Raw genomic sequence first — 115,048 nt, forward strand, 5'->3', positions numbered from 1 at the left:
TTTATCCTTGAGAAAATTCTGGGATAAACACCAGTCTTCGCTATAAATCTAAAGTCTAGGGACACTAGATTGTATTCTGTACTCCTAGTTAACTCGGTAGGAAGATAAAAATTTATAGTTCTGTATTGACTAAACTCAACTTAAACTACTTGGTTGCTATTTTCTGTGTGCATGCTTGCGCCATTATGTATGTCCTCTGGAATTGGATATGTACATTGAAAGTATCCTTCTTTTGTTAAAATTGTTGATTAAATTAACATAAGACATCTATATCTTGGTTGTGGAAAGATTTGAATGTGATTTTGTGTTTTCTTTTTTGCTTCCTTCTTAATTTCAACTGATGCTGTATTCTTTTTTATTTTTGAAATTTAAGTGTTTCGTCGGTGTTTTTTTCTCTCTTTATTTCTTTAATCTTAATGTTGGGGTAGTGTTGGAATCAAGTGAACATTTCTAATCACGACTTTGGTTAAATTTGGTCAACCCAAGTTTTTCATTAATGTTTTTTATCCCTTCCCTCTTTCTGTGTCTCCCTCTCTCTTTTCTTTCTCGCACCACCACACTCGACCGACCCTTCTTTCTTCGCCAAACTTCGGCTAGCAAAGCAGTATCTCCTTCGCCTGCAACAAGGCCCCCTTTTCTGCCTAGTCATCTTCAGATTTCCTTTGATCTACGCCAGAAACTGATGACTCCGTGATAAAAACTACAGCAACAAGTAGCAACCACGACCACCAGCGATACAACAGGTTGTAGAATAATTTTTTTGAATTCTGAATTTGGTTTAATGACTTTTTTCAATCCAGAACATGTTTTGCGTTTTTAAAACTATCTCTTGTGCGGTTAAATTGACGTATAGTATAGACTGAATCTAGACAGAAGGATTTAACTTTTATATATAAAAAAAAATAGTTCAAAATACTCAAATAAAAAAAAACGAAGGTTAGGAGTTGAATTCAGTAACTTTCTTAGTAATCAACCGCAGAAGAGGTATGTATGTGTCGAACAGTGATAAACGTTCGTTATTTGAAGTGAAAGGTAACACCCATTAATTTGGGATTTGACATATCTTGCGTTCAAACATAAGGAAGTTACAGGGGCTAGCAATTTGGAGCAGACATCTCGTAGTTGCAACACCAAAGCTTCTCGGAGATTGAGACACAGAGGCATGGAGAAGCAAGGCGCTACCGATTAGTGTACTGTTGTCAGCCCACACTGGACCTGTCAAATCTGCGAGACATCCTTTGCGGGCTCAAAATGGATAATACTTTATGTGGACTGGGCTAAATCCATCTCAACAAGCCACCTCAATTGAATGTCTTTTCGAACGTGTTTACTGTTTATGTGTCGTCTGTGGATGCGGGCCTGCCAGTAAGAGTGGCTAGCCATATATCTAGTCTCAATGCTCTCAAGTCTCACCTGCTGCTGCATATAGTTGACCCAGAAGCGAACTTTAGCTCTTGCACAAGATTGTCTTCCATCGTAATAATTTTTTATTTTTTAAAAATTATTTTCAACATCATCACATCAAAATAATTTAATAACATAAAATAAAACTAATTTAATAAAAACTGCTCATTGACTATATATTTGGTGGGTTTCAGTATGGGATGAGCTTGGTTTAATCATTGATGATTATTGATGGGCGTGGAGAATAATAGAGGCTACTCGTTGTAGAATTTGGAATCTCATTTTCGTAATGTTAGTTCAATAATTCCTAATATCATCTTGTAGCTTGCTGCCTTAAGGTTGAAGATATGTTTTCCTAACCTATACCTACAGAATGACAGTGAATCGGATACGAAATAAAATTGTGAAAGCATGGACCTGATTGCAAGAAATACTAAAATGTCTTCTGTGCATAATTGAGAGACCGACAAATTTCATTCAATTCGAGGACCGCCCACTCTTTCAACGTTAACTCCATTGCATAGTGTTCGAATCATCAAACCTAGTAAATTCCGATAAAGTTTAATGCAATAATCACATTTACCCCACCTGTCCTGTGGCCTTTAATAGTGTTTTTCAAAAAGTTAATTTTTAAAAAGGAATTATTTTGATATGTAATGTTAAAAATATAAATTATTATTCTAATTTTTTATTTTTTAAAAATACCCCTCCAATTTAAAAGAAGCTTTTTAGTGTCCAGAGAAAAAAAAAACAGAGGGGGAGAGGAAGAGGGAGGTGAATGGCAATGCAAGGGCCGTACATATAATTTGTTTCTTTATTATCACTGCAGCGCTGTCGTCAGAGCAGTTACAAATAATATGGGCTGCCTCGGCATACGAGACATATGGACCTGGTCGGTGACTTTTTTAATGGTGCCAAATATTTTCGCGGATGGGCATCCACATGATCAAGTTGTCTACAACACCAAGGCTCATACCTTTGAGCAAGCCAACGGATTCTCGACAGAGATGGCTATATATATATATATATATATATATATTTTGTTTTTTGTAAGAACATTAAATGAATAATATATATAATATATTACAATCAACTTCTAAACCTAATTTATTTATTGAAAAAACATTTTTAACTAATAAAATTTTGTAAAATATTTTATATATAGCTAATTCATTCATGATACCATTGAGTTAGTTCAACCATTAATATAATTAGTTTTTTATCTTTTGCATGATTGCATCATCGTCACCTCCATTGCTATAAACCTATAGTTATTATCAACGTTATTTTTATCGATGACTTATCATTGCTATTATTATTATTTATTTGTTCTAACATAGCTATTGTTTTCATTACCTCCTCTACCTCATTAAAATTTAAATTTTGATAAAAAAAAAAATTGTTGAAATTCAATGTTGAAACGTGCCTCATGCCTCATTTATTTCATGAAAAGTGATTTCATGTAAACCATTTTCTAAATTGTTTTATATTTGTTTGTTATTAAAAAAATTAATCAACGAGAAAAACACTTTTCAATAAAAAAAAATTTAACTTATTTTTTAGAAAATTATTTTTCTCTTTATGTTTTGTGGAAGACACTTTTTAAAAGTTGTGAAAAAATTAGAAATGTTATGTTATTTACTGATTATATCAAATTTGATCCTCAAACTTTTTATTACTATATATTTTATTTTGAATTTTTTTTTTCTAATTTCATCCTTGGAATTTAATTTTTATATCAATTTTATTCTTAAATTTTATGATTGTTATTTGCTTTTTTCTTATCATTTTTTTATTGTTATTTTTTTTTTGAAATAATTTATAAAATTGTAATTTTTTTTAATTTCATCATCTTTTAATTTTTTTATCTGTTACATTTGATCTTTTTTATTTTGATTGTTATTTATTTTATTTTAGATAATTTATAAAATTAGATTTGTTTTCAATTTTATTCTCATTCAACTTTTTTAATTTATAAGATTTGTTTCTTATTATTTTAATAAATTTTTAAAAAATATTAACAATTTATTTTTCATAACATAATTAAATACTGTAAAATATTTTGCAACTTATTTTTCAAGGTACTATAAAATATTATAAAATAATTTATTTTTCAAAAAAAACAACCTCCAAACAAACAAACATGTACTTAATCTTTATCCCCCAATCAACTTTAATGATTACACAACTTCAAGTTTCTTGTATTCTTTTCCTTCAATGACCCAAATCCACACAGCTTCGGTGACTTTTGATTCCAATGGCATCATGGATGAAAAGGTTTATCATTTTGCTGTTGAACTTGGAGGGAAAATATCTCCCAATGGATGATCCTACTCGATTTCGGCGATGACATTAACGATGTTCTCCGGTAACATCATGTGGCTCCAAGACCAAATCCCTGCCTCCAAATAAATCTTCAATTCCAATCATTCCTCCTCCATTTTTTTAAAAAAAAAAACACTAAAAAGTAACCCAGACCCAAACACACACTCAAGTTTAGATCAGAACAATAATAATAATAAAAAAAAAAACCTCTTGAAATCTTTCTAAAATCTAAAAGCTGCATCAAAACCAGTGGGAAGTGATCTGTGATGATCATCAGATCAAGTTCTTCGTATACCGATGATATTCTTTCCACCTGAAGAATCCAGCGCAACCTGCATGTCGAAATATACGCATAGCTCACATGATCCCTTCTTGTCTTTTCCCCCGGGGATGAACATGCCTGCTCACTGCGTATTTAATTTCTCATTTCTCGAGCAACCAATGAGCAGAGAGAGCGACGGAAAAGAAATGCTTGCCAGTTGCTGGTCATTAGCTTCGAATTGAATATGAAGGGCTAATCATGGCATAATCTGTGACGCAATCATCCTATAAACTCCAAAAGCCTCCTTGGTGCTCAGCATTTTGTGCGTTTGTACTGCTGCTAAGTTTGGATTCTTCGACGATCATTTATCACGGGCAACAACTGTGATATTTTTCTAATATACCTTGGACTTTTTCCTTGATCTTATAAATTCCTTTGACATTTCAAATCATTATCTTAATGCTGATCAGATATATACAAAACTTAGCTCTGATATTTATGTGTTTTAAAAGTATTTTTTTAAAAAAATTATTTATTTATTTTAAATTAATATTTTTTTTATTTTTTAAATTATTTTGATATGTTAATATCAAAAATTATTTTTAAAAATAAAAAATTTATTTTAATATATTTCTAAATAAAAAATATTTTAAAAAATAATTACAGTTATATTTTCAAATAAACTCTAACTCATATAGTTGATTGATCATGTGATCTTGCAGGAGAGTTCATCTCATCTGATTTTTTTTATTAAGAATAAAATTGTGTTTTCACTCTTATAACCCATAATAAATCATGACATATGTATAGTGCTTTTTCAAAACCTCTAGCTGTGTTTGGAAAAGTGGGTAAATAAATTTTTTTTTAATTTTTTTAATTTTTAGATTGTTTTGAAGTGTTTATTTTAAAAATATTTTTTAAAAAAAAAACATCATTTTAATACATTTCAGTACAACAAACACTTTAAAAATCAATTATGACCACACTTTCAAATATACTAATAATTATTAATAAAAAATAATTTTTAAATTACAACCTAGAATTAAAAGTTATTTTCCATAATTCATGCAAAATGGGATGCCAATGAACCGCACTCGGGCCATAATTCCTCGATTTCAGAAGGAATTAGTCATGATTTTTGGAAACATAGGATCATTATGATATACATTGGGATCTACCAGGCAATAATAATGTACGCTCCATTTTCGTCCTCTTTTATTGATTTCTCTTTTCTTTACCCCTTTTTCTCATCTTTCCATGGTTCAAAGGCAACACTTTTCAACTTGATGCCAACCACTTTCATTAAAGCAAATTATTTTTCAAAAACTTGGCTGCTGATTCGGAAATAATTGGACACTCTTCAAGAATTGCCGTATAATAATATCTGGAACATGACAAGACCCACCTACCTTTCATTTAAGAGAAAGCGATGGTATCCTATGAATATGCCTTAATATTCATGCATCTCCTCTTGGTATATTTGGGATGTTTTGGAGTTTGATATTTATTTTTTTTAAGATATTTTTTATATAAAAATACATTAAAATAATATATTTTTAATTTTTTAAAATTTATTTTTTTTATCATCACGTTAAAATGATTTAAAAAATATATATTGAAAAAATATTGTGTGTAGAAGGGACCTTGATTAATTATGACCTAGGCATATTCCATGAATTACTTGAGAATCATGTTTTTTTTTTGGAACCCTAACATGATGAAGTGATGATATGAATAAAATGATATCCTTGTGAACAAAAAGGTAAAACGTGTGGAGTATTAATTGCCTTAAAGAAATGTCCTTTGATTTTTTAAAAAATAAACATAATGTTTTATAGTGTGGTATAATTTTTTTTTAATTTAAAATAATATTTTTAATACTAACACATCAAAACTATTAAAAACACACACAAAAAAAATATTTGAAGAGCATAAATAACCATTAACAATAAGAGGGTATTTAGAAATATAGTAATGTTTTTTTTTAAAATACTTTTTGTTTAGAAATATATTGAAATAATATTTTTTAAAAATATATTTTTGATATCAATATATTAAAATGATCTAAAAATATTTAAAAAAATTAATTTTTTTTTTAAAAAAAGCACTCCAACATTTTGGGATTGGGGTGAGAAGATTTTTCAGCTTGCCACGTTATTGATGTGCCACTTTTCATAAAATCATTTCATTAGGATGGATTAGTTATTATAGTGTATAGCCTTATTATTTTTTTCTTAATCTGGACCGAATTAATATATTTAATTTTGATACATGAAATTTAATAAAAGAAATATATGTATAAATATTAGGTCCAGGCTGTCAGTCTGGACACTGGTTATATAAGCATGCGTCATGAATCTAATCTATCTTTTTAAACATGGGAAAACACCTTTTTCATCCCCTCTAGATTAGCTCCCTATCCTAAGTACCAAAAAAGTTGACGAGATCATGAAAGAGGGAATGCTTTACAAGATAAATTTTAATTAAACATGGGAAAATTTTTTATATGATTTTTGGATTTTTATATATACTGATATAAAAAATAATTTTTTAAAAAAATAAAAAAATATATTATTTTAATGTATTTCAGTATAAAAAATATTTTAAAAAATAATTACAACCTTCTAAAAATACATCTCATAATTGGAAAAATTGATGAAAGGTGATTAAAAATATTTAAATAAAAAATATTTTTGTGAGCATGATTACTATAATTTTAATACATCCTTTGATTTTTTGTTAGTGATATTTTACCTTGTTTAAGATTCTTGTTTCCTGTTCTTATCTTTTTCTGCACGAGTTTTTTTTTTCTTTGCAATAAAGACTCTACATAATTACTAATTAATCAATCTTCAAATCACGTCCTCGATAAAATATGTGTCAGAATAATAAAGTAGCGAAGTTATTGGTGAATTATTGAAAAATAGTACTTCTCATTTTCATTTTTGATGGGGAAATTGTAAATTTAATTTTCTTTTTGGAGTCTTAAGCACAATTTAAGGTTTATATAAAAACTACATGAAAAATAAATAATATTTTTAGCTTTTAATAAGTATTTTAATGCTAGGTTCTTGTAAATTATAAGTTGTTAAGTATCTAATTTTTAAAGATAATTTAGACAAATCATCAGTAAAAAAATCTTTTAAATTTTTTTAATTAAGAGAGATTGCTATATTTTTTTTTGTGTGTTTTATGTGTTTTTATATTGTATTCTACTCACCTTGTCAAATGCATAAATTTCTATTTATAGGAAAAACTTAAAAACTTTATAAATAGCAAAATATTAATTTGTTTTAAATAATATCATATGTATTATTTTAAGCTAATTTTATAAATTTATTCAATTAAGTTCTTACTTTGTTGTTTATATGTCTAGAATTATAATCTCATGTATTAATTACATTATAGTCTTTGATTTCTAAAATTTATTTGCAAGCAAGTCACATTTGATTGGTCATCCTGTTTTATTTTTTCGATCAATGGTTTTTACGTGTGTAACCCATAAGGTCTCATAATAAGTTGGCCAAAATATAAATTATAATTTTGAATAAAATACAATTAAGTAAATTAAATAAATTTATTTATTATCAATAAAATAATTGATTGATTTATATTTAAAGATAAAGTACAATGTTTAACCTAACTATCATGATTCTTAAAATATTATAAAAGTTAGAGGTGATTTGACTTAATCTTTTAATGATCAATTTTTTAGTGTGATTATTATTCATTTATCAACAATGTTTCAATTTAGACATCGTAGCATAAAATATATCTACTTTGTCAACTCATGTTTATTCTCAACATCATGGTCACTTAATATTTTTAATTCACTCAAAGGGAAGAATTATCTCTTGATTACTTAAATGCCTTCATATAGTTTTATGATATATATATTTGTTATCCTTTATTAAAATAACGTGTAGCAGGATAAAAAAAATATTACTCTTTATATAAAGATAAATAAGAGATATTAATTATAAAGATCACTTACACAAATTTCACCCAAGCCTTTCTATAAAAACATATGATCTCTTCATATTGAATTCTTATGCGGTTTATTTTAGTATATATGTTATCCGATAAATACCTATACATTGATTTTATGAATATCTCATATTTCAGCTTATGAGAATAACTATTTTATTTTATATAAAAAAAAACAAGACATATATCAATTTCAACAACTCTAATTAATGTTCAGTTTTAATAAAGTATAAATCAAGAACATTAAAAAAAATGCTTTGCTGCAATAAGAATCTCGTGATTATAACAACTTTATAATTTCATTTGCAAAGTTTTTTTTTTTCAATAACTTTATCTTTACTCTATATTCATTAATCAAATATTAAATTAATTAATAAAATATTTGATGAATATTAAAAATAAATACATCTTTATCAATAAATTAAATGTATTTATATAAACAAAGTCAATGTTACATATAATCAATTGATTGATTACAAGCCATACATACTAATAATTTTTTCATTTATTTGTAATTTTTTTTTATATTTTAAATATAAGCAATTGATTTTTAATTTACTTGTAAAACATGCACGGGTATGTTTTTTTTTTTTTTTAATTTTTTTTTATTAAAATACACAAGTCAACTATTTTTCTTTATATTTAGAGAATTCTTTTGTATCATGGGAAACTTCGTACCAAGATCTGAAAGCTTTCTTGATTTTCAATTAAAAAAAATTATATTTCTGCTAAAAAAATAAAAAAATTAAACTACAAACTACAAATTTCCTCAATTCTTGTCAGAGAGCGGTACTCTAAACAAGTTTAATAATAAGTGCTAGTATAATAATTAACCTTTTTTAATCAAGTAATCATCCATGTCCAGAGCCCAATCCAATCATCGGAATGCACGTGGACCCACACTGGGACCCGCCACCTCCCTCGCAATATGCATCAAGCTTTAACATGTCGTTTTTGAAGCATCAATGGAAAGAAGAAAAAACAAACAAATAAGGTATCAAGTGGGGACCACGAACATACCATCACCCGCCATCTTGACTGTGATCACCTGATCTCATCAGCCCCTGCTTTCACCTTTTCTTGGCCGTCTGATGAAAATGATTTGCTCTCTCCCACCCTCACCCCCTTCTCTCTAACTACTCTTCACTTTGACTCTTAACAAACAAAACAAACAAGTTCCAGCCAGAAAACACAATATCTCTCTCTAAAGAGCTCTCTCTCTCTGCCTTTCTGTACTTTTCATCAGTTTTTAGCTTAGAAAAAAGATAAGGCATTAATACTTTGCAGTGTTTTCCCTTTTTCCCTCTCTATGACTGCTCTGATCTCTCTGTTAGTATCCTGGATCAAGCCAGCACCGACACGTATTGCTCTGTGTTAAAGAGGCTTATGGTGCTGTTAATGATATCTTATTGTTCTGCATTTCACACCTGAACTGGGTATGTGCTATTTTCTTCGTGCGAGTGATAAATCTCCTGAAAGTTTATAACTTCCTGTTTGGTTTCCTAGAAACTTTTGTATATAATCCATATGTTTACTTAAAAGTCTCAACATGTTGCTTGTTTTTTTAGTTCAAACTTTGCATCCTCAAGTTGAACTGGGAGGGAGAGTGTGAGAGATTAGGCAAGTTTCTAGTGCTTTTGATTAAGTTTAATATAACTGTGCACTGTTTAATTCTTGTAAAGGTGAATGAAAGAGAAAGAAAAGTGTTTCCTTTAAGCAAATCTGCCCCTACTTTTTCGTCAATCTGAGAAATAATGACGTCTTAGTGTTTAGGATTTTTGAAAACGAGTGCGCTTTGCATCTTGGTTACCCGGGGATCTTGTCCTTTTACTCTAGTTGAAGCTGCAGTCCAGCCGGCTAACTAAGATGATGACAAGTCGATCATACCTTATCGTTAAACGGGTTTTATGGACCACCCAATTTTTGCATCCAACAGTTCTCTGCTTCAATTTTTTGTTGCTGTGTTTTAATTGTCTTTTGTCTTCTTGCCTCGAATTTCATTTTATGCCGTGAAAGTTATGAAAGGTTTAGATCAACTAGCACAATTTTTTTTTAAATTATCTTGATTCAAATTTCATGTACGTTTTATCTGCTCAAGTCATAATCTCGTGACAACTAGAGCAGCTAAAATGGATAATCTATGTTATATATGGTAAAACTCTAGCATTTTCATCGAAAGAGGACATCTCATCAACATCTTTTGATATAAGTGTGTAATTTTCTGTCCCCTTCCTTACTACAAGTAAGATTTTTACTTAATGCAAGATTTCCAAAATAGACGCTATTCAAAATGCTATGGTTATGATGTATGGATTGCTTATGTGTCATTATATTTAAGCTTTAACTAACAAAATTTTGATATTTACCAAAAAAACTTAAACATACACCGAGTCTATCTTGCTACGATCCAGATAAAAATAGAAAATTAAAATATTGATACCAAGTTGAAAACAAAGAAAATATTAGACAATTTTTTTCAACTAAATACTTGATCACAATTTCTCGAATTGGTTTATTGTAAATTCTTATTTCTTAAATCAATAGGAAGCTTGCCTGTTTGTTTTTGCATTTTAAAAGTGTTTTTGAAAAAAAATTAAATTTTATTTATTAATTTTTTTATTTCAAATTAATATTTTTTTTGATGATTTTAGATATTTTAATGTGTTGATATTAAAAATAATTTTTTAAAAATAAAAAAAATATTATTTTAATATATTTTTAAATGAAAAATACTTTGAAAAGCAATATTAATCACAATCTCAAACAGTAAGTCTAAGCAGCAATATTGAATATTTTTTGATAAGATGTAATAGAGAAAAATAAAAAAACTCATCTCTTATACCATATCGACCTATATCAAGGTTTTTAAAGTTTATGATAATATAATCAAATTACTAAACAATTAATTATATATGAATAATGAAATAACTAAAATTCTATCATCTCTGCAACATACGGCATGCTACTAATGCCCATAAATACTCATCTTCTTCCTTTAGGTAGAAAAAAGGAGAGCGCATTTCATGAGTCTTAGATGTGAACACCAACGAGGAGACCCGAGTAATTATATTTGTTGATTATTGAGGCCATTTAAGTATAAGGGGCACATGTAAGCATGGTTTCCTTTTTTAAATTTCTTTCTTCCTTTTCCAATCAATCATTAAAGGATTTCAAAGACAAGTCTTACTTGCATTGAAATCAGAAATTAAGTCTGTTTTGAATTTCCAATTGGGATTTGGTTTTCTGCTCTCTATTTTCTTTGGTGCCTGTCTAGTTTGACATTCAAGATAGCTGTTATTGTTGGTTGTTCACAATCTGAGATTACCGGTATTTTGTTTATTCATTATTCAGTTCTTCATCAACGAGCTTCATATATCTATTCCTTTAGTAGTACGACTTCTTGATAAACCAACTTATGGACAAAGAAAAAAGTCTCCATGTTTGTGAAATACTTTGGTTAACCACAAATGAAAACTAGAGTTAATATAATAATGTACAATTTCATAGAATTGCAATGTGCTGTTTCTTATAGTAGCAAATAAATAAATAAATTGTTTTTAATATGCTTTTCGAGCCATGACTAGAACTTTGGGTGTGTTCTATGCTCATTTTTTTTGTTTTTATCTTCAGAGCGGCCAGTGTCTGTGCATTAAGCGAAAGCATGCAACTGTAGAAGCACATCAGAGCCTTCTTGTTGAGAGACAGAAAAGGTGAAGTGGAAATATGTGTGGCCTCCTCTGCATTTGAGATAAGGCTGGCATCCAAATAAACTATTTGGTCTATGGAAGACAACTTAAGGCTGGAAAATAATTTCAGGAATGATCGATCATTAGGTACTGCTGAGAAGACTGTAATATCCCAAGCAAGGCAAAGCGTGAATGTGCAAGAGAAGCTGAAATTAGCAAAGCCTAATTTGTCACATACTGATATCCATCATGAAATTACAAAAAACGTAGATCATCTGTCTTCTAAACCTCTGAGAAATATTCTGAAGCAACACAGGACAGAAATTGAGGAGGAGGAGCTTGTCAAGTACATGTCCAAATTGCCAAGCTATCTGGAACGGGGACAAACCCGCCAAGACAAAGTTTTAAATGTCGGGGTCCTTGATTGGGGCCGGCTAGAAAAGTGGCAGTGCAGCCAGAAACAGATGCCAGCCAGAAATAGCAGGCATTCACTTTCAAGCTGCGACTCATCCTCGCCTTTCTCAACAGAAGGATCATCTGTCTATTCCAGCGGAGGTCAGAGTTGCTCTCCTGGTCGTCTAAGGACACATCGCCCTTCACTACAATTTCATCTGATGTCATCTCCCAACAAAGGCAGTTCTCCTGTCAAATCACTCAAAGAAAGCACTGGAAAGTTTCAGGATGTCAAAGGTTCCCAGACTAGCACTGTGATTAAGCAAGCAAAGTTTATCAGAGCTGATCAGCCGTTTCCCAAATGCCATCCAGAAATCAACCTTGACCGGTGCAAGAGAATAGATTCAAACCCCAAGATCAATCCAGAAAATGGAACTTTGCCTAATGGGTTAGATTATGAAGGGCAGCAGTTCATGAAGACGAAGACAAAGACAAAGACAACCATAAAGCCTCCAGAGGATGAATTTATGAAGAGAGCAGGTAAATTGCAAGAACAGAAGGCATATGTTGCAGACCAAGATGTTGACCAAACAAATGAAAGATTAATTCTTCTTATACCAAGAGATTCCCCCCAAGGTTCTCATTCCGGAGTGCCCCATAAGTCAACAATGATGTTTGGTGAAAAGGAAGAAGAAGCAAATCGAAAGAGCTTTTCTGATGTGCCTGTGGAGATTTTCTTTCCAGGAGTCCATTCTGATGTCCCACATTCATGCCCACTTCCATATGAAAATGCCGGACCCTTGGAGGAAAAATGGCACTCAGGTGAAATGAAGAATCTCAGTTTTTTGTCAGATTCTTCTCAATCAGTGCCCCAACAAGCCAAAATAGGAATGAGTACATCCCGTGATACAATTCCAAAAGTAAAGAAACCAACTGTAATGCTGAGTGATTCAAGTTCAAAAGAGCCTTGTGTGGTAGATCAGAAAATGAACAGATTAGCTTCTGAAAAAGTAAGAAGCACATCACCATTTCGCAGACTTAGCATTGGTATGAGCAGGATAAGCAAAAGTTTCAGCTCCAAAGAGGGTTCATCTAAACCACAATTTAGCTCAACTTATAATTCTGCACAATCTGGTTCAGAGAGTGCTATGGCTTCCATGCGCCAGGGAAATCAAAGTAGTGATGCACAAAATGCTTCAAGCAGAACACGGTCAAGCCCTTTGAGAAGGTTACTGGAGCCAATGCTGAAGCCAAAGGCAGCAAACTTCCATCACTCAGGAGAGAAATTGCAGAGAGGTTCTAAATCAACAGATACAGTCTGCAAATCATTCAATATTCAGTTAGATTGTATGCCTGGAACTGCACAGATTGAGGCAGTAAAATCCGATACCACCACTCCTGGCAAAATCAGTGTTAGTGATTCATTCAAGGACAAGAAGTACACATCGTCCCCATTTCAAGCCCTTCTCCGAGTTGCAGTTAAGAATGGCCAACCTATGTTCACGTTTGCAGTTGACAATGAACGTGACCTTCTTGCAGCCACAATTAAGAAATTGAGTGCATCGAGGGAGGATGACTACAGATGCATTTACACATTCTTTTCCATTCAAGAAGTCAAGAAAAGGAATGGGAGGTGGACAAATCAAGGTGGCAAGGGCAAAGGTCACGATTATATACCTAATGTTGTTGCCCAGTTGAAGGTTTCTGGTTCTCAGTTTTCCAATTTGATTAGACAAAACTACATGGCACAATCTTTCGCGAGGGAGTTTGTTTTGTTTGCTATGGATCCGCATCAGGCAGAGCAACAAACCTTAGATTTTCAGCCTAACGATGAACTTGCTGCCATTGTTGTCAAGATTCCTGAAGTAATCAATAGAAGTACAATCAGAGATGGCAATCAGACTAATAAGTGCAATAATTATTCAGAGGCAAGATGTAATTCTACCTCGGGTAATGTACAGAATCAGCCTGTCCTTGGCAGTCAAAGCCTTATCAATACTACAGTCATACTTCCAAGTGGCATTCACAGCCTACCAAATAAAGGAGGACCTTCATCGTTGCTCCAGCGTTGGAGATCAGGTGGATCATGTGACTGTGGAGGTTGGGATTTGGGTTGCAAACTTAGGATTCTTGTCAACCACAATCAACTTACTAAGAAATTGAGTACAACAAAAGCCTGTTCAGCAATCGACAAATTTGAGCTCGTCTCTCAGGTATGCTTACTATTGCTTAGACCAACTAATCATTCCCCACACCTGTAATATTGAACTTACATCTCTTCCTCTTAATCCATATTTAACCACAGGGTGGAGAAGAAAACCAGCCTGTCTTCAGCATGGCCCCTTTCAAGGAGGGGATCTATTCAGTTGAGTTCAATACATCACTTTCAACTTTACAAGCGTTCTCTCTTTGTATAGCAGTTCTAGATGGTAAAAAACTATGCGAGATGTCAGAATCTAGCAACTTGTTTGAAGAAAAACCTTCTCTGGAAACATTACAGTCGCAAAATGATGGTTTAAGGGCTTCAAATGGAAGTGCAGGAGAGGTCCCTGCAAGATATGTCTCATATCCACCCCTTTCTCCGGTAGGAAGGGTCTAGTTTGAAGCCAAATCTTCCCTGTAATTAGACACGTCCGGTATAGATAAATACATTTTCAGTCGGCTGGGTGAGCAATGGTTGAAACTGGATTGAAGTTTTTGCAAAAGTGGTTAAAATTAAATGAAAAAAAATAAGCATATATTAAGCAAGGCTTCTGAGATAGTAGCAGGAAAGTAGCCTAGAAACCTGAGAACATGCATGGTATTTTGTACTAGTTTTGGCATGGTTCTTTTGACAAGAAAACCAGTATTAACTGTACTTAGAGCAATACGATCTTCATCATCAACGCAAGTGTGCATAATATTTATCAGTGAATGCTATTTTTGCTCAGTAGTTGTCAATTTTTTGTTAAAAAAATTCTGCTGTGAATATTATTTAGTAACAATTCATTTTAACTCAACTTTAATTAAAATTTAGACTGAGTCAACATCAGCTAAATAAAGAGTTGGGAAAATTATCAGCCATGAAACTGTAATTTTGTCAACCCTTCACGACCAAAGTGCAAGTTATGGATGGTAAAACACCATGGAAGCATCCTTTGGCCTGTGGTAAATGGTCGCAGTCCAGGATTTTGGATGTTGACATCAACATCGCTTTTCAACTTTCATGTCAGGAGACTGATAATGACTCTTTAGTCGTTTTTTTTTCTTTATTCCAGTCGGAAATTGCAAAAGGAAAGAATTATTTTACTTGAGTTCTTGACTACACGTAACACAGCTTAGAAGTATTTTTTAAAAAAACATTTTTCCTAGAATATTTATATATTAAAATGATTTAAATTTTTTTAAAAAATTTAAAAATTTTGTTAAATCACAAAGTAAATGTAAAACGGGCCTTAATCTATTGGTTAGTCTTTTAAATAACCAATCGCATTGTAGCACAGGAGATTAAGGATTGAATCTTACATGAAAGTGAAGCGGTGAAGAATCTTTCATATGTAAGAACAAGCATGCAATAACCTATTTACTTTATAAATAGGGTTAGGTGTCCATGACTATCCATGATCCCGTATTTAACTTGCATTGGAGATTCCAATATCCTGTACACCAATTCTTGACAGTTTTTCTTTTAAAAAAGTTTTGTTTTCTAATAAAATTTTTATTGGGTATTAATTTTTGTTGATTCTACCAAAATTTTCTCCAACTCAAAACTCTCTCCTCCCTCCAACCAAAAAAAAAAAAAAATCGAAATTTAAAATCTTTTAAGAAGATTTGATTAAGATTAAGATTCCCAATTATCCTTAATCCCCAACCACAAAATCTCAAATCCTGCTTCTCTCTTGAAATCACCAAAGAAACAAAAAAAATAAAAATGGAAAGAGAAACCAATTCAAATTTTGCTTTCTGTCTTTTATTTATGTTAATTATTATTGATTAATGTTAAATGTCAAACAATAACCTCGGATTCTCAAAATGCCCTTTTACATTGCTCGCCAGGCTCCCAAGGTTTCTCTCTTGAGTCTCCACCCCTACTCTTTTTTTACTATTTAATTATTTTTGTTTCGATTGATTGTTTAATATTATCAAGTGCAGCTCTGGAGGAAGATTTGCACAGAAACGACAATAGAAATTTCGCTTGTTGCAGAGAATCGGAGGCTGCTTCTTGCTGGAATTGTTTTTCAGGTTCCCTCTTTCTTAATAACTGTTGATTATTACGTTAATCTCTTAGTTTTCTCCAATTTGATGTTAAATAGGTTCTTATGTGATGATGTTAATGAATATTTTTTTATTTATCTTACAGTACATACATGGATTAGCTGCTCATGGAATTCATTACTTACATAGGCCAGGACCGACACTTCAGGACGCTGGCTTTTTTCTTCTTCCGGTGAGAAATATCAGTTTTCGGAATACATTGTTGTTTGTGAAATGGAACAGCATTTTATGTTCCTTTTCTGTTTTGTTTCAGGAACTTGGCCAGGACAGAGCTTATGTCAGTGAAACCTCATTCACCTTCATCTTTGCTTCTTTTGTGCTGGTGAGGTTTTTCTTCATGTTATTACTTGTCGATTTTCTTTTTTACTTTACATATTCTGGGATTTTCTCTTGTAATCTAACAGATGGTTTTCAGACTTTTTTACCATTGTAATGGTTGCTGATGATGTTTTTCAATAATGTTGGTGGACCTTTTTTTTTTTTTTTTTTTTTTTTTATGTTTCCTTGCTTGTTACATTTGTTTAATGTTCTGCTTTGTCTTTTCACTTTATTGTGGTTTATGGAAGATTCATGAATGCAACTTTTGCCGCAGCTGATGGCATGTATATTAAATTTCATAGAATCCTTTGTAGAGAAGGCAAGGAAGATATATTTTGGATGGTGATGTTATTTTGTTTGCACAATATTGTGAAATTTCCCACTTAGTTTCCTCTTGCACAAATGTATGCATCCCTTCTTTTCAACGCTTGAAGAAGTATTCAACCAGATACATGCAGTTTCAGACTTCAAATGTCCCAGACTTGAATGATAGTGATGATCACAACTCTCGAAGAAAGCTATTTAGTTGAGGAATTAAATAGACAGTTTTAAAAATAATACAGACTTTGATGATTCAAATTGGTATGTCATCTGACGTTAGCATGTTATTATTCTTTATCTGAAGTAGTTATTCTATAAAACCTTAGAGAAGTGGAATATTTTTCATGCCTTTTCTCTTTGATTTAATCATTCCTCATGCTATGGAGTTTCAGTAGCTAATCATTTGTGGCCAGACTTCTATTCTTAATTATATTTGATCCTGGTTCTAACAGGAGTTAGTTTTGTTGCAGTGGACCATCCATCCCTTCGTTTTCCAGAACAAGAAAATCTATACAGTTCTGATATGGTGCAGGGTCCTTGCCTATTTAGTGGTAAGTGTTTTTTTTGGGTCTTGTTGTTTATACGAAGTTCTTCTATTTGCCAGAAATGAGGCCTGAACTTGAATTTGTTGGAAACAAGTATTTGTTATTCTCTATGCTTGAAGGGCAAGAAATAATAAAAAAAAAAACATTGAACGAATAATTGGAAAAAAGGCCATTATCCATTGATGTTCCCACCATAGTAGGTCCTAGGAGAGATACTTATTAATAATCCTGCCGTCTGAAGTCAAAATTGGCTTTGTAAGATTTTTATTTCCAATGCGTTCTTACGAATCTATAACTTACCCTGTCTAGCAAAACTCAATCCAGACACAAGCACCAGTGTTTAGGGGCGTTTATATTACATAAGCAGCCGCACACAGTATGGGAACAGGTGGGCAAGCCCATTTTACTGAACATTGGGCAAGGTCTATATTGGAAAACACTTAAACAAGCCCAAAACATCTCCACAAACAACGGAAGAAAACAATTTACCTTCTGAAATTCTTCTTGGGATTGTTAAGTGACTGATAGCTCTTGTCAGGATCTATCAAAATGCTAATGACCTCTACTCTCAAAAAAATGGAAAACATATATCATTTACCTATCTTCCAGTTCAGCTTAGTTCTGCTCCAGATTTTGTTTTTCTCTACTACAATAACTGACTTCTAAGATGTCTCAATATATTCGACTTGTATTTTCTTGATCTTCTCCGTAGCGTTTCTTTCCCAGCGACACTGAAACTGGTTATGGGCGCTGTTCATCTTGTAGCATAACTTGCTATGGATACTTCTCAGGATGCTCTTTCACTGTTCTGCATGTCCTGAAAGGAGAACCCAAAATGCTACACATTTTTCACCGACAGAAGAAGATGGCTTCTTTGCTGATGAAATTAATTTTGTCATTTATTTCATTGTACATTAGTCACCCACACTGGCTATATGATTATATAAGTGGATGGAGTGATGGACATAATATTAGTTTCTGTTGTCGTCCTATATCAGTCTTACAACATTCAGTATTGTTTCTGTACTTTGATTAGGCTTGCCAGATTCTTCGTATATTCACATTCTATTCGACTCATCTTCCTGGTCCAAACTACCATTGCCATGAGGTAAATTTTTGAAACTCTATACTATTTGCAACCAGGTTCTTTAATTTCAGGACTTGTGGTACTATCCTTTTATGAAAGTTCAATTACAATTGTTGTAATTGTAGCATCTCTTTACAATCAGGTACAACTTTCTCTTTCAGGGCTCAAAACTTGCCAGGCTGCCCCATCCAAAGAGTGCAGTTGAATTGCTTGTGATCAACTGTAAGTTCTGAAATATCCAACTGTTTTTTGTTATTATTTTTATTGCACCAGATCATCATCTTGTTGCTTATTTGACTCACAATAATTTGCAGTTTCCAGAGGGGTTAATTATGGCTGTGGTGATTTGATTTTTTCATCGCACATGATATTTACCATAGTTTTTGTGCGTACATTCCACAAATATGGCACGAATAGGTAAATACCGTGCTCATCCTTGATGGGTTATTACTTTTGTTTCTCTTGAATACAAAGAGGCAATGGGGCCAGGACGAAGTGTTTGTATGAATTGGACATATGGTGCTTTTCTTGGCTGTTTGGCACTCTGCTGTATAGAAAGACTGACTTTCACTTTTGTTGGCAATACTTGGCCCATACCTGCAGGTGCATTAAGCAGCTTGCTTGGTTACTTGCAGTGGTTCAAAGCTTTCTTATTGTGGCATCTCACAAACATTACACGGTTGACGTTGTTGTTGCATGGTGAAAGGACTCAACCTTCTCCTGAATTTAATTCCCAAGGAACTTTTTCTGATAAGTTTGGATTGTTTAATACTTCCGCAGGTACACTGTAAATTTGGTAACATTTTTTATTGACAAGAAACTGCCAGGTGAGTTCTTCATTTTGCTTTCTTTCCCATAATAACTTACTTCTCACGTTATTATATTTCATGAAAGAGATTTCAAGGGAAGAATCTCTTAGGAGTGTGTTCCAATTTTACTAGATTTTTATATGAAGGTGAGACTCAAACAAGAGACCTTACTTCTCTTGCTTATGCAAGAGCACCATTGAGCTACATGCTCATTGGCTAGAATCTCTTTGGAGGTAATTGATACGTTGTCAGAGGAAAAGAGTTGACTGGTGCATTATTCATCATCCAAAGTGTTTCTTGGATGGAGTGTTTATATTTGAGTGGCGTGTTAGATTTTAATTTATTTAAAAAATGTGAAATGAGTGACACCGATTATCTTCATTCCAGATTTACCTGAGCGGCCCACTGGACTAACATCTCTGCCACTGCTACCTCAGAGTAGAGACTGGGATAGCAAAAACAAAGAAGAGCACCAGATACTACTAACTGGGGTAACTGTTGAGACTGCGGGTTGATTAACGTGAATGATGCTACTCATTATAACAGTTTTGCCTTGCCAGTGACAATCTTTAGGCAATTTGATTTAAGTTCTTACCAAATGGAGAGCAGAAATGGATTTTACTAATGAGATTGAAGCTAGGAGCATAGATGGCGGTTAATTGTACATAAATGTCAGCACTAGCTGAAGATAGCTCTGCTGATGCTACCGCCTTGAATATGTGCCTAAAATTTATGCTTGGAATAACTAGTCCTCAGCTTAGTTGGCAAGATAGTCAAACCTCAGTAGCTTTATTGTATGGAGAAATGGAATGAAATGTTTAGTTTTCTCATATCCTGCATACTTTCTGTGTATTATTATCGCATTCTTTTCTTTTGTTTGTGGAATTGTTACAAGTACAGCTGCCTATTTACATCAGAGAGAGGGAGAAAGCTTTGTACCTGGTAAAGCTTGTCATGTTTAACCAAGAATGCTCAATGAGAATTTTTGGTCCACAAAAATCTTTGATGGATTTTTTTAGAATACAGTAACAAGTGGAGGCACCATGTGCTCTCCCTTTTCAGATAATTGGGCTTGGCGTGAGCCAATGATGCAAATATAATAATGTTCCTTGTCCGTGTCCCACGAGTGCAACCGCCCTCTAGATTAAACTTATTTTTTTCTGCTCTGTTTTCATGGGAGGTTGAAATGTAACGTTGGAGGCATAACTTGTCATGTGACATGCCTGGCATGGTTGGCCTCCCTGTCAAAGGAACCTCCGTCGACGAAATCATACAACAGAACCTCCGTCGTGTATGTTTCGATAAGTAGTCTCGAGCAATTCATTAAAAACAATTAAGCTGACAAACAGTTCAGGAAGGATAAGGTCATGCTTTGTGCTAGTCAGAGTAAGTAAGATGCCTGTTATAGCTTTCGTTGAACACGTGAGAGTGGTCCATGAAGTATTGGGATTTTAATGTTCTATATTGTTGTGGTACAGACAATCATGAGAGTAGCCGAGTAGGGGAGAGGGGAGGAAAAGAGAACTTGAAAAAACAGAGGAAGTGATCTCTGCCCTCATGCTACCCAAATCCCTGAACTTCCTTACTGGTCTATGTTTTGAAGTTCCCAAACAAATCCATTGCAGAATCCTCAGTGTCTGTTCTAAAATCCTAGTTAAAGCAACATGTTAAAAGCGAAGGAAGACTAGTTACGTGTTCTTGCACAGCCAGTGTTTCTCTATCCATGTGGGCTCACTCGCAAGTGTTTGTGGGGGTGGAGACCACAGTGCGTGTGTGTTCTTGCATTGACTGAACGCTGGCAAATAGGTCCACGTTGAGTCAATTGAGCTGGAAAATGAAGTTAGGCAAGAAGAATCTGGCCTTATACTGGTGATTTGATGGATGTCTCGCCATAGACCTCCATTATTCCGTAGCTTAATTTATCACGCAATCTTTGGACCCTGTTCTTCCTAACCAATAAAGTCTCCCGTCGTGTTATAAAATACCAAGAGCATTTTCTTTGTCAGGTTGGCACAGAAAGGAGTCCAACTGGGAACAGAATGCGAGCCTGGATGTGGCTGCAGCTACCTCAGATCTTCTATTACAAGATCCTATCTGATGCTGTTTGTTTGTAGTAGACATTTTGGTTTGGTTCCCTCGAAATCCAAGCATGGTGAGAAAAGTGTCAAGATTTTAGGAGCTTTGCTTGCAGTATTGAAGCACAAGTAGGGAGTTTTGCTTAGCAGTGGACACCGTGATTTGGTCTCCGGCACCGTCGAATTTCTTAAGCCAGAATAACAAGTTCTAAGCTCGGCTTGCTGGCAAAAATGGGCGCGAGTATTGAAAGCACGAGGTCATAGTTTTCTCTAATTTGTTGTCTAAATAAATGGCTTATTTCGGTAATCTTCTTGACTTCTGCTGTGGTGATAGCTGTTGTTCTTACTGTTGCTGTTGCTTTTAATATTTATATAGTAAAAATTACGGTTGAAAGTGCTGTCCAATTAAAATTGAACGCGATCAATTGATCCAATTACAAAAACATCAAATCAAATTGATGCTTCTTCTCTGAAGGACGGTTTTAAAATTTATTTTTTTAATTTGAAAAATATATATTAAAAATATAAATTTATTTTTAATATTAGCACATCTATAAAAATATAAAAAAATAATTTTAAAATAAAAATTTTAAAATTATTTTAAAAATATAATTGGATATAATTACATAAAGAAAATACGAAAAAAAAAAGAAGAAGATGAAATCAGTTTTTATTTTAATATGTCAATTTAAAGCAAAAAAATTTATTAGCATAAGATATGGATGTGAAGCAACAAAAAAAAAAAAAATCCTTTAACTGTTAAAAAAATATAAAAAAAATATCAATTTTAAATAAAAACATAAAAATAATTAATTTTAAATATTTTTTTAAATAATTTTAAACATGTGCTGCCACCTTAAAAACAAGCATGATCTTAATCTGGATTGAATACTATGTAAGCTAAATCAAATATAATTTTATGATCAAATTAAATGAAATAATTAAAGAACAATAGCATCAGCATCAGGATACGTATAGCATTACTTCCATTTATTAATTAATTAATTTATTTCTCTTCCTGTTTTACTCTCCTTGATTATTTCATTTATGGGAGGAATGTGTCAATATACGTTGCAAAAAGAATCAAGCATTACGCAGAACAAATACTGGGATTTTAGATTTAGATTTACTAGGAGTCATTATTTGCCAAGATGGGAGGAGGGTTCTCCGCGATCTCCGTCGGCGGTGCACCGGCAGAACAATCCGACCGGCAGCAAGGACATGTCCCACGCGTTTATACTTGACCATAAGTTTAAGGGGTGATTGGATAAGATAGAGAGAAAAGGAGGGCGGAATGACCATCAATTATAGGGAACCCACAGGGCATTTATGAGGGTCCGAATCTTAAAAGATACACTGCGCTCGGTACTGATGGTCGCCCACTGTGGCCTAAAGTGCAACACCCTTTTTTCCCTGAAATTCATACCTGTAATCATCAAGCCTACGCTTCATTTTGAACACGTTATTAGGAAAGAAGAGGACAGCCTCATTATCTATCCACCAAAAAATCCTTATCAAAATGATCACTTGAACACTCGCACGGGATTATGAGCCTGACGTGGCCTCCCACCGTGCGTGCTCGGAAGAGGAGGAAAGAAAACTCCATTTTGATAAATTCTTAACTTTTTTTTTTTTTTCTATGTGGGTGTCCGGGTCAGCTTGCACGCACCACGACTAATCCCACAGCTCACTGAACATCCTGCAAATACAGTGAACATGTAAAGCACCGCTAGAGTGACAAGCATACACACTGAAGCTTGAACCCAGGATGCAAAGGCAAGGAAACTTCTTGCCACCGCTGGGCTACAAGGAAATGAGAGAGTAAAATATGTTTTGAATTAAATGCACATGATTTTAATTTTTTTAATATATATTTATTTTCATGAATTAATCATAATAAAAATTATACCCTTGAGTTACTTTTTTCATAGTTTTTAGACCTGATCTGGTAACCGAATTAGTTCAAGAACTGAGTTCTAGGTTTTGACTGGATCACCAGATCGCATGGATGAATTCTGTTTTTTTTTTTTTTTTTTTTTTTACTTGAGTTACTTTAATAAAAAAAAAGTTAACAAGTTGCAACCGAGTTTTTGATAAAATCTTGTCCGGTCGTTGGGTTAACCCATTAGGTTTTTTCTTTTCCTGTTTTTTTTTTCAATCTAGCTTGGTTCCAGTCTTGGGTTAACCAGATTCCAGATTAATATGCCATACCGGATCAGTTTTAAAATTATGAATTTTTTAAGTAACTTGAGGGTGTTTATATATATATATATATATATATATATATATTGAATGACACAGTAATTAATGCACCATTTAACCTTGCTTAAACCATAGCTAATAGCTCACACTTTACATAGAAAATAAATAGATATGCATCGCAACTGCCCAGTTGAATCTCCTTTCCTTTGACTTTGACCAACACCCAGCATCACACGCCACGCCACGCCACGATATCACTACAGTGACTCAAATCATTCCGCGATTAGTCTCCACTCTCTGCTGCCGATAAATTCATTCCTGAAAAACTCGCATCTTCGAAAATAACCAGCAACGTTATTATTATATAATTTGTTTGGTGGTGGGTGGTTTTTATGTATTAAAAGTTTTTAAATTGTTTTTTTTGTTTTAAAAAATATTAAATCATTTTTTTAAGTTTTTTATGTGTTAATGTAAGAAGTTAAAATATTATTTTAGTATATTTTAATAGAAAAACATCTATGAAAATAACCATACACACAGCATATCAAACACTCATATTATATCTGCCAAAGTTTTTTTTAGTTTTAGAATATAATTTTTTAAAAATAAAAATAATTATGAGTTAATTGAAATTAAATTTTTTAAAGAAGAAATTTCATAATATTTCATTTACAGTATGTGTATATATATATATTTCATACCTTTTAGGTTATTTTTATTTAGTGTTTCCAAATAAAAAGAAGAAGCACATAAAAGACAAATTTATATCTGTTTAAAAAAGGTAAAGATAAATATATATATGTTATTAAGATGATTTTGTAATAAATTTTTTATTTTTAAAATAAAAATCACAAAAAAACATATACCTTTTATTTCCACTATCTCCGCAACTTTACAGTAACCAAACGCGGCATTCATTTCACAGCAAATTGCACCCATAAAGCTGATTTGCCGCGCAGGTATCCAACTATCCTGCATTAAGTGTACTGCACGCGCTCCAGTTGAGAGTGGCGCTGGATTCTGATTGGCTACACCTGTGAAAAAACTGGAGAATCTAGGAATAAGAAAGGGAAATGGAAAGAAATAATGAAGTGAAAAGATGCAGAGAGTGAGAGTGAAACAGCCTTGGATCCTGAAAAAAGTTTGTTTTCTTTCTCTCACACTTTCTTGCTTCCCAAACAACACCCTTTCATTCTCTCTCTTCCACTCCCCAAGAAAGTGCTGTGTGTGAGTGTGTATATATATATGCAAGAATTAAGAAAGGGAGGCATAGTACTAGACTGAACACTCCTCCTCAAGCTTTAGGCTTTCGTGGCTAGTCCATTGATAAAAAAAAAAGAGAAACACAGAATACTGAAAAAATATGAGTACTAAATAGTAAAACTTCTCTGTTTTTACTTTTGTTTTTGTCTTGGGTTTTCAAGATTTATCAAAAGAAGAAACAGAAGAAGTGGTGTAGATCATAGGAGGAGGCAATGGGAGCTAGGTGCTCCAAATTATCACTCTGTTGGTGGCCTTCCCATCTCAAATCAAATCTCAACTATTCCTCTGATCTTGGTAATCCAACTTACTTTTACTGCCACCAGCAGTACTATTTCATCTTCCTTCATTTTCTCACTGCATTCTCTCTCTTTTTTCCCTCAGTGATTAGGGTTTAATCAGTTTAATCTATTTCTCTTTCTTGTTTTCGGGCTTTAATAAATAATACATAAACTTGTGTGTTTAGAGAATGGGGAGTTATTGCCTGGTGGGTTTAGAGAATACAGTTTGGAGCAGCTAAGAGCTGCCACGTCAGGGTTCAGTTCGGACAACATAGTATCAGAACACGGAGAGAAAGCTCCGAATGTAGTTTACAGAGGAAAGCTTCAAGAAGATGATCGCTGGATTGCTGTTAAACGCTTTAACAAGTCTGCTTGGCCTGATTCTCGCCAATTCCTTGTCTGTAATTTCAATTTTTTTTCCATTTTTCTTTTAATGTTAATCTTGCTCTCTTTTAAGCTTTTTGTGACTTTGCTGTGGTCGGATTTTTTTTATATAGGAGGAGGCTAGAGCAGTGGGGCAGTTAAGGAATGAAAGATTGGCCAATTTGATAGGGTGTTGCTGTGAAGGAGAGGAGAGGTTACTTGTTGCTGAGTTTATGCCTAATGAGACTCTCTCTAAGCATCTTTTTCATTGTAAGGCCAGCTTTACTCTTCATCCTTATTTTTTTTTTTTTTTTTTTGCAAATAGTTAAGCATTAGTTGGAATTAATGATAATGTGTAAAAAAATGAATTTGGGTTCAGGGGAGAATCAGCCGATGAAATGGGCTATGAGGTTGAGAGTGGCTCTTTATTTAGGTCAAGCTTTGGAGTACTGTAGTGGTAAAGGAAGGGCCTTATACCATGACTTTAATGCATATAGAATTTTGTTTGACCAGGTGCGTACTATATTTATCTCTCTTATAAAAAAGCCAGCTTTCTTGATTTCATGATCTGCATCTTAAATTGAGTTAGCACTTGTCAGGATGGTAACCCGAGGCTCTCCTGCTTTGGCCTGATGAAGAACAGTAGAGATGGAAAGAGCTACAGTACGAATTTGGCATTCACCCCTCCCGAGTACTTGAGAACTGGTAATAAGTGAAGCTGGTGTGTTTGCTTGGTTGGATTTGTATGCATTGGGTGCCAATATTGTTAATATACTATTGATAGAGCTTAATGTAGATGTCTATGTATGGCAGGAAGAGTGACACCGGAGAGCGTGGTTTATAGCTTTGGCACCCTATTACTTGATCTTCTCAGTGGAAAACATATCCCTCCAAGCCATGTAATATATATTCCTTTCGAACTAATAATTTTTTGAGGTTGAATTTCCGAATGGATTTCTCTTAGCATTTCTAAATGATATTTAGTTGCTCGAAAATAAATTTGTGTTTTCAATTTATCTTGAATTGAGGTCACAATTTTAGCTTTTAATACTCAAATTTTGGATTGTATGGTGCCTGATCATTTCTGCAATTCAGATAAAATTTTGACCTAAATACTGCTTTTTCCCTTCATTTGCTTCTTTGGCAGGCACTTGACCTTATACGTGAAAAAAATTTTCTGATGCTGATGGACTCTTGTTTGGAGGGTCATTTTTCAAACGATGATGGAACTGAACTTGTGCGTTTAGCTTCACGTTGCTTACAGTATGAAGCTCGTGAGAGGCCCAATGCAAAATCTCTTGTAACTGCTCTCACTCCTCTTCAAAAAGATACTCAGGTGTGTCATTTATTCCTATGCCAGGCAATGCGCTCATGTATGAGCCATTTCGTTGGTATTTTTATAGTGTTGCTCTTTCAGTTAAAGTTTTCATCATGTAAATTAAAATGGTGCATTTGTTTAATATATTATATCATCTCAGTTACCGGTATTTAGCAGGTTCCATCCTATATTTTGATGGGTATTCCACATGGAACTGAATCCCCAAAGCAAACAATGTCATTGACACCTCTAGGGGAAGCTTGCTCAAGACTGGATCTTACTGCAATACATGAAATGCTGGAAAAGGTGGGATACAATGATGATGAGGGAATTGCAAATGAGGTTGGTATCTAGTGCATATTTTGTTTGATTTTTGACAAAAAGCTTTGCCTGAGTTGAACAATGCTGTTAATGTCTCTGGGTTGTCTGATTTTTTGATTTATATATTGATAGCATCATTTTCCACAGAACAGTAATCCATTGTTTCTTTTATTTCCATCATTTTTCAGTCACCAGAGATTACCATTTCTCATCCAGTCATACGAGTTTGTTCCAATATTTCATCTCATTGTTCACAATTGAAATGTCAAATATTGTAACTCAGAATTTGGAAGTGCTTTTTATTGATCATTATAAACTGCTAGAAAACTATGAAAAGTATCACTCCTTTGGCATATAAAAGTCTACTTGGAAATACGAGGGATAACCCTTCCAAAACAGATAATAATAATTTTCTCCCATGCTGAAAGTTTTATTTTACAACATGGTAATAAACAGAATAGTACTTTGATTACCCTTTTCAATTATTAACATGTTAACAAAGTTGACTTTTTATTTTATATCTGAGTGTAATTGAATTTTTCTTGCCTTGTAGCTTTCCTTCCAAATGTGGACAGATCAGATACAGGAAACGCTGAATTGTAAGAAACGTGGTGATGCTGCTTTTCGAGCTAAAGATTTTAACACTGCCATTGATTGTTATACTCAAGTAAGTCATATTAATTGACAACTGCAGAGACTTTTCTGATATAGGGCGTGCCATGGTAAAATGTATGGTTGCTACACATTTTTACTGTTATGTGATATGGAAGAGATAGGTAAAGGGATAGGATATGCTCTTCTACATTTGGAATAATTTAATGAAATGATTGGCTGTCCTACAACTCTATAACAGAAGAAGCGAGGCCTAAGGAAACACTATTATAAAGATGCTGTTTTTATATTGAAGCAAACTTTGTTTCATAACTCTTATCAGCATTTCATATGGCTTCACCTTGCCATAGATTAAAATATTCCCATTAGTTTAGTTACTGATTTGATGGAAAGTCATGGAATGTACTTACAGTTTTACCTAATTGTAGGATATATCTTTCCTTTTCTGGCTGTGTAGTTTATCGATGGCGGGACCATGGTATCTCCAACTGTATTTGCTAGACGCTGTTTGTGCTACTTGATAAGTGACTTGCCACAACAAGCTCTTGGAGATGCTATGCAAGCTCAAGCAGTTTCTCCCGAGTGGCCCACTGCCTTCTATCTTCAAGCTGCTTCCCTCTTTAGCCTTGGGATGGACACTGATGCACAGGAAACTCTAAAAGATGGCTCATCTTTAGAAGCAAAAAATCATGGAAACTGAAAATGTATAGCCTTTCGTATTTATTTTTTCCCTTTTAAACTTACGTACTCCCATGTATTCATCTCTATTTGTTTCCTTTTGCGCTTGAATTACTGCAGCACCACAGGGGTTAACTGTATTATTTATATGCTTGGTGCACGTGTCATTATCATTTTGATCAGAACTCCCAAGACCTTGACTATATGGCAAGGTGTTGTTTGTATTTGGATTAATAATACATCCACCACAAGCGGAAGCAAAATTAGCTTGTGTTTGGTGATGCAATTCCAAGCACTTTTCAGTTGAAAAAACATCAAAATGACAAGCCTTTTATGACTCCTGGAACGTCTTTCTTAGGAAACCAGAGTCGCCATCGAATACCAAATTTTGAGTGGAATGAATTGGAAAGCTGGAATTTAGACAGGTGCCCGTTTTATGGTTCACTCGGACAGATCATCTGAACTCAGCTGATTAGTGATCTCCTGGTGCGACTTGACTCTGGATAGCCTAGTTTAACATCAAAGTTGCACGGATAAAATGACTTCACGGGAGCACCAAACGGAAAAGGAATGTCTACATGTGCCTGAGAAACTTGGTTGCACTAATGGCAACCTGGTGGAAGAGAAGAAATCGGTCGCTCCTTCTTATGCTAGGAGTTAGGACTGCGAACATTGAAAATGCCATGACATTAGCGCTACCAAAATCAATTATCAATGAAGCACCAGTAAGTTTTTTAGTTCCTCAGAGGGACAATTTGCCATCTGAACCGTACATACAAATTCTCAATTTTTCTACCAAAAACAGATATAGCCTATAACCTCCAGTTTCACCAAATGCTGCAAGATGTAACATTAAACAGAAGAGTCGAGTAAAATTCAATTAATATTCATTACACAATTTTAATTCATGCACCAAAAACTGCCAATAATAACCCAGCATTACGCGGCAAATTTAACATGTAAATGACACAGATCTTGTACTACAGGAATAAGATGAACTCTCCAGTAAGAACCCAAGGCCAAAAAATTAATCTTACTTGAAGTAAAAGCTAAACGACAGAAAGAAATGCAATTAATTCTTAAGCAAATGAAGATGACATCATAGATTAGAGATGAGAAAAATGACAACAAAGTGATTTTTAGTCCCCTTCCTCTGCGCACGTAACATGTATTCATGTAGAACAAATTTCAAATCCGAGCAGGTCGGAGTTTCACATTGGACGTTGACCTGCACTAAGCATCTGGCCAATGATACCATTCACCTGGAAAAAACATTTGAGCTTTGATTACATACCATCCAAATAGGAGCTCGAAAATGATGTTATAGCAGAAGTATGAAATGGCTAAAAGCACAGACACATTTTCAAAGCAACCACATATGTTTGTTGAGGTACAGAAGGAAAGCAACTATCAGCATTTACATATGTAACCATATAACAATTCTTCATGTTTATATATAATTACAATGAATGCTAAAATGTTCCAACGAATGTAGAACCATTTGATAGTATATAGAAGTAGAAGTCACGCATTATGAATATTAGCCATTTTATAATTGGGTGTCTATGGATATGCTTAGAACAATTTAAATGATGATAGTGACAGCCAAAACATTAGAGAAAGTTTAATCTTTCTGATTAAAACTACAGCTACAACTGAAATGCATCCAACAACTGCAACTATACAAAAGATTGAATGTCCACAGGTCGATGTACATGCTATCATTACTTGAGCTGATAAACTTTTGCAAGCAAGTCTTGAATAGAAATGACATATTGGGCTGATAAAAGCAAGAAACATGATATCATTACTTGTGCTGTACACTTAAAAAAACTAATACTCGTACAGATGGATACATTTGACAAAATTGTTTCACAAAACTGCATTTAAAAATATCAACATACATGAATTGGTTAAAAAAGATAATTGTTTATTAACTAAAGTTCCAAGTATTGCTAAACAATAAAGAGTTGTAAAAGTCGATCAGCTAGTTGAAAAAAGGTAAACAACCTACCGCCCAGTATTTTGAAACACATCTGTCAACACAACTATTTTCACCCATGTTTAGCTCAGCATCCTTGTGCCTGAACATGAAGAAAAAACATCAAAGTTGAAGAACAATCCAAAAAACAATAAAAATGAATGTAAAGTTCAGATACTTTCAGCACTTTCATAAGGATCCCTACAACTAGAAAAAAAAAAACAAAAAACAAGAAGTACCTTTTGTCAATGCACTTGTTGAAACATGTATTAAGAAGCCTGAATAAACAAAATAAAATGAGGAGCTCAGGAAATTCTGTATAGAAATTGGAACTGTCAAAAGAATAATTTTGGAAGCATATATCACCAAAATGCATGACCATAAGCATATATCAAGATAGCCAGGTGGTCTATCAAAACAATCCCATCCAAAAACATCGAAGTTAAAAAAAACGCTGGTAAACAGCAAAATCCTAGCACTTCAATACTCAATGTGAGCTTTTTACATAATCTGAGAATCAAATAGACCATAAAAGAGAACGAGAATAATGAAAATGAAACATGCATAAAAAGCAACAGGGAAAACATTGTAATTGTTTAATAAACAAAAGCCCCCAGTTACCCAAACATATCCAATGCCTATGTTTTTCCCTCTTGCTAGTAATAACACAAAAAGGATCATCATATTACCTGTTAAACAACTCGACTCTGTATTCCATCTCGGTCGCAGCCATGCCATAGGCCTACACCACCATCATCAAAAACCAAAAACTCAAAGCACTGATGGAAATCCACAAAAATAATAGTAATAGCATTTCAATCAAAATATATAAATAGAAAACAAAGCAAATACTAGTATTCAAAACCAAGCATCAATCACCATAAATAATCAAAAAACAAAAGGGTAATCTACTTCAATGCCTAGAAGTCCCATAAGAGAAGAGAAAAATCTGAAATGAAAAGACCCACCTGTTCTTTGGAGACACCAGCTGGTAGACCAACGTTGTTGGCAGCCATTCTATTCCCTGTACACACAGCACAAGAGAACAGCTATCAACCCATAATACCTTTATATTCAAAAGTAATTTAGAACGAAATCGAATCCAAACTTACAGTGTAAGAAGAGTAGAAGGAGCCGCGAGATGGATGGGAATTAGGGTTTTAGGAGGAGAGAGACCACCGTGTGTGTGTTCTATTGCAAAAGACAAGGTAGGGAGTTGATGATGATGGCACAGCCCAATAAGAAGAAGCCACGCAATCAAAGCCCGAATGAAGCTGAGGGAGCAAACTGTAAATCCGAGACAAAAAGGGGACACGTGTACAAATACAAACACTTAAGTAAGACCGAGCCTAGTTTCACAATTTAGGGTTTAGCTGTTTTGGGGTTTTGGACAGAGAAGAAGAAGAGTGGAGAAAGAAAGAAGCACAGAAATCAGAGCGTCCACAATAATAAACAGGTAAGAGACGAAAGAGATGCTCTCTATCCAACCTTAAAAATAAAATAAAATAAAAAGATCTTGTTTTTGGTTAGGAATGGAGCACGGTTCAGTGAGGGATCCAAGCAGCGCAACCTTCTGTTTTGTAGACGAAGATCATACTCTCGCAAACTCTGTCAGATTCGCCTTGAATCAAGAGTCTCTACTCCTCTTTGTCCCTTAATTTTTATTTTTATTTGTTTGTTTTAATGAAATAATTATGGTTGTGTTGGTTTTGCAGTCCAAGGGTATCATTCTGTGGATACAGCATTCCTCATCCTTCTGATGCTAAGGTTAATATTCGAGTACAGACTACAGGTAGGTCGTTAATCATCCCTCTCCTCCTCTCCTCTCTAATGCTACTACCTATGCATACATTGTTGTTAGAATCTCCCCTGATTTTCAAGACTAGATTGATTCTGTTATGATGAGGACAATTGATAATTCTATTTTTATGTATTTTGGATTTTGTTAAGCCGTAGTTTCCCAGTTTCAATTACTGTATGGATTTCAATTTGGTTCATTTACCTTCTCTGGGCATGTACTTGTAGATTAGAGTTGAAGCCAAACTGTTCTGTTGATCCGTCTTATCCCAGTTATTGGTTATCAGGAACTCTTCTCAGTCCAACTCTAAGAATCTCGCTAGCAGCTTGCTGCAAATGTTGGGGTTCCTCTTTGAGATGTGTTTCTTTTCGCTAAACTAAACTAGTTTGTCTTTGATCGAATACCCCACTCCTATTTCCTTCCTGGTAACAGTTTGTGATCAAGGTGCTATTAAGATTTTCAATGCAAATTAACCAATACCTAGCAATCTTATTACATGAATCATGTATCTTCTCTGCCAATCATTCACAAGACCTTGACCTTTTAAATGATCATGCAACTACTGCAATTTTCTTTCTGGTTTCCCATTTATGTTTTTTGAGTTTTGATTTCTTGCCTGTACCTTTTGCAGGTGATCCAGCTAGGGAGGTGTTGAAGGATGCATGTCAGAATTTGATGGTAATGTGCCAGCATGTCAGGAGCACTTTGGACAAGGCTGTTGATGATTATAGAAGCAATCCCACGGATATGGATACAAAATAATGGTTGAGATTGATGTAACCGACTGAGATCTTGATGTGTAACCTACTTTTTATGAGTGTAGCTGAATATATTTGATCTAATTTAGTCAGTGATTCTTATATAATTCGTGTTGTATCATTTTGAATGGATATTTCTGCTATCGTAGTCAAGCAGAGACGGAGAGCTATTCATAAAGCAGGCATTTTTTTTTTTGTTTTTTCCCGTCTTCTCATACGAAGGTGTGTTATGCCCCTATTTGATATGTAGAAAATCACAGAATGGTCCAAGTGATTTATAGAACTGCTGCAAATTGGAATTTAGGTACTAGGTAAGTAGGTAGTGCATTGCTTGAACCTGGGCGTGATAATAACCAAACAGAGATTCATCTCTGCTCCAGATACTACAATCATCCAAAATTGGAAACTTTGGCTCTTAAACATAGAAAGGACAACAGGCAGGAGTTGCAAGTAAAGAAGCCAACAATTTATGTGTAAGTTACAGAGACACGGGTAAGTTACAGATGTGGCACAGGCTAAGAGGAGGAATAGAGCATCAAAAACAGGCACTTGATGGAATGGGAGTCGCACCTCGTCCCTGATGCCAATAAAATGCCACGACTTGCTTCTCCGTTCAAGAGAGGATTTTAAAGTGAAAGAGCCAAGAAATGACAAAGGCCACCACCATGCAGGCAAGCAAGAAATTCATAATGCGGCGACTATGCCAAAATGTTTGGGTCTCCACAAGGATCAGAGGACCTGCTGGTGCTGATAAGACTGCAGCACTAGCATTATGTGCAACATTTGTCTGCTCGCCTGCAACACCAAGTGCAGTGGCACCACATATCTCGCATGTCCTGTGAAAACAGGAACAAATACAGTGGAGCACAACGGTATTAAGACAAATTAGAGCTTTAATCAAAATTAAATGGCCATAAAACTAAACATGGAGTCTCGAACAAGGTAACGTGTTGGGTTTTTGGCTAAAACGGTATGTTGGCATAATGCAGCAAATGTATACAAAACTCACTGCAGAAAGCTTAAATTAGTGGCACGTATATACAACCCCTTCTTACAGACAACGAAGGCAACATGTTGGAAAAACACACTTCTTTCAGTAAATGAGAAACGACAACACCTTTGACAGTGGGCAGAACCACCATAGCATGACAAAAATCCCCAAGAAATGGCTGTTATATACAGAGAAAAGGAGAGGCAATGAGAGCCAAATGAAGATCTGTGTTCTGTATAAGAATATGTAATGATTCACAAATGGAAGACAAAGGGAGAAGTTTGCATACATAACAAGCACTCCTGATGTTTGGAGAATCTCCCTAAACTGAATTTCATATTACTGCAATCAAAATTCTCCTGCCTGTTTCCAAAGCTTGGATCATTTGTACAAACATCAGGAATTAGAACATGATCAGATAAAGGATGTTGGGCCGAAGATTAATTAATCTTGTCGAGGTGAATTATTCATATTGTCATCAAGAAACTTGAAGTGAACCTAGCCCAAAGGAGTACAATAATTGAAGCTTCGTGCTTCAGTAAAGCAAGGACAACTGATCATGGGAAACAGACAATCAAATGTTATGTGCATAGATAGAGACAATAAACCAGAAGAAGACACTTACTTCTAGACATTCATAGAATCAGAATTTCTGCAGAAGAATTTTTTGCATATTAGTAGAGAAGCACTTGTCTACTTCTCAAAGTCAATACTTGCACATAGAGACAAGTGCATGAGCATGCATTGGTCCCCACACTTCATGCTTTATAATATGTAACCATTATAAACCTTCGATGCTGTGATTTATTTGGAAACTTAGCTTTGGTTCAAGTCAGGGTGACCACAAGAATCGCTACTTCCACATGATTTCTACATGGCCTTCAAATTTTACAGTTCTGTTCCCCCTTATTCGACTAGGTCACAAAGAAGCAAAAGAAAAAAGACAGCTATAACCGCAGCATGACAGGAACAAGAGCTAATAGTAGCTGCAGAGTGGTTAGCTGGGTTAACGTCGAGCACAAGGTGGAAACTGAGAAACTTTGTCTAGGTACATTTGGAGATTTGAATGTGCTGATATGTGATTAATTAGATAAATAATCAGAACAGGAATTGTTGAGTTTAACTTGTCACTGATCAAGAAGGATCTAACTCAAGCGTTACAAACTTATGCCTTGGTTACTTTTCACTAGAAACAGTAGAAGACAATACTTCTCTCACTTAATTAATCTCAACCCTCAGCAACTTCAATTATTCTAAGTAAACCAATTATACAAAAAGATAACAAATGAGTAAAGAAAAGTTCTTTAACATATCCCTTGTTGTTCTTAATCCAAAACTGACTCTATGTTGCCTTGTTGTTCTTGCTCCTCAAGGGGAGGTTTCTATTAATGATTAATAAAAACTCAGAAGAAATACTACAGAAATGGGAAAAGTAAATTTACAAATCAGAGCAATATAATCAAGAAGATCCCAAGATCCTATTGCAAACACTTCAAGTCACCTACATGCTGGATCGAACAAATTGGAACTGAAAATGCCTTCAATTCCAAAAACCAACAAAACTCTAACAAGAATTTTTTAACAAGCAGAACATATTATAGCTTAGAAACACTTTTTCACAACCATAATGTAGAGTTCGTCAAAACCATCGCATGGATATTCTGATTTTCTGACAAATAGACTGATTCAACAACGGAAGATAAACTCTTTTAACAAAAAGAAAATGGAAAAGTTAGTCTTTACTCACGTGTTACCCTTGATTTTGAACCAAGTCTCTGCACATTTCTTGTGTGCCGCACCCAAATCACCCTTACAGGAACACCCCAACTCAATAGCTCCTCCACATTCTTGCTCGCTAGTCTCCAAATCCAAGTGGCAAATTCTACAATCTCTCTGAGTCTTGTTGTCCAAATGCACCTCCATATCCAAAGCTCCACTCTCTAAATCCACCTCTGACAAGCAATCTGACACTGAAGAGTTCCTATGAGCCCCAATCTCACCAGAGAGTGAGATGTCACTGCTGCTGGCACTGAAATGAACTCTATCAAAATGGGGAGTGTGTGAAGCTGGCATTTTGAGAGAACCCAGAAAGGAGAAATTTGATGAAAGTGCCAAAGGCTGGGGGTTAGCCTAAAGGGTCTCTTTAAAGCATTCGCTTCATCAATTCTCAAGAGAAGAGAGGTAGCAGTAAGAGAGAGAGGGAGAGAGAGGGCTAAGTTCAGAGTTTAGGACAGATGAAGGAGTGTTAAAGGGAAGCAAGAGATACAGGTGGTGTTTGTTTCTTTCTCAACTTTCTTTCCTTTTCTGAAACTCTCCCTCTCTCTCCCTCTCTCAATATCTGTGTGTCAGTTTATGGCAGTGTTGGTGAAAAGGAAACGCAAGGAAACCTCTTTTGTTATGGTGGTGCAGAGCAGAATTATTATGGAAACTGTGGGGAATAATGAATTGAAACTCTCAAGTTTTATCTTTTCCTCTCTTGGTATTAATTATTAACCAGATTATCTTCCTTTTTATTTATTATGTTCTACAGAAGAGGAGGCTCACAATCAATCATGGTGTCCTTTTCTTTTCTTATCTTTTTTTCTAAGGAAATTAAAAAGATTTATTGTCCGTTTTGCAGCTCATCACTTGTCAATGCTGCTTGATAAACACTAGGAATGTTCCTCCTCCTAGCTACTGGCCAACAAACAGAGAAAGAACCAAAGTTATTAAACAAGGCATGTATTCCAGGTTGGACGTTCTTAAACAGCCATGAGTTTAAATGTTGTACGGTTTTACTCATTTTTTTCAATGGTTTTAATCTTTTTTTAAAAAAACTTAATATTTCATCGATTTTAAAACAAACTCTTTAAGCCATATTTTAATTGAGTCATGAATTAATAAATCAAGTCCAACTAAATTAATTTTAAATTAAATGTTTTTTTAAACTTAGATAAGAGCTATTTTAACCCTTTTTTTAAAAAAAATCATATTATTTTTAAAACAATTTTTTTAAGCACATGAAGTTAACTCTAAATTAATTGTTGAATATGATAATCATTAATTAATTATATATATATATATATATTACAAAATTGTATAACTTGATTTATTGTGGTGTCAAGTTCGAGCTCTGTAATTGTTAATATGATAATCACTCGAGATTTATATGATTATTAACTTTAAAATTTATAATTTATGAGATTAGTTAAAATATATACAAATTAGTTTGGATTCATCCAATAAAGTATACCATAATGATAGTGTAGCTATTTTTGAAATGTGAGCTCATTTAAAACAAAGTCTGGCCCAATACAATTAATCGAAGACGCAAATGCAAAAGAAAGTCTAGGAGGAAGAGAGGGAAGGCCATGGAAAAAATCTAGAACCCAATTACAGAACAATAGCTTCTCTTATTCAAGGAGAGCTGAAGGGACCCTGAGCCCCTCAAGACAAAAGAAGGTATCGTGTCATTTTTTGTCCCCTTGCTATGGAACGAGAAAGTGACCCTTGTGAAACAACGAGGTACCACTCTCTGGCCCGCCCCACCTGACATTCAAGTTTTGGGATGCAAGGCAAAGTGGAAGCCTTCTTTTCACTGTGGCCCTGCGAGGAGGAGGAATTGGACATCCAACACCTGTTGGAAATGGCCAAGTGGAAGCCGGAGACCGGTCAAAACAACTTTGTCTTCTCCTTGTCCAGAATATCTTCCTTTTTATGCAATACATGGAGTGCAATTGTTTTCTACTGCTATTTTTTCTTCCTTTTATCAATTGGGAATTTACAGCAACAATGTATGTGTGATTTATTGGAGTTTGTTTATAGAAACAGACCGCATGCATTGCTATGGAGCATGGACAAAGTGTTGATTCAGATAGACATTACAAGCTTTTTCTTATGCTCTAAAGCGAAAGCAGAGTTGATGATTGCTGAGGAAAAATATTTTACTGAAATAATTATGTTGGAGATCATTCCAAAACACTAAGTTCCCTACAGGCATGCATGGAAAGGACTACTAATTATAATTAACACAGTGATTGTAGGACAGAACATATATGGAAACAAGCTGTGTGTTCTTCTTCTTCTTTAACTAAAGATCATACGTGATCCCTAATTGATAAAATTAAAGTAAATTACTCCAGTGACGGGATCAAATGGCTGTCGGAGCCCAAGCGACATCTGCACCACCATATAGGTGCAGGGGCTGCATCACCATTACTTCTAGTCTGGTACATGGCACGGCGAGGATTGGCACACAGGTTTGGCAAATAAACTCCTGCATCTACGTAGATTATTTAATTTAGCGTACGAAATGTTCGACACATGAAATGAAAGAATAGGTATTTGTAGTAGCAGATAGATAAAGAATGAGTGTACCTTCTCCAAAGGCCAAACTGGAGTAGAGATCAACAATGCCGGCAAGCTTGATAGCATGATTCTGAGCAAAGTTAAGTAAAAAACTGAGGCTGAAGAAGAGAATCCGATGAGATACCAACAGTGTTTCTGTCGAGCGAGGCCACATGCATTCATCAGTTTCAATATATATTCAACTCGTCCACTGTATCTACACAACAACCTCTGATGTCTTGCAATGGTACTTAATTCCATCTTTCGTCGAGTGATTCTCTAGCAAGCATCGCTTCCCAGAAGTTGCAATGAGCTAGTATGAGCAAAGATCAATCGGCTACTGCTCACATACAAGCTCCCCAGCTGGATAAATTAATACATGCCATGTCAAACAACAAAACAAGTCGATACATAATAGTGGTATAAAAGATCACAAGCCCATATTTTTTTCAGTTCAGTAAGCTTGGAGCAAGGCTTTGATCGACGATGCAAACAGCAAATGGAAGTCGGAATGATCAGCAATCAGGTTAATCTGTGAGGTTGTGTTTATACAGGGAGAATACATCTTCAAAGGTCAAGAACTTTCTAGGTATCTTACGCTGATTTAGTACTTAACAAGGGAATACATTTATGAAGTAAACTCGTATATTTTACGAGAAGAGGCTGCGGTATTACATTTATAGTTAAATTTGAATCGATACAAATGGTTCCTCTCTTTGAATGACATGAAAGTTTATATAATGATTTTAATTACGTAATAATTGGAGAAATAGTTGTTGTTATAAAAAAAATTAAGAAGAAAACATTAAAACTGAAATGCTATATATATATATATATATATATATATATATATATATATATTTATCACTTCTGGACTGGACTTCTTTAATCATTGCACGTAAAAAGTAGTTTCTTTTTGGGTGCATGCGCATACAAAGTTCTTTTCAACTTCAGACTTTGCTCCAGCATCCTCCTCTACAAGCGAGGAAAAGGATCGATCGACCACCAGGACCGCAAGATGTTCCGTGAAAAGTAACAAGTACTCGAATTGGGAAGTGAGCTAGCCTAAGCATTATAATTGAAGGGGGTAAAATTGAATTTGAGGGGGGGAAACAGCTCTACAATTGAGACAGCAAATGAAATGAAAGAAAACAAAAAAGAGAAGAAAAGAGAAGAAAAATTGTTTGTCGGAGCTACACCATAGCTAAGACGACGACATGCATTGTCTAGGAAGAAAACCCTAGCGAAAATAATTCAAAAAATACCTAAAAAACCCATTAATAAATATCGAAGGAGCTGCACACGCCTCTTCAATATGGTGTCTCTCAAGTTGATGCATATATTGCATATGTAAACTATTTTTTTAGTCACTTTCCTTCAAATTAATATTTGATTGTATAATTACTCTTCAATTGAATTTTAAATTGCATCTTACTTGAGTACAAGTCCTTTTCTTTCATTTTAATCCTATATTCTCTCATAACTTCTCAATTTAGTATCAAATTCCCTTCCGACCTAAAACCAATGAAGGCCTAGCTAAGAAGAGAATAAAGTAAGGGAACAGACAGATACATGTGATCTCCCGAGTTAGACGTATTATAGTTATATCTATGATTCATATCATAAATTTAATGATTAACCTAGGTTAGCTCAGGATTATTCAATATATTATTGTTTTAATATTTTAAAAAAAAAAATCCAGCCTTTACTAGTTGTCACGTTATATTTAAACTCATCAAGTAAGCTACAAACTAGATAATCAATGGAAGTTTCAAGATTAACCAGTTTTAATAACATCTAAAAATTCCCCACTACCAGTTCATTTTTTTAATGTTCAAGGAAACGTTGCTTCGCATTATTTAAAGCGAAAAATACACCTTCAACATCATCGGCTTATGGAGTTTTTACAAGGCAGATCAGGTTTCCACCGGTTCAACTGGGTATATTATTAGTCCACGCCTATTGTTTAAGAAAAATGCTCGCAAGGATGATATTGCCACCTCAAATCCGAAACGCCCGCGAAACACTGGAAATGGAACCAGTAAAACCATGCTTCAAAGTGACCAAAGAGGCAGCGCGCTACTGGACGTCCGATACAATCTAGAGACACTCCATTATTTATTGTGGAGAAAAAAGAAAAGAGATCCCACTTCAGGAAAATCTTAAAGAACAAAAGTCCACAGTGCTCAATCTTTGCTTCTATTGTCTTCCACTTCCATTTCTTACTTTGTCTAATCTAACAACCGTTCTTTTTCGTAAAATGTCTAAAAAGGATGTTATCGAAAAACAGAAACATCAAATACATTAAAAAAAAAATGGAGTTGAATCGACATCCAGAGACACAAACACCTCCCAGCTAAATGCAACTCTCACAACTCCAGGAATCAACCCCACAGAGACAACAGAGAAGGTATTGTCAGTCCACCACTTCTCACTGAGAAAAAAAAAAGGATTAAGCTGCCTGGACTTCAGTCTTTGAAGCAGTTTCTGTTGATTTTGGTGAGCTTGCCTTGCCTTCAATTGATTTTGCCAAGCTTGGAATGTACTTCCAACAACGCTTGTGAACTCCACTTATCTTCTTGGGAGCATCAGCAATTGGTAATCCTGTATTACATAATGATAGGAACATCTATGTCTCGACGTAAAGAGAGATATTTATAGGACAAAATACTAAGTAACCAGCAGTTGTTACAAGTATCAACTAAAAGAGTTTGACACTAGAAGCATTGATAACCAGCAAGAAGGGAAGGGTGGGAAAAAAACTTAAGCAAACTCTGTCATCTACAGTCATTCAACGTGCATATACTATCAGAAAAAGGAGATGGCATGTGGTAGAGGAAAAAGGAATTTCACTGAAAACCTTATTGGAAAATATAATTCTAAAAAAGTTTAAATTACCCAAGAAACGATCTTCAACCTAGGCAAGCTCCACAAAAAGTTTGGACAAGATTTTTAATTCCTATTATAAACTAGCATAACCAAAATTTATATTTGGTCTTACAAAACAAAAACAGGCCAGATGATTTCCTAATAGATCCAAGAATAAAATTCTGTGTACCTTTTGATAGGGGGAGATAGAGAAAAGATTTTTCATCCAACCACCCAAATTCCTAGAACCTAAAAGGAGCTAAACCTGCTCGAACAATAACTGTTTTTCATGACTGTTTATCCAGCTTATTGAACTTAGAAATTTGAAAAATTATGGTGAATAAATTAACTTTTAATCACGTGATAAGCGATCCAGAAAGGGCTTTCTTCTCCATATAAATTAAGGGAAGTAACATGTGTCTGTTGATTATGGTTTCCAGGGCCAATCAATAAGCAATTGACACAGGTCAGTAAAATTAGAGAGTGGTTGTGCTGCACGAGCAAATCCATGTGAACCAGATCCTTGTTCAAGATTTATCGCAAAGTATTGAAACAATGTGATAAGTTGAACTACAACTTTTAATGGAATTGGAACCTACAAATTGAATCAGAATCAACAAAAAAGCATTCCCTATTCCTGCCTATATTGATTGTTATGCAGTGTTTATAGTTGGGATACATCCCCACACTTACACCCCTCTCCATCAATCTATCATTGACCTGCAAGGACACTAAACTTGCATTCAATAGGAATTTTATTTTCACTTCTTTATATGACAAATTAAACCTTGGATGGAGCTGTTACTTTAGCAAGAAAGCTAACAACGAAAAACAAAACATAACTTCCACACAGCTCCGTCAAAAGGACAAACGCATCACAACAAAGCAGCAAGCATAGGAATATCACGGCTAAACACCCAAACTGATATCAAATAGTAAACATTTAAGAAAAATATTCAGAAAATTGCATAACGAAGACTGACCATCTTTGTGAGCTACCCCCCATGCTTTTCCATGCCTACCATCCTGCAATTATCAGAAACACATTAAACCAAGAAGAACCTCGAACAAAAGGAGGAAAATACTCCGAATTTAGCATAATCTAATTATCCCCAAAAACCATTTTTAAAAAAGAAAAATAAATCAAAACTTGACAGCAATGACCATAAAATCAGACCAGCCAAAAACCCTAAACCCTGCTAAATACTTTAGAATTGATTTGTGAACTCAAAATACGAGCGTGGGGAAAAGGGAAGGATCCACTGCCTTGTAGAGATTGATTTTGGTGATCTCGTAAGATACATTGGCCCAATGAGATTTAGCCATGTGGTATCCGATTCCCCAATTAGGCAGAAACTGAGCCACCTCGAAGAGGTTCTTCTTCTTTCTTCGCTTCGGTTTTGAAGTCTCATTTTTAGGGTTTTCAGCAGCTGCTGAAGAAGAAGAAGTACTGAAGGTTTTTAGCAAGTTGCAGAATGATAATCTGAATAAGCTTAGTGTTTGGTTTGGGGCTGACACCGCTGCTCTCTTTGCGACGAGACTGCCACCCATTTTTTCTTCCAAGGTTTTCTTTGAAAGGGGGTGTTTCCTCAAGTCTTTTATTTATTGCCCTTAAACGACAGTGTAGCGTGCGTGAGGTTGGATTTTGTTTTTCTTGGATGGCCTCCAAGTTTTCATTTATTTGTTAATTGACCCGTATAAATTAAGCACTCACTCTTTCTAGTCCTCCAAGTTTAATTCCTTTATTTTTGGTCAACCTCTAACTTGCTCCCCTTCAACTATTATACAATATACTAAAAAAGCTATTGGATTGGAGGTTAGAACCTAAAGCTAATAAGTTCATCATCTAAACCTATAATTTTTAGGTCTGGTATCCGGACTCAAGGTTAATAACTCTAATGCCAGGATTTAATTTTATTGGATTCGGCATCAAGACTTAAAATTCTTAAGTCTGTTGTTTGACTTATGACTAATAGATCTTGCGTTAAGTCTCAATTTTCTTAGATCTGATTTCAGGACTCAAGATTATGGGATCTTAGGTTTATAAATATTATTATTTGTATTATGAATATTATTATTTATATTACAATTAAAAGTATTATTATTAAAAATATTATTAATTGTGTTATATATATTATTATTATTATTATAATTAAAAATATTATTATTTGTGTTGTTGTTATTATTATTATTATTATTAAAAATACTATTATATATTTCTATTTTTATTATAATTAAAATTATTAATATTAAATATTTTTATTTATGTTATAAATATTTTTATTTTACTGTAATTGATATTATTAAAACATCATTTTAATAAATTTGACAAAACTTTATTAATATTGAAGAACAACCATAAATTTTTTGATGTTTTTTGCTATTGTTATTATTATTATTCTTATTATTTTTGTTATTAACTTGGGTCTACATGTCATTCTAGACCCAAGTAACTTGAGGCTAGAAAAGGAGCTCTAGACCAAAGTTATTAAACTCAGTTTAATTGGCTCAGTTCTGGGTTTTATAGGTTAACCTAGGTCAACTTGGATTTTTATTTTTAAAAAATTAAAGTTATAATATTTCATATGAAAAAATTAAGAAAAAATCCATGTGAATATAAGCTATACATGTTATAAATAATAAAGTTTAAAAGAATATTTTTTTAAAAAATTTATCCTACATTAAAAAAAACATAACTTTTTTTCTCCTGTAGACATAGAGTATATAAACGAAAAAATTTCAAATTTCACATTGAAAAAATAATTTTTTTCTTGAAAACATAGAATATATATACTAAAGGGTTTCAAATCCCATATTGAAAAAATAACATACTTTTATAATATTTATATAGTGAACTTTAAAAATTATTAATAACCAACTAAAAAATATATAAAAAAAGAGGTATAGGAGAAATATCACATTTGAAAAGAAAATAATAAAAAACACCGGGTCTCGTCTTGGTTTGCTAGGGTCATGGGTCGACTTGCCGGTCTTTTGACAAACTTAGACCGGTCCAGCCACCGGGTCGACCCGCCAGACCAGTCCGTATTTAATAACTATGTTCCAAACCCAAGTTACTTGGGTTGGCAAGGGTGTCAAACCCAAGTTACTTGGGTCTTCTAGCCTTGTCTTATCCTTTAAGGTTCGACATTCGGACCTATAAATAATACATCTGTGTCAAGATTCGATATTAATAGATTCGGCGAGTTCTCTTGGATCCAGCGTAAGGACTTAAGGCTCTTGGATCTTAAGTTTCTAAATATAATTATTTATATTATAAATATAATTATTTTTTATTATAGTTAAAATTATTAATATAATAATTATTAAATTTAAAAAAAATAATTATTAATATTGAAAAACAAAAATAAATTTCATGTGAAGGTTAAAATTAAAAATTATTATTATTATTATTAAACTTTAAAAACTATTATTACTATAAAAAAAAACTATATTTTTTAAAAGTTTAAAAAATATAAAAATTTGAGTTGACAGATTAAATATTATTATTAATATTATAAATTTATTGTTCAGTCTGTGTTGCAACTGGATTAAAAATTCCTGGGTCTTAGATTTTTTTTTATATATATATTTTATGAAAATAAAAAATTAATCCCTGAACTAGCATGGATCATCTAGTATAAACTAATTTTTTTGATCAACCTCTTTTATGTTTCAATTTTACCTCGATCACCTCGAAAAAGGCTTTTTACATGTTTTCAAAGAACTTGATAATATTTGGAGTTCAGAAGGTGGGCAATAATTATTTCACTTAAGAAATAAATATAAAAACTTATCAGGACAGTTGATAATCTATGTTGGGGATGCATCTGGGTTGAAAATTAATTATTATTTTTGGTTGATTTGATTTGAATGTCAAGATTTTGAAAAAATATTAAAATGACTGTTTTTAATTGAAGTTCATTCTACTTATCAAAAATTCATTATTTTTTGTCATAGAAGACAATGGACTATCACACCATCTCATAGCACTCAATTTCAAATTGCGTTGAAAACTTGTTTTTACTTTTAGTTTGTTTTACGATATATTAAGTTTCTGAACTTTAATTTTTATCAATAAACATAAATAAATATCCGATAAGTGTATGTTAGAAATTTATTGATGTATCCGTTTAATAGTGATGTGAAACTAAAACGATGAAAAATGTACTTTGTTTCATCAAGCTTAAAAGACTTTATTTTGTTTTTTGAAGTAGTAGATTGTGTTTTTTTTTTTTTTAAATTTTTATTGTATTAAAATATTTTTTTATAATTTTAGATTGTTTTGATGTACTAATATTAAAAATAAATTTTAAAAATAAATATTATTTTAATATATTTTTCTTAACACATCAAAATTGAAGCTGTGAAGCTATATACATATTATAAATCTTTTCAAAACACATACAAAGGGGACGACAACCAGTATTCACAAGTCACATTTTAGATATTTATTTTCTATTTATCAAATTTTAAGTATTTATTATTCAATTATTATTTAATATTCATAAAAAATTATATATTTGAAGTATACATACATGTATAAAATAATAATTAAGATGTCATTTTATATGTGTGTATTATGTTAATATTGTAATATATAAAAATTATATTTAATTTTAATATAACAAATAAAGTTAACCATTTTAAGCCCACTTTCAGGGTGTTCGAGGCAAGTCTAAACACATCTCACTCTAGAGCAACCAGAATTCCATTCTCAAACTTTCATGGACCAAAATTAACCATTTGTTAAATCACAAATTTTACTTCAGTTACTGTGAAAAATATTTCATCTAACGATAGAATGAGTAATGCGAGTGCTCGGAGACACTAGGTTTGGAAGCATTTTGTTTCCAACAATATAATGGTTCCCAGTTGTCAATTGAAAACGACAAGTTTTGCAAAAGATTGAAGAAATGATCTGAAGTTCAAAGGTGCATCTGCAATTCGTAAATTGAACGAGAAAGTTTACCTAGTTCAGTACCCAATTTCACAACAAATATAGTACCCAATTACAGCAAAAGATGACAACTATATATTTAATTGATCCCTAGCTGCAAATTCATTGATAGCAAAAAGACGAAAAGAAACCAGCAACTGGAAGTTGAGGTTGAAAAGAAAATCTACTGATAATCTCCCTGGTATTCTCCTTCTTCCTCGTCCTCATATTCTCCTTCCTCATCAGCGGTTGCATCTTGATATTGCTGATACTCGGAAACCAGATCATTCATGTTACTCTCAGCCTCAGTGAACTCCATCTCATCCATTCCCTCTCCTGTGTACCAATGCAAGAAAGCCTTCCTCCTGAACATGGCAGTAAATTGCTCACTCACCCTCCTAAACATCTCTTGAATTGATGTCGAATTGCCAATAAAGGTGGATGCCATTGCAAGACCAGTAGGCGGAATATCACACACAGTTGATTTCACATTGTTTGGAATCCACTCAACAAAGTAGGAAGAGTTCTTGTTCTGCACATTCAGCATCTGCTCATCTACTTCCTTGGTACTCATCTTGCCACGGAACATGGCTGATGCTGTTAGGTAGCGGCCATGACGAGGGTCAGCTGCACACATCATGTTCTTTGAATCCCACATTTGTTGAGTGAGCTCAGGAACGGTCAAAGCTCTGTACTGCTGCGATCCACGGGATGTGAGTGGAGCAAAACCCACCATGAAAAAGTGTAGACGGGGGAATGGTATCAAGTTCACGGCAAGTTTTCTCAGATCAGAGTTCAATTGACCAGGGAACCTTAAGCAGCATGTAACCCCAGACATCGTTGCAGATATCAGATGATTCAAGTCACCAACTATCACAAAAGAAAAAAAAAAATACAGGTTCAGTACTAACTTAAAATAGCATGAAGAAGTGACTTGTCCAAGACATTTTCACCCGACACAAATTTCTCGGCCATTTGTGATGAAAAACTAATTAATACTTGACAACACGAACACATCATTAAGTAATTCAATCATTTAACATGCTCAATAACCACAATCCACAAAGCAATAGTATATTAAAACATGAATAAAACAAACCTGATACATAACTAAGGGCATAGAATGTAGAACTTACAACTAGGAGTGGTGAGTTTGAGAGTCCTGAAACAGATATCGTACAAGGCTTCATTATCGAGAACCATACACTCATCAGCATTCTCAACAAGTTGGTGTACAGACAGAGTAGCATTGTAAGGCTCCACAACTGTATCAGACACCTTTGGAGAAGGAAACACAGAGAATGTCAACATCATTCTATCTGGGTATTCTTCTCTAATCTTCGATATCAAAAGCGTTCCCATTCCAGACCCAGTTCCACCTCCAAGTGAATGACACACTTGGAAACCTACACATAAAAAATTAAAATAAAAGCAATTAAAATCTCATAAAAAAATTAAAAAAAAAACAATTGTTATTTAATTTGTTAAATATAAGATTACAGTACCTTGCAAGCAGTCACAATTTTCGGCTTCTTTTCGAACAACATCGAGTACAGAATCGATGAGTTCAGCGCCTTCGGTGTAATGACCTTTAGCCCAGTTGTTTCCAGCACCGGATTGGCCGAAAACGAAGTTGTCAGGTCTGAAGATCTGACCATATGGGCCAGATCTGAGGCTGTCCATGGTTCCAGGCTCCAAATCCATGAGGACAGCACGAGGGACAAACCTACCGCAACTAGCTTCATTGTAATAGACATTGATTCTTTCAAGTTGGAGAGGCGAGTCGCCGTGGTAACTGCCGGTGGAGTCTATGCCGTGTTCTGCACAAACAACTTCCCAGAACTTGGCTCCTATTTGGTTGCCGCATTGCCCACCTTGAATGTGAAGGATCTCACGCATTTTCGCTTTTGGTTTTTGAAGAAAATGAAAATCGGCAGCAGATAAGAAGGGAGGATTTTGAATTCAGAGAGAGGATGAGAGGATAAGTGAAACGGCCAAATGGAAGATTTTATAGAGGAAAGGAAAAGGGGATTAGGGTTTTGGTTGCTTTCGAAAAATATATTTATTTGGAAAATGGTAGGTGGAGCTGGCCCCTATTTCAAGGAATCCAACGGTTGAAAGGTGAGTTGTGATTTTGAAATTCAAAATTTCAAATTCGTGGGTTACAGCTGTACTTGAACAGCATGGACGTACGACCGTTTGGAAAAGAACACGGCCTTCCATGCTTTCTGATAATTTAAGAGCTGATTAAAAGCCCTGTATTTTGTAGTTTAGTAAACTAATTAACTAGTCATTCTAGTAACAAGAACAATTAAATAATCATTTGATTTAAAGGATTTTTGCCCTCAAAAACATCTTTCCAAATTAAATTTCCAATCATCTCTTATTTTTAAGAACAAAATTAATTGGAAAAGAAAATGAAACTGACACATGAGGAAGGTTATAAACGGATTAATAAACATTTGATTCTTGATCGGAATTAAAATACCTTTATCTTTTCCCGAGATATATTTTTAATAAATTTTTTGAAAATATAATTGTAATTATTTTTAAAAATAATTTATATTTAAAAATATATTAAAATAATATTTTTTTTAAAAAAATTATTTTTAATACCAGTTTATTAAAATAATTTAAAAATATATAAAAAATATTAATTAAAAGTAAAGAAAAAAATAAAATAAAATAAAATATTTTTAAAAAAACTTTTAAAATACAAAAACAAAATAAATGATATAATTACACAGTTAATATATTAATTTTACACCCTTTCTCAATAAATTGGTTGAATTTAAGCCTTTCTTGTTTCAAGTACATTGAATTTTTAAAACTCCAGTCAAATTCTTAGCTCCATTTCTTAGCTCCATTTCTATTGACACGTGCCTTGATCTTTGGGTCCTTTACCAATGAAAATTACAATGCTAACACTAGCTTTCGATCTTTCTCAATTGAATATATAAACTTTCTATTAACATTTTTTTTCCTTTCAATTCACAAGCTTTTTTATGATGCCAATTGAATACTTTCAAAAAAATTACCATATCAAGCTTTTTAATCAACCCACTAAGCGGTTGAGGAAGAGTTTAATTGGTTAAAATAACAGAACTTTTAATTTATCAGGATGTAAATATAAAATATATTTTAGCCTCGATGTAAATAGCTCACCATGATTAAAAGAATTTGTTTTCAAAATTATTTATTTTAATTTAAAATATGTTTTATTAAATATAATATTAATATTGACCATGCTTTTACTAAAGAAAAAAGAAGAAGATACTCGCATTAGAAAATGAACAAATAAAGGAAGCATTTGATTGCGTAAATAAAATTAAAAAAAAATCAATGTACCAATATGGGTTAGATTATAATCCATGTAATAGACAGTGAGTTAAGATGAGATGACACGTCATTAAATAATAAATAGCATAGCAAATGACAGAGGAGATGGAAGTTGTTTTTATAAAAAAATGATATGCTCAAATAAAATGGCATTAAAATTCATGTACTCGATTTAGACAAAAAACCCTCTTAAATTTACCAACTTTATTTTATAGAAAAAGGTAAATCTTTCAGAAAGTAACCTTTAATGAGCGAAAGATGAGGCTAAATGGAACCATAATATAAAACTTCTATCAGAACAAAGAAAAGTTAAAACCTCACCAAAAAGAACAAATACTAATCAATCCCAAGTTTCCACATGATTTCACATGTTTCGGTTCACTTTCCACACAAAACAACTGAAAAATTAACAACATTTTGCCATAAAAGGGTGTATATATAAGAAAACTACAAGAAGTACCACGACGAAAGGCTTCTTTTCCAGAGAAGAGGTCATCCCCCTGTTCCTTGCATAGAGACAAGCACACTTGATGCGAGGTTAGCTCTAATAATTAAAATCAAAATTCCACGATAGATTACTGGAAAATGAATAAAAAGAAACGTAACATGCAATAAACGATAACCCCAAGCGCAACTTAGGTTCCCCATTTCGAGCACTAACCTTCTTAAGATGCCCTTTAAAAGAGCACGACCGCAAGTCGTTCTTTTTCTTTTTCACAACTTAGACAATTCAAACACTGGGTTGATACTTGATAGCTCAAAGAAGTAATTCCCTGGCCATGGAGTTTCGGCAACACTTGTGATTTTAAATTTAAAAACAATGCCAACGCCTAGCAACCAACTTTCAGAGGTGGATCCAGCAGTTCAAACTATAAAAGACCTAATGAGACAACACAAACCTTCACTACATTCAGGTGATTACAAGGGCCTACAGGGTAGATTCTGTTCTATTCGATGTTCAAAATCATGGATAAACCCTTTTCTTATCCCAGAAACTTTGTAGGAAACCTTTCATGAAAAGTCACCCTAAGTCTACAAGCATCCTCTCATACTATCCAACTTTCGCCTAATAACCACCACCCATAAATGCCACTATAATGTAGAGGACAGTGCATTGTTTATGCACGTGCCCACTCTATGCAGAAATTGAAACATCTTAAAGCGCCAAAAGAAACCGAAACCGCTTTGATTGTCTTTGAAAGTGGTTGTCCCTAAATAAATTTCAACATTGTTCTCTACCCAAGTGTGCTTCAAGGTATTTTACAATGATTTTGCTTTGTAGAAAGAGAATACCATTACCAATTGTTCCAAGTTTTGTCTGGAGCTTTTTTTGAGGAATATCAGAAGGTACATTATAACTCACTCAATTTTTTTCCTTTAATCACAAGCTCATGTAAAGGCAACACATTGAAGTCACTAACTGATGTACAATGGATTCATCTCCCCCCTGCCACCCCAAGAAAGAGAAGGAGAAATGAGCAAATCTGATTTCCTTAAAAAAACACAAGGAATGCCAAAGACACCTGGTGGATGATATGGAAATCAGCCAATAAAGAATTCTAGGAACCTCTTAGTTTTTCTAAAATCAGCTAGCCAACTTGTACCTTGCAGATAAGTTTTCTAAGCCTCTTGGTTTCCTAAGATCAGGATGGCTATCCTTGCCAGTTTCAACAATCAAATGCTTTATCATTAAGAGGATGAAAAATCTACATAAAAATTTCTAATTCGGTGATAAAGAAAATTCAAATCATCAATACTAACAAGCAAAAGTTTGCAACTTACATCTTTTTGTTGAACAAAACCTCACCACATATATAAATGACGCTGAGTAAACCTTTCCGCTGAACTTTCAGTCTTTTTGTTGTATGCTTCGCCCAAAAAGACAGGTCGAATTGAAAATATCTATTATAAAAATTTCACCAGAAAATAAAAATCAACCTATCAGAGTCAATGAATTGAGGCCACATTATGCAATGCCTCGTGCTACCAAAATAATCAGCACTACTAGAATTTCATCAATAGAGCTACTGGGAAGCAGCATTTTCATTCAATAAAACACAAAATCTGTTAAGAAATTTAGTCACCAGCTGGAAGAAATGCATTCTCTGACAGCATGGTCGGTGGGATATATTATCCTTTATTTAAGGCACTAACAGTATCAAATATAAAAGATGTGGTTGAAACCACCCAAGAAATGGAGAAAAAGACAGCACTAGTAGCCATTGCTTCAACTTGCTACCTTCTAACCAAGAAACCATCACACCATTCAAGTACCAAAAATATGAAGTTATCTCCACACAGCACAACCATCCCTTCCTTTTATATAAATCCATGTATCACAGCTCTTCTTAATTAAATGCTATCCTCACATATTTGCTTCCAAGAGGTCAGTGCACATATCTTCTCAAATAATACAAACTATCAAACAAAATTTGATTCAGGACTTGCCTATGAAACTCAAAACACTAATTCAATTTCCTAAATTTTCTAAGAATTTCAAAATCCACTTCAATTCCCTTGAATCTTTACTAACTTTATTCATGCAGAACACACTTGCATCTCAGAAAATTATGCTGCAATTGTTAGCAAAAATTGGCCATGAATTAACGACAACTATTCTTAATAATGCGTAATTTTCAAGCTTTATTCTTTCAACATTGAGAATCAAGTGGAAATACTTGCACCATTCCAACTTAAAGTATAAGTAAAACATAATCATTCAGTGGCCAACATAAAGATTGACCAACCATATCAATCATAAATTAAATGGCACAAAACAATTATAAAGTATTGTCATGTAGTTCTAATTTCAGTATGACATAAGAAGCAATCTCCTTCGTTAAGAACCTAATGAAGTTCCAGGTTCATCCATATAGACATTAAAAGATGGGATATATAAATCAAACAGGGAAAAAGGTTAAATGAGCTGGTTGGCCAAGAAAAGAATATTCAACATTCTTGCAACAACAAGAAATGAGGACAAGGATGTCTACAGCACAGAACATGACATTAATTAACATGAAGAGAGAAAAGCTAGAGTTTGATCAGCTACAAACATCCAAAATTATCTCCAAAGTAGTTAAGAAACTATTGCGGTCCTATAGAAGTAAGTTATCACGTGCTAAATTGAAACTTCATTAGATATAAGCATCAAAAACTTTATTAAATCTTAAAATTTCAGGACTTAATGATTTGCTTGAACGAAAAAGAGATGTCAAATGTCTTGCTAGTGCCATTAACAATGAAGTTTGAGCTACAGACAACCTATTGTAATTTTGCTGCCACCTTTAGAGAAGTTGAGCAGAGTGGTCATTCCCTGTCAAAAGAGTTGAGGCTACACTATTTGAGTTCGACAGAATTGCATGGCACCATCAAAAACTACCTAAAACCCCGAACTTTAGACAAGGAAGAAAACCTAGTCTGGCAACAGTGCTAGTGCCTTTCCTCAAAAGCTGGGTTCTACAAGCAATCTATGGAAGTTTGATTCCAAAAACACAAGTTGGATACAATACATGTTTCAGTACCACAAACCTAGTTAAATACCCAATTTAGCTGACCTTTAGAATTAGTTGGGTAGAGTTATGAATTGAGCAATAGCAACAAGATCAACTCAGATATTCAGGGATCGCAATGATTAGAGGTACAATTCAAAACATCCTAAGAAAATTCCATCTCAAACAACTGAAGGTAACCAACACATGCACAATGAACTAATAAGATCAGACTGAATTTCAAATAGATAATTAAAGATAATGTAACATAAAACTAGCCCATTTCTAAAATGAAGATTTCATTATCAAAAACCAACAAACTTAACTGCCACTGAACTTCAGGTCTGAAAACTCTTCTTTAATGAGGCAGCAACCTGAAATGACAAGACTGGCATAAACCAATGGGAAAGCAGAAAATGGGCAATGGAAGGTTGAATCACCACTGTTGCCAAGTTTAAAATACCAAAAGAACAAAATTAACTGCAATGAGTCCAATGCAATTCAAATTTCCAGGCACCACCATGACTCAATGCTTATTCCCCTGTCCCTCAAAACTGGCATTCCTTAGCTTGCTTGTATCTTCAAGTGAGGAAGGATCACTGGGAGCTCTACAAAATACAGCAGAAAAACAGAAAGAGTAACGGAAGTTTCTGACAAATAAATCTGAGGGAATACACTGGTGGAACTAGCTTACGATTTGTGCTTCTTCACATTCTGCTTAATGGTTACAACCATGTCCATAGCCATCTTTTGGTGCTCCCTAGTCTGTGAATGCAAGTCCAGGCCTTCAACTGTTTCACAGTCAACTTTACAGATACGACACCATCCCATGCTTGATTTCCTCTTTCTAGAGTTTTCAGAATACTGCAAATCACTCTAAGAATACCAAAGTAAATAAACAGATAAATATAAATATTGACCATAAAAAACAATCAAAACTTTACGAAGCAAATTCAATTAGGATACATATGCTCTTACTCTGCCTCCATGAATCTAAAGATTGCAATTAGTTTTGAACGAGAACCTTGCAAAATAAATTAACCTGATAATATTTTAACAATACAAAATTAGAAAACTGGTACTTACTGCATAGCTTCCACCGAAGCTGCTTCTAAATCCAGGCTCGCCAAGTTGTTGATGATACAAGTTCCCAGGCCCAGCCAATTCTCCCATTCTTGCATGACCAGGGAAAGAACCAAAGCCACCTCGCTCTCCCAACCGCAAATGACTACGCGGGTTATGAGGACCCAAACGTTCACCCCTTTGCAAATGGGCTGGCCAAGCATCATGACTCATTAGATCACCACCCAAATGCTCACCCATGTAAAAATTACCAGGAACATTAAGCTCACCCCTGCGCAAATGGCTAGGAAAAAGTGGAAACCTACTATCAAGAAGAGAACTAGATATTGGATCACCAGACCGCTGCGGAGCTCTGCCATCAATATCATCTAGGCCTGGAAGGGCACCGAATCTCTGCATAGACATGCCAGGGTAATCCCTACCTGGACTTCTAGGGGCCAAATTATCCAAATCACGGTGATCATATCCAGGCATTGGGGGCCCAAGGAAACCAGGATGGGTTCGAGCAAAATCTGTTCGGCCTGCTAGATTGTCATGAAAACCTAATGATCCTTCAGCTTCACAGCGATGCACTGTTCTATCATGATGGATGGGAGGAAAGAATCTTGGAGGAGCAGAGCCACCCAGAGGTTCCATGTTCAACCCTGAATCATAATTCAAACCATGGGATCCCTTGTCAAGATGTTTTGGTGCTCCATCCACACCAAAACCATGAGGACCCCTATCAAGAGGCCTAGATGAGGCGAAGTGACAGCCAGATTTTGGAACTGGTTTGGTGTCCAAACTGGAGGGTGCAGTGAAATGCTTCAGATCTTCTTCAAACTCTCCTTGATGAACATTGCGACGTGCAGGGTCATGTGGAAAGGGATTCAAATGCTCATCTGGGAAAGACCTGAATCTGTCTGAACTGGGGTCTTGGGCCCCATTCATTCCCACTGCATTTGAAAGTATGCCTTGTCTACCACCTGGATAGTTGGGCCTCTGATTTCCAAACATTGAAGTTTCATGGACATATGAAGATGTTCGCTCACCTTGAGATGTGGGTGCATGAGTATAAGGCCCTTGAGGAGGACCATAATGACTTGACATGTGTCCAGGTGCCAAATGCGACGGAGGATGGCCAGGCAACTGCATGTGACGAGGAGGTCCATGAGGAGCTTGAAGCAACGAAGGCCCAACTGGCCGTTGTTGAAGAGCAGCAGGCCCCTGGTGAATTGGAAGAGGGTGCAGCTTTCCCTGGTTAACAACTGAAACTGGTTGAGATTGCATGTGACCATTTGGAGGGAAGCCTTCAAAACCTTGAGAAGTCAGAGTTTTGTCCTTCTGCGATTTCTTACTTTGCTCTTCAAAGTGTGATGGGGCAGTTTCCAGCGAAAGTCCATCCTTACCATCCATGTATTCTGACAAAGAGAGCTCCACCTTTTTTTGGTCAGCATTAGAAATATCTTTCTGCTTATCAGTAAAATCTTTATGATCTTTCACCTGCTTAATTGAAGGCTCTCCATTTGCTGCTGCAGGCGCTTCTGGAATATCCTTGGCTTCACCTGTGGGTTTATTCTCGTCATCCACTTGCTTCAAGTCACTTTCAGATTTTATGGTTTTCATCTCACTTGCATTAGCTCCAAGACCAGCATCCAACTCATTTAATTCCTTTTTAATAGTTTTATGAGCAGATGATTCACCTTCTGCACCTTTCTCAATATCACCTTGCCTTTCTGAAATTGGTCTTGAAGCAACCCAAGACAGTTGTTCAGACGAAAATTCAACTTGGTTGTTTGTCTTTAGAATATTTCCAGATTGCTGGTTTGCACCAATCTGAACCGGTCGGGCCTGCATGACAGCAGTAGATTGTGGATATGACTGCACTGATAGCACTCCATGAGGTGATAATCCAGTCCCTACTGCAAGGCTTTGGGCTTGATGAGGATGTGCACCACGAGGCAATGGAACATTTTGTTGTGGATGTGGATAGGCATGAGAAGGTTGTTGGAATGACTGGACCGGTCCGCGAGGGTGTAACTGAGTCTGTGGATGCTGCTGCTGCACATACAGACCTTGCTGATGCACTTGATTGTGAACTGCACCCCAGGGTTGTCCAGGAAAAGGCTGCTGGTGCTGTAAATATTGCTGATGCATTGTTTGCACAATTGGCTGCATGACAGGGCGTTGTTGAACAGGAAGCCCAGGTTGATCTGCATGAGAATGAACCGGCTGCTGTTGTGCAGGGGGAATACTTGGGACTTGAACAGGTGAAGGCAGCAAACCTGGTTGTTGTGGGGTTTGAAATGTAGCATGAGATTGTGGTGGAGGCAATAAAGGTGGTTGTTGAATGAACTGACTCTGCATTTGAACAGGCTGTTGTGACTGAGGTTGAGGTCCACCTTGAGGATGTTGAGGGGCTCCCAGCGGCACTTGTTGGTGAATCTGGGGCTGTAGATAAGAGTGATGGCCTGTCACTGCATGGGCTGAATAATGTTGAGGCTGAGGCTGGGGATTAGGATTTACAGTCTGGTTGGGTTGAGGAGCAAGGGGCTGGAGAACAGGCAGCGGAGTTTGTGACTGAGCTTGTACATGAGATTGAGGAACAGGATTCTTTTGAGGGTGAAGCTGAGAATTAACCTGTGCTTGAATTTGGGGCTGTGGATGCAGCATCTGCGAGGGAGGCTGTTGATATTGAGGCACATGTTGTGGTAGAGGCTGAGCTGGGTGGGGCTGTGTATTGGACTGAGCCTGAGGAGGTGGATAACCCTGGGCTGGTGGATTTGCTGGCAGTTGGGTCAGAGATTGTTGCTGAACTGTATGGTGAGTTAGTTGCTGTGGATTCACTTGAGCAAGGTTCTGAGGTAGAGTATTAATGGGTACCTGAGGTTGGGGTTGGGGGGGCTGAGCATGCATGCTCACCTGCGGTTGCTGGTATTGTGAGACTGCTTGCTGTTGATATGGGTAGTATTGCTGATAATGCTGTTGGTATGGGTCATATCCAGGATACTGCTGGTAGTATTGTTGATATTGCGGCTGCTGTTGATACCACTGTTCTGCAGTGGGTACACCAGCCTGTACTGAAGTCTGGGCCTGGGTAGTTATGCTGATTTGCTGGATGGTATCTTTTGCAGGTGTTGAGGTCGTAGAAGCTTGAGCCTGCGAAGTAGATGTTCCTGTTTGAATGGCAGCCTGACCTTGATTACCAGTAGTTGGCATACCTGTGCTCGTTGCATCCCGAGCACCCTCGGCAGGTTGTGGTTGAGGCTGCACACCCTGTAATTGAACAAGAAGAAAGTAAAAAACAATCTAACAAAAGTACAAACCGACTCCACAGTTTGAATCCTAAATAAATAGTTTCCCGGACTCACTGGACAGTTTTGAGCATGTTCCTGTACTTGTCTATGCACAATTTGAGTTCCACACCTGTTGCAAACTACAGGAGAATTACCAAAGGCGCATCCTGAGCAATGAGATGTGCACTCGGATAGAGTACCCTGCCACAAGCACCCACTCCTATGATACAAACAATGGACTGTTATCTTGCCAATGGTTTCAGCGAGCTTTTTATTCGATTCAATAAGCGGCTGCAATGAAAAATAAAAAAACAAGTGCATTAGCACGTACATAACACCACTGCCACAGCAATTAGACTCATCACCATGATATGCAAGGAAAAACCTTGGAATCTGCTTCTGTCACTAAGTAGCCGTCATAGGGGCAAGCTCGGGTAGTGCTCACAACATACGTCAAACACGGTTTGCAGTACAAGTGAGTACATTGTGATTGTAATGCTTCGTTTGGGTACACCAGAAGACGACAGACCGGACAAAAATACTCTCCGGCAAGAGATTGAATATTAGGTATACACTCGTTATCAAATCCCATAGTAAAGTATCAGTCTCTGCTTATTCAACTCCCAAGCAACATCAATCTATCCAACCCTAACAATACAATTTCTCATATCAAATTGCGTTTTCTTAAAGCTAAACAATAAACAATCGCACCGGGAGAAAGGGGAATACAGTGCGTAAGAACTCACATACCTGAATCTCGCAGGTTAGATAACCCTGGAAAAGGTAAAACAGCAGATTATTTGATCGAGAAATTAGAAATGGAAAGCGTTAGTTAGGGTTCAAATTGAAGAATCCAGGAGCGTGTAAATTTAACGCGAGTATCGAAGCCATTGGTAAGTAGAAAAGGGTAAAAGAGAGCACAGATTCTTGAAAAAGATTGTTCAATAAGGAGATGCGCCAGATTATTTGGTTGATTGGCTGGTGTGTGAAGGCTTCAAGATTCAAGGGGCGCTGGGCTTATTTACGAGGCAGTGAAAAAGAAAATAGAAAGAAAAATAGGAGACCCACTAGCTTTCACTGTGCCGTGCGTTTATGCTCGTTCTTTTGGCTATCGCTACACGGCGTCGTTATGATTTTTAGCTGAATGTTTTCCTGGCCTTTTTTCTTTAATTTTTGTAGCGTCGAAACGAAAAAAATCTCCTCACTCTAAAAAATTAAATTGTTAAAAAAATAATAATTAAATTAATTAAAATTTTAAAAATACTTACTAGTTTTGATATTATAAACTTGAAATTTTAAAAATACTGAATTAAACCAAACACAAACAAAAAAATTAAGCCAAATTAGAAAAAACTAAACCAAATCAATTTAAACAAATTTTTATCCTAAAAAACTAAATCAAACTCAAAATAATCAGCCTATCACCACTGCTCTTTAGTCTTTTTTATTGTACTCTTTCTGAAACCACGAAATATATCGAGGAATTTATGTTTTATCAAAAAACTTATTCATTGATAAATTCATCGTACTGTAAATTATTTTTTTTCCACTTAATTAAAACAATACCCTTTTACCTTTCAGAAATTGAGAGATTTAAACGTTTATTTGTTTCTTTCTAATATATTCTTCAACTCTTATTGTGTAATTATATTTATTAACATTCTTTTATTTATAATATTCTTGGAATAGGTTAACAATCTCATTAATACCAGATAAAATATAAACAAATCATTATTCCAATACTACATGCAATGAAATTATAACTTGTTGTTTGAGAAAATAATTGATACTGTCAACAATATAATATAAGATAGTATATTATTAAGAACCATACTGAATAATGTTGTATAATTTATCTATTTTAATAGCATAATTTTTTAAATAGTATAAGGGATCCTCCATACAAGCTGATTTGGGATTTTAAAACTTCTGTTTTTTATGACCTCACACTGTTAACAATAAATATGTTAATTCTGATCAGGGTGCTACTTAATTGGTCAAGTTTTAGATTTGTTTTTTGAAGATTACTCATTCGAGTCCCACAAACTTCATAGTCACTGGAGGATTGTATAATCGTTAACTTTAAGGCTCGTGTAATTAGTCGAGATGCGCGAAAACTAGTTTGTACACCTATATTAATAAAAAATATAAATATTAAATTAAAATTCATGATTCATTAGTTCCTAGTAAAAACACATACATATTTAAAAAAATTAATTTGAATTTTTTAGTTTAAAACTTTTTTTCTCAATTATTTACGTCTTAAATTTTATTTTCTTCCGTACATAAAAATATTGGCTATCACTCGAATATCTTGTACTCCGTAGTGCACAATTCAAAACCATAAAACCCAGCTGGAACTGCATCATCTATATTATATTCGGATAATTGCACTACTATACACCAACTTTTTAATTTAAATATTATAATTTTAATTATCACTATTATATTATTAAATAAATAATATTTTATATCAAATATTTTTTATTATTCTATTAACTTATCTATGATTTCATCACGTATAAAATTTATCTAATAAAAACTATAGTTTCCATAGTTTTTTGAGCATGTAACAAAATCACAAAAAATATCATTAGAAACAAAATTAAAATTATGATCAAATTTCGCAAATGGTACGTCATCATGTGATATCTTTTTAATTTATGTAGTGTTATTAAATAATATTAAACACTAGTTTTTCGAGTAAAACACAATTTTAAAAAAATAATTTTTTTTTTACTGGATCAAATGCAGTTCAATGAACAGTGGAGACACTGTTTACGTGAATAATGCCACGTAAAATTCACCTAGCATAGACGCAACAAAGATAGAAGTAGCTCTCAGCTGCTTTGAACAAGCTGACGATTTCAACATAAAATATATGCATCTCACACAAACAATAAATTGAGTTTTCATATTATCAAATATGTTATTTACAAGATTTACTTTAAAAACTAAAATTACCGCACAAACAAACACCCTCAACAGGATGAAATTAGCGAGGCTTAAACTTCATGGGAGCAAGTGTGGTATGCTTTAAAGGTTGAAAAATATTTACGACTGTAATCTCGTTAATCATGTTTGGTTGCATTTATCCACGGAAGGGCAAAAACACGAAAATACTTGTATTTATTAATAATTTAATTAGTTTTACTAGTTTATAACTAATTAAGGCCATGTTTGTTTCCTGAAAAGTAGTTTTTGAAAAACTATTTTTCAAACTTTCTTGTGTTTGTTTGTCATTAGAAAAATTGATCAACGAAAAACACTTTCCAGTCAGCAGAAAACACTTTCTAGTCAACGAAAAACACTTTTCAGTCAAAGAAAAATTTGGTTTAGTTTTCAGGAAAGTGTTTTTCCTTTCAGCTGTGTTTGTTTTCTAAAAAGTGGTTTCCGGGAAATCATTTTCCAAACTTTCTTGTGTTTGTTTGCCATTAGAAAAGTTGGTCAACGGAAAACACTTTCCAGTAAAAGGAAAATTTGACTTGGTTTTCAGGAAAGTGTTTTCCTGAAAAATTTGGGCGGAAAACACTTTCTGAAAGTTGTGAAAAATATAGAAATGTCATTATTTACTGATTATATCAAATTTGATCCTCAAACTTTTGATTGCTATATATATTTTGTTTTGAATATTTATTTTTCAATTTCATCTCTTAAAATTTTATTTTTATATTAACTTTGTTCTTTATTTTTATAATTGCTATTTGCTTTTTCCTTATCATATTTTTATTGAAATTTTTTATCTATCAAATTTGGTCATCATTCTTTTGATTGTTACTTATTTTATTTGAAATAATTTATGAAATGTTGATTATTATTATTTTAATTTCTTCATCTTTCATCTTTTTATTTTTTTTAGATTTGATCTCTATTATTTTGATTATTATTTATTTTATTTGAGATAATTTATGAAATTATATTTTTTTTCAATTTCATTCTCATTCAACTTTTTAATTTATAAGATTTGTTCCTCATTATTTTAATAAACTTGAGAAAAATAAAATATTAATAAGTTATTTTCCAGCTTATTTTCCATGACATAACTAAACACAGAAAAGTGGTTTCCAACTTATTTTTCATTACACTACCAAACATCAAAAAATACTTTCTCGGAATTCACTTTCCCGGAATTTACTTTCCCTAAAATTCATTTTCTAAAAAAAAATTACTTTGTAGCAAACAAACGGGCCTAACATAAACTAAGCTTTCTAGTATTTGCAATGTAACTGAAATTAATATAAACAAATCATTATTCCAATACTACATGCAATGAAATTATAACTTGTTGTTTGAGAAAATAATTGATACTGTCAACAATATAATATAAGATAGTATATTATTAAGAACCATACTGAATAATGTTGTATAATTTATCTATTTTAATAGCATAATTTTTTAAATAGTATAAGGGATCCTCCATACAAGCTGATTCGGGATTTTAAAACTTCTGTTTTTTATGACCTCACGCTGTTAACCATAAATATGTTAATTCTGATTAGGGGTGCAATTTAATTGGTCAGGTTTTAGGTTTGTTTCTTGAAGATTACCCATTCGAGTATAAAATTAACTTATCTATGATTTCATCACGTATAAAATTCATCTAATAAAAACTATAGTTTCCATGGTTTTTTTGAGCGTGTAACAAAATCACAAAAAATATCATTAGAAACAAAATTGAAATTGCAATCAAATTCTGCAAATATTACGTCATCATGCGATATCTTTTTAATTTATGTAGTGCTATTAAATAATATTAAACACTAGTTTTTTTAGTAAAACACAATTTTAAAAAAATAATTTTTTTTTTTACTGAGTCGAATGCAATTCAATGAACAGTGAAGACACTGTTCACGTGAACAATGCCACGTAAAATTCACCTGGCATAGACACAACAGAGATAGAAGCAGCTCTCAGCTGCTTTGGACAAGCTGGCAATTTCAACATAAAATATATGCATCTCACACAAACAATAAATTGAGTTTTCATATTATCATATATGTGATCTACAAGATTTACTTCAAAAACTAAAATTACCGCGCAAACAAACACCCTCACGGGATGAAATTAGCAAGGCTTAAACTTCATGGGACCAAGTGTGGTATGCTTTAAAGGTTGAAAAATATTTACGACTGTAATCTCGTTAATCATGTTTGGCTGCATTTATCCACGGAAGGGCAGAAACACGAAAATACTTGTATTTATTAATAATTTAATTAGTTTTACTAGTTTATAACTAATTAAGGCCATGTTTGTTTTCCGGAAAATAGTTTCCGGGAAACCATTTTCCAAACTTTCTTGTGTTTGTTTGTCATTAGGAAAATTGATCAACGGAAAACACTTTACAGTCAACAGAAAACACTTTCTAGTCAACGGAAAACACTTTCCAGTAAAAGAAAAATTTAGCTTGGTTTTCAGGAAAGTATTTTCTTGAAAAATTTGGACGGAAAACACTTTCTGAAAGTTGTGAAAAATTTAGAAATGTCATTATTTGCTGATTATATCAAATTTGATCTTCATACTTTTGATTGCTATATATATATATTTTGTTTTGAATATTTATTTTTCAATTTTATCTCTTAAAAATTTATTTTTATATTAACTTTGTTTCTTATTTTTATAATTGCTATTTGATTTTTTCTTATTATTTTTTTATTGAAATTTTTTATCTATCAAATTTGGTCCTCATTCTTTTGATTGTTACTTATTTTATTTGAAATAATTTATGAAATGTTGATTATTATTATTTTAATTTCTTCATCTTTCATCTTTTTTTTTAATTTTTTAGATTTGATCTCTATTATTTTGATTATTATTTATTTTATTTGAGATAATTTATGAAATTATATTTTTTTTTCAATTTCATTCTCATTCAACTTTTTAATTTGTAAGATTTGTTCCTCATTATTTTAATAAACTTGAGAAAAATAAAATATTAATAAGTTATTTTCCAGCTCATTTTTCATAACATAACCAAACACTGGAAAATATTTTCCAACTTATTTTCCATTACACTATCAAACATCGGAAAATACTTTTTCGGAATTTACTTTCCCTAGAATTCACTTTCCAAAAAAAACTACTTTCCAGCAAACAAACGGGGCCTAACATAGACTAAGCTTTCTGGTATTTGCAATGTAACTGAAATTAATATTTTATTCCCTTATGGATTGAAATCATGATTTTTTTTTTTTTATAAATTTTCAATTTGATTTTCTTAATCAAATTCTCCACTAAATATGAATCTGTGTTTCCCACATGTTATACTAACTCGCTTTTTTCTGTTCAAAGTTTGGAAGTTCTGAATGAAAAGCATAGAATCTGTCACAGTAATGTTAGAGGAGTCTACTCTAGGGAGCTTATCATCATATTATATTATTATTATATTATAATTATAATTATTAAACTATAACTAAAAGAGCTCAGTCTTTTACTGTGGACTGCACAGTACAGTCCACAGTAAAAGCTGAGTTGTCATTTTTTTTTTCTTTTTGTTTTTTTTTAGGTTGTTTTTTTCTTTATTTTTCTGACTCCTTAAACATTGTTTCTTTAGGTGGGGTTTTTCTCTCTTTTTTTTAATTGTATTATTTTTTTAGCTATTTTTTTTATGTTTTTTGGGATTTTTTTTTTGCTTCTTTCTTTCTTTGTTTTTTTTTCTTTTATCAAAATTTTTTTTGATTAATTTAGTTTATTAATGTTAAATTTTTTTATTTAGTTATCAGACTTTCATGACATGTTTTTCGGATTTAACGGGTTAACCTGGTTTGACAAGTTAACCTAGAATTTTTTTTTTTTGCTTTTTATTCTTTTTAATTAATTTTTTGAGTTTAGTTTAGTTTGTTAATATTAAATTTATTTCTATTTAGTTATTAGGCTTTCATGACACATATCCCAAATTTCACGGGTTAACCTGGTTTCACTGGTGAACCCAGTTAATTCTGGGTTGACCCGTCAATTTTTTTTTTTTTTTTTTCATAAATTTTTTTGTTTAATTTAGTTTGTTAATGTTAAATTTTTTTTATTTAGTTATCAGACTTTCATGACACAAATACTAGGTTTAACAGGTTAACATGGTTTGACGAGTTAACCTGAAATTTTTTTTTCTTTTTAATTAATTTTTTTTATTTAGTTCAGTTTGTTAATGTTCACTTTTTTTTTTATTTAGTTACCAGACATTCATGACACGGATCTCGGGTTTAACAGGTTAACTTGGTTTGATGAGTTAACCTGAAATTTTTTTTTTTTGCTTTTTTTTTTTCTTTTTAATTATTTTTTTTCGTTTAGTTTGGTTTGTTAATGTTAAATTTCTTTCTATTTAGTTTTTTTTTCTTCTTAGAGGTTTTTTTTCTTTTTACTTAATTTTATTTAATTAATTTAGTTTATTAATATTAAATTTTTTTCTAAGTAGTTCTCGGCTGATACCTTTAGTTTTTCTTTTTGTTTTTATGCCTTTGACTGTGGATTGCACAGTGCAGTCCACAATGAAAAGGCTGATGCCTTTTTTTTTTTTTTAATTAAGTTTTTTTTGTTTAATTTAAATTATTAATGTTAAATTTTTTTCTATTTAGTTATCAAACTTTCATGACATGAATTTCAGTTTTGACAGGTTAACCTATTTTGACAAGTTAGCCCAGTTAATTCTTGGTTAACCCATTAATTTGTTTTTTTCTTTTTAATTATCAAACTTTCACGATGCGAATTCAAAGTATGACGGGTTAACTTGGTTTGAAGAGTTAACTCAATTAATTCATATTTTTTTTTCTTTTTCTTCATTAGTTTTTTTCTTTCTGTTGGTTTTTTTTCTTTGTTTTTTTTTTAACTAATTTATTTAATTATCACATTTTATGACACGACTTTGCAGCTAGACCCATGTCCAATGCTATTGAGTCTGGTATTGCAGTCCAGACACTTTTATGCTAAGGGTTAACCCAAGTTTAATGTTATTATTAATATTATAAATATTACTCTTGAGTCAGGCGTTACAACCAAACATAAGACTTTTGGTTATAACTTTGCAAAAAAACCTAACACTTTTAGATCTTGGCTTTTTTTTTTTAAATGAAAAAAATAATTGACCCGCGGCATAGCTCGAGGAATGTAACTAAAACACATCAGTGTTTTAATGTGAATTGCAGTGCAGTTCACAGTAAAACATTGATTCTTTAGTTTTTTTTTTGTGAGCTGTTTTTTTTTTTAATTATAATTTAGCTATTGTTTTTTTATGTCTTTTGGGTTTTTTTTTTGCTTCTTTCTTTGTTTTTTTCTTTTTATAAATTTTTTTGTTTAGTTTAATTTATTAATGTTAATTTTTTTATTTAGTTATCAGATTTTAGCAGATTTTTTAATATTTTTTATTTAGCAGATTCCAAGGTTTTTGGATATATCTTTGCAGAAATACCTAATACTCTTAGATCTTAGCATTTTTTTAATATTTTTTATGCAAGGAAAAAAAAATTAACCCGTGGTGTATGCCTTTGTTTGTTTTTTTCCTTTTCTTTTCCTTTTTAAGCTTTTTATTGTGGACTGACAGTGCAGTCCACAGTGAAAAAGTTGATGCCTATAGTTTTTTTTTTTTTTTGCTTGTTTCTTTTTTTTTAATTTACTTAATATTAAATTTTTTCCTATTTAATTATCAGACTTTTATGACACGAATCACAGATTTGATGGGTTAACCTGGTTTGACAGGTTAACCCAATTGATTCAGATTTTTTTTCTTTTTCTTCGTTAGTTTTTTTTCTTTCTGTAGGTTTTTTTTTCTTTACTTTTTCCTTTTTAATTAATCTTTTTTTTTTAATATAGTTCATTAATAGTAAATCTTTTTTCTATTTAGTTATCACACTTTCATGACACGAATTTCAGGTTTGACGGCTTAACCTGATTTTGTCAGATTTTTTTCTTTTTCCTTATTTGTTTTTTTATTTCAATTTCATCTTTTAATATTGTATATAGTCCACAGTGAAAAAGCCGACGCTTTTAGTTTTTTTCTTTTTTATGCCTTTCACTATGGACTGCATAGTGCAATCCATGGTAAAAAGGCTGATGTCTTTTTTATTTCTTCTTTTTAATTAATATTTTTTTTATTTAATTTAGTTCATCAATATTAATATTTTTCTATTTAGTTATCGACTGATGCCTTTAGTTTTTCTTTTTTTTTTTCCTTTTGCTTTTTGGCCGTTTTAATGCCTTTGACTGTAAACTACATAATGCATTTCATAGTGAAAAGGCTGATGCCTTTTGTTTTTTTTCCTTTTTAATTAATTATTTTTGTTTAATTTAGTTTGTTAATGTTAAATTTTTCCTATTTAGTTATCAAACTTTCATGACATGAATCCAAGGTTTGACGAGTTAACCTGGTTTGAAGGATTAATCCAGTTAATTCATATATTTTTTTCTTTTTCTTCATTGGTATTTTTTTCTTCCTGTTGGTTTTTTTTCTTTGTTTTTTCTTTTTAATTAATATATTAATTATCATATTTTTATGACACGACCTTGCAGCCAGACCCACGTCCAAGGCTGTTGGGTCTGGTATTACAACCAGACCCACTTAAACTTGGTCCATGCAAGTTTAATGTTATTATTAATACTATAAATATTACTCTTAGGTCAGGCGTTGCAGTCAAACCCAAGACTCTTAGGTATAACTTTGTAGAAAGACCTAATATTTTTAGATCTTATTTTTTTATATATATATTTTTTTTATGCAAAACAAAATTAATCCGCGGCATCGATCGGGTCATGTAACTAGTACAATACTTTAAATGGTATGGAGGAATCACTGTTCCCCCACACCCAAAAGCATTGTGGATTACAACAATAATCCACACTGCATTCCTCTTCTTTTTTTTCTTTTGCTTTTTTTCAATTTTTTTCCAACTTTCCCTTTTTTTTCTTTTTTTTTTTCCAAAATCACTTTCCTTTTTTTTCCCCCACTTTCCTTTGTTTTTTTTTTCATTTCTTTTTTCTTTTTTTTTAAAATTATTTTAGTTAATTTTACTTTTTAAATATTGAGTTGGTTAAAAATTTCGCTTTGTAATTTTTTTTCTTTAAAATATTGTGGATTTCTGCGGTGTTTTTCCACATAGTTTTTCTATTTTATTTTTTTATTTTTCAAAATTATATTTGTTGATTTTTTTTTAATATTGAGCTAATTGAGAATTTAGTTTGTATTTTTTTAAAAAAAAATTGTTGATTGCTACAATGTTTCTTCGCATGGTTTTTTTTTAATGATTTTTCTCTGAAATTATTTTTTTTTTATTTTATTTTTTAATATTGAGTTGGTTAAAAATTACAGTTACAATATATGAGGAAAACACTGTAACTTTCCTCGCAAATTACTATGGATTGCTATAATGTTTTTTCCCACATAGTTAATTTTTTTCCCCCTCTTTTGTTATGTTTTTTTTTTTCTAAAATTGTCTTTGTCAATTTTATTTTTTAAATATTAAGCTGGTTAAGATTTGCAATTACAAGTTTTTCCTCACAAAACACTATGCATTGATATAGTTTTTTCTCGCATGTTTTTTTTCCAGTTTCTTTTGTGTTTTCTTTTTTAGTAATATTTTTTTCCAAAATTATCTTCGTTGATTTTATTTTTTTAATATTGAGTTGGTTAGAATTTAACTTTGTAATAAATCTTAATAATACGGGGAAACCACTATAACTATAACTTTCCTTAAACAACATTGTGGATTGTTACATTATTTCTCCACATGGTTTTTTTTTTTTCTTATAATTTTTTTAAAATTATTTTTGTCAATTTTATTTTTTTAATATTGAGCTGTTTGAGAATTGTCATTACAAATAAGGCTAAATTATGCAGGGAAGCACTGTAGCTTTCATAACAAAACACTGTGAATTGCTACAGTGTTTCCAACATGATTTTTTTCTCTTTTTTGTGTTTTTTTTGTTATTTTTTTTTAATATTGAACTGATTAAGAATTTAGCTTTGTAATTTTTTTTAAACACTGTGAATTGTTGTAGTGTTTTCCCATATGATTTTTTTTATGATTTTTTTTCAAAATTATCTTTGTCGATTTTTTTTTAATACTAAGTTGGTTAAGAATTATAATTACAATAAAGTTAAATCATATGGGGAAAGCGTTGTAGTTTTTCTCACAAAACATTGTGGATTGCTACAATATTTCTCTAAATGGTTTTTTATTTTATTTTATTGGGAAAAACACTATAGTTTTCCTCACAAAACATTGTCAATTGCTACAATGTTTTTTCTCATGGGTTTTTTTCCTTCTAAAATTATCTTTGTTGGTTTTTTTTTTTTTAATATTAAGTTGATAGATAATTTAGCTTTGTAATTTTTTTTGCTTTTTATTAACAAAAAAGCTAAATCATGTGACGAAAACATTGTATCTTTCCTCATAAAATACTGTGGATTGCTATAAATCATTTTGTTCAAAACCTAAGTTTATTTTTTATCACCAACACAATCTTTTTTTCCATCATGAAATATTTTTTCCATCATATCTTTAATTTTTATTACTTATCAAATACTAATTCATAATTATAATACTATTCAGTATATTAGTTTTATAAACTCACGGCACCGTGCGCACATATCATCTCGTATATACTATGTTCCTACCGACTATTCACACAAGCGCCTTACACAGCAGTGGATAGTGGGAAATCCAGTTGAAATGAAGAGTCGGGAGTAGAATTTATCTTGTCCTTGTTTGTGGGGACTGGAGAAGGCACTGGAATCTCACAATTAATGGAAGAATAGTCCTGACGCAACATTTCTGATTCCCAAGTAAGTTCATTTATGCCTTGCAATTCTCGAGGATTGTAAATGTCACGTAAAAAAATGAGGGGAGGGGAAAGGCAAGTATAGAAGTATTGTGATCCACAATTCAGAGTGTTGCACGAGGTGATATAACTCCATTAATTCCCAATAATAAGAAAAAACTCCTAATCCAAGGTTAAATTCAAGACTCCTTGAACAAGCTCATTTTTTTCTAAGGTTTTTTTTTTTTAACTTTGAGATTGATGGTTAGTCCAAGAACATTGATCCCCTGCATAATAAATTAAACTACAGTTCCAATTCACTGCATCTACTCTGAGGCAATCCAATAGCCAAGAACTTACAATAGTCGTGTAACCGGTTAGTTAATTGCTTCTTTCTTGAAAGAATCTTCCATTAACTTTGATTGTCTTTCAATCTTCTCTTAGATAAGAGCATTGATTGAACCATCCATTCCCCTTTCATGGCCTTTGATTCCAGTATAAGAGAGATTAACTGGGGTGTGTGCTGAGAGTGGGTGAGAAAAAGAGAGATATTGAGTGGTGTGAGAAATATTACCACCACTAAATAAAAGACTTTACTTACCATTGTTTCTCAGAATCCATACGTCACCACCTCCTGACTCCAGATTGAGTTGTCTGGTTGGCTTGCTTAAACGCCATTTCATCTCAATCCATGGCAACCATTAGCTTGAAGGCATCTGTGGACAAGAAGAGCAACAGAGTTGTATTTGTTGAATCTGACGAGTTCTTTGTTGACATCCTTTTCAGTTTTTTGACAATGCCCATGGGAACAATCATCCATCTCATCAGTAATCTGTCACCGACAAATGGGATTGGTTGCATGAAGAACTTATATAAAAGTGTTGAAAATATAGATGTTAAGTATTTCCGGACTGAAGCATGCAAGGACATGTTGCTCCATCCTCATAATTCCGCTGCAGCTTATTGTAAGAGCCTAAAAATGAAAATTGATGACATTGATACTTCAAGTTTCTTTTGTTGCGAGAGTTCCCAATGTATTGCTTCTGGCTACAAGTTGTTGAGTCAATACAAAAATGTTTATTGTGGTTGTGGACGTCCCATGAGCCGTAATTTGAATCTATCATGCCCGGCTCCATCAAATAGTGGATCTGACGAAAGAAATCAAGGAGTGTTTGTCCAAGAACTGGCCCGATTTGTTGTAAGTGACTATTTTCAAGTGATGCCAGCATCAACTTCAGCAAGCATTTCTCTTCTTACAAAGCTTGGAGTCATGGATACAAGTAACATCGAGGAGAGGATTTTTGACATTGGAGTAACGGAGGTATGATCTAATATATGAGCTGTTGCAGTATTGTCTAGCCTTGTGCTATGTACAGGTACCCATTTTAATGTCTTTGTTTTAGGTCTTGGAGTTGCTGGAGTGCTCATTGGTATCAAGGACACCTCTGACCGAAGTTTTGCTTGCTCGTAAGGAAGTTCCCGAGTTAAGAAATGAAGATTCCCTTCAAAGAACCTCTCTTATGCGTGAAATACCAGAGCACCAATCAGAAATAAATGGTGAGACGTCTGTTAGGCTTGTGGTTTGCAAATCCAAGAAAGTGGTATGTTACGCAGAAGCGTCTAAAGATTTTGTTGATTTACTTTTTTAGTTTTCTCACCATTCCACTAGGGTATTTGATGAATGAAAAGCATGGTGGAAAATCAAAAGGATGCATTTACCACCTATATGACAGTGTCAGTGACTCGATGCTATGAAATACCTGAAGTCAAATGACATTAAAGAGATTCTTCTAAATCCTAAGATTGCACCTGGTTCTGGCTATAAGAACCAGCCACTAGGTGTTAAGGAAGCTGTTGATAACCAGCAGTACTACTATGATTGGCATACTTCCAAGCCAATAAGAACTGAAAGCATCTGTCCTCGCGGTTCTACACTCCCACTTTTAACTATGATGGATCCCAAATCACCCTACAAAGAGGGCACAGAAGGTGATGGATTTTTGCTAGATCCTGCAATGTTCACCGTAAGTGACGATCTTGTTGTTACACCAATATCGCCTGTCTCAGAACTATCTTTAGTACTGGAAAAATTGAAGATATCTTTTAATGACATCTATATCTGCGAGGTTCAAGTTGGCAGAGAAGAGGTAAGTCAAGCTACCTAAGTTCTGCACTCTCTTATTAGCCATGATATTTAATTAATTATAAAATCTTAAGAAAAATCAGGCCTGTCAACTTCATGCTTATGTCTTAGTTAATTTTGTCTTGATCAGAACTGTAAGTTTATTTATTTTGTATTCTATTTATTCAACCAAACAGATTTATAGGATAGAAGTGGCATAAAAACTATTTTACCTGTTCTTCTAAGATCCTTTTTTGTTAATGTCATTTGTTAAAATTCGCATCATATATAACAGTCTTCAAACAGGCATTTTCTTTTTCTGCTGCAGGCTTCCCGTCTCTTAGCAGCTTCTTTTGTATCTGAATCTGCTCTTACTGATACCTTCCTACGTAAGATGCCAAAAGATGCCTTAATTTCCGATGTTCTGAAAGAATAATCTTGAGGACATCTGTGTGCTTAATTGATCAAGTATATTTTCTGGTCATCTTGAACCTGGTTTTTTATTAATGTGTTAGATAGTCTGTCATGTACTGTCGGAGTATTATTGATTCTCAAGACTTTCATGTAAGGGCTTACATTTGTGTGCTGCTTTTGCTTCATAATACCTAAACTATAGCTGTTTTCTCTTTTGACTCGCTACTTGGTCGTATAATTGCCTGGAAACACTATTTAGAAAGGGCTTACAGCTCCAAATTGGCAGGCAGAGAGTATCTTGAACCACACCGAATAAAGCTGTCACTTGGTGGCAAAGCATACACTAGAAATTATACCTTCCGAGGAAACACAGTTTTTTTAGAAGTTCTAAATATCTATTCAGCGTTCCTGCTATCTTTCTGCAATCTATGATGAAGTCACAAACAGTATTTTAAGTTGGTCTGGACTATTTTGTAAGCTTTTCCTAACGAATCATTAATAACAAATGCCTTCAACCATAAAAATCGGAAACATAACTATGCCGGTGGAAATCCACAACATCGATGCCTTGGTACTTCAGTGTATGTAAAACATATTTGGTGATAAATGGAAACAGAAACTTTCAGATCAGATAACCTGAATCTCTTACTTGGAAATTGTTTAAAATTCCATTTAAATTGCAAGGCAATGTTATCTCCTCCAAATTGTGATTTCCTATTCTTAATAAATTTCTAGTTCATTTACTGAGCACAATTAGGTTTTTGATACGAAGGAATTTCAAAACTGGGCCCAAATCAAGGTATCCATTCCTAATCTCAGGCCTAAACAAAAGAATATTTTGACTTCATATCTCGTAACTATAAGTGATACAATCAAATAGTTGCACGCTTTTGGAACACTCAAGGAACAAACCAGTTTGAGAAAGGATCGAAGCAGGTGCTAGATTGATACACAGTAGTAGTGTATGAGCTTCTGGAATTTGTCAAGTTACAAACACTATTGAGTTGGTGTAGTCTATTTTATTTCGGTCTTCTGTTACGTGTCATAAGTTAGTTAAGATAACCCGAATTTACATAAGCTTTTTTCCCGACATATCTTTTCTCCTCAAAGTTGATATATATATATATATATATATATATATATTATCTTTTGGGATTTGGTTATTGGGCTCTTTGTGATTTTTTTGTGTTTTTTTTACGTGGGATTATCATAAGTTGTGGGTTAGTCAAGTTAGCTCGGGTAAACTTGAGGGTTTATTTTTTTGTTTTTTATTCATTTATTTATCTTAGGTCTTTTTTTTCTAGGCCTTTTTTTAAAAAAAATAGTTTTTTCATATTGTGGATCGCGTGGTAGTCGAGTTAACTTGGTTTTTTTATGTTTATATTTTTAAATTTTTTTTAATTGCATCCTTTAACATTAGGTTATTGAGTCTTGAGCTTTGTGATTCTTTTCGCTTTTTTTTTTTGGGTTATCTCGAATCACAAGTTAGTCAAGTTAATCGGGTGGACTCGGTTCTTTTTTTTTTTTTTCCAGTGTTTTTTTTATTGATTTAACTTTAGTCTTTTTAAAGGTATTTTTTTTTTATCTCGGACTTGCATAAAGGGTGGTAGATTTATCAAGTTAACCAAGGTTTACTCGAGTTATTATCCATCACCAAGACATCTTTTTTTTTTTTTTATATTGGAAAAAAATTAACTCGACCTATAAGGCAGCGCGGGCCACCAATCTAGTATAAAACTAAAGGAAAAGAGGGTTTCACTGTATTCCTCCTCGCATAAGACTATTCACTCGAGTTATTATCCATCACCAAGACATCTTTTTTTTATATTGAAAAAAAATTAACTTGGCCTATAAGGTAGCGCGGACCACCAATCTAGTTTAAAACTAAAGGAAGAGAGGGTTTCACTGTATACCTCCTCACATAAGACTATTCACTTGAATAGTGTTTTTTTTACTTCCATAGTTTTTCCTTTTGATCTATATTTTTTTTTCATTTTCATTTTCATCCTTTAATGTTAGGGTTTATTGTGGATTATGCTTCATAATTATTTTTTAATTTACTTTCTATGAGATTATCCTAAATTTATAACTTGGACTGCAAGTTTGATAAACTAACTCGTTTGACCCAAAAAATTTTCCTATTTTCATATGACTTTTTTTTTATCTCAAATTTGTCTTTCAAAATTAGATTGAATGAGAATTAAGATTCGTTATTTATTTTGGTCCACTTTCTATGAGGTTATACCCATTTTATAACTTGGGTCACGAGTTTGATAGGTTAACCCTGGTTGACCTGAATAATTTTTTTGTGCTTTTTTTTTAATTGATTTTTTTTTTCAATTTCATCTTTTAATATTGAGTTGATTTAAAATTGGACTCAATGATTTATTTTGATTTGCTTTCTATTAGATTATCTCAATTTCATGACATGGATCACGGGTTTGTCAGGTTAACCAATGTTGACTCGGATCATTTTTTTAATTTTTTAATTGATTTTTTTAAGTTTCATTATTTAACGTTGAGTTTATTGAAAATTAAACTTCCTAATTTGTTTTGATTTACTGTTCATGGTGTTATCATAATCTCATGACTTGGTATACGGGTTGATAGGTTAACTCGAGATAATCCGAATCGATTTAATATGTTGTTCTCTCGATGTTTATTAAAAACATATCACCTTAAATATTTATTTTGAATGAAACTATATTTTTATCGGTTTTCTGAATTGTATTTAGACTCGTCAAAGACGACCAGGGGAGGAGCTAAGATTATTTGACAGGGGGGGCCGAAACTAATAGAAGAAGATATAATTGTACATAAATTGTAAAAAAAAAAAAACTATATGATTTAGTTTTATTCAAAGAACTTACTACAAACACATGATAATTTTTATATAAGGTAAGAGGTTTAAAGCAATATCAAACTGAGTCAAAGTTATGAAGTTAATTACATCTTCATAATGTATTCATCACTTTAATTTTGTTGGTCTTTGTACCTATCAAATATAAACATACAAAATATATAAGAATCATTAGCTAAATTGATGCATTATTTATATTTGATAAAACTTTGAAATAAAGTAAAAAATAATAAAAAATGATTCTTACATATTTATTTTAATTGTGCTCGCCGTTCTTTCATAGAATAGAAATCATCGATTATCATATCAATTGCGAATCTTTCAGCAATTTGTTTTTCTATATAGACAATCAAATAATTTGCAAGAAAATCATCTTCCATCCGATTGCGAAGTCTTGTTTTAACAATCTTCATCGCTGAAAAAGCTCACTCAGTAGTTGTTGTCGAAACAGGAAGAGTCAAAATAAATCGAATCAACCTGTCAATGAGTGGATAAATTGTTGATTTTCTGTTTCTACCAATCCTTGACATAAATCGCAATCGATGACATATTCTTTAACTTTGGATGATTGGGTACATCAAGCTCATACTACTGCAATTGAAATCTCAAATTAGTTTTTTCTTAATCAGAAAAGTCTTCAGGATAGAACTTGTCAACAAGTAAATATATATCTTCAACACTGAATAATTTATAGTTATTTTTAGGATCTAAAGTTGTGCTTAACTTAAGAAGCTCGATCGTCTGCTCATTGAATCTATTATTTAGCTCTTACAATTGTTGATTAATGATAGTTGTAAATATATCAACTTGGTAATGATGCTCAGCTGTTATTGATTTTGTTTTACGGCGAGATCGTCCCACACTAAAAAAACAATCATCCATATCAGGAACTTCAATGTCTTAATGCTTACAAAATGATGTCACTTCTTCTAAAAGAGTTTCCCAACCATCATCTCTTAATTTCTGAATTAAAGTCTTTATGGTAGTCACCAAATGCTTAGCATTTAAAATGTCTTAAGATTTCTGTTGCAAAGCTTGACAAAGCACATCAATAATTCCCATAACATTCTTCATTATATGCAAAATCAAATGACATTAGCAACTTAAATGAAAAGACCGCATCACCATATTGAGAATAAGTAGATCTATCTAAAGCGATGTTTTCAAGAACCAAGCAAGTTGCCCCATATATTTTTATCAAACTGCAAATTGATTTGAAGTGAGAATTCCATCTGCTATCTCCAGGTCGTTGCAAACAACCTACTTGATTAACTCCTTTACCCATTTCAATCTCACCAATATCAATTAAATGTTTAATTGTAGCTGCTTGAAAAGTCCGTAATTAATCATTACGCTTGCAAGAAGCACTAACAATGTTAACAACAAAAATCAAATTTTGAAAGAAAGTGTGAACATCAGATATTTCTCTAGCTGCAACAATAAGAGCCAATAGTAATTAATGAGCTAAGCAGTCTACATAATATGTATAAGGGCAATCATTAATGAATAAAGCTTGCAATCCATTTCACTCTCCACGCATATTACTAGCACCATCATACCCTTGGCCCAAATATTTTGAACATCAAGATTGTGATGAGATAAAACAAAGGAAATCTCTTTCTTAAGAGTTGAAGCAGTTGTATCTTTTACATGAACTATATCCAAAAATTGTTCTCGTATAAATCCACTTTTATCAACAAACCTAATAACAAGGGCCATTTGCTCTCTTCTGGATTCATCTTGAGCTTCATCAACAATTAAACAAAATCTTGCATCACCAATCTCATAACGAATTGAAGACTGAACATTTCTAGCAAAGACATGCAAAATTTCTTTTTGAATTTGATGTGAGGTGTATTTAGCATTTTGTGGAGAATTATCCCAAACAAGAGCACCTACTTGTTCATTGTATGATGTTAAAAGTTCCAACATTTCAAGAAAATTACCTCGGTTTTTTTATTCTGGACATTCATCATGCCCACTAAAAGCACATGCTTGAAATGTAAGCCAACGAACAATATCTATTGAAGCTTTAATACGCAATAGATTATTTAGAATTTCTTGAATAGTTTTCCTCTTAACTATCTTCTTAATATGACATGACTGATTTTTCAAATTTTCCAAGCACTTGGTAGCAAATCTATGAGCTGAATTCAGACTTTTTTCCATATGAGTTAAAAAATCACACCGTTCCCCATCATTAACTTTCTTCCAACAATTGAATCATTTAATAGTAAATGTGTCTGATCTTGGCTTTCCATATGACTTACCTGAAAATAGATAGCAAGGGAAACAAAATACAGTATTTTTCTCTGAATATTTAAGCCATGGATAACTTTTGAACTAATGAGATTGAAATCGACGAGGATGTTTTTCACCAGTTAGTGGATATTCAGACATCAAAGGATGATATGGCTCTAGATTAATGTATGCCCTTCGAATTTCATCTTATTGATTAACCGGGTATTCCCAAATTTGAGGACGATTGCTTGGATCTCTAATTAAATGAGCAATGTCGATTCTAGTAGGAGGCTGCTCACTAATCAATGAAGGTTCTTCGTAAACTGAAGCACATTAGGGCTGCGCTCAACCATAACTTCAACATTACACATTGGAGTTGGTTAACTAGGCTGTGAATTATCAATATTTTTTTTTTTATCTTTTTCTCAAAAAAGGATTCAATTCTTCTTATTTTGTTCATGGTTCAACCTAAAATCAAAACATCATAATTTTTTATTATTTTCTATTTTAAAAATGAATACAAATAACGATGTGTTGAAACAATAATCAGAAAACTTACTCCTAATCAAAGCTAGGTATGTGTTCTTCAAAGAACTCAATTTGGTTAGAAAGATTTTGTCGAATTGTAAATTGGACCCGGTGATAAAAAGGTACACATGAAAAAAAATTGATAATTTTGGTGGCTATGCTAAAAACAAAACATAAAAAAAATCCAAGTGTAATCGAAACAAACCCATAAAATATATTTAATTAATTAAAAAAACACTAACTATAACAACAATAAAAAAAAATAGTAAAACTAGTGGATCTAGAAAAAAAGTAAATATAGCAGAATTATATAAAATAAACATAATCAAAGTAAAGTGGAGAGTTTTACCTAGTAGCTTTGTTAATTCCCTGAAAGCTTTGCTTTAGCCTTGTCGTGTTACTTTATATTATTATACTTTTAGGTTAGGGATGCAGGTTGCAGACGGCTACAAAGCCTTTACTTTGTAAAGTGGAGAGTTTTAATAGCTAAGAAAATAATAATTTATTATTAGAAGGGCCTATCTCTTTAAAAGATTACAACCATGCATTTAAATACTATATATATATAAATTTGTTTTGCAGGGGCTCGGGCCTGCCAACCCCCCTAATTCCGCCACTGAAGAAGACCAAGTCACATCACATCAATTTCCAAATAATTTAATTTTTTTTGCTACTAGAAAAATATTCACAGCACTAAGATATTTTTTTTACATTAAAAAAAATTAATCTAACTTGCCATGTAAAACGGGTCAATTATCTAGTAATATTTAAAATACATCCTTAACTAATCTAATCAAAGAAAAAAAAATATTTTTAATATACCAAATATATTTTTAAATAATTTTATCTTCAACAAACAAATTAGATATAAGGTGTTGGAAAAAGATTTTTTTCTTAAAAAAAAAAAAGAAGGTTAAGGGAGCAAGCGAGCATGGAAGATTGAGCAACTCAATGACATGAAAAAAAAAAAAAAAAAAAAAGGCGCATGGGCTTTGCCAATACAAGCTTGTGTGTTTGATTTTTTAATTTTTTTTGGGAGTTGACAAGGTCAAATTCATGTTATTTTTAAAGGATGCAATCATGTTATCTAAAGGTCAAATTCAGGTTATGCAAGGTGATTTAAAAAAACATGGGAGATTATTTTATTTTTGATAAAAAAACTTAATTTTTCATTATTTGTATTTAAAAATACCTAAAAAAAAATTCTTTAAACCTCAAATAATTAATTCCTCAATTCAAGAATTTTCAAATTGATTTAAAAACTCAAAATTAAATGGAACATAAAAAACGTCACTCAACCCTGATTTAAAAACAATTTTGAAACACAAAAACATTTTTTTTGTTTAGTTTCTTATTGGTTCTGTCTATTTTAGAGCCTGCTTTGTTTTGTGGTAATGATTTTTTAAAAAATTATTTTTTGTTTAAAAATACATCAAAATAATATTTATTTATTTATTTTTAACACCAACATATCAAAAGGATCTAGAAAAACAATTAAAGCAAATAAAAAAAAATTAAATTTTTGAAAAGCAAATGTAGTTATTCATTAATGAGTGTAATTCTAGATAAATTTTGTTGGGTGTAATCGATTGATTTGAGGTCAAGTTGTTTAATTCACAATCTAACTAATGGATTTGGGTTTTCGGTAACTTTCTATTGGCTGTTGATCTTCTTGCAAAAAACCTACCCTTCATTTAAAAGACAGCATACTTTCTGCAGGTCCATGCAGAGCAGCGATACAACCTTGCTCGAAAACATGAATGATCCCAGTAAGAACACTGTACACCTAATAATTGGTTAATATCATCTTAATTATAATTGTAAGCAGCAACATTGGCAAGCATTTTCTAAAGCTAGCTTCCAGGATTCAACTTCCTTGTGAAGTTTGAATAGGGTAATGATCAATAGCATTATGAACCCTAATAATTCAACTTTAAAGGTTCTGTAGCTCTTTTTGACCGAATTCCACTCATTTAAATAAGAGAATATAACCGAAGCTTACAACATAGCAGAACCCATCTCCCTGCATCCAGAACCAAACATTTTACGAGTTTTTGGATATATAGGTTCTTGATTATTGAATAATCTATTTGTTTATGAGTTTTTGCACCAAACATCATCGTCGGCTAATTCAATGGCTAGGGTTTTATGGATGGCAGTGGCCTGGGCTGGTGTGTTGGTGATGGAAAAGAGTTTTCTGCCTCTCTTTTTTCTGGAGGAAAAGAAGAGTGAGCTGTTGAAGATCAATCAAGAATTTTCTAGAATTCCTTAGCTGTTAAGGAAATATTTGCTGGTGTGAACAAGCCACGAGTCAGTGCCGATGTGCAAAGAAAAGCATGTCAAAAGTCATTTATCTGGAATTTCGTGCTTTTTTGAGATTTTTATTTTTAACTGCGTTTTAAAAATTGTATTTGTTTTAAAAATATATTAAATTTATTTTTTCATTTTTTAATAATTTTCATACGCTAGTATAAAAAATCTAAGAAAATTAAAAATTATTTTAATATACTTTTTTAAAAGTACCTTCATATAAAAAAAATAAAATATATCAAAACACTCTCATCACAAAAAGTGAAAAGAATGTGTCTAGCTGTAATAATTAAAGCAAGATGCATTACTTAGTAATGAAGAGTATGATTTATCATGTTCAGAATTAAGGTTGATATTTTTATTTTTAAAAATTTTATTTATTTTTATTTTAAATTAATTTTTTAATGGTTTCAAAACTTTTAATATTATAATATCAAAAATAAATTTTTAAAAAATATTATTTTAATATAACAGTGAAAAAGTTTAGGCTTCCTAACCGACCAAGCAACCTCTATATACACTAAATAAAAGACTACTGTGTTTTATTTACTCACCATTGACCATTGTATCCCAGAATCCATACCCAACAATTGGTACCAGAGCAGCTGCCCAAAATTTGTATCAACAGTCACCACCTCCTGACTGCAGATTGAGGCGTCTGGTTGGCTTGCTTGAACACCATTTCATCTCAATCCATGGCAACCATTAGCTTGAAGGCATCTGTGGACAAGAAGAGCAACAGAGTTGTATTTGTTGAATCTGACGAGTTCTTTGTTGACATCCTTTTCAGCTTTTTGACAATGCCCATGGGAACAATCATCCATCTCATCAGTAATCTTTCACCGACAAATAGGATTGGTTGCATGAACAACTTATATAAAAGTGTTGAAAATATAGATGTTAGGTATTTCCGGACTGAAGCATGCAAGGACATGTTGCTGCATCCTCATAATGCCGCTGCAGCTTATAGTAAGAGCCTAAAACTGAAAATTGATGACATTGATACTTCAAGTTTCTTTTGTTGCGAGAGTTCCCAATGTATTGCTTCTGGCTACAAGTTGTTGAGTCAATACAAAAATGTTTATTGTGGTTGTGGACGTCCCATGAGCCGTAATTTGAATCTATCATGCCCGGCTCCATCAAATAGTGGATCTGACGAAAGAAATCAAGGAGTGTTTGTCCAAGAACTGGCCCGATTTGTTGTAAGTGACTATTTTCAAGTGATGCCAGCATCAACTTCAGCAAGCATTTCTCTTCTTACAAAGCTTGGAGTCATGGATACAAGTAACATCGAGGAGAGGATTTTTGACATTGGAGTAACGGAGGTATGATCTAATATATGAGCTGTTGCAGTATTGTCTAGCCTTGTGCTATGTACAGGTACCCATTTTAATGTCTTTGTTTTAGGTCTTGGAGTTGCTGGAGTGCTCATTGGTATCAAGGACACCTCTGACCGAAGTTTTGCTTGCTCGTAAGGAAGTTCCCGAGTTAAGAAATGAAGATTCCCTTCAAAGAACCTCTCTTATGCGTGAAATACCAGAGCACCAATCAGAAATAAATGGTGAGACGTCTGTTAGGCTTGTGGTTTGCAAATCCAAGAAAGTGGTATGTTACGCAGAAGCGTCTAAAGATTTTGTTGATTTACTTTTTAGTTTTCTCACCATTCCACTAGGGTATTTGATGAATGAAAAGCATGGTGGAAAATCAAAAGGATGCATTTACCACCTATATGACAGTGTCAGTGACTCGATGCTATGAAATACCTGAAGTCAAATGACATTAAAGAGATTCTTCTAAATCCTAAGATTGCACCTGGTTCTGGCTATAAGAACCAGCCACTAGGTGTTAAGGAAGCTGTTGATAACCAGCAGTACTACTATGATTGGCATACTTCCAAGCCAATAAGAACTGAAAGCATCTGTCCTCGCGGTTCTACACTCCCACTTTTAACTATGATGGATCCCAAATCACCCTACAAAGAGGGCACAGAAGGTGATGGATTTTTGCTAGATCCTGCAATGTTCACCGTAAGTGACGATCTTGTTGTTACACCAATATCGCCTGTCTCAGAACTATCTTTAGTACTGGAAAAATTGAAGATATCTTTTAATGACATCTATATCTGCGAGGTTCAAGTTGGCAGAGAAGAGGTAAGTCAAGCTACCTAAGTTCTGCACTCTCTTATTAGCCATGATATTTAATTAATTATAAAATCTTAAGAAAAATCAGGCCTGTCAACTTCATGCTTATGTCTTAGTTAATTTTGTCTTGATCAGAACTGTAAGTTTATTTATTTTGTATTCTATTTATTCAACCAAACAGATTTATAGGATAGAAGTGGCATAAAAACTATTTTACCTGTTCTTCTAAGATCCTTTTTTGTTAATGTCATTTGTTAAAATTCGCATCATATATAACAGTCTTCAAACAGGCATTTTCTTTTTCTGCTGCAGGCTTCCCGTCTCTTAGCAGCTTCTTTTGTATCTGAATCTGCTCTTACTGATACCTTCCTACGTAAGATGCCAAAAGATGCCTTAATTTCTGATGTTCTGAAAGAATAATCTTGAGGACATCTGTGTGCTTAATTGATCAAGTATATTTTCTGGTCATCTTGAACCTGGTTTTTTATTGATGTGATAGATAGTCTGTCATGTGTGGGAGATTTGTTGATCCTCAAGACTTTCATGTAAGTCGAATTAAGGTGCTGCTTTTGCTTCATAATTACAGTTTCAGACAAGATTAATTTGACTCCAAATTGGTAGGCAGAGAGTATCTTGAACCGCACCGAATAAAACTCTCACTTGGTGGCAAAGCATACACTAGAAATTATGCCTTCCCGAGGAAACACAGTTTTTTTAAAAGTTCTAAATATCTATTCAGCGTTCCTGCTATCTCCTTCTGCAATCTATGATGAAGGCTCAAACAGTATTTTTAGTTGGTCTGGACTATTTTGTAAGCTTTTCATAACGAATCATTAATTAATTGAATGGCAGCATCATGAAATGTAATCATCAGGGGTGACTTGGCCCACCTCCTCGACTATAGATTCGAAATGGGAGTTGTTTTAACATTCAATTCCCAGCAAATTTCGTGGCAGGAACGTCTCGTGCATGGCAGCTTCTTTTATCTCTGAATTGGAGGTCAGTAAATAACAAATGCCTTCAACCATAAGAACCGGAAACATAACTATATATGCATGTGGAAATCCACAACATCAATGCCTTGGTACTTCAGTGTATGTAAAACATATTTGGTGATAAATCGAAACAGAAACTTTCAGATCAGATAACCTGAATCTCTTACTTGGAAATTGTTTAAAATTCCATTTAAATTGCAAGGCAATGTTATCTCCTCCAACTTGTCATTTCCTATTCTTAATAAATTTCTAGTTCATTTACTGAGCACAATTAGGTTTTTGATAAGAAGGAATTTCAAAACTGGAAAATAATCTGTGTTTTTCTGCTGTTTTTTAAAAACTTCACAGCCAATACTGTGTAGTTATTGTCCTGAAACTTCTCTGTAGTGCTACAACCAGAAGGCCCAAAACACAAGATATATTATCTCTTCCCTTTCTAGTTATTGTTGTCAACAATACGAAGCTATAACCCAAGCCTCAGGGGCTGGAATCTTTACATTGCTGCCATACCATTCATTTACTTGTACCACTACCTGAGACAGAGAATGCAGAATGCATGGGATATCGAGTTGTCTGTGTTATAAGTACATGGTCTTATGACAGTCCGAATATAACTACGATATGGATTTCTCTGTTTCAGTGATTGATCTCCCCAGAACATCATTGTGTTGCACGCTTCACATCTTTGGTAGCTTCCTTTATCGATCTGCGAAAAACCCTTGCCCAATATTCCTTCATCAGCAAAAACTTGAGAATAGGTTTCATTGGTGATGGTTTTGGTTTTTTGTTTCTTTTGTGTGTGCGCAAAATTTGGAAGCTATGAGCATAGGTACGTGATTAAGATAGTATATTTAAGATGTTGAATGAATAGCAATGGTAGATGAGTCTAGTAAACATATCATTATACAATATATTTCTATTGGCTCAATTTACACATTCTCATTGCATATACATGCGCCAAGGGCTAGTGGAAAATCCAGGGAAATGACTCTGCCTTTTCAGGTCTCGAGTAAATAATGTCTCTGGTCCTAGTCTATAAAGAAGGCTGTTCACCATGGATCTTTCTCCAAGGCTGTTTCTGCTTTCACGCTTCGAATTTTGGTACGATGCATGACAATTAAAGCAAGAAGCAATTAGATAAAGGATTTCTGTCTTTAAATTCCTGTTCCCTTCTTGAGGATTGTAAATATTGGGGAAATGGAAAGTACTATTAAACATTAATTCGCAATTATGACTGATATTATGATTCCCAATTCATAGCATGACCCTAGCTGTTAGAACAATCTATAGGTGTTTTTGTTGCAGGCTTCACGTCTCTTGGCAGCTTCTTTGATTTCTGCAATTTGCGCAGAGTATGAACTAAGCCTCTTCAGGGCCCAAATCAAGGTATCCATTCCGAATCTCAGGCCTAAACAAAAGAATATTTTGACTTCATATCTCGTAACTATAAGTGATACAACCAAATAGGTGCACGCTTTGGAACACACAAGGAACAAACCAGATTTAGAAAGGATCGAAGCAGGTGCTAGATTGATACACAGTAGTAGTGTATGAGCTTCTGGAATTTGTCAAGTTACAAACACTATTAAGGTGGTCTAGTCTATTTTTATGCTTCTTGTAATGAAATTGAACTGCACGGTGAAATGGTTTATCTGGAGCACCACCTGTAATCATCATGTTCACCTGTAATCATCCATGCCATTCAAGCAAATACAGGATGCAAAATGGTCGCTCCGCCTTTTGATGTCCTGTATTTTAATTTCTGGCGTTGAGGGCTTCATATCTCTGAATTGGCAGTGAGTCACTAAGCAATGCTTCACTCGTACAAACCTGAAACAAGAACTTTAGATTTTATAAGTTAACTGTTTTTTTTTTTAACTCGAGTTCTTTTTTTTTTTATGATTTAACTTTGGGTTTTTTTTTTTTTTTAATTAATTGTTTTATTTTGGTCTCAAATTACGTCTCACGGGTTAGTTAAGATAACCCAAATTGACTTGAGCTTTTTTCCCTACGTATCCTTTCTCGAAGTTGATATTTTTTTTTCATTTTTATCTTTTAGGATTTAGTTAGTAGGCTCTTTGTGATTCTTTTTTGCTTTTTTTTTTTATGTGGGATTATCATAAGTTGCGGGTTAGTCAAGTTAACTCAGGTAAAATTTATTTATTTTTTGTTTTTTTTATTGATTTATCTTAGGTCTTTTTTTTTTCTAAGCCTTTTTTTTAAAATAGTTTTTTTTTTCATATTGTGAATCGCGTGGTAGTCTAGTTAACTTGGTTTTTTTATGTTTATATTTTTAATTTTTTTTATTTCATCCTTTAACATTAGATTATTGGGCCTTGAGCTTTGTGATTCTTTACGCTTTTCTTTTTGTTGGGTTATCCCGAATCACAAGTTAGTTAAGTTAATCGGGTTGACTTGACTTTTTTTTTCAATGTTTTTTTATTGATTTAACTTCAGTCTTTCTAAAAGCATTTTTTTTTATCTCAGAATTGCATAAAGGGTGGTAGATTTGTTAAGTTAACCAAGGTTGACTCAAGTTATTATCCATCGCCTAGACATCTTTTTTTTATATTGGAAAAAAATTAACTCGACCTGTAAGGTAGCGCGAGTAACCCATCTAGTATAAAACTAAAAAAAGAGAGGGTTTCATTGTATTCCTCCTGGCATAAGACTATTCACTTGAATATTGTTTTTTTTTTTTTTTTTTTTTTACTTCCATAGTTTTTCCTTTTGATCTATATTTTTTTTTCATTTTTAATTTCATTATTTAATGTTAGGTTTATTGTGGATTATGCTTCATATTTTTTTTAATTTATTTTCTATGAGATTATCTTAAATTTATGACTTGAATTGCAAGTTGATATATTAACTCATTTGACTCAAATTTTTTTTTCTATTTTTCTATGACTCTTTTTTTATCTTAAATTTGTCTTTAAAAAATACGTTGATTGGAAATTAGAATTCGTTATTTTATTTTATTCCACTTTCTATGAGGTTATCCCCATTTTATAACTTGGATCACAGGTTTAGCAAGATAACCTTAGTTGACATGAGTTATTTTTTTGTGTTCTTTTTTTAATTGATTTTTGTTCAATTTCATCTTTTAATATTGAGTTGATTTAAAATTGGACTAAATAATTTATTTTGATTTGCTTTCTATTATGTTATCTCGGTTTCATGATGTAAGTCACAGGTTTGTTAGGTTAACCAAAGTTGACCCAAATCATTTTTTTATTTTTTAATTAATTGTTTTTAAGTTTCATCTTTTAACATTAAGTTTATTGAAAATTAAACTTTCTAATTTGTTTTGATTTATTGTTCATGGTGTTATCATGATCTTATGACTTAGTATACGAGTTGATAGGTTAACTTGAGATGACCTGAATCGATTTAATATATTATTCTCTCGATGTTTATTAAAAACATATCACTTTAAATATTTATTTTGAATCAAATTATATTTTTATCGGTTTTCTGAATTGTATTTAGACTCATCAAGACGACCAAGTCACTTCAGATTAATCTCCAAACAATATATTTTTTTTGCTATTAGAAAAAATTTAATCTGACTCGCAGTGTAAAGCAGGACAATTATCTAGTAATATTTAAAATACATCCTTAATTAATCTAATCTAAGAAAAATATATATATATTTAATATACTAAATATATTTTAAATAATTTTATCTTCAACAAGTTAGATATAAGGTGTTGGAAAAAGATTATATATATAAAAAAAAAAGGCTAAGGGAGCAAACGAGCATGGAAGATTGAGCATGTCAATGCCATGAAAAAAAAAAAAAGGTGCATGGGCTTTGCCAATACAAGCTCGTGTGTTTGATTTTTTTTTTTTTATCTTTTTGGAGTTGACAAGGTCAAATTCATGTTATTTTTAAAGGATGCAATCATGTTGTCTAAAGGTCAAATTCAGGTTATGCAAGGTGATTAAATAAAACATGGGAGATTTTATTTTTTTGATAAAAAAACTTAAATTTTCATTCATTTTTATTTGAAAATACCTTAAAAAACATTCTTTAAACCTTAAATAATTAATTCCTCAATTCAAGATTTCTCAAATTGATTTAAAAACACAAAATTAAATAAAACATAAAAAACCTCAGCCAACCCTAATTTATTTTTTTAGGTGATAAGAAAACACTACAAAACCCCCTTGCAAGTGAAAAAATTTCCCGACAAAATTGGACCACCCAATATCCTTTTCTCTCTTGTTGTTTTATGGCTATCCTCTCTCTTCTCTCTCAAGCTAACGGACCAAAACGTGAAGAAAATAAAGCACCCGACCAAAGTGTAAAAACTTAGAAAATAGGGATCAAGATGAAAATTTTTAATTCTTAGAGTCTTAATTATGTTTAATGAAAAAAAATTGAATTTGATTTCGTCAGATATCAATTTAAAACCCAAAAGTTTTTTAAAATATTTCAAAAGACCCTTGCAGAATTAACTGAGACAAATAATATAGCCCAATCTAAAATTAGCTAAACATGGAATGATCACATTAAGAGAAAAAAAATTAAGTGGCAAAATAAAACAGAGCAAATACTATGCGAATCCATATTCCGTCTCATGTTACACACAATGAAAGGTTGATGTCTTTTATTTTTTTAATTTAATGAAAATTTATAATATAATATAATATAATTTATCATTATAATTGTAATGCATGTAACATAATTTAAATCAGCACAATGATTTGATCCTCGAAAAGAAATTTTGCCAAACGGAGCATAATTGAGTTAACAGAGCCCATGATTAAATTTGGTCACAGCTCTTGTGAAAGTTTATATGCAATGACATGTTTGGCAATGGATAATGGGCTGGAATACAGAGAGCGATCCACATTTTACTTTCCTCCTGGTCCTTGGACATCAATTTTATATCTATCTCTGTTTTTTTTTTTTAGTTTATAATTTATTAGTGTTGTGAAAAAAACTGAAAAAACAACTTCAGAACTAGTTTTTATTTTAAAAATTTAAATTGAAACTGATCGGTTTAAATTAATTTTAATTTTTTAAAAAATTTAATTTAATTATTTTTTTAATAAAAACTAAACTAAATAAAAAAATAATCACCCTACATAATATAACCTTGCTGGAAACACATGAATGATCCCAGTAAGAACACTGTCCACCTAATAATTGGTTAATATCATCTTATTATTGTAAGCAGCAACATTGGCAAGCATTTTCTAAAGCTAGCTTCGAGGATTCAACTTCCTTGTGAAGTTTGAATAGGGTATTGATCAATAGCATTATGAACCCTAATAATTCAACTTTAAGACAACCCCACTTGAAAGTGAAAGGTTATGTGGCTCTTTTTGACCGAATTCCATTTATTAAATAAGAGAATATAACCGAAGCTTACAACATAGCAGAACCCATCTCCCTGCACCAGACCCAAACATTTTAGGAGTTTTTGCATAGGTTCTTGATTCTTGAATACTCAATTTGTTTGAGTTTTTGCACCGAACATCATCGTCGGCTAATTCAATTGCTATCTGGTGGACAAGCTGCTGGTGGCAGGCCTGTGCATTTGATTCTTCAAGGAGAGAGTGCTAGGGTTTTATGGATGGCAGTGGCTTGGGCTGGTGTGTTGGTGATGGAAAAGGGTTTTCTGTCTTCTTTTTTTTTTTTTTCTGGAGGAAAAGAGGAGTGAGCTGTAACAGTTATAGGGTGCACTGTTGAAGATCAATCAAGAATTTTCTAGAATTCCTTAGCTGTTAAGCAATTATTTGCTATTGTGAACAAGTCACAAGTCAGTGCCAATGTGGAAAGAACAGCATGTCAAAAGTCATTTATCTTGAATTTCGTGCTTGATTCAGATTTTTATTTTTAAAATTGTATTTGTTTTAAAAATATATTAAATATAATTTTTAATGTTTTAAATAATTTTCATACGCTAGTATAAAAAATTTAAAAATTATTTTAAAATATTTTTTTGAAAACACTTTCGTATATAAAAAAAAATGTATCAAAACACTCTCACCACAAAAAGTAAAAAGATTGTATCTAATTGTAATGATTAAAGCAAGATAAATTATTTAATAACAAAGAATATAATTTTATTTTTATTTTTTAAAAATTTATTTATTTTTATTTCAAATTAATTTTTTAATATTTTTAAATATACTTTCAAACCGACCACGCAACATCTCTCTCTCTCTCTCTCGTGTAATTTATTGGGTGCTGTGAGTGGGTGAGAAAAAGAAAGATACCCATGTTCAAACGAATTGAACTAAGAACGGTTTTTTATTAAAAAAAAAACTGTAAGTAAAAGATTTTTTTTTTTACCCCACTTCATCTTGAATATCTCATATATAAACTATATTATATATAAAAATAATAAATAATAATATGATATTAAAGAATATCATATTAATTTATGATTACGTATGAGTGGTGTGAGAAATATTACTAAAATAAGAGTGTTTATTGTGTGAGTGCTTTAATATCGTATTAATTTATGATTAGGTATAAGTGGTGTGAGAAATATTACTAAAATAAGAGTGTTTATTGTGTGAGTGTGACATACCATTAACTATGGTGTGATTTTCATGCTTCATAAAAGACTACTGTGTTTTATTTACTCACCATTGTATCCCAGAATCCATACCCAACAATTGGTACCAGAGCTGTTGCCCAAAATTTGTACCAACAGTCACCACCTCCTGACTCCAGATTGGGGTGTCTGGTTGGCTTGCTTGAACACCATTTCATCTCAATCCATGGCAACCATTAGCTTGAAGGCATCTGTGGACAAGAAGAGCAACAGAGTTGTATTTGTTGAATCTGACGAGCTCTTTGTTGACATCCTTTTCAGTTTTTTGACAATGCCCATGGGAACAATCATCCATCTCATCATCAGTAATCTGTCACCGACAAATGGGATTGGTTGCATGAACAACTTATATAAAAGTGTTGAAAATATAGATGTTAAGTATTTCCGGACTGAAGCATGCAAGGACATGTTGCTACATCCTCGTAATTCCGCTGCAGCTTATTGTGAGAGCCTAAAACTGAAAATTGATGACATTGATACTTCAAGTTTCTTTTGTTGCGAGAGTTCCCAATGTATTGCTTCCGGCTACAAGTTGTTGAGTCAATACAAAAATCTTTATTGTGGTTGTGGACGTCCCATGAGCCGTAATTTGAATCTATCATGCCCGGCACCATCCAATAGTGGATCTGACGAAAGAAATCGAGGAGTGTTTGTTAAAGAACTGGCCCGATTTGTTGTAAGTGACTATTTTCAAGTGATGCCAGCATCAACTTCAGCAAGCATTTCTCTTCTTACAAAGCTTGGAGTCATGGATACAAGTAACATCGAGGAGAGGATTTTTGACATTGGAGTAACAGAGGTATGATCTAATTTATGAGCTGTTGCAGTATTGTCTAGCCTTGTGCTATGTACAGGCACCCTTTTAATGTCTCTGTTTTAGGTTTTGGAATTGCTGCAGTGCTCATTGGTATCACGGACACCTCTGACCGAAGTTTTGCTTTCTCGCAAGGAAGTTCCCGAGTTAAGAAATGAAGATTCCCTTCAAAGAATCTCTCTTATGCATGAAATACTAGAGCATCAAACAGAAGGAAATGGTGAGACGTCTGTTAGGCTTGTGGTTTGCAAATCCAAGAAAGTGGTATGTTACGCAGAAGCGTCAAAAGATTTTGTTGATTTACTTTTTAGTTTTCTCACCATTCCACTTGGGTATTTGATGAATGAAAAGCATGGTGGAAAATCAAAAGGATGCATCCACCACCTATATGACAGTGTCAGTGATCTCGATGCTATGAAATACCTGAACTCAAATGACATTAAAGAGATTCTTCTAAATCCTAAGATTGCACCTGGTTCTGGCTATAAGAACCAGCCACTAGGTGTTAAGGAAGCTGTTGATAACCAGCAGTACTACTATAATTGGAATTCTTCCAAGCCACTAAGAACTGAAAGCATCTGTACTCGCGGTTATACACCCGCACTTTTAACTATGATGGATCCCAAATCACCCTACAAAGAGGGCACAGAAGGTGATGGATTTTTGCTAGATCCTGCTATGTTCACAGTAAGTGACGATCTTGTTGTTGCACGGTTGCACCAATATCGCCTGTCTCAGAACTATCTTCACTGGAAAAATTGAAGATACCATTTAATGACATCTATGTCTGCGAGGTTCAAATTGGAAGAGAAGAGGTAAGTCAAACTAACTAATTTCTGCACTCTCTTATTAACCATGATATTTAATATTTAATTATAAAGCTCTTAAGAAAAATCATGCCCGTCAACTTCATGCTATGTCTTTGTTAATTTTGTCTTCAGAACTGTAAGTTTATTTATTTTTTATTCTATTTATTCAACCAAACAGATTTATAGGATAGAAGTGGCATAAAAACTATTTTACCTGTTCTTCTAAGATCCTTTTTTTGTTAATGTCATTTGTTAAAATTCGCATCATATATAACAGTCTTCAAACAGGAATATTGGTGTGATGGGCATTTTCTTTTTCTGCTGCAGGCTTCCCGTCTCTTAGCAGCTTCTTTTGTATCTGAATCTGCTCTTACTGATACCTTCCTACGTAAGATGCCTTCATTTCCGATGTTCTGAAAGAATAATCTTGAGGACATCTGTGTGCTTAATTCATCAAGTATATTTTCTGGTCATCTTGAACCTGGTTTTTTATTAATGTGATAGATAGTCTGCCATGTAAGTCGAATTAAGGTGCTGCTTTTGCTTCATAATAGTTGTTTTCTCTTTTGACTCGTTACTTGGGCGTATATATAATTGCCTGGAAACACAATTTAGAAAGGGCTTACAGTTTCAGACAAGATTAATTTGACTCCAAATTGGTAGGCAGAGAGTATCTTGAACCGCACCGAATAAAACTCACTTGGTGGCAAAGCATACACCAGAAATTATCTCTTCCCGAGGAAACAGTTTTTTTAAAAGTTCTAAATATATATCTATTCAGCGTTCCTGCTATCTCCTTCTGCAATCTATGATGAAGTCTCAAACAGTATTTTAAGTTGGTATGGACTTTTTTGCAAGCTTTTCATAACGAATCATTAATTAACTGAATGGCAGCATCATGATATGTAATCATCAGGCTCCCTCGTAACAATCAGCTGTCCCATTGGGGTGACTTGCACCACATCCTCGACTATTGATTCGAAGTGGGAGATGTTTCAACATTCAATTCCCTGCAAATTTCGTGTTACGAACGTCTCGTGCATGGCAGCTTCTTTTATCTCTGAATTGGAGGTCAGTAAATAACAAATGCCTTCAACCATAAGAACCGGAAACATAACTATGCCTGTGGAAATCCACAACATCGATGCCTTGGTACTTCAGCGTATGTAAAACATATTTGGTGCAAATGGAAACAGAAACTTTCAGATCAGATAACCTGAATCTCTTACTTGGAAATTGTTTAAAATTCCATTTAAATTGCAAGGCAATGTTATCTCCTCCAAATTGTGATTTTCTATTCTTAATAAATTTCTAGTTCATTTACTGAGCACAGTTAGGTTTTTGATACGAAGGAATTTCAAAACTGGAAAATAATCTGTGTTTTTCTAATGTTCTTTAAAAACTTCGCAGCCAATACTGTCTAGTTATTGTCCTGAACCTTCGCTGTAGTGCTACAGCCAGAACACAAGATATATTATCTCTTCCAAATCACAGCTCTTTCTAGTTATTGTTGTCAACAACACGAAGCTATAACCCAAGCCTCAGGGGCTAGAAACTTTACATTGCTGCCATACCATTCATTTACTTGTACCACTACCTGAGACAGGGAATGCAGAATGCATGGGATATCGAGTTGTCTGTGCTATAAATACATGGTTTTATGACAATCCTAATATAACTACGATATGGATTTCTCTGTTTCAGTGATTGATCTCCCCAGAACATCATTGTGTTGCACGCTTCACATCTTTGGTAGCTTCCTTTATCGATCTGCGAATAACCCTTGGCCAATATTCCTTCATCAGCAAAAACCTGAGAATATTGCCAGGCTGCTATAGTGTCCACACCATCACCAAGGCTCATGACTGGTTCACTAGCCTGCATTCCACCACCACCACTTGTCTATCTATACGGAAAAGTAAGATGAATCTGTGTTTTTCTGTAACGTGTCAAGACTGATAAGGATGTACATGTTTCTGTGAAAAGTATATGCAATTCCTCTAGTTTATCCCTTTTTCTTTTTCCTGTCTATTTCTGCGGGCTTTCCGTCTTATGGTAGCTTCTTTTGTATCGGAATCTGCTCTGACCGATGTCTTCATCCCTAACAGCCAAAAGATGCCAAATCCGACCATTGCCGATGATCCAGATGAGCATTTTTTAAGGCAATGCAGTGTTTAATTTATCTTTTGTAGTTTGGTCTTGAACCACAATTTTGCTTGTGAGGATGTTAGCAAAAGTATTCTACTGCAAGAGTTTAATATAATACGGACTCAATCTAGATGTTCCAAGCCTCGAACAATATTAACATAGTGATTTCTTAACAGCTTTGGGAACTGCCTTGAGCTTTCATGGCAGACAATTAAGTTGATCCCTTGTTTTTTCAACAGTAATTTGGTATTCCAGAGTAAGTTTTTGTACGACAAGGGTGAGTTCACAGGTCTCTTCTCGATGATTCTCATGATAAATTATCGAATCACGGGAAAGATAGAGCCTAAACATAGCAATAATTTAACTTCAGATTTTAAAAATCAATTCAAAAGCAGCAGGAAACAATAGACAGACAGGTATCTATCGTGCATTTGAGCTAGGAACAAAATGGCCTGTCAGCACAAAAAGAAAAAGGCCTGCCTGTCAATGCAACATTGCCTTTACGATTTGGAAGGAGTTAGCTGCCTGCCTGCCACGCTATGTCGGAAAGGATCTATCATGTCTCTTTGCACCATCTATATCAGTAGACGATTTCTTCCTTAGAAAGTAAATTAAAACAATCTATACCACGATTTCTAGGGTAATTATTTAATATTATAGCTGTAGTTATTTTTTATTTAAAAATATATTAAAATAATATTTATTTTATTTTATTAAATTTATTTTTAATATCATATATTAAAACGATTTGAAAAATTTATTTAAAAAAATTTCAATTTAAAAAAAAAATTAAAACAGACAACAGGCTATAAAACATAATTTTGCCATCTCTTTCTCGTAATTTTAATGTGTTGCAACTTGGCCCACCTGAATTTCTGTGTTATTTCCGCATGCTAGTACGTTTTTGGAATGACGCTAACCTTATTTTAAAATTTCAAACATGTGAATCTAAGTATGGTTTAATTTTTAGTTTTTAAAGATTATTAATTTAAATTTTATAAATTTTAAAATTATTAAAATTTTATATAGTTATTAATTTTAAGACTCATAAAATTAATCGAGTTTATATAAAGTTGGGTCAAATACACATATCAATAATAAATAAATAAAATTGCTGTGAAAATTTTGAGTTACTTTTCTCTTTTATTGTCTAAAAGCAATGTCAAAATAAACACCCATTTTTATTTAATGGTAGGTATAAAGATGACCCAGTGAATGTAGACCGTGGATGATCAAAGTATTTGTGAAACAATTGTGATTTCATGTATATAATAGTTACATGTTTTTGGTTATTTTTAAAATATTTTTTATTTAAAAATATATTAAAATAATATTTTTTTTTATTTTTTTAAAATTTATTTTTAATGTTAACTTATAAAAAATATCTAAAAAACTCTAAAAAAAAATTAAATTTTTTTAAAATGCTGTTTTTACTGAAAAACAAATATGCACCAGCTATTAATTGTTTCTATTATGATATTTAACAATATATGTCATTAAAAGCTTTTACATCATGCTCGATTTTTAAAAAAATATATAATTTTTCAAAACTTTTTTAATATCTAGAAAAAAGCAGGAAAAAAAAGTGACTAATTCTTTGATTACAAAAATAAAAAATAAAACGATAACCCATTATCGCCCATATATCCAAAGGATGGAAACGGGAGGATCCAAGACCCAAATCAACATGACGACATATATTATATTCATATAATTTCAAAACAGAAAGCAGCACGGAATTTTCATGAACCCAAGCACTTTGGATTTTGGAAAACTCTTCAGCATAAACAAGAAAACAATAATAGGAACAGACGACAAGCCATCGCTGTCCGGCTTGTGTCTTCCCTTCCCGTAACCAAACCGAAACGCACGTTCTTTGCTTTGACCCCATTAATAAGAATAGCAGGTAGGCTCGCTCTTTCTTCAAAACATTCACATGCCATGCCCCTCTTCTCCTTCTACAACCTCGCTTCACAAACCCTGGTACACTTCCTGTCTTCTCCAAATCTTCATGTCTTTTTTTACTCTATAGTTGATCACGTATCTTTCTTGCAGGGATCATGGCAAGAATGAATTGATCATTGGCTCTTCCATTCCTCTTGTTAGTGTCAAGATGGAGTTGTTTTCCGCGTTTAATCTTCATCTTCGAAGACCATTTTGGCTCTTGATTTCTTTGGTGTTCTTGCTGCTGTTGCTGCTAAATAGTAGAGTAGTGTTATCTGATCCCAACTACTTAATTGGGCTTGGAAGCTATGACATCACTGGACCAGCTGCTGATGTTAACATGATGGGTTATGCTAACACAGACCAGATTGCTTCTGGGGTTCACTTCAGGTTGCGTGCTCGTGCTTTTATTGTGGCCGAGCCTAAAGGGAACCGTGTTGTGTTTGTTAATCTTGATGCTTGTATGGCCTCTCAACTTGTCACTATTAAAGTTATTGAGAGGTTGAAGGCAAGGTAGTTCTCATTTCTGCATTTTGATTATGATCATTTGAGCTATGTTTTGATGTTAGTAAAGTGTAAAAGTTAAAAGAGTCTTTTTGCCTGTATTGCAGGTATGGGGACCTTTATACCGAGAATAATGTTGCTATCAGTGGCCTTCACTCTCATGCTGGTCCTGGGGGCTATCTTCAGTATGTTGTGTACATTGTGACATCTCTTGGATTTGTGCGCCAATCATTCGATGCACTTGTTGATGGCATTGAGAAATGCATAATTCAAGCTCATGAAAATCTCCATCCTGGATCGATTTTTGTGAATAAGGGTAAGGGAAAATATATGATTTTTGCGGACTATGAAACTGTCATTTAAAATGCTGAGAAAGTGCTTGCTTGGCTTTTGACTTTTGCTAATGGGTGATTCATGTTATGACCTTGGTTTTGCATTAATGTATCATATCAGTAGTTTTACAAGTTACCATCTTGGTATTAGAAACTTTTTGTTGCAGATTCTTATTTCTATTTCATTTGTTATCTTTCATAGAGGCAGTTTTTGGGAAAAGCCTAACAAATCTTAGACTTTCAATTTTGTGGCATTCTGGGAAAATGATAACCTTCTACATCTAAAGAGCTTCATGTTTCCTTCATCAGGTTTCATTTTAGCCTGTGCTTTACTTTTAATCGGTAATTGGATTAGAAACTGGAATCCATATACTTGTTGTTGTTGCCTTTATAGATGTACCATGTGCTGTTTCGCACCCATGCCTCTATGATCTCTTTGCAAATGTTGTTATTTTTTTTTATTTTTTTTTTTTGGTAAGGGCCACGGTGTGGTTCATATTGCTTAATATAAACTTAGAGAGGTTTCGTCTTCATACTTACAGGAGAGATCTTAGATGCTGGAGCAAATCGCAGCCCTAGTGCATATCTTAATAATCCTGCAGAAGAGCGCAGCAAATACAAGTACGATGTTGACACAGAAATGACCCTTTTGAAGTTTGTAGATACTGAGTGGGGCCCAGTGGGTAGCTTCAATTGGTTTGCAACCCATGGAACTTCTATGAGCCGTACAAACTCTTTGATAAGTGGGGATAACAAGGGGGCAGCAGCGCGATTTATGGAAGACTGGTTTCAGCAGAATGGTATTGCAAACTCATATTCTGATGAAAGTGTAGTTGATGGAATCCCTCGAAGAATCTCAAATATTATCCCAGACTTGCATGAAAATCGTAAGTTGCTTTTCCCCCTTTCTGTTTTCAGTCAAGGTAGAGTAATTTGTAAAAAGATAGTTACCAACCTATTTGGTTTAAGTTTTCAGACAAGCACTTTATATTAGCTGCTAGAGTTTTTAGTCTTCCCATAAACAAGTGCACAATTCTCTTCCATGTGAGTTTAACTCAACATGTTATGCAGAAGCCTCTGTCTTGTCATTTGACACTAAAAAAGTGCATGAGGCGTATGGAAGAACTGTATAATTCAATGTAATCACATTATCTTTAAGGATAAAAATTTCTGGATTAAAATATACAGTGAAACAATATAATTAATGGAAAACTATTATACCATAGCAGTTTATTCATATTTCAGTTCTCACTGTCCTTTTTATTTCCGGAAAAAATTAATAAGATGATACTGGGTTTCCATTCAGTTAACTAACCTCATCACCCGCTCTGTGCTTGTCAGATACCTGAATTTCTACCTTATAATCAGGTTAAGTTGCTATTGAAAAAAAATAATCAGTGCTTTATACAAAAGAAAAATGAAAATAAGTGATAACACTGGACCACTTGAAGTATTTGAGTTACTTACAACTATAGAATATGCATCTTGGATCTGATATCTTGTGACCAGATCCAGCCTGCTGTCAAGTTGCACAGTTGCGACAGGGAATTTGAAGGATATAAGAACCACAGCATAGCAACAAATGTTCTGCTTTTTGTTCACTAGATTAGAATAATATGAAAAGGGATAAATAGCTTCGTCCATTAACTTTTGATATCTGTCTATTGCAGACCATGAGCTACTAGAGCTCGCAGCATCCTTCCAGTCTTCTTCTGGTCAACCAGCAACCAAGATTCTTAGCATTGCAAAGCGTGTCAGGAGTGCTCTCAGGCAAGCTGACAAACCTGGATTTGTATCTGCATTTTGTCAATCAAACTGTGGTGATGTTAGCCCCAATGTGCTTGGAACTTTCTGTATAGACACTGGACTACCTTGTGACTTCAATCACAGTACCTGCGGTGGGAAGAACGAGTTGTGCTATGGCCGAGGACCAGGGTACTGAATCTTGTGCCATCCCATGCTTTTGATAGTAAAATACTTGCCTTTGACCCTGTTAGAATGCTAATTTGTTTTTTGAACCTAACCTGGCAGTTATCCTGATGAATTTGAAAGTACCCGTATTATTGGAGAGAGGCAATTCAGAAAAGCTGTGGATCTTTTCAACACAGCATCTGAGAAATTAAATGGAAAGATTGATCATCGCCACTCTTTTGTAGACTTCTCCCAGCTGGAAGTGACACTTCCTAAACAGGGAGGAGGTTCTGACGTAGTAAAAACATGTCCTGCTGCAATGGGTTTTGCATTTGCTGCAGGAACAACAGATGGACCTGGAGCTTTTGATTTCGAGCAAGGAGATAACGAGGTAACCTATGATTGTAATATTTATGCCTTATATCATTGTATTCTGTCATGATATTCAGTGGCTGCCTATTTCTCTTGATTGTTGTTTGCTGTCATGTTATATCAGGGAAATGCCTTCTGGAGACTTGTGCGCAACTTCTTAAAAACACCAGGAAAGGAACAAGTTGATTGTCAGCATCCAAAACCTATCTTGCTTGATACTGGTGAAATGAAGAAACCATATGATTGGGCAGTGAGTTGCTTTCTTTTTTGTACATCTTACACTAGTAGAATGGGGTTATTTTCAAAAGTTTCTAACCAAGTTGATGCTGTATTTGCTCCAAACTTTCATCATAAAAAAACTTAAGATAAGTAACTTAATAGCTGTATCAGGTAAACTGTTGATTCAGTTCTAGTCCTAATTTGTTTCTTTTATTTTTTTATGAAATTGAATTCCTGCCTGTTGATTTATGTTCAGTGTTGTAGATTGAGTGTTCAAATTCTGTCTCTCACATCAAAGAAATTAAAACTGGGATTGGGTATAGTTAACTGTATGGCCTCGTCAATTAGCAATAATGGGTAGAATTTCTTGATTCTGGACATTATAGCAGCAATCTCTGTGCTTGTTCACATGTGTGCACAGATTGACTGGTTGGTGTTGTGCTAACTTCGAGAATGGCATGGTGTTATCAAAATAACTTGATTATCTTTTCCTAAGGGTTTTTTTCAGTTTCTTGTCTTTTACTTTGGAATTGAATATGGAATCAATGTACAAATGATTTGGAACTGAAACAAGTGTTTTGCTTCATCAATTTGAACATAGTGTAATCCAAGTTTGTTTTCCAGCTATGCTGAATATTTTTGGTTGATGCCATTCTAATAAACACAAAGAATTCCTTAATGCATGTCCATGAAGTCTCAATCACACCTTAAAATAATGTGATGGCATCACACATTGGATGTACCCAAATAACATTCCATCAAAGGATTCCTTCCATCTTATATGCAGCATTCCTTCTTCTTTTTTTCAAAGATAGTTTGTTTTTCATGATTCGAAGTTTTTAAAGATCGTTGAGGTCTTCTGGCATGGCATGTCTGCCTATTTTGTCTGTAACTATTTTTCTACTGATAGGAATGCTAATGTTTGCCCGTTCGTGTAAAGAGAAAAAAATATCTTTTTTTCTTGTCTGGCATTCCTATTAGTGACACTATTTTCATGCAGATGATTTTGGAACCACTGTTACTTTACTACTGACCAAACTGATTGTTCATGGATCATGCAGCCTTCAATACTTCCAATCCAAATTCTCCGTATCGGGCAGTTAGTCATCCTCAGTGTACCTGGAGGTACCTTTCATTGCTTCTTTATTTTTCCTTTCATGTAAGGTTAATGGTTCTATTTGCAGATTCATGTTTTACAATCAAACTAAGCTCTGAAATTGAATGGATGAAGAAACTGCTAATATTATAGCCATGAATTATAGAAAATGCTAAGAACAGGTTTTTTGTATTTCTCCAAATGGTGGTGATGAGCACACTGCTAAGGTGGTTGCTCAGGCTGGGATGGATGATGTCTAGTCATCCCCAGTAATGTCCAACCTTTTGTTGTCAAAAAGTCTGGTCGGGCTCAAATGAACTTGTGTAAATGGACAGGTTGCATGGCGGGTTGAAATTACACTACGCAAAAGAAATACCCGTGGAATATATAAAACTACATTTTGCTTCAGGCTAGTCCAATTTCATGTTGAGACGGGGCCAGCCCTGCCAAGTGCCAAACAGGCAAATTTCATAGTGCAGCCCGTGCCAAATCTTTAGTTCCCTAACTCTTCTTTGCATTCTGATTAGTGTAAGAACATTATTCTGGCATTAAACATGCTAGGAGTCATTCTTTCTTTGTTTTGATTTGGTGGGCTATTTAACTGGTTGATGATGATTTTTTGTTGAATTTACTTTCCATGCATTGTTTCTATGCTTATATGCTTCGACCAAATGATTTTATGAGTTCATGGCTTTTCTGCATGATTGTTTCAAACAGAATTTACAACAATGGCTGGGAGGCGTCTTAGAGATGCTGTCAAGACAGTGCTCATGAGTTCTGGGAATAGTGAGTTTAATAGTAATATTCACGTTGTTATAGCAGGATTGACTAATACCTATTCACAGTATGTGACCACTTTCGAAGAGTATGAAGTGCAGAGATATGAGGTGAGTGAATAATTAATGACAGATGCATGAATCGTTTTCTTGCTTAGGAAAAAAATCACTGTGAAATGTAATAGCTGAGATATGTAGTTTTGACATTCAGAAAGCTTTATATTAGGCAGCTTTACATGCATGGGAAGTTGGTTCATTAGCAAAAAATAGGTTGCCATCTGGTTCTAAATTGGAAGTTGTCTTGAGGTTTTCAAGCATCATCCTTATGACTGGTATTGGATGATCTCTATACCATTATTCCATGCCATGCCAGAATGAATTATCAAGGGAAAACGTGCAAGATTAAATTGACAGTCATGGGCTTTCGTTAAGGAATTATTTGGCGTTATTTTTTACCTCTATAATCGCTTGTTCATGAAACTGATGTTGTTCCCAGGGTGCCTCCACACTCTTTGGTCCACACACTCTCAGTGCCTATATCCAGGAGTTCAAGAAGCTTGCAACTGCTCTCGCCACTGGCCAATCTGTTGAGCCTGGTCCACAACCCCCAGATCTTCTGGATAAACAAATAAGCTTACTTACACCAGTTGTAATGGACGCAACCCCTCCTGGTGTGCATTTCGGTGATTGCAGCTCTGATGTCCCCCAGAACTCCACATTCAAAAGAGCTGATACGGTCACAGTTGTTTTCTGGTCAGCTTGCCCCAGGAATGACCTAATGACAGAAGGCACATTTTCCCTTGTGGAGATCCTCCAAGGAAAGGATAGTTGGTTCCCAGCTTATGATGATGATGATTTCTGCCTTCGCTTCAAGTGGTCGAGACCTTCAAAATTAAGCACTCGTAGTCAAGCAACTATAGAATGGAGGATCCCGCAATCTGCCAGCCCCGGTGTCTATAGAATAAGACATTTTGGAGCTGCAAAGAGCTTTCTAGGTTCTATCAGCCATTTCACCGGTTCATCTAGTGCTTTCGTCGTAACATGATAAAACATGCTGTTCTTGTACATGTACACGCTACTCCTGTCCTTGTAGTATTCCTTTTCTTACACAAAAATATATTTGTACGATAGATGGCTGGCATGGGGCAACACTTGCTAATAAACTCTTGAATCCCTGTGGTTATCATGTTTAATTAACCCAGCTAGTTTTTGTAATGCCTGGAGGAAACCATGGTTGACCATTAATCCTGTGTAAAAAGATGGTCGTTCATCAGCGACAAGCGTGCAAGAAATTGAAAGATCTTTGAGACTAACCGACACGTCGTTTCTAAATTGCCATCAAACGATAACCCATTTTGAATAGTTACACCAATTCATCACACAAGGAAGAATCGATCAGTTAGACTTTGAAAAGGTTTCACCAATTCTCAGATTTATCCTAATTTTCAAGGGCGGGGAAGCTCCGATTTCTCTTTCTCTCTCTCTCGTTGCATAAATTTAAGACCTTTCTCTCTCTCCGTATAAGAGTTGAGGAAGAAGAAGAATCGAAATGTCGGTGCAGGAATACATAGACGAGCATATGCTTTCTCGTAAAAGTTTACTTGTTTACCAACAAAGGCAGCTTCCGTGCTGCTGTTCCTACTTCCTAGCGGTGATGTTTCTGGCATGTGACAACACCAATCTTTATTTTAAAATGCTTTTTTTAACACGAAATGTATAATAGAAATTTGAATTATAAATTTGAATCGTAAAATAATAATAAAATATATTTTAATTAATTATATATTATTATATATTGATAGTTTTAGTTAAATAATAAATAATAATATAACAATTAAAATAAAAATAAAATAAACAATATAAATGTTCAAATACCTCAAAATACATAATTCAAATCTAAATTCATACATGGTTTAAATAACTTAAAAATACAATATAATACAATTATGTCTATAGAATTTCATTAACTAAAAATTAACAAATTTAAAACAAATAATATGTTCAATAATCAATATATGCATCATAAAGGATGTATAGTATAAAGAGTTGGACAAAATAAAAAAAAAATATATATATATATATATATATATATGTATACAGTTAAATTTCTGATTAAATCAAGTTGAGTGGAGTTAAATAAACTACTAAAAATCTAATTGAATCAACCTGATTTTATTGTGTTAATATTTTATATGGTTAAATTAAAAATTCAATTCTAAATTAAACTTTTAATCACTGACTCTAGAGTGGAGTGTCAGGGGACTCGGACAAGAAAGCAATTAATTTTTTAATTTTTTTCAAACTTGTAAAATCAGTTTGATTTTACTGATTGTAGTGGATTTGATCAATTTTAATTGAGTTTCATTCATTTTGAATTTTTAATCTAATTTTATATATTATATACATATTGACTCGTAAAAATACAAAATTTTATGAGTTGCGACAAAAATGTAATGTTCTAGAGTGTAGCAGTCCCTTCATTAAAAAAAAAAAATTGAAATCTTGTGAGTGATTTCGATTAATGACCACTCACTCCAGTTATGAAGCAGTTGAACTACGACATGGGGATAAAGGAAGGTATCTTGGAAACAGTGTGAGTAGTGCTGTTAAGAACATTAATGAGAAGATTTCTGAAGCGTTGATTGGTATGGACCCCGCACTTCAGTCTCAAACTGATCAGGCCATGATAGACTTGGACAAAACAGGAAAAAAAAGGTTATGCTTTCTCTTCTTCCCTGTCTTTGATCAGTGTACTCACATGTTTGCTTTGCTTCAGTTCTTTCTCCGTGTTGTTACGGCAAAACAAGAGAAGAAGATAATGCGTTTTATTTTATTAGATGGGAAATGCACTCAATCTTCTCAGATGGAATGATTTCCACCAAACATAAAACTTTAAAGTGACCAATTGCTAACCTTTGACACATTGTCAGTTTATCACACAGGATGATAATTCTGAATCTAGTTGATTCTGGATGGAATCTACAGTGTTGCATGGAAATATGTCTGGTTTCTTGCAAATGGAAGAGAAATGTTGTGGCTTTTGTCTGTTTATCCCAATAGACAACCATGCAAGAATGTTATTTGTGTATTAATAATGTGGACTTAACCCCATGCTTTTCACATCCAACCAGCGTGGAGAAAGGTTCTCCCAGTACTTTTGAAGTTAGATGGTTTCGAAATATCAACTTTCAAATCCTTATTGCTGTAGGCTTGTTTTATATTTCCTCAAACATGATTAAACATCCATACGTTGTGCCCCTTTTGACATCTTTGTGGGGACATCTGATGGCCTTTGTACTGAGCATAGATTGTCAGTTCAAGATTCAACCTTAGGTTTCATGCGAGAAGATCTGCAATCTGGAAATGATTGTTCTTCAAGTTTTTAAAATGCTGGCATCTTGTAAGGCATCCTTTTTCTTAATCTGAGTCATCCGCAGGGTGAACTTGGAGCAAATGCTATGTGAGCAGTTGCAATTGCTGCATGCAAAGCTGGAGCCGCAGAAAAGGAGGCATGGATGATGCCTTTTATTTTAGATAATTAATTGATTAATATAGTACTTGGATCGGCACTTTGTGCACTTCTTTGAAAATCTTGCCGTTGAAGTACCAGCTTTCACTTTACAAACACATTTATGATCTTTCTGGCAAAACCAACCTGACTCTTCCTGTCCCTGCTTTCACTGTCATAAGTGGTGGAAAACATGCTGGGAACAATCTAGCCGTTCAGGTATGGTCTTTTTAAGTTTAATATTTAATCCATTATTCCTTGCATCATAAGGCTTGCTGCATCTTGAAATCCTAATTTCCATGGTTCCACTGCATCACAAGGACTTATTGTGAGACGAGGAGTAAATATGAGGAATCAGTATTTTTTATGTGCTGTTTTGAAAAATCTTCACTTGATAATTGATTGGAAGTGCATTGCAGTTTTTGAACATGTTACTTTTTTATTATTTAGCAGATTTTAAATGAAAAATCTTTCATTTTTTTTAAAAAAAAGTAGTGAGTGCCTTCATGCAATATGAGTTGATGAGGCAGAGATATCAGGAAAAAAAAAAAAAAAAACAGGGATGTAGTCACTCTGTTGCTTTGCTTATCTTTATCCTGTTATTGGGAAGGACTTTGTAGGATGTAAACGATCAGGGTAAGAATAGGTAGTGCATATAGTTGCGGAATTAGTAGGTTAAGTAAAGTAATTAACTTGGACTTTGTCAGGTATGCTTGTTATGTTTTGCTTTTATCCTTGAATTTTTGGGTTCATCTTTTGCTTTTATATATATGAGAAGCCATAAAAGGGTTTGTTTTCAGCTTGTAGGTGATGACTTGTTGATGTCAAATCTAAAACATAACGTGAGAGCATTACATGAGTCCAGTTGCAATGCGCTTCTTCTCAAGGTTTGCAGTTAGCACTAGATGAAATTTTTATGATTGAACTTTGAAGGATCTTATTCTTCTCCTTCACCATCTTCTTCGGGATGAATGGGAAGAAAGGAGTCATTCCTGATCATTCTAATGAAAGCTTTATTCACTCCTGTTTTTTTTTTTTTCTGATATAAGGACCTAACTTTCTTGCTGTTGCTTCGGATTGAGGAAGAACTGGGTGACCAAGTAGTTTATGCAGGTGAAGACTGGAGGCCAGCCTGATCAGTCCTTCAAAGTTTTCCACCACCCCACCATCTATAATCTACTTCTCATTAATGGTGGCTTGAAAAGAGAAACTCCCTTCGTATTGAGCAACTAGCATTGTAGAGCAATGTTGCAAGTCTTTCTTCTGGCTTTGTGTGAGTGTTCCCCCGCCCCATTTTCTGGAGAGCATGGAGATGATTTGAGAAACGTAGTTGAAACAGCAAAAGTTTTTGACAGATTTTGGTTTCAGGTAATTGTAAACACAAAATTCGTTACCGATCCATAGTGCAAATGGCCGTTTTATCCTTTTTAATTCCTTGAACTCCAGTTTGTGTTATACGGATGATACAAGATCCTTTTATCGACTTGTTCCAGTTCATTTACTGCCAGTGGCTTGCATGCATCGCCATTACCTGCTGTTAAATCAAAGATCTTGATCCAGTACCAGTAGAAGCTGATAAAATCTCAAGGTCGGCACTCGAAAGGGGAAAAAAGAAAAATGATGTGTTAACTGCTTTATGTTGTTTTGAGTACGATATGGTCTGCATCATTTGAAAGAAATTATTGCGTCATTGTTGGATAGAAACATCCACTGTTGCATTTAACTTGTGAACTGCAACGACACTGAACCTTTGTTTTTGTTTTTGTTTTTTTAGTTTTAATTGTCAATTCGGTGCAATTCGAAACACTGTTGATTGTGTTTTAAAAAAAATTAATTTTTTTATATATATTTAGATTATTTTGATATATTAATGTTAAAAAATTATTTTTTAAAAATAAAAAATATATATTATTTAAATATTTTTCTAAATAAAAAATATTTTAAAAAATAATTATTAATACCGTGTTGAACAAAGTAGAAAGAACAATGACACCTCAAGAACCTTAAACCTCGAGCTCTATTGCTTAAAAAAAATAAAAGTTCCGACTTTTTGTGGTGCAGATCTTAGAAAAACACTTTTCTTTTGAAGAACTGTAAAATATGTTTATTTGTTCATGATGAAAATGATTTTTTTTTTTTTTGAAAATACGAAAATACGACGCAATTATAACTATTTTTCATTAAAAAAAATAAAACCATAATTTATAGTAATCATTTTAATATTTTATATTATTAATAATCTAATTATGGAATATTAATTTTATTTCATTAAAACTAAAATAATTACCATGAAAAATAGTTATATTGCTAACTAAAAAAGACAAATTTTATATTAAATTTATAATGAAAATGAAATGTAGGACACTGGCTAAATATAAACATATAAAAATAATAATTAATAGTTTATATTACTAAAAAATGATCTGTTCATGTTTTTTTATTTGAAAAACAGTGAGAATTCTATAAAGAACAACTGTGAAAAAAAAATTGAAAATGTATTTTTCAAACATAGTATAAATTTAAAAAACTAATATATATATATATATATATATATAGGGGCAATTTCCGTGGATATGACTGTTCAACTAGCAGCCTCAACCTAAAGCAGATACTGAAAAGGAAAAACTCTCTCTCAACTCTGAAGTCTCAGCCCTGGCCCTAAGGGGTTAGGCCTAATGGATAAAAATGCACAAAACGACAATATAACTACCCGTTACCAAAACCAAAATATAATAGTAAATAAACACATTTCTCACCTTTTCAGCCACAAAACAATACCCAAACTAACAGAAACAGAAACCTTTCTCCCAGTTTTTGCCTCCTTAAGAACTTCGAAGCCTCCCTTTACAATCAATCTTCAACCCCTGAAATTAAGAAGAGTCATGAAAACCTGGTAATAAATCTTCTCACTTGATTTACAAAGCCATTCCCTCTTTCTCTTCAACCAAACAGACCCTTTGTTTCTCTATCACATTACCACTCCTCTAGCTAGATCTGCATTTTTTTTTTCTTCTCTATTTTCTCTATGTTTAGCTTGTTCAAACCCTAAAAAAACCCATGTGAAACAAAAAACGATAACCCCAACTCGTTTTTTGAGAGCTTTTTTCTTACCCTTCATCAGATTCAAGGAAATACGCCACCCAAAAAAAAAATGAGCCGTTTATTCGACGTTTGCCTAATTGCATCATGGTACTCCTCTAATATAGGGGTTTTGCTGTTGAACAAATATTTGCTTAGCAACTATGGATTCAAGTATCCGATATTTCTCACTTTGTGTCACATGATGGCTTGTTCATTGCTTAGTTACATTGCAAGTTCTTGGCTCAAGATTGTGCCTTTGCAGACCATAAGGTCAAGATCGCAGTTTCTGAAGATCTCTGCTCTTGGGATCATATTTTGCTCCTCTGTTGTGACTGGCAATGTATCTCTTAGATATCTTCCAGTGTCGTTTAATCAGGCTGTTGGGGCTACCACCCCATTTTTCACTGCAGTTTTTGCATATTTGCTGACGTTTAGAAGGGAAGGTTGGCTAACTTATGTTACTCTCATTCCTGTAGTCGCTGGTTGTGTCATTGCTAGTGGGGTGAGAACTTATTTTTCTTCTTTCTTTATATTTTTTTTTGTCTCGGTGCATGATCTCGCCGAATGGCGCCAAAGGACCCATTTATTAGTTTGGGATTGAGTCTTGGTTGTAGTTTATTGTATTATTCTCTTTGGGTTTTTTTTTTTTTTTTTTTTTTTTTTTTGGTGTTACTGTCATTGAGATCATTATTGGTTATTGAAAATTGTTAATTTGTTGGATTTTTAGAATGGAGAGAACTAGCTGCTGGCATTTCATGCTGCAACAAGTTAACTTAAATCTTTTTCAGAGGATCTATACCGGATTTGAATTCAAAAGTTACTGTTTATGATACCTGTTGCTGTTTGAGGTGTTCTTCTCTAGCCATAATGCTACTGAAACAAGTTCTTAAGGAAACCTCTTTAATTGGTTTAGATAATTCATTGAAAATTCTCTGTTTCCTTCACTGATGGAAAAATCATTAACAGATTCGAACTTATTTGTTTTTCTCGTTACTTGACTGAAGGGAGAACCGAGTTTTCATCTTTTTGGGTTTTTAATGTGTATTGGCGCTACAGCAGCACGGGCGCTCAAGTCTGTGGTTCAAGGGATTTTGCTGTCTTCTGAAGGGTAATGAATTTCTCTTCATTTTGCATCTCAAGATTTGAAACTGTTCTATTTATTCTTGTTCTAATATCAGAGATTGAATGGACGTGATCTGATAATTTCACTGTTTTACAGGGAAAAACTTCATTCTATGAACCTCTTGATGTACATGGCTCCAGTAGCGGTTTTAGTCCTTGTTCCTGCAGCTTTTTTTATGGAGAGAGATGTCGTTGGAATCACAATTTCCCTTGCAAGGGATGATACGAAATTCATCTTCTATCTGCTCTTCAATTCTTCTCTCGCATATTTTGTGAATTTGACCAACTTCTTGGTCACCAAGCATACCAGTGCTTTGACGCTTCAGGTATCTTCTCCAGTCATATGCACTGGAATTACTTGAGCTTCATTGTCAGAAGCAGCATGTCGCGAGCAAACATTCATAACCAAATTTATTTATCTTTTTCCTGCTAATTATTTTGTTCGTCTACACTGCATATACACATAAGCCAGCATTCATATCATATCATAGGAGTTGCCTACATACATGATGAGTAGTTTTGCGGCATTCCAAGGTTTTTGGACTCTGCTACCTAGACAGTTATGTCAAAGACTAAATTAGTTATGTTTCAGTCACCATTGGCGAGATAGTAGATTTTTGAAGATTGGTTTTTAAATATATAGTGTTTGTTCTTATAATATTGACATGATTTTGGTTAAAGTGGATGGTAATTTTATTTTCAAACTGAAAAAAAAATCAAATTAAACTTGATACAGCATTATAGAAATTTTCTGAATTCATTTATCAATTAAATCCATCTCAGAAAGGTTTTAATAATCATATTTGAATTCAAAATGGAAAAAAAATAGTCCATTTTAAGAATTAAAGTATTAGTACTTGAAAATTTCACTCTGATACAAATGTGTGATGCTCTGTTTTTTCAGAACATTTTACTTGAAGATTTGTTGCTTAATTTCTCATCGACAATTCCATGATGGAAATGAATATCAATAATGACATTAGCAATGGCCATTATGCTGCAAAAAGATTTTATTTTAATTATTCAGGGTAATCTCTACATTCGGATTAAGAAATGTGTGCTGCTTCTAGGTCCTGGGAAATGCAAAGGGGGCTGTTGCAGTGGTTATTTCAATCTTGATCTTCCAGAATCCTGTATCAGTGACTGGGATATTTGGATACAGCATCACTGTTACTGGTGTTTTCCTTTACAGTGAAGCCAAGAAAAGGAGCCGGAGCAATTGAGACATCGACGACGAGCGGTGCCTCCACAGATTGATTCTCTTATATTTTCTGTTAAATTATTTATCAGCACGAAGCAGCAACGTGTTTGAAGCAAGTTTGTGCGGCACATGCTGTGACCAGTGTTTTTTTTTTAAATCAAGTAGAGATATTCTTGCAAAGCCTTTGCTGGGCTTCCAACCTCATTCCATGGACCATGGCATCAAGGTATCTTAAAAATAGAAGAAACATAACAGTCTTTCTAAGTCACAGATACGGACAAACCAGTGATAATCCTACGTTGGAATATGTAAATGACTGTTTATCACACAACCATCTAAAAATCTCAGTAATCGCGCTGAAAGAAACTTTAGAGACATCTAATGACGGGGAAGGGACTGGCTCCCTGCATGAAAGCCATTGATGAAAATGATAAACATCCTGAAAACGATTTCCAAACCTACAAGGAAATAAATAACATTAAACTTGAGGTTTAGTCTCATTCTCATCCTCGTCCTCTTCTATCTTTGGAGCCAAGTAGTATCTGACGTAACCCATTTCAGCGATTTTGTACTCAACCACAACAGGTAGCTCTGAAGACAAGCTGATTTTAACTGTGTTTGACAATGGGGTTGCCTTCGTGAAGGAGTTCATGTACCTCAGTGCAAATGTCAATGACACTGGCTCGTTCATCTCAATGACAGTGGCATCTTCCGGCTGTAAAAATCACAACCCACATATAAGCAATCCTGTGAAATGGTACTGTTGTGATGGATACAAAACAAAACTGGATGATATTTGCGCTGATAACATACCTTGTCAACTGTGGTGTTTTGCCTGAGGACAATATTTGCAGTTCCAATATCACCTCTTGTGGAAAACTTAACACCCTCCTTTGTCACGGAGATCACAACTACATTCACATATCAAAATCATTACATTTTCAAAGTGCACACAATAAAGCAAAGCAGCCCATGGACGTGACGAGAGGACTTTTTGACAGTACCTGTATCACCAATGCTGGAAAGATCTTTACAAATCCTTGAAAACTCGGCTGAAGGCATCGTAACAATAGCATGGTATTCTGCCTCCGGGATTCCTAGGTGCTCACTATCGATGTCCATCAGTTTCATCTCAAAATCAGCAATTTTGTCTTGTGCTATTGTTCATTGCAAAAAGAGAATACAAAAACAAAAAGATCAGTCAAAATTAACAGCAATTAATTATAGTGGTTTATATCATGTCCAAGCAAAATAAAGATTAGTCACTCCCATTTGGTTTGAGAATAATTTTTTTTTTTCAAGAGGACTTTTTTTCATTTTGAAATAAAGCTGTCAAAGCTTAAGCAGCTATAGCCAAAGCACCCAATTGTACCTCATAGAAAATCAATTGCTCAAAACACAATTACATTCTTCAAGAATTTCAGAAATCAAAGCCAAAATTAATTTAATTTTATATTTGAGATGCAGTTTTCTTTTATTTCCAAGGCGAAGCTACCAAGCAAAAGCACAACCATACATCAATCGATTACGAACTCAATTTAAACATCAAATTACTGAAGAGATTCAAAATTAATTTTCCATTCGCACACCATCATTTTTTCCAGCAACCAAAACAGATCTTAACGCTTGCATAGAATATCAAAAACCTTAGCCCATCCAAAGTAAGCCTAACAGGGCAATTAAGCCCTAATTACCAAAAATAGAAAAGGAAAACAAGTCCGATCCGGGAAAAAGAAGATAACTTACTGGGACTTTCAAACATGAAAGTTACTGTATCGCTACCATCATCGCCTTTAATGGTGATGATGTCATCATTTCCAGCACACTTCAACATCTTAGACATGTTTCCAAGATTCATGCCCATTGACGTGTTACGGTCACAGCGGTAGTGCTCGAAACCCTCCGATCTGAGGAGTAGAGCCACCAGGGCAACGTGGCTGGAATCCATGGCCTGGAGAGAGAACCCAGAGGACGAGCAGTCAAAGTTTGCATCGTTGACCAGGTCCTTGATTGCCTCTAAAACTTTCTTCAGAAGAGACCCTTGTACCAGCCTTAGCTCCAACATTTTTTCTTTCTTTTCCTTTTTTAGGGTTAGGATTTCTTCTGTAGCAGTGAAGGGGAAGGGGGTGAGGGGTAGTGTTAGAGTGGGGTTGGGTATTTAAATTGGTAAGATTGTGATTGGCGGGGTTTTTGGATTTGGGGCGGTCTGATTCCCGCCACGGAATTTGGCAAATAAAAGCCGGGAAGATTTTTTGATGTTGGGAAATATATGTAGGTGAGGAAGCCCAAGCCGAATACCAGGCCCAGTATAATTTTCAAGGACAGCTTTTAAGCCCATGAAAGAGGTCGGTCGGAATAGAGTATATGAATGTGTATTGACTTTACAGCGAAGTGTAATGCTTTGTAAAGTAATCACTGCTATACCATGCAATATAATGAAATCAAATGTGTGATGTAATTATATATAATGATTGTAATATAACGAAAAAAAATTATTTTAATATATTTATAAATAAAAAATATTTTAAAAGTATATTATTTGGTAATTTTATTAATTATATATAATGAATTCTTAATTAGATTCCTCTGTTAGTTTTTTTTTTTTTTTTGTTAATAATATTGGAAATTATTCATATGATTTCTCTTCCCTCGATTACGAATATAAAAAAGTAATACATCCAACCAGACATGTAGTGAGGATTTGCACATCCACTTTTGACATACCAACTACTAATTAAACTTGTCAATGATAAAAAACTGGTGTGATTTTAGAAATCGTGAATAGGAAAACTGATGAACTTTTTTTTTTTTTTTTTGGTAGCAGAAACTAATGTAGTTTTGGAACACTTGGAGCTCTGACCTACCCATGGGATCTAGAGCGAGATGGAGAATAGGGAATTGAATAAATTATAATTTATTTTTTATGGGTTAGTCAGGTGGTAGGAATGCATGGTTTATTTATTCATTTATTGAATTGAAGCAAGCATCCAAAAAAAATTATTAATTTTTTTCTAGAATCACTAGATAATGATGCTCTAAGAAATTAAAATAGTTTGATAGCAATGTTCATGTCTTGTATAATTAGTTAATTTATTGGTTTTAAAAATTTGTTTTATCTTTTCTAATTAAGACAAGTGGTGGTTGGTACTTGATACATGTAAAAAAGTTTAGTTTGATGGGTTTGTAGACTCTTCAATAATTAAATTATTGATTTTTTTTTTATAAAATACAATATTACTAAAAGGATATACTCCGAAAATAAATATACAATAAAAAATAGAGATTTCATATCTTTTTTCTAAATAATTCATAGTTTATTCATAACTCATGAGTTTTTTACGGAGATGGTGGGCTAAAATGTAATACTGTTCCGATAATATTAAAAAAAAAATTCATAACATATATATTAATATTAATGAAAAATATGTTGACTGTTTCTCATAGAGTTGTTATAACTCTCATTCACACTTGTGAACTATTAAAGTGGTTCACTTTAAAGGTTATAATATTTATATTTATGAGCTTTTAAAGTGGTTTATCTAAAAGTTGTAACATTCATATTTATAGGCTCTTAAAGTGGTTCACTTGTAACTACCACATGATAAACTAAATATGTGGGACATATAACCATTAAAGTGATGAAAGCTTTGGCTATAAATACTGTTATTTGGTTCCCATACTTATTTATTCAATTCCCTTAAGTTTTACACCATCTGTACAGGGTAAGTAGAGTTTGGAAGTGCCAAATATTTATAAAAGAGAGAAGCAAATACGTGAGGAACATCAATGGCTGGAGGTACTGTTTCCTTATTATCAAGTCTTACGATTATGTTATAAACATATTTATTCCGCATCATAGAATCGTTAATTAAGTTTTACAAAATATCCATGACACAAGTATTAGTGAGATAAAATATTTCTAATTTATGTATTGATAAGGGAATATATCATTAACATATATATTAACGTGGGCAAAAATATCATTAATTTTTTATAAAATCATTAAATGATGGTGTCTTAAAAAATCAAAGTACTCTAGTAGCAAGGCTCATATCTTGGATAATTTGTTAATTTTTTGGTTTTAGAAATTTATTTCATTCTTCCTAGCCAATGTGACCGATAGTTGGTGTCCAATACCTGCAAAAAAGGTCCATTTTAGTGAGTTTGGAGACTCTCTGATGATTAGATCATTAACTTTTCTGTAAAAAAATGCAATAATATTATAAAGATATATTATGAAAATAAATATGTAGTAAAAAATGAAGATTCCAAACATTTTGTTCAAAGAAATCATAGTTTATTTATAGCTCACGAATCTTTTTTGGAGATAATGAGCTAAAGTGTAATATTGCCCCAATAATATTAAATAAAGGAAATATATCTGATATACGTATTAATAAGAGAAAATATTTATGATATATGTATCAACGAAAAAAAATATCACTGATATATATGTGTGTGGATGAAAATATAATGGATTCTTAAAAGATCTTTACATGTTATCTCTTACACTATATTTATATTGATGAAAATATAGTGAATTATTGATGACTTTTATACAACTAATACGAGTAGGAAAGTGTGATTCAAAATGTATATATGCTCAAAAAAGATGAGTCATTTCCTTGATGAAGCCCAAGGAAGGCTGAATCCTTTCACTAATTGAGTCCAAAGAAAGTTTTTTGAGGGGTTTATTGGCCTTTAAATATGGGCTTATCACTAAATCACTGGAGAAATATTCCTTAAAATTATATAAAAAAATAAAATTTAATTTCAGTTGAGGTGAATATCAATTTGAAAATATCATTTATTATTGAATAAAAAATACCATTTAAGAATTTTTAGTAATGGTAACAATATAAAGAGCTTGTTTGATTTTACATTTTAAAAGTGTTTTTTAAAAAAATTATATTTTTTTGTTTTTAAATTATTTTAATATATTGATATTAAAAATAATTTTTTAAAAATAATAAACGGGCTCAAAGTATACTAGTTTATATTTAAAAATAAATAAACTAACGATGGTTCTGAATAACAATTAATATCCGAGGAGAAAAAATGTAGATATTCTATGAAACAAGCCTCAAGGTCAAGGATTAATTTAAAGATTCCAGAACTCTTAGAATGTGAATGAAACTTTGTCAGTCTTTCAGGGATGCCATGGCCTCCTCTGGCCATAGCGGGGTCCACTTGTCGAAACGTTTTTGTGCAATGCCTCACCTAACAGCAAGCGGAATCTAACGCCCTTTGTCAGTCTTTCTCTCTTTCTCTCTCTCTCTCTCTACTTTAATTTTTTCATGTCTTTTTTCATTTTAAATTTACAAAAAGCTTTAAAAAAAACAAAATAGATCAGCAGTAGTCTAGTGAATTCATCGTAAACTAAAGAATTGAAATGGGAAAATTTAACATGTTTATTTGGCAGTTTAATCGTGTTTTCAAAAAAAATATTTTTTTATTTTTAAATTGACTTTTGTATGTTTTTTTAAGTAATCGTGGAATATCTGAGTCAGCTTACGTGTATTTTGACTAATCTTTTGAAGTATAGTTATCAAACTCTGCCTGAGATTTAACCTTCAAAGGGGTTGAGTCCCGAGTTTCATGGGTCAACTCGAAAAATTTTTTTAAAATATATTTAAAATCTTAATATTTAACATGAAAAAATCAAGAAAAAATCCATGTGAATATAAGCTATACATGTAGTAAATACTAAAATTTAAAATAATATTTTTTTAAAAAAATTTATCCTACATTGAAAAGATATTATATTATCATTTTAAGTTGAAGTATTTAAACCAAATTTTTTTTTATCCCACATTGAAAAAACATAAAAAAGAAATTTATGAACATAAAGTATATAAATTAAAGGGTTTCAAATCTTAAATTGAAAAAATAATTTTCTTCTTGTAAATATAGAGTATATGTATTAAAGAGCTTTA

The 115,048-nt window shown here is 33.3% G+C and overlaps 16 protein-coding genes and 1 pseudogene across 32 annotated transcripts in view; 11 read left to right on the forward strand and 6 right to left on the reverse strand.

Moving 5' to 3' along the window:
- The window catches only part of LOC118032890 (transcription factor IIIB 60 kDa subunit), an 18,626-nt gene extending 18,464 nt beyond the window's left edge, over nt 1-162 (forward strand). For all 3 annotated transcript variants that reach the window (XM_035037681.2, XM_035037680.2, XM_035037682.2), the window contains one exon: nt 1-162. This exon is cut by the window's left edge and continues 558 nt beyond it. The gene's annotated coding sequence lies outside the window, so the exon portion shown is untranslated.
- Nucleotides 163-9,083: 8,921 nt separating this feature from the next.
- On the forward strand, nt 9,084-14,971 carry LOC140954499 (uncharacterized). The gene is made up of 3 exons (XM_073404356.1): nt 9,084-9,414; nt 11,609-14,270; nt 14,363-14,971. The coding sequence occupies exons 2-3, from the start codon at nt 11,760-11,762 to the stop codon at nt 14,654-14,656; spliced, it is 2,805 nt and encodes a 934-aa protein (XP_073260457.1). The 5' UTR covers nt 9,084-9,414; nt 11,609-11,759; the 3' UTR covers nt 14,657-14,971.
- A 142-nt stretch (nt 14,972-15,113) lies between these two features.
- LOC118032928 (phosphatidylinositol:ceramide inositolphosphotransferase 3) lies at nt 15,114-20,221 on the forward strand. Its single transcript, XM_035037727.2, has 11 exons — nt 15,114-16,101; nt 16,189-16,278; nt 16,397-16,483; nt 16,565-16,633; nt 17,421-17,501; nt 18,532-18,603; nt 18,744-18,804; nt 18,897-18,999; nt 19,186-19,281; nt 19,363-19,409; nt 19,779-20,221. The coding sequence occupies exons 1-11, from the start codon at nt 16,069-16,071 to the stop codon at nt 19,904-19,906; spliced, it is 867 nt and encodes a 288-aa protein (XP_034893618.2). The 5' UTR covers nt 15,114-16,068; the 3' UTR covers nt 19,907-20,221.
- A 4,496-nt stretch (nt 20,222-24,717) lies between these two features.
- Nucleotides 24,718-28,782, forward strand: LOC118032924 (serine/threonine-protein kinase BSK5). 2 transcript variants are annotated; one of them, XM_035037720.2, is made up of 10 exons: nt 24,718-25,225; nt 25,395-25,606; nt 25,707-25,842; nt 25,952-26,085; nt 26,172-26,277; nt 26,386-26,471; nt 26,720-26,908; nt 27,065-27,232; nt 27,765-27,878; nt 28,281-28,782. In XM_035037720.2, the coding sequence occupies exons 1-10, from the start codon at nt 25,144-25,146 to the stop codon at nt 28,521-28,523; spliced, it is 1,470 nt and encodes a 489-aa protein (XP_034893611.1). In that variant the 5' UTR covers nt 24,718-25,143; the 3' UTR covers nt 28,524-28,782. The 2 variants fall into 2 exon arrangements, with proteins under 2 accessions (XP_034893611.1, XP_034893612.1); XM_035037721.2 differs by having other exon boundaries at nt 24,724-25,225; nt 27,068-27,232.
- Nucleotides 28,783-29,353: 571 nt separating this feature from the next.
- On the reverse strand, nt 29,354-31,740 carry LOC118032927 (mitochondrial import inner membrane translocase subunit TIM10). The gene is made up of 6 exons (XM_035037726.2): nt 31,595-31,740; nt 31,451-31,506; nt 31,172-31,224; nt 30,722-30,760; nt 30,516-30,585; nt 29,354-29,763 (listed from the first exon to the last, which is right to left on the reverse strand). Exons 2-6 carry the CDS (start codon nt 31,496-31,498, stop codon nt 29,713-29,715), a joined length of 261 nt encoding a protein of 86 aa, XP_034893617.1. The 5' UTR covers nt 31,499-31,506; nt 31,595-31,740; the 3' UTR covers nt 29,354-29,712.
- Nucleotides 31,741-31,816: 76 nt separating this feature from the next.
- On the forward strand, nt 31,817-33,238 carry LOC118032926 (uncharacterized). 2 transcript variants are annotated; one of them, XM_035037725.2, is made up of 4 exons: nt 31,817-31,938; nt 32,013-32,115; nt 32,198-32,274; nt 32,912-33,238. In XM_035037725.2, exons 2-4 carry the CDS (start codon nt 32,015-32,017, stop codon nt 33,040-33,042), a joined length of 309 nt encoding a protein of 102 aa, XP_034893616.1. In that variant the 5' UTR covers nt 31,817-31,938; nt 32,013-32,014; the 3' UTR covers nt 33,043-33,238. The 2 variants fall into 2 exon arrangements, with proteins under 2 accessions (XP_034893616.1, XP_073260688.1); XM_073404587.1 differs by having other exon boundaries at nt 31,839-31,938; nt 31,996-32,115.
- Nucleotides 33,239-33,430: 192 nt separating this feature from the next.
- Nucleotides 33,431-36,579, reverse strand: LOC118032925 (uncharacterized). Of its 2 annotated transcripts, XM_035037722.2 has the most exons (3): nt 35,777-36,579; nt 34,319-34,392; nt 33,890-34,207 (listed from the first exon to the last, which is right to left on the reverse strand). In XM_035037722.2, the coding sequence occupies exons 1-3, from the start codon at nt 36,100-36,102 to the stop codon at nt 34,044-34,046; spliced, it is 564 nt and encodes a 187-aa protein (XP_034893613.1). In that variant the 5' UTR covers nt 36,103-36,579; the 3' UTR covers nt 33,890-34,043. The 2 variants fall into 2 exon arrangements, with proteins under 2 accessions (XP_034893614.1, XP_034893613.1); XM_035037723.2 differs by lacking the exons at nt 33,890-34,207; nt 34,319-34,392 and adding an exon at nt 33,431-33,874 and having other exon boundaries at nt 35,777-36,551.
- A 3,911-nt stretch (nt 36,580-40,490) lies between these two features.
- Nucleotides 40,491-42,820, reverse strand: LOC118032921 (uncharacterized). Of its 2 annotated transcripts, XM_073404595.1 has the most exons (4): nt 42,490-42,820; nt 42,207-42,249; nt 40,776-40,959; nt 40,491-40,731 (listed from the first exon to the last, which is right to left on the reverse strand). In XM_073404595.1, the coding sequence occupies exons 1-3, from the start codon at nt 42,772-42,774 to the stop codon at nt 40,808-40,810; spliced, it is 480 nt and encodes a 159-aa protein (XP_073260696.1). In that variant the 5' UTR covers nt 42,775-42,820; the 3' UTR covers nt 40,491-40,731; nt 40,776-40,807. The 2 variants fall into 2 exon arrangements, with proteins under 2 accessions (XP_073260696.1, XP_034893610.1); XM_035037719.2 differs by having other exon boundaries at nt 40,491-40,959; nt 42,490-42,819.
- A 3,325-nt stretch (nt 42,821-46,145) lies between these two features.
- On the reverse strand, nt 46,146-48,192 carry LOC118032920 (tubulin beta-2 chain). The gene is made up of 3 exons (XM_035037718.2): nt 47,668-48,192; nt 47,299-47,568; nt 46,146-47,032 (listed from the first exon to the last, which is right to left on the reverse strand). Exons 1-3 carry the CDS (start codon nt 48,059-48,061, stop codon nt 46,347-46,349), a joined length of 1,350 nt encoding a protein of 449 aa, XP_034893609.1. The 5' UTR covers nt 48,062-48,192; the 3' UTR covers nt 46,146-46,346.
- A 1,618-nt stretch (nt 48,193-49,810) lies between these two features.
- LOC118032919 (uncharacterized) lies at nt 49,811-58,400 on the reverse strand. Of its 8 annotated transcripts, none has more exons than XR_004684741.2 (8): nt 58,101-58,399; nt 57,736-57,998; nt 57,426-57,641; nt 54,079-57,330; nt 53,687-53,868; nt 53,474-53,600; nt 53,319-53,366; nt 49,811-51,403 (listed from the first exon to the last, which is right to left on the reverse strand). XR_004684741.2 is itself a non-coding variant. In XM_035037717.2 (7 exons), the coding sequence occupies exons 2-7, from the start codon at nt 57,940-57,942 to the stop codon at nt 53,519-53,521; spliced, it is 3,861 nt and encodes a 1,286-aa protein (XP_034893608.1). In that variant the 5' UTR covers nt 57,943-57,998; nt 58,101-58,400; the 3' UTR covers nt 49,811-53,518. The 8 variants fall into 8 exon arrangements, 6 of the variants coding, with proteins under 6 accessions (XP_034893608.1, XP_034893606.1, XP_034893607.1 ...); XR_004684739.2 differs by having other exon boundaries at nt 53,456-53,600; XM_035037717.2 differs by having other exon boundaries at nt 49,811-53,600; nt 54,079-54,266; nt 54,345-57,330; nt 58,101-58,400.
- An 11,318-nt stretch (nt 58,401-69,718) lies between these two features.
- On the forward strand, nt 69,719-71,850 carry LOC118032918 (uncharacterized). Its single transcript, XM_073411987.1, has 4 exons — nt 69,719-70,410; nt 70,493-70,690; nt 70,779-71,236; nt 71,540-71,850. The coding sequence occupies exons 1-3, from the start codon at nt 69,781-69,783 to the stop codon at nt 70,842-70,844; spliced, it is 894 nt and encodes a 297-aa protein (XP_073268088.1). The 5' UTR covers nt 69,719-69,780; the 3' UTR covers nt 70,845-71,236; nt 71,540-71,850.
- An 8,270-nt stretch (nt 71,851-80,120) lies between these two features.
- Nucleotides 80,121-83,837, forward strand: LOC118032917 (uncharacterized). 2 transcript variants are annotated; one of them, XM_073409105.1, is made up of 4 exons: nt 80,121-80,889; nt 80,972-81,714; nt 82,018-82,078; nt 83,341-83,837. In XM_073409105.1, exons 2-4 carry the CDS (start codon nt 81,319-81,321, stop codon nt 83,469-83,471), a joined length of 588 nt encoding a protein of 195 aa, XP_073265206.1. In that variant the 5' UTR covers nt 80,121-80,889; nt 80,972-81,318; the 3' UTR covers nt 83,472-83,837. The 2 variants fall into 2 exon arrangements, 1 of the variants encoding a protein (XP_073265206.1); XR_012169838.1 differs by lacking the exon at nt 83,341-83,837 and having other exon boundaries at nt 82,018-82,329.
- A 5,448-nt stretch (nt 83,838-89,285) lies between these two features.
- Nucleotides 89,286-93,192, forward strand: LOC118032916 (uncharacterized). Of its 3 annotated transcripts, XR_012169837.1 has the most exons (5): nt 89,286-90,074; nt 90,156-90,904; nt 91,226-91,286; nt 91,815-91,969; nt 92,603-93,192. XR_012169837.1 is itself a non-coding variant. In XM_073409100.1 (2 exons), exons 1-2 carry the CDS (start codon nt 89,442-89,444, stop codon nt 90,849-90,851), a joined length of 1,329 nt encoding a protein of 442 aa, XP_073265201.1. In that variant the 5' UTR covers nt 89,286-89,441; the 3' UTR covers nt 90,852-91,296. The 3 variants fall into 3 exon arrangements, 1 of the variants encoding a protein (XP_073265201.1); XR_012169836.1 differs by lacking the exons at nt 91,815-91,969; nt 92,603-93,192 and having other exon boundaries at nt 91,226-91,473; XM_073409100.1 differs by lacking the exons at nt 91,815-91,969; nt 92,603-93,192 and having other exon boundaries at nt 90,156-91,296.
- Nucleotides 93,193-94,844: 1,652 nt separating this feature from the next.
- Nucleotides 94,845-101,397, forward strand: LOC118032915 (neutral ceramidase 2). The gene is made up of 10 exons (XM_035037708.2): nt 94,845-95,029; nt 95,102-95,503; nt 95,602-95,810; nt 96,369-96,713; nt 97,497-97,761; nt 97,858-98,128; nt 98,234-98,359; nt 99,390-99,453; nt 100,142-100,311; nt 100,697-101,397. Exons 1-10 carry the CDS (start codon nt 94,983-94,985, stop codon nt 101,243-101,245), a joined length of 2,448 nt encoding a protein of 815 aa, XP_034893599.1. The 5' UTR covers nt 94,845-94,982; the 3' UTR covers nt 101,246-101,397.
- A 62-nt stretch (nt 101,398-101,459) lies between these two features.
- Nucleotides 101,460-104,844, forward strand: LOC118032946 (cytosolic enolase 3-like; annotated as a pseudogene).
- Nucleotides 104,845-106,428: 1,584 nt separating this feature from the next.
- Nucleotides 106,429-109,311, forward strand: LOC118032913 (probable sugar phosphate/phosphate translocator At3g11320). The gene is made up of 4 exons (XM_035037706.2): nt 106,429-107,291; nt 107,794-107,897; nt 108,009-108,237; nt 108,982-109,311. The coding sequence occupies exons 1-4, from the start codon at nt 106,860-106,862 to the stop codon at nt 109,132-109,134; spliced, it is 918 nt and encodes a 305-aa protein (XP_034893597.1). The 5' UTR covers nt 106,429-106,859; the 3' UTR covers nt 109,135-109,311.
- A 17-nt stretch (nt 109,312-109,328) lies between these two features.
- On the reverse strand, nt 109,329-111,294 carry LOC118032914 (proliferating cell nuclear antigen). Its single transcript, XM_035037707.2, has 4 exons — nt 110,859-111,294; nt 110,117-110,269; nt 109,926-110,023; nt 109,329-109,827 (listed from the first exon to the last, which is right to left on the reverse strand). The coding sequence occupies exons 1-4, from the start codon at nt 111,175-111,177 to the stop codon at nt 109,591-109,593; spliced, it is 807 nt and encodes a 268-aa protein (XP_034893598.1). The 5' UTR covers nt 111,178-111,294; the 3' UTR covers nt 109,329-109,590.
- Between the last annotated feature and the right edge of the window lie 3,754 nt (nt 111,295-115,048).

This window comes from Populus alba, chromosome 1, assembly GCF_005239225.2.
Source record: "Populus alba chromosome 1, ASM523922v2, whole genome shotgun sequence".
NCBI lineage: Eukaryota > Viridiplantae > Streptophyta > Magnoliopsida > Malpighiales > Salicaceae > Populus > Populus alba.

Bases quoted from the DNA above. Each gene is read 5' to 3' on its own strand.
- LOC140954499 (XM_073404356.1), top strand. From the start codon at position 11,760: ATGGAAGACAACTTAAGGCTGGAAAATAATTTCAGGAATGATCGATCA. The intron at 14,271-14,362 runs GTATGCTTACTA...ATTTAACCACAG, and splicing joins AATTTGAGCTCGTCTCTCAG to GGTGGAGAAGAAAACCAGCC.
- LOC118032928 (XM_035037727.2), top strand. From the start codon at position 16,069: ATGCCCTTTTACATTGCTCGCCAGGCTCCCAAG. The intron at 19,282-19,362 runs GTGAAAGGACTC...ATACTTCCGCAG, and splicing joins GTTGACGTTGTTGTTGCATG to GTACACTGTAAATTTGGTAA. The intron at 19,410-19,778 runs GTGAGTTCTTCA...TCTTCATTCCAG, and splicing joins TATTGACAAGAAACTGCCAG to ATTTACCTGAGCGGCCCACT.
- LOC118032924 (XM_035037720.2), top strand. From the start codon at position 25,144: ATGGGAGCTAGGTGCTCCAAATTATCACTCTGTTGGTGGCCTTCCCAT. The intron at 25,843-25,951 runs GTAAGGCCAGCT...ATTTGGGTTCAG, and splicing joins CTCTAAGCATCTTTTTCATT to GGGAGAATCAGCCGATGAAA. The intron at 26,086-26,171 runs GTGCGTACTATA...AGCACTTGTCAG, and splicing joins ATAGAATTTTGTTTGACCAG to GATGGTAACCCGAGGCTCTC.
- LOC118032927 (XM_035037726.2), bottom strand. From the start codon at position 31,498: ATGGCTGCCAACAACGTTGGTCTACCAGCTGGTGTCTCCAAAGAACAG. The intron at 31,225-31,450 runs GTGGGTCTTTTC...ATGGTGGTGTAG, and splicing joins CTGGTGTCTCCAAAGAACAG to GCCTATGGCATGGCTGCGAC. The intron at 29,764-30,515 runs GTAGGTTGTTTA...TGTTTTTTCCAG, and splicing joins GTGTTTCAAAATACTGGGCG to GTGAATGGTATCATTGGCCA.
- LOC118032926 (XM_035037725.2), top strand. From the start codon at position 32,015: ATGGAGCACGGTTCAGTGAGGGATCCAAGCAGCGCAACCTTCTGTTTT. The intron at 32,116-32,197 runs GTCTCTACTCCT...TTGGTTTTGCAG, and splicing joins AGATTCGCCTTGAATCAAGA to TCCAAGGGTATCATTCTGTG. The intron at 32,275-32,911 runs GTAGGTCGTTAA...TACCTTTTGCAG, and splicing joins TATTCGAGTACAGACTACAG to GTGATCCAGCTAGGGAGGTG.
- LOC118032925 (XM_035037722.2), bottom strand. From the start codon at position 36,102: ATGCCAGCTTCACACACTCCCCATTTTGATAGAGTTCATTTCAGTGCC. The intron at 34,393-35,776 runs GTGAGTAAAGAC...CTTTGGAAACAG, and splicing joins TTCAAAATCAAGGGTAACAC to GCAGGAGAATTTTGATTGCA. The intron at 34,208-34,318 runs GTATGCAAACTT...TGTATATAACAG, and splicing joins ACATCAGGAGTGCTTGTTAT to CCATTTCTTGGGGATTTTTG.
- LOC118032921 (XM_073404595.1), bottom strand. From the start codon at position 42,774: ATGGGTGGCAGTCTCGTCGCAAAGAGAGCAGCGGTGTCAGCCCCAAAC. The intron at 42,250-42,489 runs GCAGTGGATCCT...TGATAATTGCAG, and splicing joins CCAAAATCAATCTCTACAAG to GATGGTAGGCATGGAAAAGC. The intron at 40,960-42,206 runs GTCAGTCTTCGT...TATGTAATACAG, and splicing joins GGGGGTAGCTCACAAAGATG to GATTACCAATTGCTGATGCT.
- LOC118032920 (XM_035037718.2), bottom strand. From the start codon at position 48,061: ATGCGTGAGATCCTTCACATTCAAGGTGGGCAATGCGGCAACCAAATA. The intron at 47,569-47,667 runs GTACTGTAATCT...TTTTATGTGTAG, and splicing joins AAATTGTGACTGCTTGCAAG to GTTTCCAAGTGTGTCATTCA. The intron at 47,033-47,298 runs GTAAGTTCTACA...CTTTTGTGATAG, and splicing joins CAAACTCACCACTCCTAGTT to TTGGTGACTTGAATCATCTG.
- LOC118032919 (XM_035037714.2), bottom strand. From the start codon at position 57,942: ATGGGATTTGATAACGAGTGTATACCTAATATTCAATCTCTTGCCGGA. The intron at 57,331-57,425 runs GTGAGTCCGGGA...GTTCAATTACAG, and splicing joins AACATGCTCAAAACTGTCCA to GGTGTGCAGCCTCAACCACA. The intron at 53,601-53,686 runs GTAAGCTAGTTC...TGTATTTTGTAG, and splicing joins AATGTGAAGAAGCACAAATC to AGCTCCCAGTGATCCTTCCT.
- LOC118032918 (XM_073411987.1), top strand. From the start codon at position 69,781: ATGGCAACCATTAGCTTGAAGGCATCTGTGGACAAGAAGAGCAACAGA. The intron at 70,411-70,492 runs GTATGATCTAAT...TCTTTGTTTTAG, and splicing joins TTGACATTGGAGTAACGGAG to GTCTTGGAGTTGCTGGAGTG. The intron at 70,691-70,778 runs GTATGTTACGCA...ATGAATGAAAAG, and splicing joins TTTGCAAATCCAAGAAAGTG to CATGGTGGAAAATCAAAAGG.
- LOC118032917 (XM_073409105.1), top strand. From the start codon at position 81,319: ATGAAATACCTGAAGTCAAATGACATTAAAGAGATTCTTCTAAATCCT. The intron at 81,715-82,017 runs GTAAGTCAAGCT...TTTCTGCTGCAG, and splicing joins TTCAAGTTGGCAGAGAAGAG to GCTTCCCGTCTCTTAGCAGC. The intron at 82,079-83,340 runs GTAAGATGCCAA...TCTCTGTTTCAG, and splicing joins TCTTACTGATACCTTCCTAC to TGATTGATCTCCCCAGAACA.
- LOC118032916 (XM_073409100.1), top strand. From the start codon at position 89,442: ATGGCAACCATTAGCTTGAAGGCATCTGTGGACAAGAAGAGCAACAGA. The intron at 90,075-90,155 runs GTATGATCTAAT...TCTCTGTTTTAG, and splicing joins TTGACATTGGAGTAACAGAG to GTTTTGGAATTGCTGCAGTG.
- LOC118032915 (XM_035037708.2), top strand. From the start codon at position 94,983: ATGCCATGCCCCTCTTCTCCTTCTACAACCTCGCTTCACAAACCCTG. The intron at 96,714-97,496 runs GTAAGTTGCTTT...TGTCTATTGCAG, and splicing joins CCCAGACTTGCATGAAAATC to ACCATGAGCTACTAGAGCTC. The intron at 100,312-100,696 runs GTGAGTGAATAA...TGTTGTTCCCAG, and splicing joins ATGAAGTGCAGAGATATGAG to GGTGCCTCCACACTCTTTGG.
- LOC118032913 (XM_035037706.2), top strand. From the start codon at position 106,860: ATGAGCCGTTTATTCGACGTTTGCCTAATTGCATCATGGTACTCCTCT. The intron at 107,898-108,008 runs GTAATGAATTTC...ACTGTTTTACAG, and splicing joins ATTTTGCTGTCTTCTGAAGG to GGAAAAACTTCATTCTATGA. The intron at 108,238-108,981 runs GTATCTTCTCCA...TGCTGCTTCTAG, and splicing joins CCAGTGCTTTGACGCTTCAG to GTCCTGGGAAATGCAAAGGG.
- LOC118032914 (XM_035037707.2), bottom strand. From the start codon at position 111,177: ATGTTGGAGCTAAGGCTGGTACAAGGGTCTCTTCTGAAGAAAGTTTTA. The intron at 110,270-110,858 runs GTAAGTTATCTT...AATGAACAATAG, and splicing joins TTTCATGTTTGAAAGTCCCA to CACAAGACAAAATTGCTGAT. The intron at 110,024-110,116 runs GTACTGTCAAAA...ATGTGAATGTAG, and splicing joins TTCCAGCATTGGTGATACAG to TTGTGATCTCCGTGACAAAG.